The sequence below is a fragment of the Dendropsophus ebraccatus genome, chromosome 1 (genome assembly GCF_027789765.1).
Source record: "Dendropsophus ebraccatus isolate aDenEbr1 chromosome 1, aDenEbr1.pat, whole genome shotgun sequence".
Classification (NCBI taxonomy): Eukaryota; Metazoa; Chordata; class Amphibia; order Anura; family Hylidae; genus Dendropsophus; species Dendropsophus ebraccatus.
The window spans coordinates 214,778,289-214,922,467 of record NC_091454.1 but is presented as its reverse complement, the minus strand read 5'-3'; the positions used below and the strand labels follow the sequence as shown (position 1 = coordinate 214,922,467).

General features: G+C 46.0%; 7 protein-coding genes across 14 annotated transcripts; 3 read left to right on the top strand and 4 right to left on the bottom strand.

Moving 5' to 3' along the window:
* Positions 1-16,169: 16,169 nt before the first annotated feature.
* On the top strand, positions 16,170-27,304 carry MISP3 (MISP family member 3). The gene is made up of 5 exons (XM_069947931.1): positions 16,170-16,251; positions 17,535-20,014; positions 22,809-23,390; positions 24,790-24,857; positions 26,972-27,304. Coding segments are annotated over exons 1-5 (3,222 nt in total). The 5' UTR covers positions 16,170-16,249; the 3' UTR covers positions 27,062-27,304.
* Positions 27,305-37,772: 10,468 nt separating this feature from the next.
* On the top strand, positions 37,773-45,346 carry CLPP (caseinolytic mitochondrial matrix peptidase proteolytic subunit). Its single transcript, XM_069978741.1, has 7 exons — positions 37,773-37,910; positions 38,366-38,467; positions 39,575-39,646; positions 39,724-39,820; positions 41,707-41,894; positions 42,077-42,182; positions 44,907-45,346. The coding sequence occupies exons 1-7, from the start codon at positions 37,887-37,889 to the stop codon at positions 45,068-45,070; spliced, it is 753 nt and encodes a 250-aa protein (XP_069834842.1). The 5' UTR covers positions 37,773-37,886; the 3' UTR covers positions 45,071-45,346.
* A 3,033-nt stretch (positions 45,347-48,379) lies between these two features.
* On the bottom strand, positions 48,380-52,486 carry LOC138784324 (serine/threonine-protein kinase fray2-like). Its single transcript, XM_069959852.1, has 9 exons — positions 52,337-52,486; positions 52,127-52,259; positions 51,779-51,921; positions 51,308-51,481; positions 51,005-51,116; positions 50,662-50,821; positions 50,293-50,393; positions 49,556-49,724; positions 48,380-49,337 (listed from the first exon to the last, which is right to left on the bottom strand). Exons 1-9 carry the CDS (start codon positions 52,484-52,486, stop codon positions 48,380-48,382), a joined length of 2,100 nt encoding a protein of 699 aa, XP_069815953.1.
* Positions 52,487-57,021: 4,535 nt separating this feature from the next.
* ALKBH7 (alkB homolog 7) lies at positions 57,022-85,189 on the top strand. Of its 6 annotated transcripts, none has more exons than XR_011359257.1 (5): positions 57,022-57,351; positions 61,242-61,415; positions 61,513-61,637; positions 73,263-73,332; positions 85,171-85,189. XR_011359257.1 is itself a non-coding variant. In XM_069947912.1 (4 exons), exons 1-4 carry the CDS (start codon positions 57,058-57,060, stop codon positions 73,270-73,272), a joined length of 603 nt encoding a protein of 200 aa, XP_069804013.1. In that variant the 5' UTR covers positions 57,022-57,057; the 3' UTR covers positions 73,273-73,991. The 6 variants fall into 6 exon arrangements, 2 of the variants coding, with proteins under 2 accessions (XP_069804013.1, XP_069803996.1); XR_011359256.1 differs by lacking the exon at positions 85,171-85,189 and adding an exon at positions 78,522-78,837; XR_011359255.1 differs by lacking the exon at positions 85,171-85,189 and adding an exon at positions 78,519-78,837.
* A 2,652-nt stretch (positions 85,190-87,841) lies between these two features.
* On the bottom strand, positions 87,842-96,954 carry GTF2F1 (general transcription factor IIF subunit 1). 3 transcript variants are annotated; one of them, XM_069978645.1, is made up of 14 exons: positions 96,438-96,954; positions 95,350-95,394; positions 95,206-95,267; positions 92,883-92,955; positions 91,320-91,513; positions 91,070-91,240; positions 90,605-90,813; positions 90,232-90,367; positions 90,092-90,150; positions 89,765-89,875; positions 89,440-89,513; positions 89,216-89,357; positions 89,012-89,135; positions 87,842-88,172 (listed from the first exon to the last, which is right to left on the bottom strand). In XM_069978645.1, the coding sequence occupies exons 1-14, from the start codon at positions 96,567-96,569 to the stop codon at positions 87,968-87,970; spliced, it is 1,737 nt and encodes a 578-aa protein (XP_069834746.1). In that variant the 5' UTR covers positions 96,570-96,954; the 3' UTR covers positions 87,842-87,967. The 3 variants fall into 3 exon arrangements, with proteins under 3 accessions (XP_069834746.1, XP_069834661.1, XP_069834830.1); XM_069978560.1 differs by having other exon boundaries at positions 90,232-90,370; positions 96,438-96,810; XM_069978729.1 differs by lacking the exon at positions 96,438-96,954 and adding an exon at positions 96,379-96,399 and having other exon boundaries at positions 90,232-90,370.
* Positions 96,955-104,982: 8,028 nt separating this feature from the next.
* YJU2B (YJU2 splicing factor homolog B) lies at positions 104,983-108,455 on the bottom strand. Its single transcript, XM_069978424.1, has 7 exons — positions 108,376-108,455; positions 107,766-107,821; positions 106,862-106,922; positions 106,426-106,568; positions 106,155-106,327; positions 105,701-105,839; positions 104,983-105,447 (listed from the first exon to the last, which is right to left on the bottom strand). Exons 2-7 carry the CDS (start codon positions 107,812-107,814, stop codon positions 105,074-105,076), a joined length of 939 nt encoding a protein of 312 aa, XP_069834525.1. The 5' UTR covers positions 107,815-107,821; positions 108,376-108,455; the 3' UTR covers positions 104,983-105,073.
* A 5,447-nt stretch (positions 108,456-113,902) lies between these two features.
* LOC138797708 (surfeit locus protein 4-like) lies at positions 113,903-121,024 on the bottom strand. The gene is made up of 6 exons (XM_069978295.1): positions 120,879-121,024; positions 117,720-117,906; positions 117,561-117,637; positions 117,125-117,168; positions 116,547-116,733; positions 113,903-114,616 (listed from the first exon to the last, which is right to left on the bottom strand). The coding sequence occupies exons 1-6, from the start codon at positions 120,924-120,926 to the stop codon at positions 114,350-114,352; spliced, it is 810 nt and encodes a 269-aa protein (XP_069834396.1). The 5' UTR covers positions 120,927-121,024; the 3' UTR covers positions 113,903-114,349.
* Positions 121,025-144,179: the final 23,155 nt, after the last annotated feature.

Below are 144,179 nucleotides of genomic sequence, written 5' to 3'. Positions count from 1 at the left end.
TGCACCCGTTGGGCTCGGACAGCCAGGTTCACACCCAGGCGGGCCAGGATCTCCGCTTTTAGTTTGCTGTAGTCTTTGGCCTCTGGTAGTGGTAAATCAAAATAGGCCTTCTGAGGCTCCCCGCTCAGGTAAGGCGCAAGGACCTCCGCCCATTGCTCTGGAGGTAATTTTTCCCTCTCTGCTACTCTTTCAAATATGGTCAAAAAGGCCTCAACATCGTCCTCCGGTGTCATCTTTTGCAGCGCCTCCCTGACCGATTTCCGGGTTCTGCCAATGTCCTCTTTCCCAGAAGGAGCTGCCTCCTCTTTCCTCTGGGATGTCTCGGTCAGTGCGGCAAGCTGACGGAGCAGGAGTTTATTGGTCTCCTGTTGGGCTTGCATGGCCTCCATGTGGGCTCTCTGCTGCTGGGCGCTGGTTTGCTGCTGCTGCTGATTAGCCTGCACCAACTGTTTTATCAGCTCCTCCATGCTGGGAGATCCTGATTGCACTCCTGCCACTGCTTTAACCCAGGACATGCAAAGTCTTTATAAACTCTCTGTGACTCTTCTGGGAGCGCTAGATGCCCGCATCCAAACACCACTTGTGGGGGGTTAGCTCCGTCACAGGTATCACAGACACAGCAGAGTTAAAATCACTGGGTTTTATTTCACAAAGTCCAAGCAGTAACAAAATAGCTTCTCTTCAGCAGGTGCAAATAACATAAAGATAGCCTTGCTTCAGGCACAAAGGGTTAAACGAAAACAGGATTTCTCACCAGAACAGTCTTTTTAGGCTACAGCAGATTCTCCAGCTTCTCTGCCTGGAACCAACACAGCAGAACCTCCAAACAAGCTCCAGCCTTGGAGTTACACACCACACCCAGCTCACCTAGTCTCCTGGCTGTTATAGGCCAGGGAAAACCCGGGATGGATACGTGGGAGCAGTCATCCCACCCAACTCTGAGACTGCTCCAGTAAAAGCCGGCCCGGAACAACTGCTTGAAAGCAGGTATACTAAATTAGAAAAAACTGTCCGTAACCTATGGTTACTGACCAATTCTATCCGGCCTACTCCACCGAGGCCTTGAACCACGGTGACACGTATCTGTCATCGACCACCATACCTTGTGCCTTGTCACAATTTATTTACACACACTATATGGTGGCACAGTGGGGATATATATATAATATATATATGTATATACACACTATATGGGGGCACAGTGGGTATATATATATACACACTATATGGGGGCACAGTGGGGATATATATATACACTATATGGGGGCACAGTGGGGATATATATATACTATATGGGGGCACAGTGGGAATATATATATATATACTATATAGGGGCACAGTGGGGATATATATATATACTATATGGGGGCACAGTGGGGATATATATACACTATATGGGGGCACAGTGGGGATATATATACACTATATGGGGGCACAGTGGGGATATATATATACTATATGGGGGCACAGTGGGGATAGATATATATATATATATATATATTTACACACACTATATATGGGCACTGTGGGGAGATATATATATATATATATATATTTACACACACTATATGGTGGCACAGTGGGGATATATATATAATATATATATGTATATACACACTATATGGGGGCACAGTGGGTATATATATATACACACTATATGGGGGCACAGTGGGGATATATACACTATATGGGGGCACAGTGGGGATATATATATACTATATGGGGGCACAGTGGGGATATATATACACTATATGGGGGCACAGTGGGGATATATATACACTATATGGGGGCACAGTGGGGATATATATATACTATATGGGGGCACAGTGGGGATATATATATACTATATGGGGGCACAGTGGGGATATATATACTATATGGGGGCACAGTGGGGATATATATATACTATATGGGGGCACAGTGGGGATATATATATATATATATATATATATATATATATATTTACACACACTATATATGGGCACTGTGGGGAGATATATATATATATATATATTTACACACACTATATGGTGGCACAGTGGGGATATATATATAATATATATATGTATATACACACTATATGGGGGCACAGTGGGTATATATATACACACTATATGGGGGCACAGTGGGGATATATATATACACTATATGGGGGCACAGTGGGGATATATATATATATATATATACACACTATATGGGGGCACAGTGGGGATATATACACTATATGGGGGCACAGTGGGGATATATACACTATATGGGGGCACAGTGGGGATATATATATATACACTATATGGGGGCACAGTGGGGATATATATATACACTATATGGGGGCACAGTGGGGATATATATATATATATATATATATATATATATATACACACTATATGGGGGCACAGTGGGGATATATATATATACACTATATGGGGGCACAGTGGGGAGATATATATATATATATATACTATATGGGGGCACAGTGGGGATATATATACCCTATATGAGGTCACAAAGGGGGCTATGTATACTATATGGGGGTGCAGAGAGGGCTATTATATGGGCACAGAGTGGGCACTATTACAGTGTGTGGCAATTCATGGGGACTGTGTATAGAAGTGAGGATGGTGCTAATGCCAGGAGCCTAAATTCTTTGTCTGGCAGATTCTGTGGAGATGAATTGTGCTCGGGAGAATAGTCATGATGGCCGGGCCTGATGGGAAAGAAAAAAGAAAGTGAGCGACTCTGATCACAGAAGACGCCACCTGTGAGTCCAGTGTAATCACTTATGTAGGGGCAAGAGTGGGGGGATACTTAGGTTATGGGGGGCTCAGGCACATCCTTGCACAGGGATCCTCTGCTGTCTGTGTCCACCCCTGCTGACAGCTAATATTGCATCTTCTGAGGACAGTCCTGCTGCTCACACACTATATAATAGTACTAATAGTGTGTGACATAGTAATAATAACAGCAAGTGTTTACTGTGCGAGGGATAATATATTTGGGAGTCTGCACAATGACAGGAGAGCGGACAGAGCCTCTGTAACTGTTCTGTATTCTACCTGTGACTGCGTTTGATAACTGCTGTATACTCTTCTATAGTCTGCAGGGTGTAATACTCTGCAACATCTGTGTACACCTGGTAGCTGATATCACTGCTATATTCTATTCTGTAGTCTTGAGGGTGTAATACTCTGCTGCATCTGTGTACACCTGGTATGTAATATCACTGCTGTATTCTATTCTGTAGTCTTGAGGGTGTAATAGTCTGCTGCATCTGTGTACACCTTGTATCTGGTGACTATATGGTCAGTGTATGGCGGTATTATTAATTATATTGGTAGTGTACACTCATTTTTCTTCTGTGATAATTCTGGGCTTCACATATGTAAGAAAGTAATGTGACTAAGTAGAGCTAAAAATTCTTCTGTTGGAAATAGTTGGCAAAATGGGTGTGTGTGGGGGGGGGGGGGGGGGCAACGATATATATAGGGGCTGGTGGGGGTTTTGTGCCCGGGCTGCTTTTCAGCCCCAGTCCGGCTCTGTGTGCCCTCCATATAGTAATAATGAGCCAAACTGTGCCCCAACAACAGTAAACAAAACTAATACTCACCTAATATAGGCATGGATCGGGGGACTCCATCTTTGACCTCCAGCCTTTGAGCTGCAGGGGTGGGATCCTCCAGCAGTGGTGTTGGTGTTACAGTGTACAGGGCAGGTGTGTCTAGTGGTGGTGATGTTACAGTGTACAGGGCAGGTGTGTCTAGTGGTGGTGGTACAGTATACAGGGCAGGTATGTCTACTAGTAGTGGTGTTGCAGTGTACAGGGCAGGGGTGTCTAGTGGTGGTGGTGGTGTTACATTGTACAGGGCAGATGTGTCTAGTGGTGTTATTACAGTGTGGGCGACTTGTGAACAGCAAGAGACGTCACTGTCAGGCTGTATTTGATGACCAATGGCACATGACAAGTTATAGAGACAGTGACATGTTTTTGGGGTATACCCACCACTGGGGGCAGCTTTTGGTTCAATAGTTTCAGATGAGGATATCACCATCAATGATTCTACTTACAAACCACATGATATATCACTGGAGTGGGAGTTTTACATACATTTCCCTTCCAGCTAAATATCCCTAGCTTTTTGTGAGTAGGGTATGTTCTTTGGTTGCATATCATATGTATAATCATTATTATGGTATAACTAACAGCTGTACTAGCCTGAAATGCGTTAGCAGTGTTGTTCTTCCCGTATTCTGCGAACTGTAATAATATAAGATAAAGATCAGGATGTCTGGGCCCCATTGCCTCTTCATTATTCACATTGCTCCCTATGTACAAGATGATAATATCTTCTCTATTCTGAGGAGCAGTGTGTGTTATATCACGGTGACCTGGAGCCAGGTGCTCCCTTGTTTATATATAAATAGTAGTGTACATTACACAGGAATCCATGGTGGCCGCATTGCACAACCTTCTCCGAGATTCTCTGCTAAGAAACTCTAATCCACCAGATTGCAATCTAATACCTGAGAACAGCAGATTACATAATGCAGAAAACTTGCCATCCGCAGACCTGCGCCCCAGTATCTACACCTATCATCTGAGTATCACAGAGAACAGGAGGGAGAACATGCATGAGAGAAATAGGCTTTATGTTATGGGGGAAATTACCATGGTTGGGTGTTTTTTTTAAAGCCATGCCATACATTTCTTCTCCAGTTCGCCAGACCTCTCCTTCTCCAGTCTCATGCACCAGACCTCTCCTTCTCCAGTCTCATGCACCAGACCTCTCCTTCTCCAGTTCTCTGATGCGCCTGACCTCTCCTTCTCCAGTTCTCCTATGCACCAGACCTCTCCTTCTCCAGCTCTTCGATGCGCCAGACCTCTCCTTCTCCAGTTCTCCCATGCACCAGACCTCTCCTTCTCCAGTTCTCCTATGCGCCAGACCTCTACTTCTCCAGTTCTCTGATGTGCCATACCTCTCCTTCTCCAGTTCTCCAATGTTCCAGACTTCTTCTTCTCTAGTCCTCCTATGCACTAGACCTCTCCTTCTCCAGTTTTCCTATGAGCCAGACCTCTCCTTCTCCAGTCTCATGCACCAGACCTCTCCTTCTCCAGTTCTCCCATGCACCAGACCTCTCCTTCTCCACTTCTTTGATGTGCCAGACCTCTCCTTCTCTAGTTCTCTGATGTGCCAGACTTCTCCTTCTCCAGTCCTCCTATGCACTAGACCTCTCCTCCAGTTTTCCTATGTGCCAGACCTCTCCTTCTCCAGTCTCATGCACCAGACCTCTCCTTCTCCAGTCTCATGCACCAGACCTCTCCTTCTCCAGTCTCATGCACCAGACCTCTCCTTCTCCAGTCTCATGCACCAGACCTCTCCTTCTCCAGTCTCATGCACCAGACCTCTCCTTCTCCAGTCCCATGCACCCGACCTCTCCTTCTCCAGTCCTCATATGCACCAGATCTTTCCTTTTCCAATTCTTCAATGCACCAGACCTCTCCTTCTCCAGTTCTCCTAAGCACCAGACCTCTCCTTCTCCAGTTCTCCCATGCACCAGACCTCTCCTTCTCCAGTTCTCCGATGTGCCAGACCTCTCCTTCTCCAGTTCTCCTATGCGCCAGACCTCTCCTTCTCCAGTTCTCCCATGCACCAGACCTCTCCTTCTCCAGTTCTCCTATGCAGCAGACCTCCAGACCTCTCCTTCTCCAGATCTCCGATGCGCCAGACCTCTCCTTCTCCAGTTCTCCTTTGCACCAGACCTCTCCTTCTCCAGTTCTTCGATGCGCCAGACCTCTTCTTCTCCAGTTGTCCTATCCGCCAGACCTTTACTTCTCCAGTTCTCTGATGTGCCAGACCTCTCCTTCTCCAGTTCTCCTATGCACCAAACCTCTCCTTCTCCAGTTCTCCTATTCACCAGACCTCTCCTTCTCCAGTTTTCCCATGCACCAGACCTCTCCTTCTCCAGTTCTCCTATCCGCCAGACCTCTACTTCTCCAGTTCTCTGATGTGCCAGACCTCTCCTTCTCCAGTTCTCCTATGCAGCAGACCTCCAGACCTCTCCTTCTACAGTTCTCCGATGCCCAGACCTCTCCTTTTCCAGTTCTCCTATGCACCAGACCTCTCCTTCTCCAGTTCTCCTATGCACCAGACCTCTCCTTCTCCAGTTCTCCTATGCACCAGACCTCTCCTTCTCCAGTTCTTCGATGCGCCAGACCACTTCTTCTCCATTTCTCCCATGCACCAGACAGCTCCTTCTCCACTTCTCCTATCCACCAGACCTCTCCTTCTCCAGTTCTTCTATGCACCAGACCGCTCCTTCTCCAGTTCTTCGATGCGCCAGACCACTTCTTCTCCATTTCTCCCATGCACCAGACCTCTCCTTCTCCACTTCTCCTATCCACCAGACCTCTACTTCTCCAGTTCTCTGATGTGCCAGACCTCTCCTTCTCCAGGTCGACTATGCAGCAGACCTCCAGACCTCTCCTTCTCCAGTTCTCCCATGCACCAGACCTCTCCTTCTCCAGTTCTCCGATGCGCCAGACCTCTCCTTCTCCAGTTTTCCCATGCACCAGACCTCTCCTTCTCCAGTTCTCCTATGCAGCAGACCTCCAGACCTCTCCTTCTCCAGTTCTCCTATGCACCAGACCTCTCCTTCTCCAGTTCTCCTATCCGCCAGACCTCTCCTTCTCCAGTTCTCCCATGCACCAGACCTCTCCTTCTCCAGTTCTCCTATCCGCCAGACCTCTACTTCTCCAGTTCTCTGATGTTCCAGACCTCTCCTTCTCCAGTTCTCCTATGCAGCAGACCTCCAGACCTCTCCTTCTCCAGTTCTCCGATGCGCCAGACCTCTGCTTTTCCAGTTCTCCTATGCACCAGACCTCTCCTTCTCCAGTTCTCCTATGCACCAGACCTCTCCTTCTCCAGTTCTCCCATGCACCAGACCTCTCCTTCTCCAGTTCTTCGATGCGCCAGACCTCTTCTTCTCCAATTCTCCCATGCACCAGACCGCTCCTTCTCCAGTTCTCCGATGCGCCTGACCTCTCCTTCTCCAGTTCTCCTATCTGCCAGACCTCTACTTCTCCAGTTTTCTGATGTGCCAGACCTCTCCTTCTCCAGGTCGACTATGCAGCAGACCTCCAGACCTCTCCTTCTCCAGTTCTCCGATGCACCAGACCTCTCCTTCTCCAGTTCTCCCATGCACCAGACCTCTCCTTCTCCAGTTCTCCGATGCGCCAGACCTCTCCTTCTCCAGTTCTCCCATGCACCAGACCTCTCCTTCTCCAGTTCTCCCATGCACCAGACCTCTCCTTCTCCAGTTCTCCCATGCGCCAGACCTCTCCTTCTCCAGTTCTCCCATGCACCAGACCTCTCCTTCTCCAGTTCTCCTATGCAGCAGACCTCTCCTTCTCTAGTTCTCCGATGTGCCAGACCTCTCCTTCTCCAGTTCTCTTATGCACCAGACCTCTCCTTCTCCAGTTCTCCGATGCGCCAGACTTCTCCTTCTCCAGTTCTCCCATGCACCAGACCTCTCCTTCTCCAGTTCTCCGATGCGCCAGACCTCTCCTTCTCCAGTTCTCCTAAGCACCAGACCTCTCCTTCTCCAGTTCTCTGATGCGCCTGACCTCTCCTTCTCCAGTTCTCCTATGCACCAGACCTCTCCTTCTCCAGCTCTTCGATGCGCCAGACCTCTCCTTCTCCAGTTCTCCCATGCACCAGACCTCTCCTTCTCCAGTTCTCCTATGCGCCAGACCTCTACTTCTCCAGTTCTCTGATGTGCCATACCTCTCCTTCTCCAGTTCTCCAATGTTCCAGACTTCTTCTTCTCTAGTCCTCCTATGCACTAGACCTCTCCTTCTCCAGTTTTCCTATGAGCCAGACCTCTCCTTCTCCAGTCTCATGCACCAGACCTCTCCTTCTCCAGTTCTCCCATGCACCAGACCTCTCCTTCTCCACTTCTTTGATGTGCCAGACCTCTCCTTCTCTAGTTCTCTGATGTGCCAGACTTCTCCTTCTCCAGTCCTCCTATGCACTAGACCTCTCCTCCAGTTTTCCTATGTGCCAGACCTCTCCTTCTCCAGTCTCATGCACCAGACCTCTCCTTCTCCAGTCTCATGCACTAGACCTCTCCTTCTCCAGTTCTCTGATGTGCCAGACTTCTCCTTCTTCAGTTTTCCTATGTGTCAGACCTCTCTTTTTCCGGATCTCCTGGGTGCCAGACTTCCTCTTCTCCACTTCCATGTACTAGAACACTCCTTCTCCTGAACCCCAGATTACTGTCTTTCATGTTCTATGCGCTAGATCACTTCTCCCACAGTTCCTCTATGTGCCAGTGGCCCAAGCCCCCCCCCCCCCCCCCCCCCCCCATATCTAAGTCCTCCCATCTGCTAGCGCTCTCATTTCCATGTTCTTCTATAGTCCACACCAGTCATTCTCCAGTTCTCCCACACAACAAATAACTTTCTCCGGTTTTCCCATGATCCTGACCACTCTGTTCCCTGTTGTTCCATGTACCACTTCTACTCTACTATTCTCATGGTCCAAGCTACTCTGGCTCCAGTACTCTTATGTTTTAGTCCATTTCCTCTTAAGTTCTCTTATGGCACAAACTATTTCTCCAGTTGTTCTATGTGCCAGGCGATGCCTTTGCTGGGCCCCCCATGCCCCAGACCACTTTTTCTCCATTTTTCTTATGTCTCATGGCCCAATCATTTTTTTCATCTGCCAAACCACTGCTTTTTATGTTCTCTCATGGTCCAGATCATGCCTTCTCCAGTTCTCCTATGATCCAGTTCTTCCATGGTCCAGATCACTCCTTCTACAGTTCTCCTATGGTCTAGATCACTCCTCCCTTTCTTCCATGGCCCAGATCATTCCTTCAGTTCTTCCATGGTCCAGTTCACACATTCTCCAGTTTTCCCATGATCCAGTTCACTCCTCCAGTTCTTCCATGGTCCAAAACATGCCTTCTCTAGTTCTCCTATGATCTAGTTCTTCCATGGTCCAGATCACTCCTTCTCCAGTTCTCCTATGGTCTAGATCGTTCCTTCAGTTCTTTCATGGTTCAGATTACTCCTCCAGTTCTTCCATGGTCCAGATCACTCCTTCTCCAGTTTCCTATGGTCCAGATAACACCTCCAGTTCTTCCATGGTCCAGGTCATTCCTCTAGTTCTTCTATGGTCCAGATCACTTCTCCAGTTCTTCCATGGTCCAGTCCACTCCTCCAGTTCTTCCATGGTCCAGATCATTCCTCCATTTTTTCCATGGTCCAGATCATCCTTTTCCAGTTCTCCTATGGTCCAGATAACGCCTTTGGTTCTTTCATGGTCCAAAACACTCTATCTTCAGTTCCTCCATGGTCCAGATGATTCCTACAGTTCTTCCATGGTCCAGATTACTCCTTCTCCAATTCTTCCATGGTCTACATGACTCCTCCAGTTCTCCCATGGTCCAGATCACCAGATTTTGTATGTGTCAGACCTCTCCTTCCCTCACACCCGACCACTCCTTCAGTTCTCCTATATACCAAACCACTCCTCCTACAGTTCACCCATTGCCTGACAGCTCTATTCCTAGTTTTCCATATAACTTCCTTATCAGCATTACTGCCTTTTAAACAATGAGGGGCTGGGGTCCCTGTCCCAGCATCATGAATACCATAAATCTATTCTTTCTAACAGACACTTGCATGCTTGTATTATTAACAGCAATACCCTGATGGTCGGCTCCAGGATGCCACATTGAGGTATTTTCCTTCTCCATTAGTGCTCCACCCACGTAAGGAAGATTCCAGTTTTACTAGTGAGGGCTAGTGGTGACTTACTATGACTATAGGATAAACTGCGGTGTGAAAGCTGGCACCACTACTGACCTTGGAGACAACTCTCATCAAATCTTCTCTATTTTGGTAGATGGGATCTGTCAGCAAATCAAGCCAAAAATGTTGGCACCAAACCACAATGTCATGTCTATGATACTTTCCAGCATAGGTCTGTACCCCGTATGTGTGCTACCCAATACATAAGGAATCCTCCCCTAATTCTATATGAGCAGGATACACTGTCAGGTTTTGTGTATGCCATCCAGGTATGTAGAGTACAGGTAAAATTCATACCTCTCATGTGTCCTTCTGTGTCCTCAGTACCAGGCAGTCACAACCAGTCACCAAATGACACAATCAGCTCATTGTGCTTCTGAGTAACACAGGACACACTCTCAAGGTGAAAGAGGGAGAGCGACGGGTGCTGCAGTGCGAGACACAGCCAGGTGAGTGCCCACAGTGATTTCCACAATAATAGGGTGCTCTGGTTTGGGGGTGCAAGGACAGGATGATGAGTGTGCTAGGTATAGTGCTAGGGTGCTGGTTGTGCAAGGGGTATAGTGATAAGGTGCTGGGCGTGCAAGGGGTATAGTGATAAGGTGCTGGATGTGCAAGGGGTATAGTGATAAGGTGCTGGGTGTGCAAGGGGTAAAGTGCTAGGGTGCTGGGTGTGCAAGGGGTATAGTGATAAGGTGCTGGGCGTGCAAGGGGTATAGTGATAAGGTGCTGGGCGTGCAAGCGGTATAGTGATAAGGTGCTGGGCGGGCAAGGGGTATAGTGATAAGGTGCTGGATGTGCAAGGGGTATAGTGATAGGGTGCTGGGCGGGCAAGGGGTATAGTGATAAGGTGCTGGGCGGGCAAGGGGTATAGTGATAAGGTGCTGGATGTGCAAGGGGTATAGTGATAGGGTGCTGGGCGGGCAAGGGGTATAGTGATAAGGTGCTGGGCGGGCAAGGGGTATAGTGATAAGGTGCTGGGCGGGCAAGGGGTATAGTGATAAGGTGCTGGGTGTGCAAGGGGTATAGTGATAAGGTGCTGGGCGTGCAAGGGGTATAGTGATAGAGTGCTGGGTGTGTGAAGTAACAGGGTCATGGATGTGGGGAACACTAACATCATACTATACAATGTGTGCTCTATGGGTGCTGTATAAGTTTTAGTGCATGAGGGGTGCAGAGACACAATGCTGGGTGCACATGGGGTGTAGTGACAGGGCGCTGTACTGGTGAAGGCTACAGTGAGTGGACACTGGGTGTATAGGGTACAGTAGCACGGTGTTGGGCACAGTAAGTGAAAAGAAAGGGAGATGTCTGTGTGAGGGTAATAACATGGTGCTGTTTGAAGCAGTACAGATGTAAAATGTAGGGACACAGTTTTGGATATGTGGGCAAAAGCAACAGGGAACTGTAACAGGGTGTGTGTGGTACAGTGTGGGGTGCAGTAACAGGGTGCTGGGTGTGTGGGGTGCAGTAACGGAGTGCTGGGTGTGTGGGCTGCAGTAACAGGGTGCTAGCTGTGTGGGGTGCAGTAACAGGGTGCTGGGTATGTGGGGTGCAGTAATAAGGTGCTGGCTGTGTGGGGTGCAGTAACAGGGTGCTGGGTGTGTGGGGTGCAGTAACAGGATGCTGGGTGTGTTGGGTGCAGTAACAGGGTGCTGGGTGTGTGGGGTGCAGTAACAGGGTGCTGGCTGTGTGGGGTGCAGTAACAGGGTGCTGGCTGTGTGGGGTCAGTAATAAGGTGCTGGGTGTGTGGGGTGCAGTACCAGAGTGCTGGGTGTGTGGGCTGCAGTAACAGGGTGCTAGCTGTGTGGGGTGCAGTAACAGGGTGCTGGGTGTGTGGGGTGCAGTAACAGGGTGCTGGGTATCAGCGGTGCAATAATAAGGTGCTGGCTGTGTGGGGTGCAGTAATAAGGTGCTGGGTGCGTGGGGTGCAGTAACAGGGTGCTGGGTGTGTGGGGTGCAGTAACAGGGTGCTGGGTGTGTGGGGTGCAGTAAAAGGGTGCTGGGTGTGTGGGGTGCAGTAACAGGGTGCGGGTGTGTGGGGTGCAGTAACAGGGTGCTAGCTGTGTGGGGTGCAGTAACAGGGTGCTGGCTGTGTGGGGTGCAGTAACAGGGTGCTGGCTGTGTGGGGTGCAGTAACAGGGTGCTGGCTGTGTGGGGTGCAGTAACAGGGTGCTGGCTGTGTGGGGTGCAGTAAAAGGGTGCTGGGTGTGTGGGGTGCAGTAACAGGGTGCTGGGTGTGTGGGGTGCAGTAACAGGGTGCTGGGTGTGTGGGGTGCAGTAACAGGGTGCTGGCTGTGTGTGGGGTGCAGTAACAGGGTGCTGGGTGTGTGGGGTGCAGTAACAGGGTGCTGGCTGTGTGGGGTGCAGTAACAGGGTGCTGGGTGTGTGGGGTGCAGTAACAGGGTGCTGGGTGTGTGGGGTGCAGTAACAGGGTGCAGGGTGTGTGGGGTGCAGTAATAAGGTGCTGGGTGTGTGGGGTGCAGTAACAGGGTGCTGGCTGTGTGGGGTGCAGTAACAGGGTGCTGGGTGTGTTGGGTGCAGTAACAGGGTGCTGGCTGTGTGGGGTGCAGTAACAGGGTGCTGGGTGTGTGTGGTGCAGTAACAGGGTGCTGGCTGTGTGTGGTACAGTAACAGGGTGCTGGATGTGTGGGGTGCAGTAATAAGGTGCTGGGTGTGTGGGGTGCAGTAATAAGGTGCTGGGTGTGTGGGGTGCAGTAATAAGGTGCTGGCTTTGTGGGGTGCAGTAACAGGGTGCTGGATGTGTGGGGTGCAGTAACAGGGTGCTGGCTGTGTGTGGTACAGTAACAGGGTGCTGGCTGTGTGGGGTGCAGTAACAGGGTGCTGGGTGTGTGGGGTGCAGTAATAAGGTGCTGGGTGTGTGGGGTGCAGTAATAAGGTGCTGGCTTTGTGGGGTGCAGTAACAGGGTGCTGGATGTGTGGGGTGCAGTAACAGGGTGCTGGCTGTGTGTGGTACAGTAACAGGGTGCTGGCTGTGTGGGGTGCAGTAACAGGGTGCTGGGTGTGTGGGGTCAGTAATAAGGTGCTGGGTGTGTGGGGTGCAGTAACAGGGTGCTGGGTGTGTGGGTGCAGTAACAGGGTGCTGGGTGTGTGGGTGCAGTAACAGGGTGCTGGGTGTGTGGGGTGCAGTAACAGGGTGCTGGGTGTGTGGGGTGCAGTAACAGGGTGCTGGGTGTGTGGGGTGCAGTAACAGGGTGCTGGGTGTGTGGGGTGCAGTAACAGGGTGCTGGGAGTGTGTGTAGAGCAGTGACTGTGTGACGTGTATGTGGGGTTGTAAGAGCTGTGTGAGCAGTGTGGTGACAGGGTGCTGAGTATGTTGGTGGTGCTCTAGAAGGTGCTGGCATTGTGGGTGAAATGACAGGGTGCTGGGTGACAGTGGGCACTAAATTATAACAGTAGGTATAGGTCAGTGGCAGTAGGTATGGGCAGAACCACTGTGGATCAGATAGGGGTTAACGTTATGCCAGACTAATCCATGTGTATGGAGGGGAGGCTAGTAAAAGATGGAGGGGTGGTGAGGGCGCAGGAGGGGCAGTGACATGTGTGTGTGTGTGTGTGTGTGTGTGTGTGGTGTACACATGTTGTGGTTGTGATAATTACAGTGTATGTATAACTCTGTGTTCCCAATATCTACCATGTGACAACATCTCTAGGGAGGTTCCTCTGACACTGGTGCACCAGCCTCAAATGTCTCCAACAGTGCCAAGCCTCCATAGTGCCAGCCACAGCTGTTCTCTAGGGAGCCAGCAACACGTCTTGTATAGTGCCACCTACAGATGCCTCCATAGTGCCAGCTACAGATACCTCCATAGTGCCACCTACAAATGCCTCCATAGTGCCAGCTACACGTCTCGTATAGTGCCAGCTACAGATGCCTCCATAGTGCCACCTACAGATGCCTCCATAGTGCCAGCTACAGATACCTCCATAGTTCCAGCTACAGATACCTCCATAGTTCCAGCTACAGATACCTCCATAGTTCCAGCTACAGATACCTCCATAGTGCCACCTACAGATACCTCCACAGTGCCAGCTACACGTCTCGTATAGTGCCAGCTACAGATGCCTCCATAGTGCCAGCTACAGATGCCTCCATAGTGCCAGCTACAGATGTTCTCTAGGGAGCCAGCAACACGTCTCGTATAGTGCCACCTACAGGTACCTGCATAGTGCCACCTACAGATGCCTCCATAGTGCCAGCTACAGATACCTCCATAGTTCCAGCTACAGATACCTCCATTGCGTCAGCTACAGATGCCTCCATAGTGTCAGCTACAGATGCCTCCATAGTGCCACCTAGATACCTCCATAGTGCCAGCTACAGATGCCTCCATAGTGCCAGCTACAGATACCTCCATAGTGCCACCTTCAAATGCCTCCATAGTGCCAGCTACAGATGCCTCCATAGTGCCAGCTACAGATGCCTCCATAGTGCCAGCTACAGATGCCTCCATAGTGCCAGCTATAGATACCTCCATAGTGCCACCTACAGATACCTCCATAGTGCCAACAACAGATGCCTCCATAGTGTCACCTATTGATACCTCCATACTGCAACCCACAGATGCCTCCATAGTGCCACCTACAGATACCACCATAGTGCCACCTACAGATGCCTCCATAGTGCCTCTATAGTGCCACCTACCTATATAGAATGTTCAGTAAAAGACATAAAGGGGCATAAGAGAGACCCTTGTGAAGTAAAGGCAACCAGTTTAGAGGTCAGCTTCCCTTGACCCCCAGCTGTGGTGCCAGTGCAGGCTGGGATTTGTAGTTTCCTACCATTGTAGTGATGTGACCCCAGGGCAGGTTGGAGCACTGTATCTGTGGTCTCTGCTCGTTCGCTCTCTCTTGCTCAGTGACTGTCTCTTCTCAGCACTGTGTGTGTCTCATCTGACATGGAGGAAATATCTCCTCCATCTTGTTTGACAGAAACTTCTGAATTCCAGCAAATTCCTGATAAGAAGTGAGAGCTGCCCTCACCTGAGATAGCATCAGACCGGACAGGCTTACGTTCGAATCTAAACGATAATCGCTCGGTTGAAATGCAGTTAACGATTAACGACCGAACGAGAAATCGTTGATCGCTTTGTAAGACCTGGACCTATTTTTATCGTTGCTCGTTCGCAAAAAGTTTGCAAATCGTTCACATTGAATAAGAAATCGTTTGGTCGTTCGCAATAGATACGAACGCAATAGCGAATAAATAGCGAAGAAACACGATCGCAATTATGATCATAAGTAACGATTATCGTTCCATGGAAATGAGTGAACTTTTCAGGTCTTTCGCAATAGCAGTCGTTTGAGATTGTTAATCGTTAACGATTATGCAAACGATAATCGTCCGGTGGAATAGGGCCCTTAGATACACAGCTCAGCAGATAGTATGACACATGACAAACTTAGATACACTATCTTAGCACCCAGTATCACACATGACAGCCTTTGTAACCATGTATTTTTATGTTCTGTGAATAAAATTTCTATTTATCTGTATGTGTATCTGTAAGTCTTCCAGCACTTATCAGCTGCTGTATGTCCCGCAGGAAGTGCTGTACTCTTTCCAGTCTGACACAGTGCTCTCTGCTGCCACCTCTGTCCATGTCAGGAACTGTCCAGAGCAGGAGAGGTTTTTCTATCAAGATTTTCTACTGCTCTGGACAGAGGTGGCAGCAGAGAGAACTGTATCAGACTGGAAAGAATACATCACTTGCTGCAGGACATACAGCAGCTGATAAGTTTTAAATAGAAGTAATTTACAGATCAGTTGATTTGAAAGAAAAAAAAAATACAAGAGTTCCCCTTTAGGAAGTCTTAGAACATAACTGGAGATTTACTAAGCCTAGCCAGGTGGAGAGGTGACCCTTCTGTACACAGCTGTTTTGGGGTTGTCACAGAGCTTGGTGTACAGAGACCTGTAGTGCTAGGACCAAAGGGCTCATGTTCCTTCTTGAGAGGGCCATAAAGATTTGTGGAGACTTAAAGGGGGAGATTTATCAAACATGGTGTACAGTGAAACTGGCTCAGTTGCCCCTAGCAACCAATCAGATTCCACCTTTCATTTTCCAAAGAGTCTGTGAAGAATGAAAGATGGAATCTGATTGGTTGCTAGGGGCAACTGAGCCAGTCTCACACCATGTTTGTTAAATCTCCCCCATAGAGGCCGTTCCTGCTGTCCTCAAGAAGAGACATTACCCTTCTGGTCCTATACGGACATATTGGATGTCAAATGGCAGATCTGTCATTCAGGATTCTGGGAAATCTGGATGACACCTCCTGTAAGAGCTGCGAGGCGGATGACACAGAGCAAATACACTTACCAAACAGATCACAAAGAACAAAGGGGAAAGGACAAAGTACAGACACATATACATTGCTGCTAAAGCGGTGACAACATCAGATACAGAGCCATGTGACATGTCTGTAGTTATCTCTCAACGTCTCATCCCATCCAAAACAGCGCCACACCTTGGCACAGGTTGTGTGTGGTATTACAACTCTATTTACTTTAATGGAACAGAGCTGCAATACCGCACAAAAACTGTAGACACGAGTGGTGCTGTTACTAGAAGAAAGCAGCTATGTTTTTCTATTCCTGGACAGCCCCTCTAAGGAATAGAGTAAAATATCACGTTGTAACATTACGCTAAAGATTTAGCTAATCTGACCTAACAAATGCTAATGCTATGTATACCTATGGAGACGTCACTGGGAGAGGAAGAGTTAATAGGTTGTTGTCAGATAGATGTAAAGGTCTAGCGGTCACCTACTGATTGATAGGTCAATGGCCGGTGTGTCACTGTCATGTATATAACTGGACAGCAGGGGGAGCCCAAGAACCCCTCTAAAAGTATGAGGAGAGCCGTCCAGGATTTCATAATTTTCTACAATGAAATATTTGGCTATATTCACATCGGATACAGTACATGGGTATATGTTGGTGTAACAGCTGAGCGACACGCTGATGTATTCCAACGTTTACCCAGTGCCCATTAGATTCAGGCAGGAGGAGTCCTCCAAACCATGATCATAGTCACCTCCAATTAAAGGGGTTGTCCAGAACTAGAAAAACATAGCTGCAGAGCCACAGCTGTCCACGGGTTGTGTTTGGTATTGCACCCTGCCTCCTTCACTTCAGAGCTGTAATACCTGAAACAACAAATGGACGGGGTGGAGCTGTTTTTTTTAGAAAAAGCAGACATGTTTTTCTAATCCTGGACAACCCCTTTAAGAACTAATTTCAGGGAGAGTTAAGATGTGCGCTTTGTGACCCCATAAAGACAATCCCCCCCATAACAAAAGCCAATGTATCTCCATTTATAGTGCCCTAGTCTATGGCCAATGTAGTGCACATGTTCTTGTAGCTATAGGAAACAGATAGGGGGCGCTCACGACGTACCTATTTGTATTGGGAACAATACAAAATACATATGCTGCTAGCGCCCCCTAATGGCCATTGTCAGTCCTTGCAAGATATTTCTTTAGCCTTGTGCCAGTTTGGAGTCTCTGATCATAGAGGGTTCCACCATAAAGGGGCTAATACTGATGAAAAATATATAATCCTGACCCGCAGAGCTTACACTGTAATGCAAATAAAGCAGTCAGGTCAAAAGCAGATAGGGTTTTCTGAGGTATTGAGGTTATACAGTATAAGGAGGTGATGTAAGATCCGTGATGAACATATAAACTTTTATTAACACAGGAATTTAGCCCAAGAATCAATGGCGTCAGAGCAAAAACTACCGAGCACCGATGATAACCAGACTACTGGCACCAGCGGAGACAGCGAACACCCTCCAAATGTCAGTCAATGGCCCAGCGGCTGTGCTTCTGATTATAACCACCAGGGGGAGCCAGTGACACAACCTAAGGATAGGAAAGAACAGGTAGAAGGGATAAGAGCAAGTGAGCGGAATGGGGGGATTACAGGAGGAGAACAGGTAGGGGGAGACAGAGCTGGAAAGGAGAAGAAAGAGAAGGTTACAGGAGAGACGGCGACCTGTGAAAATGCAGCTCACCAGGTGAACAAGGTGGAGAGGTCACAGGAGGTGCCTGTAGGGTTACTGGTGTCAGTGGATGAGAACAGCCTAGGAGAGACAGGGCCACAAGTGATAGGAGAAAGGACTGTACCAGAGGTGACAGGTGGAGAGCAAGAGACACAGGTGACAACTGAAGAGACCTGTCCTCTAAGTACAGGTGAGGGGACAGGTACCCAAGAGACTGCTCCACAAGCCACCATTCCTGAGATACGAGAGACTGTAGGATCAGATGAGGAGAGAGATGCACAGGTGAGAGGTGTGCACTCTGCTCCAGATGCACAGGTGACAGACACAGGTGTGCACCCCAATCCAGATGCACAGGTGAAAGACACAGGTGTGCACCCCAATTTAGATGCACAGGTGACAGTCACTGGTGTGCACCCCAATCCAGATGCACAGGTGACAGTCACAGGTGTGCACCCCAATCCAGATGCACAGGTGACAGACACAGGTGTGCACCCCAATCCAGATGCACAGGTCACAGTCACAGGTGTGCACCCCGATCCAGATGCACAGGTGACAGACACAGGTGTGCACCTCAATCCAGATACACACGTGACAGACACAGGTGTGCACCCCAATTCAGATGTACAGGTGACAGTCACAGGTGTGCACCCTGCTCCAGATGCACAGGTGACAGACACAGGTGTGCACCACAATTCAGATGTACAGGTGACTGACACGGGTGTGCAACCCGATCCAGATGCACAGGTGACAGACACAGGTGTGCACCCCGATCCAGATGCACAGGTGACTGACACGGGTGTGCACCCCGATCCAGATGCACAGGTGACAGACACAAGTGTGCACCTCAATCCAGTGACACAGGTGACAGACACAGGTGTGCACCCCAATTCAGATGTACAGGTGACAGACACAGGTGTGCACCCCAATCCAGATGCACAGGTGACAGACACAGGTGTGCACCCCAATCCAGATGCACAGGTGGTAGACACAGGTGGGCACCCCAATCCAGATGCACAGGTGATAGACACAGGTGTGCACCCCATTACCGATACACAGATGACAGTCACAAGTGTGCACCCCGATCCAGATGCACAGGTGACAGTCACAGGTGTGCACCTCATTCTCGATGCACAGTTGTCTGGTGCAGGAGAGAAATGGATAGACACGCTGGTCCACAATATTGTGACAGAGGTGACAGGTGAAGGGGTCTGTACAGGTGAACATGACGCAGGTGTCCATGTGTCAGCCGAGGCTGCAGATACCAGAGCAGTGATGACAGAGGAGGAAGAACATTCCTCCATGCAAGAGACAGGAATGGAAACAATGACAGGTGAACAGGTAACATTACAGGGAGCAGGTGCAGCCGTGCAGGTGAATACAGCGTCTACTGACAACACAGACATAGCTTCACATGTGTCAGGAGACGGGGTACAGGTGAGGGCAGAGGAAGCCAGGACTGAGCAGGTGTCTGTAGAGGCAGCAGGTATAGACAGGCAGGTAGAGGCTTCACGCTGGGAGGACTCAGCAGGTGCACAGGTGACTACAGGGGAAGTACAGGACAAAACAAGAAGCAACCTGGAAGCCAGTGGCCAGGTTATAGCCTCCGGAGAGGAAGCAGACAGGGAAGTGACACCTGATCTGGACGCACTGCCTGGCAGGGAGGGGACACTAGACCAAGACCAGCCTGTAGCATGCCGGGAGAAGGAGTGGCCGTCTCTTATTTGCACTGCCAGTGAGGTAAGAACAGTCACAGAAGAGCAAGGAGACTCACAGCAGGGCTCAGATACACCGAAGGAGCCATCTGACCAGACACCTGAGATGAAGGAACGGGAAATGATAGAAGATGGTTATCCTGAGACCCCTGAAACCCCCATAGAACGTGAGATCCGCCTGGCCATGGAAAGAGAGATGAGTCTACGGCAAGAGAGGGGCATCAGCTCCCCCATTGGACAGCCGGAGCTGGTGGAGGTGCGCAGGCGGACAATATCGGTGGAGCCAGTGCCACTATCTGGTAAAGAACGTCAGCTGGCGGGGGCACAGATGCTGAGGGAGATCCAGCTGGAGACCCAGAGAGAGCAAGACCTGGTGGAGCTGGGCAAAGTGATGGGCACCTATGACCGCGGGGCCCAGCAGGAGCTGCAGGAAAGGAAGATGATCTTCGAGAGCATGAACACAGGTGAGTGCTTCCTTCAGTGTATATTACATGGTAGTGGCCGTAATGTATTACCCCTTAGATTGTGGGCAGCATTATGGGCATCACCTGTCAATATGAGACGTCAATCAACCAAATAGCTGATGCAGACCTGCCCAGCTATACCTGCCCAGCTTCCCCTGCCCGGCTCCACCTGCCCAGCTACCCATGCCCCACCTGCCCCACTACCCCTGCATGGCATTACCTGCCCTGCTCCATCTTCCCAGCTCCCCCTGCCAGGCTGCACCTGCCCAGCTGCACCTGCCCAGTTACACCTGCCCTGCTACCCCTGCCCAGCTACACCCACCCTGCTACGCCTGCTCTTACTTAATTCTTTATCATCTCTATAACTACTTTGTTTCTCTCCACCACCATTGTTTGTGCCTCTTCTCAGTCTGTATCAATGGGAACACTGGTTTTTCCATCTAGACCAGTTGCTATACTCCAGGGCACTAGTCCACTCCAATAGTGTCTTCAATGGGAACTTGTTTTTCTTTCCAAACCTGTTCTTACCAAGACGTTACCCTCCCCATCCAATGATCAGTATGGCCGCCCTGGCTGCCCCGCTCTTACATCATCTGCAGCCCACTCATTCTGTTGCAAAAAAAAGGTGATTTTTCAATACGGGTTTTACCACTTCTGTGTATACGGGGTAAAGATCACTGTGAATCTGCAGAACAAGAATTCAGAGTTGCCCTCATTATTCTGCTGGTGGGGTCACTGTGTACATACATTACATTACTGATCCTGTACTGATCCTGAGTTACATCATGTATTATGCTCTAGAGCTGCCCTCACTATTCTGCTGGTGGGGTCACTGTGTACATATATTACTGATCCTGTACTGATCCTGAGTTACATCCTGTATTATACTCCAGAGCTGCACTCACTATTCTGCTGGAGGGGTCACTGTGTACATACATTACATTACTTGTCCTGTACTAATCCGGAGTTCCTTCCTGTCTGGCTTATATAGATAGGACTCATTTGAAGGACTTTTCATTATTGCCCTTATATGCCCTAACAAAGTATATGGAAAGGGGTCTAAAGCCAACAACCCCTCTAGGATGAAATATCTGCATTTCCCAATGCAAGACCCACCATCCAGCTGTACAGAATAGGTACATGTCCCCTTTAATTACATAACCCACTGCTGGATCTCATGGTCCCTGTTGTGTTCTCTGCCTGGGACTTCTGGAGGGTTCTGTATTATAGTGTGGCGGTATACACTCATGCTCTACCAGTTCTTTTCTTCTTTACCTGGCACCAGTCTGGTTCTCAGCATTGTTTCGGCTAGACATTGGCTTCTGTCATGGTCAGGATGCCTGGCACAAGGTGTGCCTCTCTGCAAGCCAAAACTAGTGCAAAGACAGGGGCATCGGCTATTGGAGGCGATGAATGGAGTGATAACTATGGTCTAGGTAGATTCCCTTACACAGGATGCCGAGACGGGAGGAGACCAACAAGGGATAAGGATGTTATAAGTCTTAAGTAATGACTGTAAATGTAACATAACTACATACAATGTGATGAGACCGATACGCGACTAGTCACCAGAAATCCAAATCTGCTGGAGTTTAGGTCACAGGCCATGTGGCCCTAACCATTAATTTCAAGATCCTTAAGATCCTTACTCCACCTCCTCAGGATCCACCCATGTACGGTGTATCCCAGCTTCGGGCCATGTATGGATACACTCCTATTAGTGACTAGCCGCCCAATGACTCATTATTATATGTTTAGTTCCTCAGGGCACCACAGAAGCCATGGAGCTTAAAGGATCAGTCTAGGCAAAACTGATATATCATGTTTATTCAGGGTCTGCGGGGGACGAGCATGACACAGAACTCCCAATCCCAGCATTATAACATGTATTATTTCCCCTACCTCCACTATTATACGTGCCCTGCCATACACCTCTGTAGGTGTATACACCGTGCCCGTCATCACTTGTCCTGCCCAGGATAGTAATTGCAGGGCTATAAACCAGATAAGGGTGTAGCGTATTAGGGGTATTATTACCATGCTGCAGAGCTGTCATTAAAAGGAGTGTATATGGCACTGCCTCTCCATCTCCCAGATACAACTCATGTCTCTAATATCACGTGTATTTACAACACCACTCGCAGTCCCTTCCCGCTCCCCATAGTCAGCATTCTGCAGGCTGCCCAGCAACCAGTCCACTTTCTGTCTCAGTGACAACCATTTCAATCCTACCTTAGAATGACCACCAGAAATGAGCTGAGTGCTTCTGCTCCCCTCTCCTCCCCATGAAATACTGAAGCCACCGGGTATTTGCCCGGTGCCCCAGATTGTCACTCCGGGCCTACTGAAACTGCAGCTGCAGCTCCCCTTTCCTTATGGTTACTGTTTTGGATTGTGGGAGGAGACAATGTCAGTGATCTATCCAAGCTGTGGAAAGGAAATGCCGGACATGTTTCATGTCTCATCTTTCAAAGTCCCTTTCAAAAACGAAAGTAGTGACTTGACTGATTGCCTGGGGCAACTCCTCCACATTTCCTTTCTATCACTACTGTATATCTATATAAAGAAAGGCTTTCTAAGGGCATATACAATAGCTGGACGACAACTATCCACCCCACCCACCAATACACATGCATGCTCAGGTCATCTGTGCATGTTTTAATGGGGAAAAGTCAATAGGCCTCCAGCCCACGTATGTGGTAGAAGCCTATCTTTTGCATGTTGACATCTAATTGCCCGATCCTTCAGTAATATATAGAAATCCTGTTTAAAATGACTATTGTATTCTTCACAGAGCCATCTGATGCTCCCATCAAGAAGAAGCAAAGTGAGAGCCAGTACACCTACATCCAGCAGCAACCAGTGCCCCAGGAGGAAGCTCCCCCACTGAATATCCCTATATTAACCAACTATGTGGCTCCTGCAAGAGAGACCAGGAAGGGGCCTTCATATGCTGAGGCCAATGGCAGCAATGTTATCATAATAGAGCACAGCAGTTTGCTCCGAAGGTCCGTCTCAGGGAATACCTTTAGCTCCGCCCCTGCTGATTCCCGACGCTCCACCCCAGCTGACTACTACCGATCCGCCCCTGCGGATTCTCGGCGATCGACTCCTGCAGAGATCTCTCGTACAAACTGGTCAGGATCTCCTCTCCCTAACTCTGTTGACTCCCCTGTTCCTCCTGGAAGCCCCTACCAGCTGCTCCGGTCACCGAGCCCCCGTTCCCTGCTGGAGAAAGAGATAGAAGAGGTGAATGAGAGAGAGCGGGAACTCCAGAGGCTGAGAAGTAGCATATATGGGAGGGACGAGAGTGTGGGGGAGACCACAGGGAAGAAAGAAGAGATCACTACTGACGTCCAAAGTGTCTACCAACCAGGTGAGGCCTTAAGCATTGGAGTAGGTACTCTCTGTACTCTCTTTGTGCTCTCTGCATTCACTGTTACAGTGAGGGTCCTATTAGACAAAGCGATTTGTAACGATTAAGTGAAATCGTTTATCGTTAACCTGAAATCGTTCCCCATATTACACAGGACGATAGTTGTTACTACGATTGTTTACTCCATCTGATCCCGGCAAATGAAGGAACGATGTGGCATTACACTGAACGATTAACGGTGATGTTGGTGTCAGCACCAAATGAACGATGAACGATTTCTTGTTGGTCGTTTGATTGTTGTCTGCGCTTACACAAAACGATTATCGTTTAAATTCGAACGATATAACGATAATTCACCATCATTTCAATCTGACACAGTGTTCTCTGCTGCCACCTCTGTCCATGTCAGGAACTGTCCAGAGCAGCAGTGAATCCCTACACTGTAGAAAACTTCTCCTGCTCTGGACAGTTCCTGACATAGACAGAGGTGGCAGCAGAGAGCAGTGTGTCAGACTGGAAAGAACACACCACTTCCTGCAGGACATACAGCAGCTGATAAGTTCTGGAAGACTTGAGATCCATTTAAATGGTTTATTTCATCAGCCCCTTACTATATGTCCTAATAAAGCTTATAGATATCATAGAGGGGGTTGATCTACAGACTGGAACATTGGGTACCATTTATCTGAATGACCATCATACAATACCACTATATACTACTAAGAGTATATATAATAATCTCTGTGGCCAACTTTCCTAAATTATGATCATCTCTGGGGAGGGACCAATGTCCTTGTAGGTAATATAATATAATGCTGAGAGGCGTATATATATATATATATATATATATATATATATATATACTTACATAATATATCTGTAATATATATAGATAGATAGATATAGATAATATATCAGTAATGAATACTTCTGTATATAAGGTTGGTTCCCATCTCCTACACTGAACGCTCACATGTGCCGTCTTGTCTTAAGGGAGAGATGTCTGACAGGCTTCTCCAAATATTGGCTTAGGTATAGAGAACAGTGGTTTTATTCATAAAGACAATGATATAACCTATATGGGGGAGGCAAAACCGTCATACAAGTAGTATAATGTATGCGCATACATCAACAATACTGGGAGTGATGGGAATCCAGAGCTATAGATGGGCAGTCAGGGATAGATGCCCCTATAGGACTCCATAAACAAACAGGATTATCTAACTACCAGGTTTATGCTCATTTCTATCTATAAACTGTTAGCACCATGATGGACGTGTAGTTTAATATTAAGCGTAGTGTTTGTTGAATCTAGTTGTGCAACTGTCCGCAACAAGGGAGGCGGAGGTGTTATTGTAAGGGTTAGTGACTCACCAACCATAAACCTTCTCTATTACAGAGCGTCCAAACTGGGGGAAACTGGAGGTTAACTGGCCGCCGAACAAAGAGGCTGCAATGAATGGACAGGTAATGCAGGTCAGGGGGCCGCTCAGAGGCATCATGTTGTATTTAGGTTTCAACTAATATATTTGGTGTCTAGAAGGTTGTTAAAGGGAATCTGTCACTAGGTGCATTAAATGAGGGCAGCATAAACTAGTGACAGAAATGCTGAACAGATCGGTGTATTACTTACATCATTCTATTCAGCCGTTCTCCTAATATGCAGGAGAATAGGATTGTTGCCACACCCCTCCCCCGCCCTCCAGCTGCCTATACACAGCATGGATTCTGTTCAGCTTCTCTGTCACTACTTTATGCTACTCTGAGATTGGACAGCCTAACCCTATTGACAGAGTCTCTTTAATACCCTTAGCATGTCATGGGTTATTAATAATATCACATATCCCTGGTGTCTAGTGGATTATTGAAGATGTTGTATACTTCAACTATAAAAGGGGTCCAGGCTAGGCTGAAATCACAAAGAAGTTCCCACTCTGCCAATCACTGGCAGAGACAGGTTACTGGTGCGGCCAGTGATTGGCTGAGCGAGCATGTGCTTGGGTGGAGACCAAGGCCGGGAAGTGCTGAGCAGCAGGACCAGGCACAGCAGGGGAGTACACATTATTTCATTTGTTCAGCCCCCCCCCCCAGCTATCCATTGGAATAACCAGCCCCGGTGTCTAGTCTTATTACACAAACGATTATCGGCCATACTTGGCCGATTACCGTCTGCGCCGGCCAATAATCGCTTGGAGTAATAGCTCATGGTGAAAGGCAGCGATCAGCCGGTATGCACAATGTCTTTCAGCATGTTCTATAATTCCGGCAATGATAGAGACGCCCCTGGCTGTGTGTAATAGGAGCGGTAGCAGCAGGCCGATGCTATCTTCTATGGGCCTAAAGATCTAAAGATTGTCTGTACAGCCCCTCCCGCAGCCCCCCGCTCAATGTCTATGCGTGTAATAGCACAGACAGTGGTCGGGAAGGAGGAAGAAGCGAGCGCTGAGCCAACAGGTTGGCGCTCACTTTCTCTTGTACCCACTACGGCCTTTAGTGTCTAGTGGGTATTTATAATATCCCTGGTGTCTAGTGGGTATTTATAATATCCCTGGTGTCTAGTGGGTATTTATAATATCCCTGGTGTCTAGTGGGTATTTATAATATCCCTGGTGTCTAGTGGGTATTTAAAATATCCTTGGTGTCTAGTGGGTATTTATAATATCCCTAATGTCTAGTGGGTATTTATAATATTCCTGGTGTCTAATGGTTATTTATCATATCCTTATTGTCTAGTGGGTAATTATAATATCCTCGGTGTTTAGTGGGTATTTATAATATTCCTGGTGTCTAGTGGATATTTATCATATCCTTATTGTCTAGTGGGTATTTATAATATTCTAAGTGTCTAGTGGTTATTTATAATACCCTTGGTGTCTAGTGGGTATTTATAAAATCCTAGGTGGCTAGTGGGTATTTATAATATTCCTGGTGTCTAGTGGGTATTTATAATATTCCTGGTGTCTAGTGGGTATTTATAATATCACTAGTGTCTAGTGGGTATAAGTAATCCTAGGTGTGAATTTATATTATCCCTGGTGTCTAGTGGGGCTTCATATTATCCTTGGTGTCAATTTATGATATCCCTGGTGTCTCGTGAGTATTTATAATCTCCCTGGTGTTCAGTGGGTATTATTATCCCTGGTGTTTAGTGGGTTATTACTAATGTCCCTGAAGTGCAGTGAGGTAATAGTCAGCTCTTGGTGTCTGATGGGTTATTATTAATGCCCCTGCTGTCTAGTGTTTTATTAATATCACTGGTGTATGGGTATTAGTAATTATCTTAGTAACTATAATTTCCCAGGTGTCTAGGGGGTTATTACTAATATCCTGGCTGACTAGTGGTTATTATAGATACCCTGGGTGTCTGGTGGTTATTAATATCCTCGGAGCTTGGTTAGTTATACTAATATTCCTGGTATCTAGTGGGTTATAATGATGATGAAGCTGGTGTCTAGTGACATAATAATATTAATATTCCTGGTTTGGAACAGACTATTGATCCAGGTGCTCAGGCCTAGTGATGTGTGGAATGACGCATGCTCTGTTCTGGTATATAACATGTGTTCTCTCCCCTCGGTCAGGGTCTGGACAGCCCACGCACCCGGAGGCAGCGCAGCACTCTCATCCAGAGCTGGGAATCTGGGAACCCCAACCCAAAGGATGATGAATAAAGAGAGGGTATGGGGACTTGTGAGCTAGAACTTATGACATGTGGATGAGACCTCCTCACCTCTCCTCCTCTATACACGGAATATAAGACTGCCATCTTTCTCCTTGTCACCTCCCATTTCAATGCTTCAGATGTCATCGTAACTACTGACTGTGCCTCCCGCATCACATGATCAGTATCTAATCTGCCAATCAAGCTTTTGTAACCTGTAATAAATTATTTGTAATAAATTATCAAAAAAAAATCTTCAATGTCCTCCATATGTTTCATGCACAGTCCACAGCAACCCTGCCGCTATATGAGGTCCGGGCCAAGCCTCTTCTTGCTTATGGTGTGTTGGTTCTTGCTGGTCCATTAACCTACAGATTCAGCTCATGGACAGACGATGGACCCCCATGTTCGTCTGGTAGACGTCTGGATTTATGGTTCCTAGTTGGTTGGTTGCCCAAGCCCTAAGGAGAGAAAGACACCATATTGCCACCTGACACCATCACGCTTCTAGCACCAATTCTTGTTATAACATTGTGAAGAGTCCTGGCCATGACTGGTATAACATTGTGAAGAGTCCTGGCCTTGACTGGTATAACAGTGTGAAGAGTCCTGACCATGACTGGTATAACATTGTGAAGAGTCCTGGCCATGACTGGTATAACATTGTGAAGAGTCCTGGCCATGACTGGTGTAACATTGTGAAGAGTCCTGGCCATGACTGGTATAACATTGTGAAGAGTCCTGGCCATGACTGGTATAACATTGTGAAGAGTCCTGGCCATGACTGGTATAACATTGTGAAGAGTCCTGGCCATGACTGGTATAACATTGTGAAGAGTCCTGGCCATGACTGGTATAACATTGTGAAGAGTCCTGGCCATGACTGGTATAACATTGTAAAGAGTCCTGGCCATGACTGGTATAACATTGTAAAGAGTCCTGGCCATGACTGGTATAACATTGTGAAGAGTCCTGGCCATGACTGGTATAACATTGTAAAGAGTCCTGGCCATGACTGGTATAACATTGTAAAGAGTCCTGGCCATGACTGGTATAACATTGTAAAGAGTCCTGGCCATGACTGGTATAACATTGTGAAGAGTCCTGGCCATGACTGGTATAACATTGTGAAGAGTCCTGGCCATAACTGGTACCCGCCCATTAAATTTTGGATTCTGAGATGTGGAGAAGCTTTGGGTCCTTGGATGCTCTTCCGAGATGCTATACCTTCCGTTCTTGGAGAAGATTTGGCAGCATAGTCATTCTGGAGAAGATCCACCACTGTTAATGGTATTCTTCCTTTGGAGATCATATTTTTCGCAGGAAATACATAATCTTAAAGGTCGTTTTTGGGGCAAATAATCCCCTTATTCGTGGCCAAAGTGGAGCAATACTCAACTTTTATTGATCTGAAATTCCTGGACCAAAGAGAGGTCGAAGCTGGATCCATCATGGCGGACTGTGTGCAGACTCTAATCATGGCACTGAGGTTGATCAAGTATAATGAGTGATATGGGAGTTGGAAAACTTTGCTTTATAAATAAAAGTGATAAATCCAAAAACAATGAATGTGAATACTGTGCAATAATGGGAGACGTGGACCGGGGTCAATTCTCACTCACTAGTGATAGAACAGTAATAAGATAAAGGGTGGGTGTAATAACGGATCCGCGATGCTTAGAGAGTAGTTATAGGATGAGACGTCATATAACAGATAGGTGATGCATAGAGAGTAGTTCTAGGATGAGGGGTCATATAACAGATAGGTGATGCATGGAGGGTAGTTGCAGGATGAGACGTCATATAACAGATAGGTGATGCATAGAGGGTAGTTATAGGATGAGAGGACATATAACAGATAGGTGATGCATAGAGAGTAGTTATAGGATGAGACGTCATATAACAGATAGGTGATGCATAGAGGGTAGTTATAGGATGATACGTCCTATAACAAATTAGCAATGCATAGAGGGTAGATATAGGATGAGAGGACATATAACAGATAGGGGATGCATAGAGGATAGTTATAGGATGAGACGTCATATAACAGATAGGTGATGCATAGAGGGTAGTTATAGGATGAGAGGACATATAACAGATAGGGGATGCATAGAGGATAGTTATAGGATGAGACGTCATATAACAGATAGGTGATGCATAGAGGGTAGTTATAGGATGAGAGGACATATAACAGATAGGTGATGCATAGAGAGTAGTTATAGGATGAGAGGACATATAACAGATAGGTGATGCATAGAGGGTAGTTATAGGATGAGAGGACATATAACAGATAGGGGATGCATAGAGAGTAGTTATAGGATTCTGAGGTTGGTGATGCATAGAGAGTAGTTATAGGGTGAGACGTCATATGATACCAGATCAATGGCACGTATTGGCCAGCTATAAGATAAATGGGCTATGTAATAAAAGATGACTTGCAGATGATGGGAGGAATGTGCACTCACTGTACTATATACATCCACTCAGCATCCTGAGCACTGGTCCCAGTTCAAGGACACGACGTATGCTATCTACTCTATATAAGACATCGCAAGATAACATACAATGGAATGCACCTTTATGACTTCCTTCATAATAAACTCATTGGCAACACATATAAGGAGTTGTTGGATATGAATGAAACTTTCTATGTATGATGTAATGATGATATATGTATGATGTAATGATGATGTATGTATGATGTAATGATGTGTATGTGATGTAAGGATGATGTATGTATGATGTAAGGATGATGTATGTGTGATGTAATGATGTATATGTATAATGTAATAATGTATATGTATGATGTAATAATGTGTATGTCTGATGTAAGGATGATGTATATGTGATGTAAGGATGATGTATGTGTGATGTAAGGATGATGTATGTGTGATATAAGCATGATGTATGTGTGATGTAAGGATGATGTATGTGTGATATAAGCATGATGTATGTGTGATATAAGGATGATGTATGTGTGATGTAATTATGTATGTGTGATGTAAGGATTATGTATGTGTGATGTAAGGATGATGTATGTGTGATATAAGCATGATGTATGTGTGATGTAATTATGTATGTGTGATGTAAGGATGATGTATGTGTGATATAAGGATGATGTATGTGTGATGTAATGATGTATGTGTGATGTAAGGATGATGTATGTGTCATGTAATGATGTATATGTATAATGTAATAATGTATATGTATTATGTAATGATGTGTATGTCTGATGTAAGGATGATGTATATGTGATGTAAGGATTATGTATGTGTGATGTAATGATGTGTATGTGATGTAAGGATGATGTATGTGTGATGTAATGATGTATGTGTGATATAAGGAAGATGTATGTGTGATGTAATGATGTATGTGTGGTGAAATGATGTATGTGTGATGTAAGGATGTATGTGTGATGTAATGATGTATGTGTGATGTAAGGATGTATGTGTGATGCAATGATGTATGTGTGATGTAAGGATGTATGTGTGATGTAAGGATGATGTATGTGTGATGTAAGGAAAAAGTCTTCAAGTGCATCATAGAGACATTTCTAGCAGTCACCACTCACTCATCATGAGGTACACTACCCAAAATTGGCCTCTGACTCTACATGCCGAAGTTCACGGTAATACAAATAATATTTATTATTATTATTATTGTTATTACATATCTACCTGGGGTTTTGCATTATCTGAATTTTTTTGCTGATTTTTTTTTTGCTAGTAAAATAGTGAAAAACATTTTGTTCCTTTTTTATACTTTTTTTTATTTTTTATGTGCTAGTATTTTTTTGGCATCCTATAGAAAAGACAATGGAAAAAAAAAAACACAACAAAAGTGTGCGTGAAACTGTGTGTGAAAATATCTTTGTGACATCACTGGTTCCCAGCACTGGTTTCTCTCTGGCCGTTCCCTTTCTCCAGGCTCTTCAGGAGTGTTCAGTAACCATTCCTTAATCTCATGTTAAACATACACCTCTCCACCCCGAGAGCCTAAGTCATAAACAAAAGCTACTGGAGAACACAGCAGACTCGCAGGGTCATAATGCCCAAATCCCCTTCTGTGTCCACCAAAGAGGGGAAAAAAAGAGTGTGCTAAGAGGGCGAGGTCCTGAGGAAGGAGCGACGTGTTTGTAGAGGACATTACTGAGCAGTGCTGTATATATATATAGCAGGTGGAGAGGCTTATATACTCATTACTCACATGCACTGCAGCCTCCACCCTGTCTGACAGCTGATACAGGATGGCAAACCATAGAAAGATTGTCCCTTTCCTGTGCCAATCCTCCTCTATGTGTTAGAGGAGTACCTTCAGTACCTGCCTCCTCTACCTCCTCCAGTATGGAAACTTTGCTCTGCTTGGAGGTGGACAGACAGGTTAGGCTGGCTCGCGGACAGGAGCTGGCCATCAATGGCATATAACCAACGAAATGCCAGTGTGACCATATACCGATAATACAGATACTGTGCTCCATATACTGAATATGTCCAATAAAACGTTTGGATTGAGTATCGCTTTTATAGCCACCAGTTTCTACGCCAAATGCCGAGTCCTATGGGTCAAAGCTCTAAAGTAAATGGTCCAGGTGATCAGAACCCACCTGGAGCTCAGTTATGATGCAAGCTTCTCCTGGGTGGCCAAATAAAGCGTAAAGGGCGATACTAAACTCTATTCAATACAGTTTCCAGAACATTCTGCTAGTAACTTGTGTCTTTGAGTAAAATTTTTGCCTCTTTTATACCTTCAAAACCTGATACTCTTGACAACAATGGAGAGGTTTCACCTCTGGGAACTCAGGGTATTTAGTCAACTTTAGGTGTAAAAACATGGCTAACATACGCAAGAGCATCTGAGTGCAGCTCTCGCTTACCCAAATACCCTAATGGGGTGTTTACACAAAAAGGGTACGTGCACACTGCGGAATTGCGACGCATAACCACATTCCGCAGCTCGCATACCTCCTTATCCCAGAATACAAGCACCATCACCTTAGAGGCTGATTTTTGCACCCTGAACTTCTTTGGACTGGGAGAACCACTGTGCCTCCACTCTTTTGAATGGAGCTTTGGCTGTCCGGGCATGATGGGATTTGTAGTTTTGCAACAGCTGGAGAACAAAGGTTCCCTACTAGAGATGAGCGAACCTGGAGCATGCTCGAGTCGATCCGAACCCGAACTTTCGGCATTTGATTAGCGGGGGCTGCTGAAGTTGGATAAAGCCCTAAGGCTATGTGGAAATCATGGATATAGTCATTGGCTGTATCCATGTTTTCCAGACAACCTTAGAGCTTTATCCAAGTTCAGCAGCCCCAGCTAAACAAATGCCGAACGTTCGGGTTCGGATCGACTCGAACCTGAACCCGGTTTGCTCATCTCTATTCCCTACCCATTATAACATGTTGAAAGACAACACTCCTCGGCTGATGATCATTGTCTCTATTACACAGGGCAATGTCTGCCCAATTCTGCACATAATTGTCTTGTGTAAAAGGAACCTAAGGCCTTGAGTCTTCCTTCAAAAGGCCCTATTCCACCAACAGATCTGACGACAGATTATCTGCCAAAGATTTGAAGCCAAACCCAGGAACAGACTATAAACAGAGAACAGATCATAAAGGAAAGACTGGATTTCTCCTCTTTTCAAATCCACTCCTGGGTTTGGCTTTAAATCTTTGGCAGATAATCTGTCGTCAGATCTGTTGGTGGAATAGGGCCTTAAGACTATGTTTGGCAGATAGGTGTTTCCTCTCAGCACAGAAGACGTGGAGCTGTGATGTCCTTGACAACATCTGTAGCTGTCCCCGCAGAGGTAAGGGCACAAAGTACAATAACAGTGATGAAAATGACTGATTTCAAAATAAATTGTCTGTCAGATGCAACTAGCTGTCACTTTAGCTGACCAATGACAGGCTGCAGTTGTTGGTTGAACCCCTATGGCGCACTATGGGAAGAAGACAAGATGGCGGGGCGGTGTGATGGGCAATGTTCTGCTGGGAGACCCTAAGTCCTGGCATCATGTGGATGTTACTGTGACACGTACCACCTACCTGACCATCGTATACACCAAGTCCCCCTCTTCATGGCAGTGAGACCCCCTAATGGCAGTGGATTAGAACATTGCTGACATTGTTCAGGAATACAGGAATGAGATCTAGTGGTAACTCGGCCTCAAGATTCCCCAGATGTCAATCCGATCGATCATCTGCGGGATGTGCTGGAGAAACAAGTGACATCCATGGAGGCCGAACTTCACACCTTATGGGATTTTCAGTTCAACGTGCAGGAAAGGCCCAACCAGCCAATTCCTGGCACAGCAGTGACAATCAACCCAAGCCCCCCCCCCCCCCCCGGCGGCCACAACCACCTCTGGCACATCAGGCCTATGAAGTTAAAAGATCCCTTTAAAAGATCTGCTGCTAACATTCTGGTTCCAGATACCATGGAGAAATCTTGAGGAGCATCCAGGGGTCAAAGCTGTCAGGCAGTAATAGGGGAACCTCCACAATATTGGTTATGGCTGATCACCCCCTCCACTAGGTATACGGATCCAGGAATACCCTACATTAGATAATTTGGGCCTGCACGGAGTTTCAGTAAGTAATAAAGTGTTATGTGGCAGAGGACAGAGGAGGGTTAGATTACCGCGCTGAGGTAAATACGACCTTTATCACCCCAGTATTACCGCCCAGACCATTACATAGCCCTGTTTGCAGAGGGAGAGGTTTTCTCAGATACAGAAATGCGAGGGATAATTCCCTGGGGTGGGGGTACTACAAATCCCAGCCATGCCTAACACTAAGCAGCAGTGACCAGGAGGATCCACAGATCACAGCATGGTTACCTAGAGCCATCTTTATGAATAGAATACCAGAGATACAGTTTAGACTGACACACCGGCATGGGGATAAACCGGGATACAAGGAGTAACTATAATTCATACAGATTTTGTCATCCATGGCCGCCACTCACCTTATACTTATATTAGAGTATTGCACAATTAACAAGGTTCTAGTTACCCATACTCCTCCGCTCCATCCACCTACCTTCATCCTCGATTAAACATGATGGACGATCTTTTTACAATCATAGCAACTATGTACATACCCATACAACATATAGGTAGAGGTTTTATACTGAGACGGCGTCTTTCACCATCCAGACCAATTAATGTTCATCTGTAAACACAGAAGAGAAGGTAAGACGCCTATAAACTCTGGGATATCATCCCTGTGTATACTGAGAGTCTGTCCATGTTATGTCAGCAAACACTAAGCATTTCTCTATTACTTCTATTAGAGTCACTATGGTAACAGACTACAAACAAACTGTATGTACTCAGACGCTGCAGATTTGTTACTTTATACTGTATAGATAAGGGGTAGGGAACCTTGGCTCTCCAAGCTTTGGCTGTCCAGGCATGATGGGAGTTGTAGTTTTGCAACAGCTGGAGAGCAAAGGTTCACTACCCCTAGTATAGACAAAACAGTTTATATCAAAATGAGGTTGCACAGGCTTTACATCAGTAATATATGGCTGCGGTTGTGAATTCAGCTCTGGATGTGACTGGAGAATCACACGGACAAGTATAATACAAATGGTACAGAGAATGTGATGTAGGAGCGGAGCCATATCATCAGGTATCTATTGAGCAGATGACTTGCGCCTCCACCTGTGTGTATTGTGTGGTGTCACACTCCTCGTGCCACGCTGAATATTCTCCATAGTTGTTGTGTTTTTGTTGGGGCTTATTTTAGGGTTTTTGTTTGTCATGTGAGTCACACCCTCCGCCCTCGCTGGACTCACATTCTCTGCACACCTGGAGACGGATGCTTTCCATATACAGAAACCACACGTCCCGGGAACACCCACCATAACTGATGACGTATGTGTGATGTACTGGTGGTGTATAGGAATGTATGGGTGATATATATATATGTATATGCTGTATTACTAATGTATGGAAGACGTATGTAAACTGTACTGGACATTAATGGGTGCTGTATGGCTAATGTATGAGCATTGTACAGTATATGTGCTATGATGGTGATATATAGGTGCTACATATATGTGGTATGTGTGCTATATTGGTAAAGTATGCATGATATAATATGATGTATGGGTGATGAATGTATAGGTGTTATCTTAGTTAAGTGTAGGTTTATTTGTATGCACTACAGGAAATGTATGGGTCATGTACAGTATGTGAGCTGTATAAATAATATATAAATACTGCATGTTAGCTGTATTGATATATTATGGGTGATATACACTCACCGGCCACTTTATTAGGTACACCTGTCCAACTGCACGTTACCACTTAATTTCTAATCAGCCAATCGCATGGCGGCAACTCAGTGCATTTAGGCATGTAGACATGGTCAAGACAATCTCCTGCAGTTCAAACCGAGCATCAGTATGGGGAAGAACAGTGATTTGAGTGCCTGTGAACGTGGCATGGTTGTTGGTGCCAGAAGGGCTGGTCTGAGTATTACAGAAACTGCTGATCTACTGGGATTTTCACGCACAACCATCTCTAGGGTTTACAGAAAATGGTCAGAAAAAGAAAAAACATCCAGTGAGCGGCAGTTCTGTGGGCGGAAATGCCTTGTTGATGCCAGAGGTCAGAGGAGAATGGGCAGACTGGTTCGAGCTGATAGAAAGGCAACAGTGACTCAAATAGCCAACCGTTACAACCAAGGTAGGCAGAAGAGCATCTCTGAACGCACAGTACGGCCAACTTTGAGGCAGATGGGCTACAGCAGCAGAAGACCACACCGGGTGCCACTCCGCTCAGCTAAGAACAGGAAACTGAGGCTATAATTTGCACAAGCTCATCGAAATTGGACAGTAGAAGATTGGAAAAACGTTGCCTGGTCTGATGAGTCTCGATTTCTGCTTAAACATGACAATGAGTTCACTGTACTCAAATGGCCTCCACAGTCACCAGATCTCAATCCAATAGAGCATCTTTGGGATGTGGTGGAACGGGAGATTGGCATCATGGATGTGCAGCCGACAAATCTGCGGCAACTGTGTGATGTCATCATGTCAATATGGACCAAAATCTCTGAGGAAGCTTCCAGCACCTTGTTGTATCTATGCCACGAAGAATTGAGGCAGTTTTGAAGGCAAAAGGGGGTCCAACCCGTTACTAGCATGGTGTACCTAATAAAGTGGCCGGTGAGTGTATATATATGTCAGTAATGTAGGAGTGATGTACAGTATGTGAGCTCTATTACCAATATATAGATACCGTGCGTTAGCTGAACTGGTATAGTATGGGTGATGTATGTATGCCCTATGTAATGTACACTATGTGAGCTGTATGTGTAATGTATAGGTGTAATGTGGCTGCTGTATGTGTAATGTATAGGTGTAATGTGGCTGCTGTATATGTAATGTATAGGTGTAATGTGGCTGCTGTATATGTAATGTATAGGTGATCTGCGGCTGCTGTATGTGTAATGTATAGGTAATCTGCGGCTGCTGTATGTGTAATGTATAGGTGTAATGCGGCTGCTGTATGTGTTATGTATAGGTGTAATGCGGCTGCTGTATATGTAATGTATGGGTGTAATGCGGCTGCTGTATGTGTAATGTATAGGAGTAATGTGGCTGTTGTATGTGTAATGTATAGGTGATCTGCGGCTGCTGTATATGTAATGTATAGGTGATCTGCGGCTGCTGTATATGTAATGTATAGGTGTAATGTGGCTGCTGTATGTGTAATGTATAGGTGTAATGTGGCTGCTGTATGTGTAATGTATAGGTGTAATGTGGCTGCTGTATATGTAATGTATAGGTGTAATGCGGCTGCTGTATATGTAATGTATAGGTGATCTGCGGCTGCTGTATATGTAATGTATAGGAGTAATGCGGCTGCTGTATATGTAATGTATAGGTGTAATGCAGCTGCTGTATGCGTAATGTATAGGTGATCTGCGGCTGCTGTATATATAATGTATAGGTGTAATGCGGCTGCTGTATGTGTAATGTATAGGTGATCTGCGGCTGCTGTATATATAATGTATAGGTGTAATGCGGCTGCTGTATGGGAAACAGGGGGAGATTTATCAAACATGGTGTAAAGTGAAACTGGCTCAGTTGCCCCTAGCAACCAATCAGATTCCATCTTTCATTCCTCACAGACTCTTTGGAAAATGAAAGGTGGAATCTGATTGGTTGCTAGGGGCAACTGAGCCAGTTTCACTTTACACCATGTTTGATAAGTCTCCCCATAGTGCCTGAATAGATATCAGCTGTTGCCTAGTAACAAGCACAGCCAGGTGATGGTGACTACCCTACCATCTTGGTGGTGCTACCATAACAGTGACGCACCACAAGCTTCAGAAATGGCGCAAACCTCGTGCATTGTGTGTGGCTGCAGTTCTGGCTCCATCTAGCACAGGGTATAGGCAGTCAGTGACAGGCAGGCACTTTGTAGTCCTGACACCTGCAATAAAATTGTGCTTATCCTGCACCCTGACCTCCTTTGTAAATAGACCGGCGTTTCGTATGCATCTTCCGTTACCATAGTTACACACCTGGAACTGGCGAAACATTCTCATGGCTGCGCGCTATTTGGCTTTATTACGTCACTTCCGTCTGTCACTTCCTCATTCTTAACCCCTCTCCCGACCTATGTGTCCCCATAACCGGAGCCATTTTGCCGGAGGCGAGCTCTTTTACTACTAATAAAAACCGGTCTCCAACAACATGGCCGACCATGTCACTCTAAACCTTTGAAAATGGAGACAACTTTTTTCAGTGCTTATCTTTCGGTGACATTTGGCTTGTGTAACTTTGTGAGGCAGCCAGTGACACTAGGACGGCATGGAGCTGCTTATCAGGGGGACGGTGGGTGACTGGCAGCCTGGGGGTTATGAGGGAGGGCTGGGGAGCATTGCATGCTATACACCTAATATGATAGCTGATACCACTGGGTATAAATAAGACACCAGGGGAATTGTTTATTCTCAATATCAGTGTTCCCTATCCTGTGGCCATGCAGCTAATGCAAAACTACAGTTCCCAGCATGCGGGCATGCTGAGAGTTGTAGTTTTATAGCAGCTGGAGACCTCTGCAGTATATAGACACACTGGTATAAACATGTACAGGAATGGGGCCATTTATAGACACAGCTAACAGTATCCACGTTTACGCTGAGACTTGTAGTCCCACAAGGTATTTAGAATCAGCAGGGATCCCAGAGAGCTGTGGAGATGGGAGTGCTGCTCTGAAGCACAGACATGGGGCATGGATATGAGGGACAGATATTTGCTGACCTGTCTGTTTTATATTTGCTGTTTAGAGGCCGGTACTGAAGGGGTTATGTGCCCTCCAGCAAGTCAGGCACCTGCATCGAGCTCCTCCAAGGCTTGCCCCTCTCATCCCCATCGTGGTGGAGCAAACGGTTAGTATATACATGTACGTGGTCTGTGTGTGATCCCCCCCTAGAATGGCCTTAATACTGAGGAATGGTGGGGTCACTGTGTATATACATTACATTACTGATCCTGAGTTACATCCTGTATTATACTCCAGAGCTGCACTCACTATTCTGCTGGTGGGGTCACTGTGTATATACATTACATTACTTATCCTGTACTAATCCTGAGTTACATCCTGTATTCTACTCCTGAGCTGCACTCACTATTCTGCTGGTGGGGTCACTGTGTACATACATTACATTACTTATCCTGTACTGATCCTGAGTTACATCCTGTATTATACTCCAGAGCTGCACTCAATATTCTGCTGGTGGGGTCACTGTGTACATACATTACATTACTTATCCTGTACCTATCCTGAGTTACATCCTGTATTATACTCCAGAGCTGCACTCAATATTCTGCTGGTGGGGTCACTGTGTACATACATTACATTACTTATCCTGTACCTATCCTGAGTTACATCCTGTATTATACTCCAGAGCTGCACTCAATATTCTGCTGGTGGGGTCACTGTGTACATACATTACATTACTTATCCTGTACTGATCCTGAGTTACATCCTGTATTATACTCCAGAGCTGCACTCACTATTCTGCTGGTGAGGTCACTGTGTACATACATTACATTACTGATCCTGAGTTACATCCTCTATTATACTCCGGAGATGCACTCACTATTCTGCTGGTGGGGTCACTGTGTACATACATTACATTACTGATCCTGTATTATACTCCAGAGCTGCACTCACTATTCTGCTGGTGGGGTCACTGTGTACATACATTACTGATTCTGTGTTACATCCTTTATTATACTCCAGAGCTGCACTCACTCTTCTGCTGGTGGGGTCACTGTGTACATACATTACATTACTGATCCTGTATTATACGCCAGAGCTGCAATTACTATTCTGCTGGTGGGGTCACTGTGTACATACATTACATTACTGATCCTGTACTGATCCTGAGTTACATCCTGTAATATATTCCAGAGCTGCACTCAATATTCTGCTGGTGGGGTCATACTGTGAGGGCAGGTTTGTAAGTAGTTGTCTGTTCTTTGTCTTGCAGGGCCGTGGGGAGAGAGCGTATGACATATACTCCAGGTTACTGCGGGAGCGTATTATCTGTGTCATGGGGCCGGTGAGTCTCCTGATCGCCCCCCCCATTTTCCCGCTTTCTTACCCTCCCTCCTGTCTCACATGTCTTTCCTCACTCAGATCGATGACTCTTTATCCAGCCTGGTGATCGCTCAGCTCCTGTTCCTCCAGTCCGAGAGTAATAAGAAGCCTATTCACATGTACATCAACAGCCCAGGTAATGGGGTCACCCCTGGCTCTCCATCACCACCCGCCCATCGCTTGTTTCTATCTACAGCACTCACAGTCATTTCTAGCCGGCTCAGATGGGTATAATACCAGAACTGTGTATGGTACTGATCGCTGACCCTCCATGTAAAGCTATAGGGGGTATTGTGGCCTATAACTCTTATTCCCCTCTCTTCTAGGGCCGAGATGGGGAACATACTGCCACGCTACAATTCCCATCATGCTTTAGCTGTTGCTGTCCAGACATGACGGGAATTGTAGTTTTGCAACAGCTTGAGCTGGGGGGGGGGGGGGGGGTTCTGATTGCTGAAACCCTCTGTGATCTTGAGGACCGGGACCACGTATCTCCAGCAGCTCCCATAGACAATGAATGGAGCAACCAGCACCACACTGATATTCCCTACTAAAGGCCGTATTACTACTTGGTGTGATATTGAAGAGGGATTATACGCACAGACAGGCTGCCCATTGAAGTCAACGGCGGTCAGCTGCTCCTATTACACGGAGCATCGAGAAGCAAACTGTCACTGACATGTTGAAAGACCACGATCATAGCATTTTAACGTGTCCTCTTACACCAAAAGATTATCAGCCTGAACGCTCCGTAATTGGCCAAGAACGGACAATAATCGTTTTGTGTAAAAGGGCCTTTAGTATGGGGAGAAGCAGAGCAGCCCCAGAACTGCTCACCTGGCTGTTCCCGATGTTAGTTACATAGTACCAGGAGCCAACACTGCATGCACAGCTATTCCCAGTCCTATCTGTCCTGGATGATAGAAGCAATTCTCTCTATATCTGGCATCAGGTATGGCATCCAGAAAAGCTACTAAGTGGTAGAGGGGATGAGGAGGCGGGAGGGAGACATGTATGCAGATTCAGGTTCACAATGGCTGTTCAGGATTGGAGGAGGGGGGCCTGTTCAGCTGCTGGTTTCTAGTAGAAGCAGATGAACAGGTTAACCGAGGGTATGGGGAAAAGTTGTAAATGGTCACAAACCCTCAGCTGGGAGAAGTAGTGGATCAGGTTTTCAGCTTTGAGATGGAAGTGTTTCTACAGAGCTTGCAAATGGGATACATTGAAACACAAGGTATATGAGAAAATGTTCTCTTTTCACAGCGTCCTCATGACAGCACCACACATGGAGGACGTCACCTTTGACCCTATCAGGAACAGGAAACACAGAGGTTAAAAGGGCACTTCCCGCAATCCCATCAGTGTTTTTCTTGTTTCTAACAGGATCAAGGCACACAGTGGTTACCTGTGATCCTGTGTGGTCACGGGTCCTGGGACATAGCGGTGGAGTGGCCTGCGGGTTCCTCCATCAAGGATCTTCCGCCATTGCTGTCATGCCCTCCGGGTGCCTCCGGTCTCTGCTTCCCCTGCGGTGCTTTCAGAGTTTATGTGGGGGAGCATAAAGCCGCCACAGGCCCTTGGGTTCCATTGCGGTTCCCCTGCGGCCTTCACAGGCAGCTGAATGGCCGCACATGTGCAGGTGTACTTGGTCTCTATGATGTAGTGATGGGAAACTTTCAGCCCCCCAGCTGTTGAAAAACTACAATTCCCATTGTGCCTGGACAACCGAAGTTAAAGCTTTGGCTGCCCAGTCATGATAGGAATTGAAGTTTTTACAGCTGGAGGGCGGAAGGTTTCCCATCCCTGTTTTAATGTATATGTACATCATGGCAGAACGGAGTGTGCTGACCGCTGTCCGTCTCTATCACCTGCCAGCAGTGGCCAGGATTGGAGGTTTTAGCCATTTAACCCCCTAGATGCCAGGTTCCCATCTACTATCACATCAATGCAATCGTGTGTTTGCTTTTATATTTGTATAGTTATATATAGTTTATAGTTCTTATGTTTTGCTGCTGTTTGCAGGTGGCTCAGTGACGGCTGGTTTGGCCATCTATGACACCATGCAGTATATACTGAACCCCATCTGTACGTGGTGTGTGGGACAAGCGGCCAGTATGGGGTCCCTCCTCCTAGCTGCCGGATCCCACGGAATGAGACATTCTTTGCCAAACTCCCGAATCATGATCCATCAGCCCTCAGGAGGCGCCAGGGTAAGTCACATGCTGGGTATGGTTGTGATAGGCATGAAGGCCGTTACATAGAGCAGATATAGGGCTGGAGAAGCTGTTCTGTTGTATTACAGCCCAGGACTTTGCACTGGATTTACAGATTATACCCATAAGCACATAGCATGCAGCGTCATGTGCTGAATACCATCTTTATCCGTGCTCAGGGTCAGGCCACAGACATCGCTATACAGGCCGAAGAAATCCTGAAGCTCAAGAAACAGATCAACGACATCTACGCAAAGCACACGCGTCAGCCGCTGTCACTGATCGGTGAGTACGCCGCTCGCCTACCTCATATATACAGCTCTGAGGGTGGACGTTCCCACACTTATATAGGTTGTGAATTACAGGGCAATTATCGGCTTACAATGTAATGGCTTCTAATCCTAGAGGTCACAGAATCCGCCTAACAAGTGAAGTCATAGCCGACCATTACATTTCCTTAAGGAGGCCTAAGTCATTTGTTACTGGATGGTAACGATAACACCGTCACTATCGCTAGCAATATCCCTGGTAATCTGGAGGATTAAAGGGAACCCGTCACCATGAAAATGCTACCTTAGCTATCGGTTTCCTGTTATAGAGCTGGAGGAGCTGAGCGGACTGATATGTCTTTATGGAAAAAGATTCATTATTAGGTCAGTTTCACACACACCGGTTCCGTAGCGGATTTCACGCTGCAAATTAACGGTGAAATCCACTGCGGATGCCTTACCTGTCCTTTTTAATGTGATTACATACTGGCAGTGGGATTGACATCCCGCTGTGAGTATGTGAGTGACAGCCCCCTTAACCCCCCACTGGCCAGAGCTTACTGTACCTGTTCTACGCTCCGGCTTGCTTTGGGGGCTCCCGGACGTCCCGCTCAGCCAATTAGTGGCTGCGACGGGGCAGGGCACTGATTGGCTAAGCGGGACATTAAGCCAGGAACCCCCGAAGCAAGCCGGAGCGTGAATGTATGCTCTGTGCTCGGGGGGGGGGGGGGGGGGGGTGGTTAAGGGGACTGTCACTTACATACTCACAGCAGGATGTTAATCCCACTGCTAGTATGTACTCACGTTGAAAATTGTAGTGTAGGATCTGCTGCGGATCCAAGGTGTGTGAAACTGGCCTAACTTGTAATTTATCGATTAAAATCTCTGATTTTTTTCATGCTAAAGAGTCCAATCCATCGAGTGTCACCGCCCACTGGACTCCTTACCACAGAATGAGCAGGGATGTCAATCAACATGTTACTACATCTTTTCCCACAGTGATATACACTCACCGGCCATTTTATTAGGTACACCATGCTAGTAACGGGTTGGACCCCCTTTTGCCTTCAGAACTGCCTCAATTCTTGGTGGCATAGATACAACAAGGTGCTGGAAGCTTCCTCAGAGATTTTGGTCCATATTGACATGATGGCATCACACAGTTGCCGCAGATTTGTCGGCTGCACATCCATTATGCGAATCTTCCGTTCCACCACATCCCAAAGATGCTCTATTGGATTGAGATCTGGTGACTGTGGAGGCCATTGGAGTACAGTGAACTCATTGTCATGTTCAAGAAACCAGTCCGAGATGATTCTAGCTTTATGACATGGCGCATTATCCTGCTGAAAGTCGCCATCAGATGTTGGGTACATTGTGGTCATAAAGGGATGGACATGGTCAGCAACAATACTCAGGTAGGCTGTGGCGTTGCAACAATGCTCAATTGGTACCAAGGGGCCCAAAGAGTGCCAAATAAAAATATTCCCCACACCATGACACCACCACCACCAGCCTGAACCGTTGATACAAGGCAGGATGGATCCATGCTTTCATGTTGTTGACGCCAAATTCTGACCATCCGAATGCCGCAGCAGAAATCGAGACTCATCAGACCAGGCAACGTTTTTCCAATCTTCTACTGTCCAATTTCGATGAGCTTGTGCAAATTGTAGCCTCAGTTTCCTGTTCTTAGCTGAAAGGAGTGGCACCCGGTGTGGTCTTCTGCTGCTGTAGCCCATCTGCCTCAAAGATGGACGTACTGTGCGTTCAGAGATGCTCTTCTGCCTACCTTGGTTGTAACGGTTGGCTATTTCTATCACTGTTGCCTTTCTATCAGCTGGAACCAGTCTGCCCATTCTTCTCTGACCTCTGGCATCAACAAGGCATTTCCACCCACAGAACTGCCGCTTACTGGATGTTTTTTCTTTTTCGGACCATTCTCTGTAAACCCTAGAGATGGTTGTGTGTGAAAATCCCAGTAGATCAGCAGTTTCTGAAATACTCAGACCAGCCCTTCTGGCACCAACAACCATGCCACGTTCAAAGGCACTCAAATCACCTTTCTTCCCCATACTGATGCTCGGTTTGAACTGCAGGAGATTGTCTTGACCATGTCTACATGCCAAAATGCACTGAGTTGCCGCCATGTGATTGGCTGATTAGAAATTAAGTGGTAACGTGCAGTTGAACAGGTGTACCTAATAAAGTGGCCGGTGAGTGTATATCAGTCTGACCAGCTCTTCCTGCTCTATAACATGATGGCGATAGATTAGATAGTATTGTCTTAGTGACAGATTCCCTAGTGTCAGGAAGAAATCTAGATTTGTAATTTGGTTTAAAATTCTCCAGTCTTCTAGCACTTATCAGCTGCTGTATGTCCTGCAGGATGTGGTGTATTCTTTCCAGTCTGACACAGTTCTCTCTGCTGCCACCTCTGTCCATGCCAGGAACTGTCCAGAGCAGGCAGGGTTTTCTATGGGCAGTTTTATTGCTCTGGACAGAGGTGGAAGCAGGTAGCACTGTGTCAGACTGGAAAGAATACACCACTTCCTGCAGCAGCTAAAAGAACTGAAGATATTTAAATAGAAGTAAACTATAAATCTATATAACTTTCAAAAACTTTTTTTTTTTTTTTTTGCTGGAATAGCCCGTTAAAAGGGTATTACCATGTCCACAGAATGGGGGGAAAACAAGCTGATCTGACCGCTTCTCTTATACTTCTTATTTCCTTCCCCAGAGTCTGTCATGGAGAGAGATCGCTACATGAGTCCCACAGAAGCCCAGGAGTTTGGTATCCTGGACAAGGTATTAGTGCACCCCCCACAAAATGGAGAAGACGAACCAGAACTCGTCCGAAAGACAGAAGAGCAGTCGCCGCTGCTGCCACCATCTGAGCCTTAGAGAGAAGAGACTGTGCAACTATAGGTCATACAGAACTGGTGGTCGGACGTGTCCTGATATAACGCAGGTTATGGGAGAGACGGCCAAAGAACAATCACATCTCCCCGATAAGTCTCCTGTGTAGGTCACATTACACTGCCCTCTAGTGGCAGAGAAGAGGCTGCTCTTCTATCACCAGTGGACCTGTGCAGAAGAGTCTCTGCAGCTTCTCATGTTCCTGTCTGTAGCCTCTGTGTTGTAGATGGAGTAAAGAAAATAAAATCGTTTTCACATGAATCTGAAGTTGGGCCACAATGATGGCGCTTGTACATTTTGGTCACTGCAGTTTTTACAGCAAAAGTAATACACAAAGACTATGTAGGTGCTATGGTGAATGCTCCTTTAGTGTATGTGCACACTATGGAATTTGTGTGGATAATTTCTAGCGGATTTCGTCGCTTGCCTACCTGCTAGAAGTTCCGCCGGTCCTATAGGCTCCATTCTATGCCCAGGCAGATTCCGCCATCCGCCCAAAGAACTGTCATGTCATTTCTTTGGGCGGACAGGGAATCCGCCTGAGCATAGAATGGAGTCTATGGGACGAGCGGAACTTTAAGCGGGAGCGCACACGGAATCTGCTGGAAGTTATCGGCACAAATTCCGTAGTGTGCACATACCCTCAAATGGGGAACTTGTCATGCTGCTTGAACCTCAGCCATTGCTTAGGTATAGGAAGAGAGAGAGCTGTCAGTCAAATCTGGTGGGGCAGGGACAAGCTTCAAATAATCGCTATCATAAGCAGTGGTTTGGGCAGAAGGAAGAGGTGTATGTTCCAGTACGATTACAATTATAGGCAATGTATATATTGCTTATTTTACCAATTTAAAAAAAAAATTGTGTTTAAAATTGTTCTGTTATGACATTCTTATTTTTACCACACTTGTATCTATGCGACTCTTTGATCACTATTTATTCTGTTTTTTCTGAATTTAATGTGACCAGAAATCAGCAGTTTTGTGCTATGGTGGGTTTTGCACTGATGCTGTTTATCCTGCGAGATCAGGAATGATCAATTAATAGTTTGGGCAGTCTGCATGTGGCGGTAGCAAATATATTTTATGTTTATATTTTTATTATAAACAACCAAGGCATAGAAGAGGCCCCAGGCTGAGAGAAGAACAGACCCCCATGCCCCAAACCTGCTGGGGTTAAAGGGGTTGTTTACCAAAAAATGTTTTCTTTCAACTGGTGCCAAATATTTGTAACTTACTCCTTGTCAGGAACTGTCCAGAGCAGTAGCAAATCTGCATAGAAACACTCTCCTACCTTTCAGACTGGAAAGAATACACCACTTCCTACAGGACATTATAGCAGCTGAAGAAAAAAAAAAAAAATTTGTGAATAGCCCCTTTGTGTTCACACCTACAGGATCCGCAGCAGATTTGATGCTGTGTTCAGTTATTTAAATGAAAGCTGCTGCAGATCCGCAGCAGAAAATCAGCTGCGGATCCGGTAAGTGTGAACGTACCCTAAAGCAATATCCCAGCAATTTTTCCTCCCTCCTCCTATGTTTATCATTAAAATAGAGAAATATATAAAGAGATTTTCACTGTGCCCAGCCATGACCCCTCACTGGTTTTATGCCACCAATATGGTATGACTTTGGCAAGGAAGCAGCCAACACAATGCTGTGGCTGCCTATTTGGACTACATGTCATTGTCCTTTGGGTGAGTTATGTTCAAGATATAGGTGTGGGGCAGTTGCTGGAATGAGAAAATAGAGCGGGTTCCATGTTTAGAACCATATTAGGGAATGTGCACACCACGGAATAGGGGCGGATCACTTGCCATGGATTCTGCAGCTCGCCACCTGTGCGCATCTCCCTTGTGCCATAGGTTCCATTCTATGGCAAGTGCGATTCTGCCGTTAGCCCGAAGGATGGACAGGTTTATTGGAGGAATCCACCTGTGCATAGGATGGAGTCTAGGGCACAGGCAGAGATGCGAGCTGGGTGATCCACCCCTATTCCGTAGTGTGTAGTTTCTTTAGTCCGGAAAACTGCTATAAAGAGACACTCTCTAGGGGGCCCTGCATGATTCTTAGTGCCATGACCACTATGCAGTTCTCCTCCTTACCTGTGGTGGCACTGCAGGAGAATTACCCCTCACCAATTACAGATGATAGCTGAGGGTCTTTGCAGGGAGAAGATCCCGTGACCAATTATCATAGGACACTTGCAGTCCAACCATTCTCTCACCCATAACCTCTAGTGGGTTTGACCAGATTTTGTTGGTGACCTTAAAGGAATTATCTAAAGTTAATCCCTTTAAACGTTTATTTTTATTGTGGTTGGGCACCAACATCTGGATGGTAGAAAAGAGGGGTAGCGTGACTATTTCTTCATTAATAATATAAAAGGAAAAATGTGAACCATGCATAACTGGGATTCCAATACTACAGAACGTAACTACTGAATGAGGGCCAGTAAATGAATGAACGCCTGTCATATGTAAATAACCGAGGTATGTGAACCCCCACCCCCCCGGACCCCCGCCGCGCCAGGTATGTGCTGTCTCATCACTATATATCACTCCTCAGTATCAGAGATGGAATGTGATCAACTCAATCACTCATCTTCTCACACAAGAATCTGCTTGATAATGTTCTCCCAGTATGCACCACACCGGGACAATCCACCGATTCCTGCCCAAAAAAAGACCAATGATTATTTATGACGCTTATTCTGTTTTTGGCACCAATTTGCCCACAGCAATTATTTTTATTATATTAAATACACAAAAGTATAAAAAGCCAAAACAATCAGTGTCATATAAAAGCCGTATACATAGTGCTCAGATGTCATATGTGCAAAAAAAGTTATCAGTGCTGAAGAAAAAGAAAAAAAATTTATGGTAAGAACATGAGAACCACAGTGAAAGACCTAGAAGTAGGAGCAATTGTTTGTTGAAGGGCAGGGATGGGAAAGTCACCCCTCCCAATATTGTAAAATTACAATTCCCATCATGCCTGGCTGTCCAGGCATGATGGGAATTGTAGTTTTGCAACAGCTAATGGCTGAAGGTTCCTCATCCCTAAACCAGCTTGGCACAGACTTTACTTTAGTGGGCTTCAAGATGCCAATCCATCATGGATGTCACTGCTGAAAAACACCCTGATGTGCTCCTTTAAGGCAGGTAGTCCCAACAAAAACGTGATTACCCTGACACCAAGAAGAGTGATGAGCCTTGATAAAGGAGTTCAATCTATACCAAAAATAAGTAACTCATTCCTTTCCCCATTCCCAGACTCAGGTTTTCTCTTTGGGTTCTCTAGAAAGAACAATCCAGAAACTGAGTCAAGAGATCAGCACACACAAGGTTTGCCGCCACATATTCAGAAGTCCAAGGCACAGCGTTATGGACAGATGGGCAAGAGCGACGGAAATGGAGGGGTGACCGCCCTGGGCCAGAGGTATACAAGGAGTCTCTGCGGTGACGAGATGATCTTCGATGGAGAGAATGGCTCTCTCTGGGTTGGCCCTTACAGCCATGTTTGTGGTGAAGAGAATCCAAGGACCTTCTCCTCTTCGACTGACTGCCAGAAAGAGCCTCATTTCTTTCGTCTTCAAAATGAGGAGCAGCCTTGGGTTGGTGGCATGGGTGGCTTTTACGGGAGAGGTCTTCCTTGGATCTAGTCCGAGACTGATCTTTAGAGGGTAGTCTCTCTTGTGATCTACTTCTACTAAATGCATCCTGAGGATGAAGGTTCTCCCGAGATCTACTTCTACAGCGATCTTTAACCTGGAGGGTCTCTTTATGCTTACTTTTAGGCATGCTGTTAGACCGTGCCCTGTTGACATATTTGTCTTCATCCCTCTCTTGGCATTGCCACAAGCTTTGATCGGTGTCTCGACCACAGTAGTGGGTATCCACCCTAAGACGGGGCAGGTTCTCTTCACGGTGGTGAACATAGGTGGTCTCATGAAGAGGAGTCACTCTGTACAGGGAGTCATTGTCAAAACATTCAGAACTCTCTTTAGGCGAGGACACCATATTGGGAGTGTCAGCTTCTCCATGCGTTTGCCCACTATCTTCAGAAGACAGAGAATCCATGTCGCAATCTGCTCTGGCAAACTCGTAAGGACAGTGTGATGCCTCCTCGCTTCTACGGACATTGTCATTGCAACAAGGAGTCTCTGCGGCCTTGGAGATGCTGACTCTGCGGTGGGAATGTTGGAGGAGGGACCTTCTTAATTCATCCCCACGTCCTCTCTTTCCTGAGGGTATGCTACAAGACCAGAGAAAGCAGTAAGAACAAAGTCATGTAAGGCTCCACCCCATGTATGTCATGTATTTAACCCAGAAGCATTGACTGAAGCCTTCAGGTCCCTGAGCAAATGCTGTACCTGGTTCTGGCATCACAAGTGGCCAGAAGTTATGGACCTCCATTTGTGACGTGTCTACATGTATAAATGGTACAGATAGCCTTAAAATTTTACTACTTACCTTTCAGCAGGTGTAAGATGCAACGCTCTGAAGAGTTCCGCAGTGCTCGGCGTGCGAGGCTCCGCATGGGTGCGGGGAACACTTGCTGGGGTGGGCCTGGGACGAAGATAAGGGGTCATGCTCAGTTTGAATGGGATTACAAACTGAGGAAGGGGCTGTAACTCTGGAGCTGGAGAGAAGACATGTGGAATTAAAGATTTTTAGAAAAAAAACAAAAACAAAACAAAAAAAACCAAAAAGGTTGAAAACAAGTATTGCAATTTGCAGTAGTTAGATTCCTATACATAGGGGCAGTATTATAGTAGTTATATTCTTGTATATAGGGGCAGTATTATATTAGTTATATTCTTGTATATAGGGGCAGTATTATAGTAGTTATATTCTTGTATATAGGAGCAATAATATAGTAGTTATATTCCTGTATATAGGGGCAGTATTATATTAGTTATATTCTTGTACATAGGGGCAGTATTATAGTAGTTATATTCTTGTATATAGGAGCAATAATATAGTAGTTATATTCTTGTATATAGGGGCAGTATTATATTAGTTATATTCTTGTACATAGGGGCAGTATTATAGTAGTTATATTCTTGTATATAGGGGCAGTATTATAGCAGTTATATTCTTGTATATAGGAGCAGTATTATAGTAGTTATATTCTTGTATATAGGGGGCAGTATTATAGTAGTTATATTCTTGTATATAGGGGGCAGTATTATTAGGAAGCTGCTTACACTCGCTTCTCGGTGACAGACTATCACTCCATCCCTGGCTACTTTCCTCCGACTCGGTGTCCTGCTGGCTGCTGCTGTCACATGTATGAGAATTCATGGACCTAAGGGAAATATAAAACGAGTATAGGTTCATACATATTATATTAGGAAGGGTAAAAAATATAGGCACTGTAGAGATACTGTGAGCTAAATATAGGTGCAGCAGCACAGATTCCCCTCCTGTCCTGATAGGGGAGACTGATGCTCTGGAGTAAACTGGATACAATGAAGCAAATACTCAGCTGTGAGAAGTATTAGGTCTGTGTGGGTTTTGTAACGTGCTAAGTGCCATCTTATACAAGTATGAATGTTAAATGTCCATGGGGTTACCTGCTGGGAGGTGCCAGCCTCAGGACCCTGTACAGCTCCGCGGTGCTTGGCGTCTTAGGATCTGCAGGATTCAACCCTCTGCGCTGACTGCTGCCACAGGACTGACCTGGAGTGAACTGCTTCCTGGGGTTACTGCATGTTCTTCCAGGGGTGCCCCCAGCTATAGATACATTACATACATCATCATTGGGAAAAGTTCACGTGTATGGAGAGGGTGGGAGATAAAATGTTGGCCAAATGAACATCTGGCCAACAATCCTCCCAAATGTCCACCAAGTCCCATACACCGTAGATTGTTAGCAGACCTCAAAGTTGAGGCTACATGGAAAGTAAAAGTACTTACCCAGTGCAGACCATGGTGGGGTCTTCTTCCAGGGTGGAGTCTCCAGACCAGGAGTCATGTTCAGAAACTGCTGCTTCATGTAGAGGGCCTGATCAGCCTTAAACTGGAGACGCTGTGTGAAACAATACTGGTTAACGTCCCGGCCAATGGAGGGATACAGCAATAAGTCAAGATACTCCCTACACACAAGAACTCACACATTATAAGATAGTTTTCTATAGTGTTGTGCACATTCTACATTATGTGACGTCTGGTGGTGGAGTTGGCATAGTCCTGGCCCTCAAATAATGATGCTACAGTTACCTCTCTCCCCAGACGTATAGCTGCCTCCGTGAACTTGTCACGCTCATCCTGAAAGGCCATCTTCTGCTCCTCAAAGACCGCCCGGTCTTGTTGTAATCTCAGCTGTTCTTCCAAGAAGTACGCATCCCACATAGGAGACTGCTGTCCTTCACCAGGCTGAGGCACCAACTGGTCCTGTAAGAGACATGGAAAAAAAGTCTTCTTAGAGACCATCCAAATGTTCTAATATCAATGGATTCCTTAGGGTTCAATAACTTATGTCCAGGGATCTGGAGCTATCCTGGATGGGCACAGCAGATGCCACAGGCTTCTCTGGTGCACCATAGGCCTGTGGGTACCGTCAACTCAATGTTATGTGAACCTACTGTTAACTACATATCGCTTACTGTGCCACCTTCCTGTCCTTCCCCATAACCCAGTATATTACCCTGCCCCAACAGCTGGTATACTACTGCCATCCACCCTGCATACCTGTAATAGCTGCTGCTGTTGACTGATCAGCTCCCGGCTCTGTTCTAGCTCTTCTCTAAGCTCCTCCACCTCCTTCTTCAGTCGGGTCAGTTCCTTCTCATGGTCGGTCACGCTGATCACATGAGTCTCGTCGGACTGTGCAACTGTAGAGAAGAGGATGAAAGCCTCACACCGGTGACCAAAACACCTTCACATTTAGTTTCGATCTAGGACTTTATCCATCATCTACTCTAGTAGAGGCTTTAGGCCTGGTTAAGAGGTCGGCACCAGAAGCCATGACTTTCCAGTCCATCAGTGTAAGCTCCACACAGAATGTGTACAATATCTAGTTTCAATGGTCTCCCTTACCTCGGGCCTCCAGTACCTCCACCAGCTGCTTGAGGCTGTTCCATTGTTTCTTAAGACTTCCTGTTACTGCAACATCTCCAGTGCGGTTGGCCCTTGCACGTCCAACACCAACCCGCTTACTTGCTGTAGAATCCTGAAGAAAATACAGGAGTCAAAATTAGATGTAGTGATGAATGGTGTAGCGGATTGAGAGACTGCACCCTGACTTACATCTGTGGTCACCCTGCCCACTATGGCTTCATGTCTGCTAAGGATGGTCCGCACATCTCTCTTCATCTGTTCATGGAATTTCTTCAGGTCATTATTCTCTGTAATAACATCCCGGGCATTCCTCTCCGACATGCCTGATGAGCGCAACATAGCTCCTAATACCCCCTAGAGGGGCAGAACTTTATTATCCACAGAGGAAAAGAAAATATATGGAATTAGGATAGTAACAAGTCTGATATCCATGTAATCCATGCCCAAGAAACAGTTATTTAGCCTCCTCTTACTCTTTAACATCTTATTACAGTAACCCAGCTCCTGATACTCTTATTACCCCTGTAATATATATTACAGTAACCCAGCTCCTGATCCTCCTATTACCCCTGTAATATATATTACAGTAACCCAGCTCCTGATCCTCCTATTAACCCGGCTCCTGATCCTCCTATTACACCTGTTACATTATATTACAGTAACCCGGCTCCTGATCCTCCTATTACACCTGTTACATTATATTACAGTAACCCAGCTCCTGATCCTCTTATTACCCCTTTAACATCTCATTACAGTAACCCAGCTCCTGATCCTCTTATTACCCCTGTAACATATTACAGTAACCCGGCTCCTGATCCTCTTATTACCCCTGTAACATCTTATTCCAGTAACCCGGCTCCTGAACCTCTTATTACCCTGTAACATCCTATTACAGTAACCCGGCTGCTGATCCTCTTATTACCCTGTAACATCTTATTACAGTAACCCGGCTCCTGATCCTCTTATTACCCCTGTAACATCTTATTCCAGTAACCCGGCTCCTGAACCTCTTATTACCCTGTAACATCCTATTACAGTAACCCGGCTCCTGATCCTCTAATTACCCTGTAACATCTTATTACAGTAACCCGCCTTCTGATCAATTTATTACCCCTGTAACATGTTATTACAGTAACCCGGCTCCTGATCCTCTATTACCCTGTAACATCTTATTACAGTAACCTGACTGGCACCTCCTGGCACTTAGGGCACGTGTCTCACTAACCTGCTTTATGCACTTCCACATATTGAACTCACACACATAGAACTGTAATACAAAGTAACCCTCACATTAGTAATCATTATCAGTGGACTCCCAATATACAGTCCACTCGGTCCAGCTTCAATATTTCCATATACAAAAACACATGCAAATGTGACAACAGAAGTAATTTCCCTAAAAGTTGGTGTGGTAGCAGGAGGCCTTTGCCCTATCGATTGCCACTGCCATATATTCTACAGAACCCTACCTGCCGAATGTCTCTATCGGCTGTAATAGGCTATTTCCATCTGCAAACCATAAAAGCAGTGCATGCTGGGTATTTTATATGAATGATGCCATAAATAAACATCAGCACCATATAAAACGTATGTAATGGAGATGAAATAGATGCTTGTGTGAAATCCTTACAATGATCCCTCCCAACCCATCAACACTACCGATACATACAGAGCGGCCCCTTACCAGTGTCTGTAGATTGTGAGCTCTTGGTGCAAAGTGCAGTTACAGTGATATATTAGATGTGTCTATATGACACTCTATGTGCTCACCAGCATAAAACACAACAACAAAGAAATAACTATAGAATGTATAGGACATGACCTGGTAATACTTAACACCTACATCTGATTGCTCTATGGGGAACAGCTGCGGGGAGTTAACCATTGCTAAGCTGTGGTGGAATTAGGCTGAACTCACATCCCTTGGACACAACTTTTGAACAGTGTTCTTTGGGCTTAAAAAAAAAAAAATTCTGCGTGGAAATTCCGACACAAATTCCGGCACAAATGAGCAGAAAGCTAATTAAAAACAATGGAACCAAGCTATTCTCTACAGGCCAAATTTGAAGTGGATTCCGCTTGGTGCGGATTTCACTTCAAATACCTTGTGGATTCCTCAGTGTGAACATACCCAGAGAATGGAAAAATATCAAAATGCCCTGAGAAAAATGGCAAACCTCAAATTGTCATGTGGGTATGGTGTGTCATTTCTCTACTCACTCTCAGCTAACATCTGGCCAGTGCCTTTAAGAATCCGTCCTTGCAGTATCTTATGACATACCCTCAGACATATCAAAATATACTGATCGCACCTGGTCTTAATCCTTAGACCTGTGATCCGGGGGACTGTTAGACAGCGTGCATTTCTGCCTGGCATTCAATGGAATCAAACTCATTATCAGGGGTGAAAATCTCCAGTCCTCCAGTACTTATCAGCTGCTGTATGTCCTGCAGGAAGGTTTGTATTCTTTCCAGTCTGACACAGTGCTCTCTGCTGCCACCTTTGTCCATGTCAGGAACTGTCCAGAGCATGAGATGTTTTCTGTTCCAATCTTTTGGGTACAAACACACACACCGTATATGCAGCGTATTTACTGCTGCGATACGCAGCAGATTAGATCTAAATAACTGAACACAGCATCAGATCTGCTGCATATACGGTGTGTGTGTTTGCACCCTTAGGGTATAAACCCACACACCGTATATGCAGCGTATTTACTGCTGCGATACGCAGCAAACTCGCAGCAAACTCGCAGCAGATTAGATCTAAATAACTGAACACAGCATCAAATCTGTACCAACAAATCTGCTGCGTATTTGTTGCGTATCTGCTGCATATACGGCGTGTGGGTTTATACCCTAAGGGTACAAACACACACACCCCGTATACGCAGCAGATACGCAGCAGATTTGATGCTGTGTTCAGATACTTGGATCTAATCTGCTGCGTATCGCAGCAGTAAATACGCTGCGTATACGGTGTGTGTGTGTTTGTACCCTGGGTACAAACACACACAGCAGATACACAGCAGATACACAGCAGATTTGATCCTGTGTTCAGTTATTTAGATCTAATCTGCTGCGTATCTTCCGCGTATCTGCTGTGTATCGCAGCAGTAAATACGCAGCGTATATGCCGTGTGTTTGTACCCTTAGGGTACAAACCCACAAACCGTATACACAGCAGATACGCAGCAAAAACGCAGCAGATTTGAAGCAGATTTGGTGGTGCAGATTTGATGCTGTGTCCAGTTATTTAGATCTAATCTGCTGCGTATTTGTTGCGTGTTTGTTGCGTGCTTGTTGCGTATTTGCTGCGTATCGCAGCAGTAAATAAGCTGCGTATACGGTGTGTGGGTTTGTACCCTAAATCTTCGCAAACTTAAGGGTGCCTTCACACGTTACGGATCCACAGCGGATTTCACGCTGAGAATTCGCAGCAAAATCGGCTGCTGATCCAGTGCCATTCATTCCTATGATAGCACATACTTGCAGGGGGATTGACATCCCACTGTATGTGAGTTAACCCCCCTGGCGCCCGCAGCATACATTACCCGCTCGGTCCCGCTCAGCCAAAGGGTACAAACACACACAGCAGATACGCAGCAGATTTGATACTGTGTTCAGTTATTTAGATCTAATCTGCTGCGTATCGCAGCAGTAAATACGCAGCGTATAAGCCATGTGTGTTTGTACCCAAACAGTGCATGGCAGCACTGATTGGCTGAGCAAGACCGGTGCTTGGAGCTTGACATGCAGCCGCGTCGCTGAGCAGGTAATGTATGCTCTCGGCGGCAGGGGTTATCATAGGGATGAATGGCACTGGATCCGCAGCTGGTTTTGCTGTGAATTTGCAGCATGAAATCCGCTGCGGATCCGTTACATGTGAAGGCACCCTAAAGCAAATGTACCATTAGATACATTGCTTTAAGTTTTTAAAAGAATAAACCAGGGATGCCGGTGCCACGGTCCTATTCTTAAACCGTGGCCCAACACCCGTGTTCGGCGCTGGTCTATTCCCAGACACCAGCCTGACCTGAAGCACTGGAGGTGCTCCAGCCTGCTCACCCCCAATGTAACAAAAGGGAAGATCGTCACACTGGCGGCCAGCGGGCCCACCCCCAGTCATTCAGGTATGGCCGGTGTATAGGCTGCATCCATGTTTCCTCAGACTCTCTAGGGCTGCATCCAAGTTCTTCAGCCATCGGTAGTAAAATACGGAACGATCGGACTAGCAGGCTCCAGTTGCGCTCATCGCTACTCAGATCCCTGTATTTTTTACAGTCTTTTTGAAGCCCTGTAGCCGTCACAGTTTGGGCTCATTCACATCATGTGTGCCCTCCATGGCGGGAATACATGAAAATGAAGTCTAACATATCCATGCATGGACAAGTACGGGTCCCATTACTTTCTATGTTGACTGCTAGTGAGGTTGCCTGGAACATGTATGTACAGATATGCCCGAGACATGACCTAGTCACTAGCTCACCACTGTGCCACATGTTAGAGACCCTGTGCTGCATATACTATTACTGTGCTGGGGGAAGCACCAGGACTGCTCTTCACTTGATGGAGTGTATAGCTACACATAGTAATAATAACAACAACACAATAAGACCCAGTTATATTTTACAATTTATTTTGTAATATTATCCTTTTCCCCATGAGGGATTTGTAATTTTTTAAAATTCAATAAAACTTTGAAAAAAAAAAAAAAAAAAAAAAAAACACAATGAGACCCAGTTATAGTGTGGGGGATTCTTGTCCATAAACAACCAATCAGATAACGCGTTTCAATTTCGAACAGGCCGAATTGGCATCTGATTGGTCGGTTCGTCTCGCTCTGGATCTACGTGCTGAGAGCCGTGCCGTCCTCGCTGTTCTCCCAGGATGCACCGCGCGGTCCCAACATGGCGGCGCCGGGTGCTCGCTGTTACCTTGGTAACATGCTGTTTTGGCTCAGCGTTGTGAAGAGGCCGCGGGGTGTTCCTGTCATAGTTTCGGGAATCTGGAGCCGGTGTCAGCATGCGGCTCCGCTGCCCGACAATCAGATCTCCCCGTCCTCGCCATCCGTGCTGTCCCAGCTGTCCCCCGGCCTCACCGTGCAGCCGGACTTCATCACCGCCGAGGAGGAGGCCGCGCTGTGCAGGGAGCTGGAGCCCGTACTGAGGAAGAAGCGCTACGAGAGCGGCCATTGGGATGACGTGAGTGCCAGTCTGTGTGTATAAAGCCTGCTCTGTGCGCCATAGTCCTGAATATGTCGCACCTAGGGCATGGGGTCATACCTTATGGGTGGAGACTAAAAATAGTGAAGATTTTAGTGGTAAAAAACAGACAAAATACTTTGTTGCCCCCCCCCCCTCTATACATTAACACTTAGGGTACAAACACACACACCGTATACGCAGCAGATTTGATGGTGCAGATTTGATGCTGTGTTCAGTTATTTAGATCTAATCTGCTGCGTATTTATTGCGTATCCAGTAAGTACGCTGCGCATACGGTGTGTGTGTATATAACCTTAAGGTTACAAACCCACTTGCCGGATCTGCAGCGAGTCTCCTTGCTGCGTTTTTGCAGCGAGACTCGCTGCAGATCCTGGCCCTATACTTTCAATAGCAGAGAAACTCGCAGCAGGGATGTACATCCCTGCTGCGATTTTGTCTGCAGCCCGCCCCATTAACCCCCCGGCTGCCGGACATTATACATTACCGGGTCCCCGTTCCTGCTTGCTTCGGGGCTCCCGGTGTCTTCACGGCCCGCCCGGCCAATCAGTGCGCTGCGGCGGGGCAGCGCACTGATTGGCCGGGCAGAACGTGCCGGGAGCCGCCGAAGCAAGCAGGAGCGGGGACCTGGTAATGTATATCCTGGCCGCCCCCCTGCAGCCCCGATCGCCCCGGCCGCCCCCCCCGCAGCCCCGGCTGCCCGATCGCCCCCCCGCAGCCCCGGCCGCCCGATCGTCCCCCCGCAGCCCCGGCCGCCCGATCGTCCCCCCGCAGCCCCGGCCGCCCAATCGCCCCCCCCCCCCTCCCCCCGCAGCACCGATCGCTTACACGCCCCCCTGCAGCCCCGGCCGCTCGATCGGGGGGGCGTGCGATCGGTGCTGCGTGGGGGGGGGGTGCGATCGGGTGGCCGGGGCTGCGGGGGGACGATCGGGCGGCCGGGGCTGCGGGGGGACGATCGGGCGGCCGGGGCTGCGGGGGGGCGATCGGGCGGCCGGGGCTGCGGGCGGCTGGCTGGAGCATATACTTCACCTGGTCCCCGCTCCGGCTTGCTGAAGACATCGGGAACCGCCGGAGCCGGGATCAGGTGAAGTATCAGCTCCGGCGGCCGGGGGGTTAATGGGGTGGGCTGCAGACAAACTCGCAGCAGGGATGTACATCCCTGCTGCGTGTTTGTCTGCCATTAAAAGCATAGGGCCGGGATCTGCAGCGAGTCTCGCTGCAAAAACGCAGCATGAAGACTCGCTGCAGACTCGCCAAGTGGGTTTGTAACCTAAAGGGAACTTGTCACCCCCCGTGCCGGGGTGACAGGCTCCCAACCCCCCGTTAGAGCCCCCTTTACTCACGCGATCCCGCCGGGTCCCGCTTCTGAAGATGGTCGGGGCACGGAGATATCGGCGCCTGGCACGCGCGCTCCTCAGATGAGTCCAACACTCATAGAGAATGACAGAGCGCTGGACTCTCCTATCATTCTCTATGAGTGTTGGACTCATCTGAGGAGCGCGCGCGCCTGGCTTCGGGCGCCGATATCTCAGTGACCCGACCATCTCCAGAAGCGGGACCCGGCGGGATCACGTGAGTATAGGGGGCTCTAACGGGGGGTCAGGAGCCTGTCACCCCATCACCGGGGGTGACAGGTCCTCTTTTTAAAGTGGTTGTCTGGGAGGGGGGGAGCTCCATGGCTGCTATTGTATTACTAAATAAGCTATACTCACCTGTCCTGCTCCCCCACCGCTGGTCCCTCTCAACCAATCAGTCAGTGATTGGCTGAGCAGGGCAGTTCCTGCATTGTCACATCACAGGAGAGAGCTGAGAGAATGGGGGTTGGGAGTGGTATGGGTGAGTATAGCTTACTTAACCCCTTAAGGTCCAAGCCAATTTTCGTTTTTGCGCTTTTGCTTTTTCCATTTTATGTTTAAAAGTCCATAGCGCTTGCATTTTTTCACCTAGAGACGTATATGAGCGCTTATTTTTTGCGAAACCAATTGTACTTTGCAATTACAGGCATAATTTTTCCATAAAATATGTTGTGAAACCGGAAAAAAATCATTTGCGCTGTCAAATTGAAAAAAAAACGAATTTGTTTTGATTTCGGGGAGTTTTGCATTTACGCCGTTCGCCCTATGGTAAAACTGACTTGTTATGCATGTTCCTCAAGTCGTTACGATTACTATGATATATAACATGTATAACTTTTATATTATCTGATGGCCTGTAAAAAATTCAAACCATTGTTAACAAATATATGTCACTTAAAATCGCTCCATTCCCCGGCTTATAGCGCTTTTATCCTTTGGTCTATGGGGCTGTGTGAGGTGTCAGTTTTTGCGCCATGATGCGTTCTTTCTACCGGTACCTTGATTGCGCATATACGACTTTTTGATCGCTTTTTATTACATTTTTTCTGGATTTGATGCGACCAAAAATGCGCAATTTTGCACTTTGGGATTTTTTTGCGCTGACGCCGTTTACCGTGCGAGATCAGGAATGTGATTAATTAATAGTTCGGGCGATTACGCGCGCGGCGATACTAAATATGTTTATTTATTTATTTATTAATTTATATTTATAAAATGGGAAAAGGGGGGTGATTTGGACTTTTATTAGGGGAGGGGATTTTTTATTAATAAAAACACTTTTTTACTTTTTTTTTACATGGACTAGAAGCCCCCCTGGGGGGCTTGTATATACACAGCAATGATCTCTCATAGAGATCATTGCTGTGTATATACACAGCAAAGATCCATGAGATCGGTCATAGATTGCTATGGCCTGCTGCAGGCCATAGCAATCTATTGCCGAGCCGGGATCAGCGTCATTCCGACGCTGAGGCCCGGCACGGCCAGAAGAACGGATCTCCCCCCCGTGATCGCATCGCGGGGGGGAGATCCGACCCACTAGACACCAGGGATGTGATGTCTGAAGCCCTTCAATGCAGCTGTCAGGTTTGACAGCTGCATTGAAGTGCTTAATTAGCCGGCGCGGCAACGGGACCCGCGCCGGCTAACAGAGGCACTGCCCGGCTGCACGTGTCAGCCGGGATCAGCGCCGTTCAGTGCGGGGTCCCGGAGGGACCCCGCTCTGAACACCCCCCGCGGCGCCATGACGTATTAGATACGTCATGGGTCGCTAAGGGGTTAAAGGTCAACTCCCCCGGTTTTTTTTTTTTCTCCCACTTAACTAACACACATTATATAACTTTGTAATGTGTTAATGTGTGTTAGTCACCTGTCTAGAGCCGTTCCGCCTCTTTTCCCCCACCGAAATAGGGGTCTGTGTCTTTTAGAGATACACACTAGAGATATGTTAGTGTGACCAGCTGACTGTGTATGGGGGGCTTCCGACTCTCCACTGGGAGATGATGTCAGGGTGGAGAACAGTCCAGGAAGTTGCATTTATGCTGCCTGATGCTTTTGTTTTTGGGTGGATAAGCTGCCGCCAGAGGGTCTTACCTTCCTCCCCTTCCCATTGAACGCACAAGAATTACCCGCTGAGCTAGCGTGCATGTTCATGTGTCTGGGGGCATGAGGAGACACAGTGATTGGATAACAGTTAGGCCCCGTTCACACTACAGAATTGGCGCGAAGATTCCGGTCGGAACTCCTCCGCACAGACTCGGCTCTGAATCCTGCCTTCTATCAATTACAATGGGAGGGCATGCGCGCCTCTCCACTCAAAGAATTGACAAGTAAATTCTTTGAGCTGAGGCCCGCGCGCCTTCCCATTGTAATTGATAGAAAGCAGGATTCAGAGCCGAGTCTGTGCGGAGGAGTTCCGCCCAGGATCTCAGCGCCGATTCCGGAGTGTGAACAGGCCCTTATGTGAATAGACTCCAGTCAAACATAATCTCTTAACATCTTCCTTCCCTGCAGGCGATCCATGGCTTCCGGGAGATAGAGCGCCAGCACTGGTCCCCAGACTCCTCCGCCATCCTGCAGAGGGTGAGAGACAAGGCTTTCCCCCCTGGCGAGAACCAGCTATCCCTCGTCCATGTGTTAGACCTGCAGAAAGATGGCTACATCAAACCTCACGTGGACAGTGTCAAGGTAAGGCTGTCGGCTTCCTAGGCCCAGTCCTGAGGAGCAGCTCAGACGTCCCATCATCACGTCAGGAGACCCAGCTAATCTTGCGTCTCTCTTACAGTTCTGTGGTAGCACTATTGCCGGGATCTGCCTATTATCCAGCAGCATCATGCGGCTGGTGTCTGTGGATAACCCTGGGGAGCGGGCGGATCTGCTGTTGCCCCGACGTTGCCTGTATGTTTTAAGGTCAGTTGTCCAAGCTTCATTCCTGCAGTGGGGTATTTGAGTTTCCTGAGGACATGGTCTTTATCTATCCTGAGGCTATAGACCGTAAACATTCACCTGCTGACCATTGGGAGATCAGATAAAGTTATTGAGATCTGCTGCCAATGTCCAAAGAAGCAGATTCTAACAGTAAAATAAGCTGGATTTGCCAATGGTCTGCAGGTAAATACCTCATACCTCTAGTCAGCTTCATACTGGCTAAACTACAAGTCATCAGGGGAGTCCTCTGTGTCATCTCCCTTCCCAGTCGGCCTTGAATGATATACCTGTGTATACCCAAACAGGGAAAAGTCTGTCAACCAAGGCTGGTGGGGTCGGGGGAAGCTGCTGGGGACCGCCACCATTACTTCATTTGGGCAGTATGAAAGTGGGAACTGGTTCCCTTTGAGTATTCTCATCTTCTAATCAAGCACTTTAAGGTTTCCCAACCGATTATACATATTGTCACTAGATCCTTATAACTAGTAGGGTCGGTCCCTTTAAAGCACACCTATTATTTTAACAAACTTCTTACATGTCAAAGCGACATGTCAGAGGTTTGTATCGGTCAGGGTCAGGTTATTTCAACAGAGTATTGTAAAGGTTCAGTCTCGGCACTCACCATAAATGCTTCATCATTTTTATTGAAGAAAAAAATCCATCACACAATACAACAGAACGTTTCGGCGTCAGGCCTTTCTTAGCTGTCAGACAGCTGAGAAAGCCCTGACGCCGAAACGTCCTGTTGTATTGTGTGATGGATTTTTTTCTTCAATAAAAATGATGAAGCATTTATGGTGAGTGCCGAGACTGAACTTTTACAATATTGCTGGGATTTTTTTTTTTTTACTGCGAGCAACACCCATAGACACAGAAGGGCCATCTAAAAGACTTTCCTATTTCAACAGAGTTGACTTGAATCTGGCAGACATTGTGCTGCTTATTACCTGGCACAGAAGAGGATTGGCCACAATGAAAGCCACCTTGCCCTGATCCTTATTGCCCTGTGTGTGTTTTTTGCCTGTTTCTCATACTGTTCTTTGTCGCTTTTCATCTCAGTGGTGTCGCTCGCTACAAGTTTACCCATGAAATCCTGCGTGGCGAGGAATCCTTCTTCAATGGTGTGTCTGTACCCCGGGAGCGGCGTATCTCGGTTATATGCAGAAACCTACCTGTCAGCTGATGGGGCCTCATAGAGGAAACTGGACTCATTAGTGGGTGATGTGATTCTCACCCCTGTCCTAGCTTACCATGGTTCTGACAGGTTACATGGTTGATAAAATTGGATCATAGGGAATATTCCTGCACATCGCCATCTAGTGGAGCAGCGTTCACATTACAGCTGGTCGTACACTGGAGTTTTCAGTCTGTTTTGGTGATCAGATGATGATCAGGTCATGGAGGGCTATTATCTGCCTACACTGACTATTACACTGCCAAAGTGCCTCTCCTACACTCCATCAGAACATTTGAGCAGAGCCATCCTAGGCCCAACCTTTAATAAGTAGTCTGATAAAGACAGAAAAAAATATATAATTTTTTGCCAATGTTCTTTTATTTTTCTCAGTGATCTGCAATGGAATAAATAAATAAGTTATTTCTACATAAATATTTTTTTTCCCTTTTTCTTCCCAGCTACTAAAAGCAAAAATAGTTATATAATGTGAGGAGAAGCCCTGAATGAATCATTCTCTTCACATCAATATATACATTTGGTATATGACAACAGGTGTGCAGGAAGTTGACTGTCCTGTGGTCCTTTACTGATCGGCCAGGGAGTGAAGCACATTGCTGGGCACTTCACTTGGTTATAGCTCAGGATCACAGCAGGGGTCTGAGGACATGCTAAAAGGTCTATTATGTGACATGCTTAAAGCTTTATTTATGGGAAATCCCTTTTTATTAATTTTAACCTCTACTTGTATGATCCCACAGACTCCCTGTACGATATGGCACCACAGTGACACAGCATGACCTGAATCTTAGTAACAGTGCGGCATTACAGTGACCGCCTGTCTACATCAAAATCACAGCCCTAGACTTAGTCTTATTTCCTTTAAGCAGGGCCTGAGTAGGTTAAGTTCACTACCGAGCTGCTGTATGTTACATTTGTGTCTCATCACCCTACACAGCCGCACGCTGCAGCAGACAGCTTCTCTACAGTGTGCCACCGGTGGCTGTCATCCAGAAACGCCACATCCTCATAGTGTGTGGGGCGGCAACAAGGCCCGCCAAGTATCTTCTCTTCCAGAAGAAAAGGGAGGTCACTCTTCTGCAGAAGTCGTGAAAGAGTCAGATCGTGGTTTGTACGGGATCTGGGGCATCCTCCTCCGCAGTACTTGAATAGCACAGTCTCTTCAGAGTCATACCCAAGTCCCAGGTCACCAACTCGCAGAAGCAGTGTCCTTAGGCGGCATTCCCTATCCTCAATGCGAGGGCGTCCTGACTGCGAGAGCCGCCTTCTGAAACGTGGATGAGGGTCAACAGCTGATAACAGCGAGAAGGTGCCAGCATCTGTAAAGATACAAAAGAGGGCTGCTCATGTACTGGGAGTTGTAATTTTGCAACAACTGGTTTCAAGTGTCTCTCACACACGCTTTTTGACATTGCTGCTTTAAAGTGCACTGTCTGTGTTAGAGATTAGAGCACGCCCAGGTTGTCTGAATTTGAGCTTTTAGCATTTGATTATCGGTGGCTAAAGAAGTTGGATGCAGCTAAGGCTCCCTGGAAGACATAGGTTTTATCCTTGTTTTCCAGGACTCCATCCAACTTCTGCAGTGCTTAAATGCCGCAGGCTCAAGGTTTGCTCATCTTTAAATCGTATGATCCGAGCGATCAAACGATTGCCTTTTGTTGACCTTTGACAGCATGGCAAAACTGCTGATGTGTGACCCTCTACTGAGGTCTGTTTTACCTTTGACAACTACTGTAACAATATATCTGCGAACATTAGCCTATATGATGCATAGTAAACAACAACTGCCACTGTATTGAACAGGTAATCATGTGATCACTTGGTGCCAGTATTGCAGAGATGCCAATAAAATGTCACTGTGTCCCAGAGAACACTCACAGCCTCGGGATCACACTATACACTTTGTAACAAAAATAGCTACAAACAAAAGATATATACATATACAAAAGTGTATAGTCTCCATTGTACAAGTAATCTACAGTTAACAGTTTGGGTTGGCATGGGCAATCTCATTATTTATATATATATATATATATATATATATATACACATTTTATTTTATTTATTTTGTTAAAAAACTATATTATAATATATATATATATATATATATATATATATTATAATATAGTTTTTTAACAAAATAAATAAAATAAAATGTATATATATGATATTTATTTTGTTTACCTGTAATAAAAGGGAAATGTTAAAATTAGCCCCAAATGTCACCCTGTTAAAGAACATTAGCTTCTTATTTATTAACTTCAAAATGGTGGCTAGTAAAAGGCATGCAAGGAAATGACAATAGGAGCCCTAATTTGAAAGACTGCTATTCCCTGTACAGCTCCTAATGCCCTATAGCTGCATAAGTATTTATTAGTACTGTGCGCTTACACAGAGAGATTTATCTGGCAGATTTTTTAAGCCAAAGACAGGAAGACTATGAACAGGGAACAGGTCATAAAGGAAAGATTGAGATTTACCCTATTTTTAAATCCATTCCTGGCTTTGGCTTTAAAAATCTGTCAGATAAATCTCTCTGTGTAAACGCACCATATTGCTGTCATTGGAAATCTCCTACACAGGGAATCTCTATAATCCCTGTTCACACTAACAAATCTAACAAGCAGATCTGAATCATTTCTATCAAACGTAAATTGATGCTAAGTGGAAATGAACTCAACTCAAGCAGGTGTAATGCCGCGTTTACACGAAACGATTATCGTGCAAATTTGCACGTTAATGATCGGATTCGAACGATAATCGTACGTGTAAACGCAGCGAACGACGAGCGAGAAATCGTTCATTTTGATCTTTGAACATGTTCTTAAATCGTCGTTCGCAAAAAATTCGCAGATCGTTCTGTGTAAACAGTCGTTCACTTATTTTACCTATGTACAAGATAGGCTTAAGCGATCGTAAAACGATCGCAAAATATCGTACCGTACGATATATTGTTCCGTCTAAACGCTGATCGTTATAAAAGAAAAATCGTTACTTCGAAGACGTTAACCGTACGATCGGGCAAATTATCGCTTCGTGTAAACCCAGCTTAAAGGTGCATTTACACAGAAAGATTTATCTGACCTTTAAAGCCAAAGCCAGGAACAGACTATAAACAGGGACCAGGTCATAAAGGAAAGACTGAAATTTCTCCTCTTCAAATTCATTCCTGGCTTTGGCTTCAAAAATCTGTCAGATAAATCTGTCTATGTAAACGCACCATTAGGGTCTGTTTACAGAGAAAGATTATCTGCCAAAGATTTGAAGCCAAAGCCAGGAACGGATTAAAAACAAAGATCAGGTCATAAAGGAAAGCCTGAGATTTCTCCTCTTTTCAAATCCATTCCTGGCTTTGGCTTCAAATCTTTGGCAGATAATCTGTCAGATAATCTTTCTGTGTAAATGGACCCTTAGTCCGATCATTCAGCAGCCCTAGGGAGTCCTGGAAAAATGGCCATATCCATGTTTTTCAGGATTCCCTAGGGCTGCATCCAACTTCTTCAACCACCGGTATTCAAATGCCGAATGATCGGCCTCTAGCAAGCTTGAATTGTGCTCATCTCTAATGCTAAGCTTTCATGCCTCTATTATATATGTTATTTTACTAGTAATCAACTAAACATACATAGGCTAATCATAGAGGACATGGCACATTATAATAATATTAAAAAGAAAAACTAACATAAGAGGCTATAACGTTGTATAGCATTTATATAACAATACTATCTGAAATAAAATATGTGTATTGTATAAACTAATTGGTTTTATATGACTTACTTATATAACAAGTGAACAATCTTCTCACATACACACACATACATATATATATATATAGAGAGAGAGAGAGAGAGAGAGAGAGAGAGAGATTTTTATTCTCTATTTCATATATATTGAGAAATAGAAATACCTGATAAATTAAAAGTTTGTAAAGACATCAACTAGCTAAATGATTTGTCAGTCCTGACCCCAGCAGACTGCCCTGAGCAGTGGTTTTCGGTATTGTAACCTCACCTTGATGTTTTTTTATAATAATCTTACCACTAGGGGGTAGAGTGTGATGACTTTTTTTAAATGTTATAATTATTATAAATTAATAGTGGCAATGAATAATGCACTGTACACAGAATCCTATGGTATCACGTCATGTTAGCAGTGATAATATGGGGGGAATGAATGTACCTTGTTGAGCTTGTCCTCCACTTTGTATCACCCCAGTAGAATCCAAAGCTGCAGGGGCCACCGATCCAAGCAGTCCAGCCATTAGGGTGACCCAGAGTGACTCCCCACACCTCATCTTGTAATCTGTGTCAGACCAACTCTGCGAAAGAATCCTCCAGTCCCCCAATATTTATACCCATCGACTGGGATGGTTTAACCTGTCATGTGCCAGACCTTTCCATATAAAGCACGTGGTGCTTACACGGGGGGAGTGCTTGGAGAATCAAAGCAGGAGTTCTTTGATTCCTCAACCCTGCGTCACCCACCCAGCCCCGAAGAATGTGCTTTTTGTAGTACTGTGTGTTATATGTTAGATTTATGCTTCTTTATACATACCCAAATATGTATATATGTAGAGATGTGTAAGTATTGTGTATAAATGTATTATAGTAATGTATATAATGGTATGTGTGTGTTATATATGTGTAATCTTAAGGGATTATACAAAAAGCTGTACTTAGACCTAAAGTAAGATGCTTGTAGTACTGTAACTTATTATGTATGCACGTAATACATTTTATTATCTATTTATCTATCTATCTATCTGATATATATACATTGATCAGCTCTTAACATTAACACATGAAATCAGACATGTCTCCTTTTCTGTGGTAATAACTTTGTGATGTTTTATCACATCCAAGTCATTCATTCACTGGGGTCGGCTTGTTGTAATGCAATCACAGTAAGCCAATCCATTATACTTACAGCCTGGGTCCTCTTCGAGCTCCTGCCGCTGTCCCTGGCTCGGCGATTGTTTCAGCAGCCTGAAACTATCGAGCGAAGAAAACTGATCAATGCAGTGCAACAGTACTGCATTGATCCCTTTTAGCAATTATGGTATTGCTTATAGGAGTTCCTAAGGGGGGCTACAAATTAGTGTACAAGACTTTTTTTTAATTAAAAAAAAATCCCTTCCCATATTAAAATTTGAAATCACCCCCTTTTCCCATTTTCTATCCCCAAAGTATTAAACATCACATTCCTGATCTCTCATGGTATTCAGCATTAATGAAAGTGCAAAAACCTGTAAAAGTGCAAAATTGCAAATTTTTGGTCGCATCATATCCAGAAAATGTTAAATAAAGAGAGATCAAAAAGTGATATACGCAAACAAGATATGAATAAAAAGTATAGATAATGGCACAAAAAAGCCCCATAAACCAAAAAATAAAAGTGTTGTCAGAATAAAACAGTTTTTGTGGACTGCCGACATACCCATTCACTGGAATCCTGCTACTATCTCTTACCTAGGAGTGACTATAACCAAATCTCCGGCCAAGCTATACTCGCAAAACATACACTCATATCAAAAACCTAGAAGCCTCCCTTGCAGTCTGGAAGAGGTTTCCCCTTACCTTTATGGGCAGAGCTAATCTACTAAGGATGGTGGAAGTACCGAAGCTGTTGTACCTTTTCCAATCCCTGCCACTACATCTCAGACCTAAAGACGAAAAGAGGATAAACTTTCTATATAGAACCTTCATTTGGGGCTCTAAAAAAATCAAAAATTGCCTACCATATCTTGCAACAAACAAAGCTGCCTGGCGGCCTGAACTTCCCAAACATACGAGAGTTGAACTTAGCCTCCCAATTCCGTATTATTCAGGACTGGATTCAGAACACAGCGGTTCACACAGACACACCAGTAGTACTCCTTACCTAACTTGCTGCACACTACTTACTCGGACTTGCCCTCCTGGATCAGAGACCCGCTTTTAACCTCTATTTGGAGCTCTTGGTACAAACTCAGGACTTCATTACCCTTACATCCGACCCACTCACTGTTTATCACGCTGACAGGCAACCCTGGCTTCCAAGATGGTCACCCTCACCAACTGTTCAAAACCTGGTACCAGCAGGGACTTATTTCCATATATCACCTGCTTGACATAACAAAAAAAAGCACCCTTAACGCTGCAAGACCTACGTGATAAATACCCAGATGTTACCTTCCCCCAATTTGCTTATCTTCAGGCTGTGAGATTCCTTCGCAAGTACCTGAAAGATCTACCACCTGAGGAATGGGACATCACATGCCACACGATATTGAAGAGACCCACAACAGCTAAACAACAGATTTCCCACACGTATTTCTACCTCCACTCCTCACTGGACTACGCAGCTCAGACCACAATGTTGCCTCAGTGGCTTCATCATTTCCCAGATCTAGCGGTACCAGATCTCCTTACGATGTTGGAATATTCTGTTAAAACGCTACCTGCGTCCAGATACATGGAGATGACACATATTTCACCGTTCCTACAGATCTCCAACGAGGGGGCACAAAATGAGAATATTTCCCACATCCTCGTGCTTCAAATGCGGAGCTCCTGAGGCAGACCTCACACACTGCTTATGGCAATATCCGGTCATCCAGGGATTTTGGAGGACAGTGGAACGTTTTGCCAAGATGCACCTAGTGAACTTTGTGCCATGCAATGCACAATGGGGTATCTTCAGGTGGATAGACACCAAACAATTTAAATGTGAGTGAGGGCCTTGAAAACTTTTGCACTTGTTATCCGCAGCAGCCCGCAAGGCAATCCTGCAGGTATGGATCTCGCCACAGCCGCCGTCATGTAAACTATTCCTCGATAAACTTTCGTTTGTATTCCGAATGGACTGGGTGGAAGCAGCTATACTAAAAGAACGCAGGGTGGAAAACTTCTTCTTGATCTGGGAAAGTGACGTTACCCAACTGAATCCAAGAACAAATCAGATGAACCTTCAGTCAAATGACCTGGTACCACAACCGTGAACTTACTGGTGACCTCCTGCTGTAACCTATTCCTGGAAGAGCAGCACTGGAGACCCACGGGCACCCCTTCCCCTCCCCCCCCTCTTCCCTCCTTCTTTTGGTTCGACTTACGATTTTGTTTCATTAGACTTTAGGCCCTGTTCCACGGAACGATGATCATTCATAAACTTGCTCCAAAACGACTGAAAGATTTCTAATTTTACAAACCGATTAGCGAATTATCTTTTGAGACCAACGATTTTTTTTCGACATGCTGAAAAACAATGTTGAACGACAATATAACGATTTCGCCTTTGTTTTTCGCTCGTTTACACCAATTCCATGAAGCGATTATCGTTAACGAGCGGTCGTTGGAGCGAGTTTATGAACGATAATCGTTCTGTGGAATAGGGCCTTAAAATCACAAGAATCGTCATATGATAATGTCATTTCCTCAGGTTCATTCCTCTCAGTGGAACCTACAGTTTATTTGGGTAACTTTTCTAAGCTCTCTTGTAAAAGTGTCTTGTGCTGAGCTCCCCATCTCTACTTCTTCACTTTCTCCTTGATGTTTGCTCATTGCGATGAGCTCCATGTTCCCCTATGTGGAAATGTTTGTTATGGTTTTCTAAAAAAATCACTAAAAACTATTTTAAAAGAATAGAACAGTTTTAAAGATTTAGGGGGAGATTTATCAAACTAGTGTAAAGTAGAATTGTCTTAGAATTGTCGCCCCTAGCAACCAATCAGATTCCACCTTTCATTTCTCAAAGAATCTGTGAGGAATAAAAAGTGTGATCTGATTGATTGCTAGGGGCAACTGAGCCAATTCTTCTCTACACAAATTTGATAAATCTCCACCCTAGTTTCTTTTCAAAGGTTTCAATTTTGTAAAAGCACTAAAATTAAATTAAAGTTATATACATTGCCTATCGTTGGAATCGTACTGAACATAGATAACATGCCAGTTTTACCACCAGGCAAGCGGCTTAAACATGAAAGAAATTTCTTAAATTTTTCTTTTTCCCGCTTAGCAGGATATTTTATGGAAGAATTAAAGGGGAACTCCAGGTAGACGTTAAAAGAAATTAAACTGCTGCAGAAGCATATAGCATTACTTACCTGTCTATCCCGGTTTTGAAACTACCAAAAATCCAATTGTTTGGGGGGGGGGGGGGGTGTATTGGTGGTGGTGGGGGGGTATGGGGGGTTTGTTCTGTATTGTGTTTCTGTCCTTTCTGTTTGAGCAGTTCCCAGAATGCAATGCTTTCCCTCAGCTGATCATCACAGTTCCCCACCCACCACAATCAGTAAAATTAGTGCTGCACCTGCTTCTGGCCATTCAGAGACGGTGGATCACTCAGGGGATTGGGAGATCCAGCCAAGCCTTCTGTAAGATCACGCCCTGCCCCCATCTGCATCATCAGCCTGTCCTCAGCAAACACACACAGAGGCATGGAATATTTGTCTCCTAAGGTGGGAGAGCTGAAGGAGCAGGAGACAATGTAAATTAGGACAGGGGCCATTTTTTTTTACTTCCTGGATTTCTATCAACTACTGGTGTGGCAGAACCGCACAGATATGGTATAACATTGTATAGACTATATAGTCTATATAACTTTTAATGTACTTTTAATAGAAAACAAGTTTTTCTTATCCGGAGTTCCCCTTTAAGTGTGCCATAGAAACAGTGTTCTCTGCTGCCACCTCTGTTCATGACAGGAACTGTCCAGAGCAGTAGCAAATCCTCATAGAAAACCCCTTCTGCTTTGGACAGTTCTGGCAGCAGAGAGCACTGTGTCAGACTGGAAAGAATGCACCACTTTCTGCAGGACATCCAGCAGCTGATAAATACTGAAAGACTGAAAGAGTCACTGTCGTGAATTTTTTTTTGCAGAAATCAATAGTCCAGGCGATTTTAAGAAACTTTGTAATTGGGTTTATTAGCCGAAAAATGAATTTTTATCATGAAAAAGCAGTTTGAAGCTCTCCCCTCTGTCTTTATTGTTCTCCGATGGAGAGAGGGAAATAAAATGCCAAAGCAGGACAACAAAGAGTTAATCTACAAATACATCACCCTCTATCTACTCTGACAGTCAGCACTGACCTCTCTGACCTCTGAATACAGTAATCTTTGTTCTCTGCTCTCTGCTGCCGGCTAACTCCCTCCTCCCCCCTCCCCTCTCTATAGAACAGACAGGTTGTGTCTGATGCAACAAGTCACAATTTCCAGATTTTTTGCAGTGGATGACAGAAAGGAGAGGAGGGGAGACCAGGGAAAAGGCTTTTTACATGCAGATAATGGCATATTTGCCTAATAAACCCAATTACAAAGCTTCTTAAAATCGCCTGGACTATTGATTTCTGCAAAAAAATTTCATGACAGTGAAATAGAAGTAATTTATAAATCTGTATAACTTTCTGCCGCCAGTTGATAAAAAAATTTTTTTTCTGGAGTACCCCTTCAAGTGAATAATATTATCTGGTGATAATGGCACCTGTTAAAGGTGGGATATAGTAGGTAGCAAGTGAACAGTCAGCTAGAAGCAGAGAAAATAGGCTGGTGGGGCATCTGGATGAGTTTATCAAGGTCAAAGTTGTGCTGGCTAGATGACATTGAACCATGACACTCTGTACTGACACCCCTTTAAGTGGTATTAACGTTATGACTTATCGCTATATACAGTATATCATTGTCATATTCATATTCTATCTATATCTATATTATGTAAAAAATGTGTACAGGTGAGTTATGTTTTTTATTGTGCTTTATTATGTAATCATTTTACACAGATTGCATAAGCTTTTGACTTTTCTTAGCCACAGAGGGTTAAATATGTGAACGTTTTAAGGGGGGGTCGGGATCGGAACTGAATTCCTGTGCTGATTACAGACAGATGAATACCTTTTACCTAATGAAATATATAGGATTAGGTGTTCATGACAGTCACGAAATCTTAGCGCTCCCCAACCCCCCTCCATACGTCTGGTTAAAAGATCAGACACAGTCTTCCTCCCCTACACTTCACCTGTCATCATATATCTGAGAGATAGGGCAACCTTGTATTCATGGACATCTTTGTATTGTAGCTCCCATATCCACAGAAGGATAAATAATGTATCATCAGTCGTAGACACCCATTATATATATGTATGTTATAAGTAGCTTTCAGGATCCTTTTGTCAAGGTAAATACTATAGCAGACATACACATACAGTTATATCCCACAACGTTACTTTATTGCTCATTATAGAGGCCATTATTGTGAACCCCTTCAGCAGCAGATCAGCATATTCTATTCTTTCATACCGACCTGCTATAACTTATGTTCATGGGCTTTCTTGTTTAGCCCTTTAATAATTTTTGTAAAATTTTCAATCTTCACATTTTAAAATCATTTATTTCCCCTATGAGCATAAGGATATAAGGCTTTTTTTTTTTTTTTTTTTACAGCAGAAGATAAATAAGAGCCCAGTTTATTTCACAAGACCTTATAAACTATGATGAAATAGGAGGACACAAGGTAAGAGTATCCTCTCCTTCAGGGAGTGGAGCCATGGTCCCCCATGGTCGGTGGGGATACTTACCACTATACTAACGAGGATGATAACTGATATTACTTTGTGTTTCGCTATTACAGTGTTGAAAAATTTTTGTAAAAATTACTTTAAACACTTTTGGCTATATGAGATTACTGAGATGCTTTTATTCATTTTGTTTTACTTTTGTGTAATACGTATACAGTGGTACTTCAAGTTACAATATTAATTGGCTTCAGGATGACCATTGTATGTTGAATATTTTGTATTTTAAGACTAAGGGCCCTATTCCATGGGATGATTATCGGATAATCGTTAACAATAAACAATCTCAACTGACCGGTATTGCGAACGACCTGAAATCGTTCACCCAACTGCACGGAACGATGATCGTTACTTATGATCGTTCTTGTGGTCGTTTTGTTGTCGCTGTTGTGTTCGTCGCTACTGCGAACGACATCTTATTCAATGCGAACGAGCAACGATAAAAATAGGTCCAGGTCTCATTAAGTGAACAGCGATCTCTCGTTTTTCGTTAATCATTAACTGCTATTCAACTGAACAATTATCGCTTCGATCTGAGCGATTTAACAATTATCTAAATGATAATCATCCCTTGGAATAGGGTCCTAAAACTTGTTCATGGTTGTAAACAGGGCTGTGGAGTTGGTAAACTGCAACTCCAACCCATAAATGGCCAGTCAGACACCAGGGGACTTACAGTATTTGTCCAACTAGTGTAAAGTATGCCTGGCTCAGAAGTTTCTTACTAATGTCCTACATGATTTAAGGGCGACTTCTGAGAGAATAAGGAAAGGTATAAATCAGATTCCCTGTGTGTGCAGTGGATGCAGCATCCATGTCCTGAACAACTTAGAACTAGACTAGATGGAGCAGGTGGTCTTTTCTGCTGACAATCTTTTATGTTTTTAACTATTCACCATACACAAAGAAACAATGCTAGATACCTGTGATATAGAGGTTAGACATTGTGATATAGAGGGGTAAGCCATAGTGATATAGAGGTCACATATAGTGATATAGAGGTTAGACATAGGGATATAGAGGTCACACACAGTGATATAGAGGGGTCAGCCATGGTGATATAGAGGTCAGACATAGTGATATAGGGGTAAGCCATAGGCACTGATTTATCAGCTCTCTTTCAGAGTCTGCGCAAATCACCACATCCCCACAGGAACTATCCACTAAGCTAGTCAGTGACTGCAGCTGTGTCCCGCCTCACTGATTGGCTGAGTGGGGCAGTGAAATCATAGGATTGGGAGCATGTTGCCCTGTGGGGGCATGGGGACAAGTAAATAGGACTTCTTTATTATGATCCCAACCCCCTGTCCCCCTGGATTGTTCCTTGATGCCCAGACTACTCCTTTAATTTCGGCCTCTTTCCAACACACACGCAGCCTGCTGCAGCTATAGCACACACAGCTTGCTTCAGCCATAGCACACACAGCCTGCTGCAGCCATAGCACACACAGTTTGCTTCAGCCATAGCGCGCGCGCACACACACATGCATCCACACACACACACCCTGTTGCAGCCATAGCTCACTAAAGGTAAACACACAATCTTGTCTCAAAGAGAAAACACACTCAGGACAGAAGCTACTGCTACACTACTTATGGCTTTTCCTCTATAGGATATCTTCATATTACATTGCTGCTCATATACAATCATCCAGGAAGAGAACAGCACAGAACTCCCACACAATGGACTCTTCCAGCTCAGAAACAAACTGCTAGAGACCACATTACTGATACATGGCGGAAACTAAATGTATGTGAGAAAGGGTTTTTCTGGTTGTTATAAATAAAGGGCTTAGATTGATTAGATAAAGATTAGATTAGATTAGATAAAAGGCTTAGCTTGATGGAACATAAACTATATTAAAGGGAACCTGTCACCGGGGACGCAGGCACAGAGCCTTGCCTGACCCCCTGGTGCAGCCCCCGGATACTTACCCTTTCCCGCCAGTCGCGTTTTTGGAGCCAGTCCCGGGATGAAGATATTAGCGCCCGCGCGCGCGCTGCTGAGATAAGTCCGACGCCCATAGAGAATGAATAGAGCCGTCATTCTCTATGGGCATTGGACTCATCTCGGCTTCGGGCGCTGATATCTTTGTCCCGGGACCGACTCCAGGAGCGAGGGGCTAGTAAGTATCCGGGGGCTGCACCAGGGGGTGGGTGGGCTCTGTGCCCGCGTCCCCGGTGACAGGTTCCCTTTAATGAGGAACATTTATAAAATCCTTATGAAAACTCAATTATAAAATTTTAAAAGATTTTTTTTTTTAAAGCTTCGGGAGTTGGTACATTTTTTTGACTCCAGCCAAAACTAGCTCTGACTTCACAACTCCACAGCCTGGTTCTGATGCCGCCAAAATAAGAAGAAATGAAGGTTTAAAGAAAAATAAGCTGGTAACTAATATGGAAAAAGTAAGTCCTTACATACAACCCAGAATGAGTAACTCATCCTGGCACAGGTAAAAAGCAGTACAGAACATGTAGTATCACACTGTACTTAGCGAGGAGATACTAGACACACAGTAGTACAGGACATGTAGTATCACACTGTGCTGTAGAGAAGAGATACTAGACACACAGCAGTACAGGACATGTAGTATCTCACTGTACTGTAGAGGAGATACCAGACACACAGCAGTACAGGACATGTAGTATCACACTGTACTGTAGAGAAGAGATACTAGACACACAGCAGTACAGGACATGCAGTATCACACTGTACTGTAGAGAGGAGATACTAGACACACACAGCAGTACAGGACATGTAGTATCACACTGTACTGTAGAGGAGATATCAGACACAGCAGTACAGGACATGTATTACCACACTACTGTAGAGAGGAGATACTAGACACACAGCAGTACCGGACAGCAGTATCACACTGTACTGTAGAGAGGAGATACTAGACACACAGCAGTACAGGACATGTAGTATCACACTATACTGTAGAGGAGATACTAGACACACACAGCAGTACAGGACATGAAGTATCACACTGTACTGTTGAGATGGGATACTAGACACATACAGCAGTACAGGACATGTAGTATCACACTGTACTGTAGAGAGGAGATAATAGACACACAGCAGTACAGGACATTTAGTATCACACTATACTGTAGAGGAGATGCTAGACACATACAGCAGTAAAGGACATGTAGTATCACAGTGTATTGTTGAGATGATATATTAGACACACAGCAGTATAGGACATGTAGTATCACACTGTACTGTAGAGAGGAGATACTAGACACACAGCAGTACAGGACAGCAGTATCACACTGTACTGTAGAGAGGAGATACTAGACACACACAGCAGTACAGAACATGTAGTATCACACTATACTGTAGAGGAGATACTAGACACACACAGCAGTACAGGACATGTATCACACTGTACTGTTGAGATGGGATACTAGACACATACAGCAGTACAGGACATGTAGTATCACACTGTACTGTAGAGAGGAGATAATAGACACATACAGCAGTACAGGACATGTAGTATCACAGTGTATTTTTGAGATGATATATTAGACACAGCAGTATAGGACATGTAGTATCACACTGTACTGTAGAGAGGAGATACTAGACACACAGCAGTACAGGACATGGAGTATCACACTATACTGTAGAGAGGAGATAATAGACACACAGCAGTACAGGACATGTAGTATCACAGTGTATTTTTGAGATGATATATTAGACACAGCAGTATAGGACATGTAGTATCACACTGTACTGTAGAGAGGAGATACTAGACACACAGCAGTACAGGACATGGAGTATCACACTATACTGTAGAGAGGAGATAATAGACACACAGCAGTACAGGACATGTAGTATCACAGTGTATTTTTGAGATGATATATTAGACACAGCAGTATAGGACATGTAGTATCACACTGTACTGTAGAGAGGAGATAATAGACACACAGCAGTACAGGACATGTAGTATCACACTGTACTGTAGAGAGGAGATACTAGACACACAGCAGTACAGGACATGGAGTATCACACTATACTGTAGAGAGGAGATAATAGACACACAGCAGTACAGGACATCGAGTATCACACTATACTGTAGAGAGGAGATACTAGACACACACAGCAGTACAGGACATCGAGTATCACACTATACTGTAGAGAGGAGATACTAGATAACCAGTTACCACATGTACTGCAGTAATATTGTCTCGATCGTCGAGCTGTTCATATGTGCCACAGATCCTGTCTGTTTGAGTCTGGTCTCAAATTATGATGGTTCAAAAAGGAGAGATATACATGGGGGGGATTTATCAATGCTTTTATGAAAAACCCTGTGTGTAAATATATTGTGCAAAAATGAAATTATAAAGTGCTCTTGATGTCAGAGTGCTATACAAGCAATAAAGGGTAAAAAACAGAACATTACAAAAAGACATTACATGAATAAGGTAAATGGCAAATTGGTGCAAAGGGAGTGAGGACCCTGCCTGTGAGAACTCACAATCTAAAATCTACATATAACATGAACATTATTCAAGACCATCCTATGTGTCACACCATAAAAGAGGTATGACAGATTTTTAAGGTAAAGGCCCTATTGCACGAAACTATTATCGGCTATTATGGACAATAATCGTCTCGTGTAATAGAAGACAACGTTCAGCCAACATGAACATTGTTGGCTGATTGTTGTCTGTCATTGTCTTTCAACATGTTGAAAGACAAATAACTAAGATGGCAACGATCTGCTGCCATTGCTCCGTGAAATAGGAGAGGCGGCAGCAGACCACTGCTATCTTCTAAGGGGTGCCTGGACCATCCACTCCCCCGGCTGTTACCTGCTCACGTGGTCTAGGCAGCATGTGGTGACCACAATGTGGGAATGCAACTACTAAGAAGCCCCCAAAGGTGTCAACATGTCGTCATCTGGGAGCTCCCAAACAGCAATGGTTTTGTTTCAATGTTTAGGTGAGGTCATTGGCTTACTTCTAGCTAGTATAATATAGATAATTGTAGGATATTTTATAAGAAATAACATCGCTAAGTGTATATTTTGGTGTGTACATCTTGCTTTGCCTGTACATCAATCGGCATCCCCCTTGGGGTGACAGTACTCCATCTCTGATCCACCTCTATTTTTAGCAGCATCTGGAAAGCTAATAGAATATCCGTCTCTCCCAACGCATTCCAGTCTAACCAGTGAAACCTGCTAAAAACTTGCCAGGCGCGCTCGGCATGCGAGAGGAATTCCCGTAAATCAGGATGTAGCATCTCTAGCGTCTGTGTCTGCGGGAATCACGGAAACTACAAAAGAGACACAAAGCTTTTTATCAGACATATCAAACCGGTCAGGAAGCCAAACCTTCACCTCCCTTCGACTCTACAGTAGATTTTAAGATGTCCGTTAAGAGTTGCCAATAGCTTAAGATGTAAATTGCCCAATATTATAATTGAGTGTTATATTGAGCAATTTTATACAAGGACGCTTTATCATGATTATATTTATGGCGCCTGAACTTCCTTGGTATATGTGTGTGTGTGTGTATATATATATATATATATATATATATATATATATATAAATATATTTTTTTCCAAAGACAGAAATAGATCCTAGATGGTTAAAGCAGGAAAACTTTTCTTGTGGGAAAGACCATATAGTGGCCTTAAATGCCTGTGGAAACTTCAGGGCAATCTCTCTAGGTGGATGTAAAAATGCCAATCAGTGGTAAAGACATCACAGAGGTAAATGTGGATTCCTATTGTTTAGCTTTTCTGGCATGCGAAAGAAAGCTAAAAAGGATAACAAGATCTCAATGAGATGAAAGAGGCCATCTTATGAGCATCAGTAGGAAGTGGATAAACATATGGTAGAAGTTGTTTAAACCACCTGATGGACTCTGTTTTGGGCACTTTCTTGACTAAGGCATAACTTGTTCATTAGTTTATATGAGGAAGCCTGAAGAGCCAAGATAAAAAGGCTACAGGACAGTTGTAAGGTGGACCCAATGGGTTTTACCCAAAAGAAATGTCTTTGTTCAGATCTTTTGGCAAGGGTATACTGAAACATAACAGAAAACGGACATCCCACAAAAAGAGAATGCATCCTTAGTAGAGATGACCGCAACTTGCATGCTTGGTCTGTCTGAACCCGAGACTGCGGCATTTGATTAGCGGTGGCTGCAGACAATTTCATTAGGACTGGGGTCTCCTTATTGGGGTCCTTTCACACTAAATAATCCTTGGCCGTCCACAGGCCGCAAACAAATTCTGTTCAGCGTTTAGAATTAATCGAGCAGCAACGTGTTTCCTGTTTACACAGTGAGATGTGTGGCCGATAGCAATAAATTTTACCACCCACGCAGAAGATACGATCAGAGGGATGAGCGGGCCTTTTCCCACTTTTTGGTAGATTTTTGGCAAAAGGAATGTTTTTAGCAATGCTCCTTGCCAATAAGACTGGTCAACAGCCAAAAAGGTTCCGACATTAAAACAGTTGAACTCAACTAATTTTGGGGTGCTGAGATCGAAAATGATGTTCAAATTTTGAAATTGGCTCTAATTTTCAAGATATAGATGTACTTTCTATACTTCTCACAGCCTGTGATACAATACTAGGAAAAGTTTGCATCGTCTGGCAACTGGTATATTGCATCATCTTAGAATGACCAATAGTTATGGTATAAGGCTAGGTTCACACTGCGTTTTTGCTATCCGTGTTTTTCATCCATTTTTTTTTTTTTGTGAAAAACAAATGAAAAAAACAGATGCATTTGTGTGAATACTTTTTGATCTGCTTTTCCATTGACTTCCATTATAAAAAAAAAAAAAAAAAAAACGGATCTGTTTTGATGTTTTTTTTTTTTTTAATAATGGAAGTCAATGGAAAAACGGATCAAAACGGATGCACACAAATGCATCCGTTTTTCATCCATTTGTTTGCAAAAAAACGGATGAAAAAAACGGATTTCAAAAACGCAGTGTGAACCTAGCCTAAGGTATCGGGGTAAATGGAACCCATCAATGCTTGCAGATTACTGTTGGACAGTTATCAGAGACAATCCCATGTATGAATACAAAAGACGTGTGTAAATGCACCGAGAAGCCATGGAATAAGGATCTAAATTCCAGAGTTCAATAAACATAATTAATTTGTAAAAATTCTTGGATATGCCTGTAAATTAGTTTTCTGTAACTAAGTTTCCTATGAATATATTTCAAAAGTTTATGAACAGTAAACTTGCTTCCATATTATTGCAGAAGAAATAAATATGTCGGCTATTATACTGTATTCTATACAATTCACAAAACAGTAACATGAGAACTCTTCCATATCATAGAAACTAGAGACAATTTACATTTTTCCTTGTGATATTTGAATTCAGCACATAAAAATCATTAAGAAATGGATAATTTTATTTCTGAACCAAACAACGTTTGAAAATTTGTTGACCAGTGAATCAACCCATGTAAAGGGTGCTTTAGTTCATGTTCCCAAGATTCCCAATCTTGTGTTTGGAAGGGGAGATGAAGTGAAACAATGTTATGGATATCTAAATGTCCAGAGAGTGAGGAAATGACAAGGCATTACCAATAAACAGTCTTGGCTGTTGCCATCCACAAGACATTGGTGCCAGATGACTGAATCAGTCCAATATAACCTAGGACTAGGGGGCTTTTCTGGCTATGGCCGGGGAGTAGGTGGATGAGGCCAACAACGTCCACTTACCTCCCCGGTTCCAGTGTCGGGTCCCTGATCTCGCTGCTTCGGTCCACGCTGCCTACGAAACGCAATTTATCATTAAATACATTGACTCATACTTATGCACGGTGGGTTATATCTCATGATGCGGGATAAAAAGTCCTATTGCACAGTGTCACTTTAAGTTCATCCACATAGTAGGACCAACAGAATACTAATTCTCCTTAAGGAGAGCATCAAAGACTTGTAGGGACTTAAAGGCCATTCCAGCTCCATTGGAAATTCCCAGGAAGAAAGGATATACAGAATACGGGTCTTATTACACTGAGCGATTTTTAATGATTAATGACTAATGATAAACGAATGCAAACGAGATTGTTTATCGTTAACCTGAAATGGTTCACCATATTACACAGAACGATAATCGTTAGTTACGATCGTTACCATGATTGTTATTGCAATCGTTACTATGATCGTTTATCCCTTCTGATCCCAGCAAACACAATGAACAATGTGCTATTACACTGAACGAGTAGTGAAAAAATACAGAACTTGAGCTAAGGAACGTGGAATTACAGCAAACCAATAACGATGATTTTAGGTCCAGATCTAAATCAACGATCAACGACATACAAACGATTTTTTAATCGTTGCCTGCAATTACACAGAACGATTACCGTTTAAATTCAAATGATTTAACGATTTTTCGCCCGATAATCGGCCTGTGTAATAGGGCCCTACCTCTCTCACACACACCACCTTGAGAAAGTGGCTTTCCCTTAAAATCAGTGTTTTATGCCAGCTACTAATCTTAGAACATTGACTAGGGATATATGCCAAAAGGAAAGAATACCCCTGGTCAGTACAGAGCAGGGTGCTGGCTATTAAGAGGCCTATTGTTGTGGGATACTAAAGTGATACTAAATCACCCATACAGGAATTTTTACCAATAATGATATCTATAATACTGTACTCTCTGTAGAGTTATACAAGCTTGAATGGGTTAAATCTTATATCTGATTGGCAAGCTGCTGGTAATTTCACTACAGTAGAAATAGGAACCTAAGTAAGAACCAAAGTGAACACGGAGATATAAATGACCCATTATGGAAGAGATATCCGATGGCGCTACTTTGAGCATTTAAAATATGGGACGTGTTGGCAGAAAAATAGGATGGAGAAGTTTACTGTAGTCCAGGACTTAAAAAAAAAGACAAATATCATAGATATCCAGCGATCTTGTAATTCCTGAAAAAGCAATAAATCTACTTGTGTTGTGGAGAGACAGACAAAGGAATTGGATTTGCTCGGAGCCAGAGATGCACCTGGGACACGGAGAGACAAATGGATGTAGCTAGTCATGGAAGAATGGTCAGACTGGAGATCAACAATAGGAAAGAATGAAGGACCTCAACAACAGACACAAAGGAATAATAAACAGATCCGTTGCACTAGACAACAGACATGGGGAGGAAACATCAATATAATCTCTGCTGGCAAGGAAGTTAGGGCAGCAAGAGTATATACTGAGGACATAGGTCCTACTGTATATAAAAATTGGGCAGAGAACACCCATCGAAATGCAAATTCATGCATCTTGGAGTGTGAGGTTTAGGATTCCTGGGAAATGTGGATACAGCCTTTGGCCATGTACACATGGGGGGACATGCATCATCCGGCGTACTGATGATTTTCGGCGTAAAGTGCCGATATGCGAATGATTTTATTCGCAAATGGCCGTTTTACGAATAAAATATTCGCATATCGGCACTTCACGCCCAGTACGCCGGGGGGGGGGGGGGGGGGGGCGGGGAGGGTGTGTGGAGGGGGCGTTACGGGGGGCGCGGACTCAGAGTCCGCGCGATTTATAATTTTTTCAGCTCAAAGATACGCCAAAAACCTACTCCACCTTTCAGGTGGCTTAGGTTTTTGGCTGTGCGCACCGACGTGCACGGGATTTATGTAGAGGCAGTCCGCCTCTTCATAAATCTCCTTAGCGCCGGAGATGCAGGGACATTTATAAGTCCGGTGTAAAAAATGCCGGACTTAATAAATGTCTCCCGTTCTGTGACCCGGCTGCGTCACAGAACGGCGGGTGTTAATAAAGATCATCTCACTGCAGTACCGGCCGGATGATCTTCATTTCTGCTGAATTCGGATACGGGTGCACCAGTGTGCGCCTGCATCCGAATTCACCGCAGCACACAATGGAGCCTGCGGCTGGAGCCGCACACTCCATTGTGTGAACGGAGAGGTTCTCTGTGGCTGCTATTATTGAATAGCAGCTGCATAAAACTGACATGTCGGCTTTTTGTGCAGCCGGATGGAACGTATGAGAGAAAGTGAACAAAGGAAAAAGTTGTATTTTTTGGCGTAAAATGCCCAGATGCGAATAAATTTATGCCATTTTACGCCAGATTCACCAGGGGGGCAGGGAGGGGGTGTGGAGGGGGCAGAATGGGGGGTGCGGATTCTGGGTCCACTTCATTTATCATTTTTCTCGCCAAAAAATGCTAAGGAAACCTACGCCAGCTCTGAGCTCTGGTGCATGCAGGATTTATGTACATAAATCTCCGTACTGTCTGCGCTGCGGGGACATTTTTACGCCCAGCGCAGAAAACATCAGACTCAATAAATATCCCCCTATGTGTATATGCTCCGGCCGGGATTCCATTCCTTCTGATGCAACATAGGTTTTGCATAAATCACAGCCAATGTTGCAAATCGCAACAACGTCCGTGATTTATGTAAAACATACGTTGTGTCAACATGGCCTTTGGCTGTATCCATGTTTTCCAGTCAGCCTTGGGGCTGCAACCAACTTCTTCAGCCACTGGTAATCAAATGCAGAGGATTTGTGTACAAACCCAATCATGCTCGAGATTCGCTCATCTCTAGTAGTTTTTCTTCTTGGAGAGATCTTTGGCTTGGCATATATTCCTTTTCAATGTTCTAAGACTCCTAGATGGAGTACAATCTCTATGGCAGTAATCCTGATACCAAGGGTGTAGCCAACTCTCCAGGATATTTAAGTTGGAATACCTAGAGAATCCATTTTAGTAAACATGCTTACATTAAACATAACACGAGACTTTCTATATAATGCCTTTATTGACTTTTGTACAATCTACAGGCTCCTCTGGGAGATGCCATATCTGCCACTTAACCTGATTAAAAAGGGCAAGTATCTCCTCAAACTAAGAGAAATGTCAACTATAAGTCTTTTTGCTCCAGCTTTGAAAACACCAAAGCAAAGGAGGACTAACAGAGCAAACATACAATGAAAAGTCAAGTTAAATTTACTGTCCTATTACAAAGAAACCCCTTTAAGGGAGGTCAAAAAACACAAAACAATGGCATCAGACCAGTGCCAATAATACGATTCTCAGATTATCAGAGGGCAGAATAAGGAACCTGAACTTATCGTTGAGAAACCTTATCCCATCATCTTTGGATTTTAGACCATACAGCCATAAGAAAAAGCTCTGGAGATACTCAGCTCATCTATGAAAGCAAGGCCCAGTTTAAAAGCCTGAAGCTGTGTAAACAACATTAGCAAAAGTGATATCTGCCCTCAATTAAGGCCATTGGTGGCTAAAATTGAATATCAGGAAAAGTCAGAAGTCTACTGCCCTTACCCTAAACAGTCCTCCCATCAAATACAAAATAGGGCAAGGTAATCCATAAGGCCCCGTTCCCACTAAGCAAAGGTAGCGGAATTCCGCGACGGAATTGTCCACCGCGGAATGCCGTTAGCCTCCCGCTCATAATGGGAGTCTATGGGAGGCGCGCGCTCCTGCCCTGTCCGCGCTGAAGAATGAACATGTTCACAGTACAGAGCAGGAGCGCGCGAATTCTGGGATTCCGCCTATTACCTAGACCGAATCCCAGGTGGTCCCCGGGCATGCTCCTCCTTCCGCATGGACCGGGAAGGCATCAGCAATCAAATGCGGCAGGTTCGAGAATGTTCGATTGAACCTACGAATTTCCAATGTTCAATCCTCTCTATTCGAGAGCATACCAGCTCAACCAGTCTGACTTGATATTAGTTACACTGAAATATTCTCATATGCTCATATTCCTCCCCTGCAGAGTCCCAATCTGAGCACATTCTTTTGCCGTGTTTGCTCCTTGTGCCGCTTTGCTTGCTTATGGAAAATGCTGTTTCAGGGATATCTCTACGTATGACTTCAAGTTTTTAAAAAAAAAGTAGTCGAGAAGACCTACTACTGGTAAAGTGAGAAAGAAAAATATATATTATATATATTCCAGATCGTGGTGTTACAATAAAATTGCTGTACACGCCTTTCTTGGTTTGCTACAGTTGTTACAGAGGTTTTTGTTTCTTGTGTTTTTTTGTTTTTTTTTAAGGGTTGAAGCTAAGGCTAGATTCACACTGCATTTTTGCTGTCTGTTAAATGGATGGGAAAATCTTAGCAAGCTGAGTCTTGAGGAATGGTTTTTATCTCGCGGGCCTCCATACCTGTTTGGTAAGGAGAATAGAGATGAGCGAACCGGGTTTGGGTTCGAGTCGATCCGAACCCGAACGTTCGCCATTTAATTAGTGGTGGCTGCTGAACTTGGATAAAGCTCTAAGCTTGTCTGGAAAACATGGATACAGCCAATGTCTACATCCATGTTTTCCAAATAGCCTTATGGCTTTATCCAACTTCAGCAGCCACCGCTAAACAAATGCCGAACATTCGAGTCCGGATGGACTCGAGCATGCTCGAGGTTCGCTCATCTTTATTAACGATCCAAACGACCGCTATTGCGAAAGACCTGAAATCGTTCACCCATTTCCATGGAACGATAATCGTTACTTATGATCGTTCTTGGGGTCGTCTAGTCGTCGCTATTGCGTTTGTCACTACTGTGAACGACCGAACGACATCTTATTCAATGCAAATGATTTGCGAATGAGCAACAATAAAAATAGGTCCAGGTCTTATTAAACAATCAACGATTTCTCGTTCGGTTGTTAACTGCTATTCAACCGAACGATTATCGTTTGGATTCGAACGACTTAACAATAATCTGAACGATCGTCCCATGGAATAAGGCCCTAAGTTGCAGACAAACTGCTCTGGGACCAGCTTATCCCACTTAGAACAAAGATTTACCCAAGAAACTATTAAAGGAGTACTCAGCCAAAAAATAAATATGCTGCACAAGCATTACTTACATGAGTTCCCCAGTTGTGAAACAACCAAAAAGTGTTTGTTTTTGGGTCCCTTTATATGTCATATAAATACTTTGTTCCTCATTAAACAGTTGCTCAGGACTACATTTTCCAGAATGCATTGCTTTCAATCAGCTCTTCATCACAGCCCTCCCACAGCACTCTTGTTGGTTCCCCACTCAAGGCAAAACAACTAGTCTCACTGCAGACTATTACACAATCACATGCTGCAATTAACCCATTCATCACTAAACAGCATGCTGTAATCACACCCCACTCTCCCTAAATGTCACAATAAAGATATGTACATGTGTGTTTGTATGACAGGGAGATAGTGATGTAAGCTCTAGGGCAGGGGTCCTCAACTGTAACTATTAGCACTTGTAATGAGTGCTCATAGTTACCACACGGCAGCACTGACAGGCAGGGAGCCAGTGGCTCCCTCCCTGTAAGTCACTCTTGTGGCCGCAGCGGTTACAAGAGGCCGCACTCTGCCTCTTGTTTCGGCGCTCGAGTGACGTCCTGGAGCGCCGACGCTAGGACAAGGGGAGAGCGGCCTCTAGTGACTGCCGCAGTGCGGCCACAAGAGCGAAGAGAAGAGAAGACGCCCGAATCCAGGTGAGTATAAGTGTTTGTTTTTTTGTGTTATATAGGGATGGTCCGAACCCGCCAAAGGAGAACACCCCTTTAAAGAGATTATCCAGAATTACAAAAGCCAAACAAAACACAAATGACTTTTTCTAAAACCAACACCAACACTGCCTTCAGGTTATGTGTGGTATTGCAACTTTCTGTATTAAATCAATGACACTGAGCTGCAATATGACACACAACCTGAGCACACAAGTGGCAATGTTTCTGGAAGAAAGCGGCCATGTTTTAATAATCCTAGATAACCCCTTTAAGAGGCTGTTGAGGATCAATGTATATGTCATTCTAAGCCTCTGACATCGATGAATTCCAGAGATAGAAGGAATTGGGCTATTGTTCAGATATGTGAAATATTCAGACTGAGCAGCAGCCAGTTACATCCGGGCACTGCCCACACAGAACATCTGTAAAGAATGAGAGAGATGCTGGCGCCATGGACCACAATGTAATCAGGCTGCAACACACGGAAACTACTTAAAAAAAGACCTCATTTTAATACTTCTCGTTTCTCAAAGTAATAAAAAAACAATACCCACAATTATTTAACAAATCAGATGGGAAAATATCAATCACACAATGTAAAGCCACTCATACATCCTCTGTATATCCCTTGCTCCACCAAACTTTCACTACCAAGTGTATTATAAGGCTGGGTTCACACTACGTATATTTCAGTCAGTATTGTGGTCCTCATATTGCAACCAAAACCAGGAGTGGATTAAAAACACAGAAAGAATCTGTTCACACAATGTTGAAATTGAGTGGATGGCCGCCATATAACAGTAAATAACGGCCATTATTTCAATATAACAGCCGTTGTTTTAAAATAACAGCAAATATTTGCCATTATATGGCGGCCATCCACTCAATTTCAACATTGTGTGAACAGATCCTTTCTGTGTTTTTAATCCACTCCTGGTTTTGGTTGCAATATGAGGACCACAATACTGACTGAAATATACGTAGTGTGAACCCAGCCTAAAGATGGAGCACATAGGGTATTGTGTGCCAGTCCTGTAGCATGTGCATGTTAAGCCTGGTCCAAGAATATTGGGGTCATTCCTTCAGGTAGAAGTGCATTTTGTCATGTATTGTCTTCCGGTCAGGGTTGAGTCTCTTCAGTATCTGGGCGAGCACATTGACAGTCTGCTCGCTGCTTAGACCTGTTTTCTTGGTTTGGAACTTTTTCAGCAAGTCCTTGGTCGTCATGGGTTTGCGGGTCAGATATCGTCTAACGGCCTCTTCAGTTAACTGAATGTCTCTGCAAGAAAAAAACCCAAGATAGATTATAAATATAAAATAATATATATTATTTTTGCTGTTGCAAAAGTACAATTCCCAATCATGCCTGTACAGATAAGCCTTAAAAGGGGTACTCCAAAAATTAACAATTTACGTTAAATACATAGCTTTAATAAAGTTATAGTACTTTGTAAAGAAACATATTTTTTTTTTATATACATACACACTTTTTAGTGGCAGCAGTATGGGATGAGACAGCTCCTATGCTGCCACCAACATTTGAGTCGAGAACTGCTATAAGCCCTGCAGTTTCCGACAAGCTGAAGAGCTCCGATCCTCTGCTCTGTTGTATCGCTATGCAGAGTAGGGGGTATGATCCTCTGTGGACTGACCCTTAGGCCCCGTTCCCACTGAGGAAAGGTAGCGGAATTCCGCGACGGAATTGTCCGCCGCGGAATGCCGTTAGCCTCCCGCTCATAATGGGAGTCTATGGGAGGCGCGCGCTCCTGCTCTGTACGCGCTGAAGAATGCATTCCGCGGCGGACAATTCCGTCGCGGAATTCCGCTACCTTTCCTCAGTGGGAACGGGGCCTTACTGCTGCCACTTACTGGAAGTCCATATTTAAGGTTCTACAAAGTTAAAGGTATGCATTGGCAAAAAAAATAGGTTAAAGCTCTGGTTGCCAGGCATGATGGAAATTGTAGTTCTATACGAATAAAAGGGGGTTAATTTTGTAGAACTTGTCCGAACAGAAGATGCATCCATTTATATGCCACAATGCTCCCAAGGAAAGATGTCATACATCACAATACATACAATGTAGCCTCAGATTGGGGCATATACACAAGAGCACTTACCCACTGCTGGGTGTGGACTTTCCAGACTGGGGCTGTGGGGTTGACTTTCCTGATGTATTCTGAGGTCCAGAATCCATCTTCAAACGTTTTGCGGCAGGAGTGTGACTGGCAGCGCCACGTTTACCTGGTGGAAAACCAGAGACAAGGTTACCGATAGTCCACCCAGTATACAGGGAACCATCATAGAACATTCTACCAACGCACCTTGCTCCAGTTTATTGGCTGCGGCCCTGAGGGTGTTAGATGTGTTCCCTGAATCAGGAGAGGGGGTGCCGGGTCTGCTGTTAGCTCGTGAGCTGTTGTTGGAACCTCCTTTTTTATCCTTCTTGGGAGGAGTCTTCTTTTTCTACAAAGACAAATATGACTTAAGTTTCCATTAAAGAATTGATTAAGGAGACTCAGTTTATTTGCAGCCACTTATATAGTACCTGCATAAACAGAGCAGATGATGCCTCTCCGTCTATATCACTTTCTTCGGACGTCTCCGACTCATCGCTGCTGTCTATAGGGCGAAAACAAAGAAATCACTTTTCTAAAATTGTCTGGTATGTGAAAAGTGATGACCTCCATTAGAAATTACTAACTAACCGCAACTACGCAACTAACCATTACTTTACTAACCGCAAAAAGAGACTGACCCATCCGAACCAGACTACCCTAATAACCCCCTACCACCATCACGGCCGTCTGACATTAGCACATAACAAGAAAGTTGCTCTGGCCCAACCCTTTCTCCTAACCAGTGGATCTCACCTCTCTTTTTCTTCCGTTCCTGAGGTGTAGGTGCTTTCTTCTCTTCCTCCTCCTCTTCCTCTACCTTCTCCTCTTCGCTCTCCTCGCTGCTCTCGCTTCCTTCATCAATGCCTATAAGATACCAAAAAGTTGCAAAATAGAAGAATCTACAAAGTGCAAGTAGTCTATAGGAACTATATTTCCAGCCCTTTGGGACATGAAAGCCAAAATCTCATTGGCTTCCATTGGCAATTGTTTCGTTGAGAAGACTCACCCAATGAGCTGGTACGTGGACAACACAATATTGGGAAAAGTCCTTACACAGGAATACATTCTATCATTTCTTACCTTTTGGAAGCTCATCCTCCTTCACAGGTTTTGGTTTCCCAGGAAGTTCCTCATCTGAGCTACAAGGAAAATACGCATGGAGATTAGCGCACCTATCATCACCACCTTGTATCTCCTGTCAGGGTCTCCTCCTTCATTACCTGCTTTCATCAGACATATAATCCACCTCCTGCCCCTCAAAGTCTCCATCGTCGCTGTCCTCTATGGCCTCATCTTCAGACCGAGACTTCTTTTTCTTCTTCTGAGCAGTTTTCTTTTGTGCTTTAGGCCGACCTTCTTCTAGAAACAGAATCACGATAGACACGAATGAGTCTCATCATCCAGCTGTCCAAAGAGACAAGAACCTCTGTGGCAGCTGGTGTCACATGACATCACATGATCCCATACAATGCATCATCCTGAGAGGTTGTGAAGAAACCTGGATCTAACACAACATGACTTCAGAGGAAATGCACATGTCCGATACGGACCGGCATCTGAAAAGCCCCCTCCCCCTCTACCCCAGTATCTCACCTTCGTCTCCACTCTCCTCGCTCTCAGTGGAACTCATCTCTAGATCATCTTCGAGATCATGAATCTTCAGGTCACTTTTTTTCTTTTTCTTCTTACTCTTCCCACCTTTTTCCTGCTTGCTTCCACCCTCCTCTTCCTCTTCGTCCACACCTTGATCCTTCAGACGACGTTGCTGCATGATGGTGAAGTGGTTAAGGATTTTGTTTCGTCTGCAGAAAGTCAAACAAAAGAGGCTGATATCAGTAACACAAGGATGGAAATTTGGGGAATATGTGACAACCTAGTGATCCTGCATTGCAGGGTTGCTATCTGTAGTTCTGACGTTAGAGATCCCAGTAACTAACAAAACAACCTTCAGGCTGAAACCAGAAGACAACAGAATCAGGTAAGTGGACGGGTGGTGGGAGGATATGTAATAAAAGTGGTCTATAGGTTACACAGCTTGTGCTGCCCCCATTCTCTCACCTGTCCCATTCCAGCTCAGCCTCCTCGGCGGTCAGGGTGCGGTGTTTGGCCACCGGAGTGAAGTTGTACCAGTTGGACACTGGAAAAGCTTCGAAAGCTCCATCTGGACACTGGGTGAAGATGAAGTAAGAGGCGTTCTCCGTCACACCACCTTTCTTCACACCTCGAAACCTGTTAGAGAAGACGACACATGGATATTTACAAGGCTCAATCATTTATTTGTCTGAGGGTTCATGTCTACGACACTCACTTGCGCCCAGCTTTGCCATTAACCCTTAGCACCCAGGGTTGGTCTTCAATCTTGAACTCTTTCAGGATAATGCCGTACTTCCTTCTCCTGGATTCCTCTTTCTGCTTGCGATTATATTCACTCCCAGCCCCAGAGTCCGGCATCTCCTCATCCTGATACATCTTCTTGGCGCTCAGGTCACGCTCCATACGTGCCTGGTAGAAAAGCAGAATTAAAAAATATAAATAAATATGGATCAATGGATGAGATGCCCCACATTGGATGGAACCATTGGTGACCGCAGAGCTGAGTTACCCTATAGGAAATGATTCCAACCCCTGGTCATGATCCAGCCATATTGTGCACATCAGAGGAGGCCTGCTGAACAGCTGTCCTCTTACCAAGAACTACCTGATAAATCACTGATCACATAGGAACTTCCAAGAACCACTGTTACTAAACCACATCACATGCTCAGCTCTGTCTGTCAGGCAGCTGCACCGGTGACTAGTTATCATACAGATAGAGCCCTGCTCTCCATTTAGTCTCATCCTCTATAATAGTCTAATTGAATAAGTGCACCCACCACTGTATCCACATTGTTTATAAAGCCCAGGGATGGGGAACTTGTGGCACTCCACCTGTTGGAATGCCACAATTCATCTTAATAGGGGTTGTCCAGTGAAAATCTTTTTCTTTCAAATCAACCGATGTCAGAAAGTTATATAGATTTGTAATTTACTTCTATTAAAAAATCTCAAGTCTTCCCATACTTATTAGCTGCTGTAGGTCATGCAGGAAATGTTTTATTTTCAGTCTGACACAGTGCTCTCTGCTGCCATCTCTGGCCGAGACAGGAACTGTCCAGAGCAGGAGAGGTTTTCTATGGGGATTCATAGAAAACAGATTCAGAGTTCCTGTCTCAGCCAGAGATGCCCACCTAGAGCACTGTGTCAGACTGAAAATAAACATTTCCTGCAGGACATACAGAAGCTAATAAGTACGGGAAGACTTGAGATTTTTTAATATAATTAATTACAAATCTGTATAACTTTCTGACATTAGATGATTTGAAAGAAAAAGATTTTCGCTAGACAACCCCTTTAATACCTGGACAGCCAAGGCATGATGAGAATTGTAGTTTTGCAACAGTTAAAGGGCCGAAGATGCCTGGCATCCACTGAAACAGACTCCGGGAAAAGCATCGTGGAGAACCCGGTCATCACAGGTAATGAGCTCATCTATCAGCATGGTTACAGTAGCTCTCATCAATCTTAGCAAAGCCTGGTCATGATCGGCAAGTAGGGCCCCGAGCAATGAAACATGATACAAGCTGTTTAACCCCTTAGATGACTGTCAATAGCAACTGAGGCATCTAAAGTATTTGAAAGTGGAAGGGGGCTACAGGAGCACTGGTAACATACAGGCCCAATGGACTCCCTGTAATACTAGCAGAAAAACGTGCTTTGGAATACTAGGAGAAAAGTCAAACTGAATAAAGTTTAAAACATGAAAATGTCAGGAGTTTGGGAAAGCACTGGGATTTACTACATTAGAGTTTTCCTCTAAGCTCCTCTCTATTACCTGGTTCCATGTAGAGAAGTCAACTTTATCTGCCGCATTGAAGGCCATAAGATTATATCTTTTACTGGGGTTCCTGCACAAGACAAGACAGGATTTTACACAATACACAGGCTTATACTATAGATATATTGTTATACACCCAATCATGTCTGCCAGCTACTCTCAGAGACCACAGGCTGTTAGCATCCCTATTCCAACCTCTAGGGGGCACCATGTCAGTATATAGCAAAAATGTCCCTTTAGAACAGGGATGGCGAACCTTCAGCCCTCCAGCTGTTGCAAAACTACAATTCCCATCATGCCTGGACAGCCAAAGCTTTAGCTTTGGCTGTCCAGGCATGATGGGAATTGTAGTTTTGCAACAGCTGGAGGGCCGAAGGTTCCCCATCCCTGCTTTAGAATATGCCTCAGTGGGCTCTGACTGCAGTCACTCTCACCAATTGCAGCAATGATAGCTCTCTATGAAGCTTTGGAGGATGTATGGTTGGCGCATTGTGTGGATCCACAATGTAGCACAGGGGCACTAGTGCTGCTGCCACAGTATTTTGATATTGACAGTATATGCTAGCAGGGCCGGCGTCAGCACCCGGCATACTCGGGCAAGTGCCAGGGCCCACGGCCGCCCAAGGGGCCCCCGACACTTGCCTGAGCAGTGAGCCAGGCGCCCGCCACATCACCGACCCCCGGGGCTGGATGGGCTGGGGAAGGACCTGCTGTGTTTGCTGCACTGGGGAAGGACCTGCGGTGACGTCATAAGGGGGCGGGGCTGAGAACGGGAGAGGATGCAGGTGGATGAAGGACCTGTGATCATTGTCATGTGTCAGGAGGAGGCGGGGCTCACTTATACCTTCTTTCTGTGAGTTTTAGTCCTACTCTTATATCTCCTTTTGTAATATCCTCTGATCTCCCATAATAACAGGCTGTCCATGATGGGAGTTGTAGTCCTCTTATATCTCCTCCTGTGATGTCCTCTGATCTCCCATAATAACAGGCTGTCCATGATGGGAGTTGTAGTCCTCTTATATCTCCTTCTGTAATATCCTCTGATCTCCCATAATAACAGGCTGTCCATGATGGGAGTTGTAGTCCTATTATATCTCCTCCTGTGATGTCCTCTGATCTCCCATAATAACAGGCTGTCCATGATGGGAGTTGTAGTACTCCTCTTATACCTCCTCCTGTGATGTCCTCTGATCTCCCATAATAACAGGCTGTCCATGATGGGAGTTGTAGTACTCCTCTTAAATCTCCTCCTGTGATGTCCTCTGATCTCCCATAATAACAGGCTGTCCATGATGGGAGTTGTAGTACTCCTCTTATATCTCCTCCTGTGATGTCCTCTGATCTCCCATAATAACAGGCTGGATATGCTGGGAGTTGTAGTACTCCTCTTAAATCTCCTCTGATCTCCCATAACAGGCTGGACACGCTGGGAGTTGTAGTTCCCCCTTGTATACCTCATGTAATGCCTCCTGATTGTAACTCCATTCTAGCCTGCTCTATGATGAACAAGCTAGAATACAGACTCCAGGGGGACGACCTCCTTCTAGCAACTCCATTCTAGTCTCTGCGTGGATCCGATCTCACCAGCAGGCACACAGCGATGACGTCATCACGCCTGCTGGTGGATCCACAAGGCGCACACAAGGGAGAAGATCCCCGCCCGGATTAGTGAGTATGATTTTATTTTTTTATTTTCTTGTGCTGAGGGAGATCAGGGGGCATTTCTATGGGGACAGAGCAGGGGGCATTTCTATGGGGGCAGGGGACATTCCCCGAGGTGTGCTACGTGTGCCCCGAGGTGTGCTATACAAAGGGGCCCGCTGAGGCTTTCTCGCCCAAGGGCCCACAAAAACCTGGAGCCGGCCCTGTATGCTAGTGCTATAGTTTAAATGTGCTCTCTCATGATTATAACATCCCTTATCCACAGGGATGATCAATGTGAGGGTCTAACCAATGGGACCCCTACTCGTCACAGATGTATGATGTAGCAGCATGCAGTCGGCCACTACTCCATTCTTTCTTTATAATTATGGATAAGTATTGCACTCCTGTTGATGGGTAATAGCTTTTAACCCCTTTTAGTGGAAAATCGTTAATTGTATCTCAACTGAACGATTATCGTTTAGATTCGAACGATTTAACGATAATCTGAACAATAATCGTCTGGTGGAATAGGGCCCTAAGTCAGGACAAGGGCTCCTATACAGGGATTTATAATATTTTCATTTATGATGCTGCTCCTGCCACCTAGTGGAGAAGGGAAGTATTGCCGAGACTGACAGTAGTAGTAAGACACATAGGACCCAATGTGAGCACTCACCTGGGGACACGTACGATGTATTCTGTGACAGACTGTCCGCCAGCTGCCTGACTGCTGCCACCCTGTGACATAGAACATGGAGCAAGAGGTCACCACATAGGAAAAAATCCCATCAAAGCATCCAGAGACTGAGCGGACACTTACCAGAGACGTCATGGCTGGAAGGAGGGCAACAATATCACCAGATCCCTGAAAGACAAATGTTCCCAATGATGAGGAATAAAATACAAGGAGATAAGGAGCGATCACACCTAGGAGAGCAGCGGCCGATCCTATACTGTGTACGGGGCAGCCGATCCTATGCAGTGTACGGGGCGGCCGATCCTATGCAGTGTACGGGGCGGCCGATCCTATGCAGTGTACGGGGCGGCCGATCCTATGCAGTGTACGGGGCGGCCGATCCCATGCTGCGTACGGGGCGGCCGATCCCATGCTGCGTACGGGGCGGCCGATCCCATGCTGCGTACGGGGCGGCCGATCCCATGCTGCGTACGGGGCGGCCGATCCTATGCTGTGTACGGGGCGGCCGATCCTATGCTGTGTACGGGGCGGCCGATCCTATGCTGTGTACGGGGCGGCCGATCATATGCTGTGTACGGGGCGGCCGATCCTATGCTGTGTACGGGCGGCCGATCCTATACTGTGTACGGGGCGGCCGATCCTATACTGTGTACGGGGCGGCCGATCCTATGCTGTGTACGGGCGGCCGATCCTATGCTGCGTACGGGGCGGCCGATCCTATACTGTGTACGGGGCGGCCTGGCAGTCACTGCGGCAATAAGGGGCAATATAAGGCACATATAGAAAAGTAATGGGGAGGGGGGGAGCCATAAAGGGGTGGGGTGCAGGATATTAGGGGGTTACACATAGAAGATATTGAAGGAACTGGGGAAGCATCAGAGCAGAAATAAATGGAGGATAGTATACTGGAAGGCTGCAGGGGGGTCATGCAGGGGGGCTGGGGGTATTACAGGGGGTCCTGAGGGGGTTGGGTTATACATGGGGGTGCTGGGCTCTAATACGGATTACAGGGAGTCTGGGGGCAGACAGGAGGCTGTTGGGATCTGGAGGGGTTCGGGGTTATACAGGGGTCTGGAGGGGTTAGAGGTTATATAGGGGGATGTGGAGGGTCTGGAGAGATTTGGGGGTGCCTGGAGGAGACCGGGCTCATACTCTGGGGGTACAGGGGGCAGCCGGATCCCACTGTGGGGCGCACACTATCGTTTTCTCACCGGCTTCACTGCTGCTCCTCGTCTTCCGGTCCGCAGACTACTTCCGGGTCGTCTGAGAGAAGAACCTGCGTTCGGGCTGACGTCACGCCGGCGCCATCTTTCTTGTTGGCGCATTGGGTACAGGGCGGCCATACACGTTACCGCCGCTCATGGCCGCTGTCGCTTCAGTGTAGTGGAGGTTGCTGTTGGCAGATCTGCTGCCGTGATGGGAGGATGGGAGTTGTAGTCTTGAACTAGCTGAGGCATGCTGCTGACTCCCGTAGGGGGCGCTCTGGCTAATAGGGACCTAAACAACCTCCCCCCGCCACACACAATATGTGAGAGCTCTGCTTGCTGTCAGTGAGTGGGAACCGTCCTTGTATTAGTGACATCCTGTCCCATCACCATAGCATACCTCCCAAGTGTCCCTCTTTTGACCCACGTGCCTCTGTCCCTCTTTTTGACATAGGAATTAGATTTGCATTGATAAACGTTTTATGTTGTGCTCACATGTACCGTGCGGCGGCAGCACCGGCAGAGAGAGCCATCGGCTGCCTCGTCACCCCTCACAGGTCGCCGCAGCGGTCACAAGAGGCCGCACTCTGCCCCTGGTGTTGGCGATGGAGTGATGTCACGGTGCCAGGGCAAGGGGAGAGCGGCCTCTAGTGACTGCTGCAGTGCGGCCACAAGAGGGGACGCCCGGACCAAGGTGAGTATGTGTTTTTTTTTTTTTTTTAATGTTCTATGGGAGGGGGAGAGCGCACGGGGGCTATATACTACTGGGGGAGAATGCACAGGGGGTCTATATACTACTGGGGGAGAGCGCACGTGGGGGGGGGGGGGGCTATATACTACTGGGGGAGAGAGCACAGGGGGCCTATATACTACTGGGGGAGAGTGCACAAGGGGGCTATATACTACTGGGGGAGAGTGCCCAAGGGGGCTATATACTACTGGGGGAGAGCGCACGGGGGGGACTATATACTACTGGGGGAGAGTGCACAGGTGGGCTGTATACTACAGGGGGCTATATGGGAGAGCGCAAAGGGGGGCTATATACTACACGAGGAGAGCGCAGAGGGCAGCTATATACTACTGGGGGAGAGCACACAGGGGGGTTATATACTACAGGGGGAGAGCGCACAGGGGCTATATACTACAGGTGGAGAGCGCTCAGGGGGAGAGCCTACGGGGGGCTATATACTACAGGGGGAGAGCGCACAGGGGGGCTATATACTACAGGGGGTGAGCGCACGGGGGGCAATATACTACAGGGAGAGAGCGCACGGGGGGCTATACACTACTGGGGGAGAGTGCACAAGGGGCTACATACTACTGGGGGAGAGCTCACAGGGGGGTTATATACTACAGGGGGAGAGCGCACAGGAGGCTATATACTACAAGGAGGCTATATACTACTGGGGGAGAGCGCTCAGGGGGCTATATACTACTGGGGGAGAGCGCACAGGAGGCTATATACTACAGGGAGGCTATATACTACTGGGGGAGAGCGCTCAGGGGGCTATATACTACAGGGGGAGAGGGCACAGGGGGGCTATATACTACATGGGGAGAATGCACAGGGGGGCTATATACTACTGTCGAAGAGCGCACGCGGGGGCTATATACTACAGGGGGTCTATATACTACAGGGGGAGAGTGCTCAGGGGGGCTTAATACTACAGGGAGAGCGCACAGGGCTATATACTACAGGGGGCTACATACTACAGGGGGAGTACGCACAGGGGGTCTATATACTACAGGAAGAGAGCACACAGGGGGGCTATATACTACAGGGGGAGAGCGCACAGGGGCTATATACTACAGGGGGGCTAAATACTACAGGGAGAGAGCACACGGGGGGCTATATACTTCAGGGGGAGAGCGCACAGGGGGCTAAATACTACAGGGAGAGAGCACACGGGGGCTATATACTACAGGGAGAGAGCGCACGGGGGCTATATACTACAGGGGGAGTGCGCACAGGGGGGCTGTATACTACAAGGGGAGAGCGCACAGGGGTCTATATACTACAGGGGGAGAGCACACAGGGGGGCTATATACTACAGGGGGAGAACGCACAGGGGGGCTATATACTACAGGGGGAGAGCGCACAGGGGGGCTATATACTACAGGGGGAGAGCGCACAGGGGGGCTATATACTACAGGGGGAGAGCGCACAGGGGCTATATACTACAGGGGGGCTAAATACTACAGGGAGAGAGCACACAGGGGGCTATATACTTCAGGGGGAGAGCGCACAGGGGGCTAAATACTACAGGGAGAGAGCACACGGGGGGCTATATACTACAGTGAGAGAGCGCACGGGGGCTATATACTACAGGGGGAGTGCGCACAGGGGGGCTGTATACTACAAGGGGAGAGCGCACAGGGGTCTATATACTACAGGGGGAGAGCACACGGGGCTATATACTACAGGGGGAGAACGCACAGGGGGGCTATATACTACAGGGGGAGAGCGCACAGGGGGCTATATACTACTGTTGGAGAGCGCACAGGGGGGCTATATACTACAGGGGGAGAGCGCACAGGGGGGCTATATACTACTGTTGGAGAGCGCACAGGGGGGCTATATACTACTGGGGGAGAGCGCAGAGGGCAGCTATATACTACTGGGGGAGAGCACACGGGGGTTATATACTAAAGGGGGAGAGCGCACAGGGGGCTATATACTACGGGGGGGCTATATACTACAGGTGGAGAGCGCTCAGGGGGGCTATATACTACAGGGGGAGAGCCTATGGAGGGGCTATATACTACAGGGGGTCTATATACTCTAGGGGGAGAGCGCTCAGGGGGGCTTAATACTACAGGGAGAGAGCGCACGGGGGCTATATACTACAGGGGGCTACATACTACAGGGGGAGTACGCACAGGGGGTCTATATACTACAGGGGGAGAGCGCACAGGGGGGCTATATACTACAGGGGGAGAGCGCACAGGGCGGGTCTATATACTACAGGGGGGCTATATACCACTGGGGGAAAGCGCACAGTGGGGCTATATACTACTGGGGGAGCAAAAGGTGGGCTATATACTACTGGGGGAGAGCGCACAGGGGGGCTATAGACTACAGGGGGAAAGCGCACAGGGGGGCTATATACTACAGGGGGAGAGCCCACAGGGGGGCTATATACTACTGGGGGAGAGCGCACAGGGGGGCTATATACTACTGTTGGAGAGCGCACACGGGGGCTATATACTACTGTTGGAGAGCGAACAGGGGGGCTATATACTACTGGGGGAGAGCGCAGAGGGCAGCTATATACTACTGGGGGAGAGCACACAGGGGGGTTATATACTACAGGTGGAGAGCGCTCAGGGGGGCTATATACTACAGGGGGAGAGCCTATGGGGGGCTATATACTACAGGGGGACTATATACTACAGGGGGAGAGCGCACAGGGGGGCTATATACTACAGGGGGAGAGCCTATGGGGGGCTATATACTACAGGGGGACTATATACTACAGGGGGAGAGCGCACAGGGGGGCTATATACTACAGGGGGAGAGCGCACAGGGGGCTATATACTACAGGGAGAGAGCGCACGGGGGGGGCAATATACTACAGGGAGAGAGCGCACGGGGGGGCTATACACTACTGGGGGAGAGTGCACAAGGGGCTACATACTACTGGGGGAGAGCGCACAGGGGGGTTATATACTACAGGGGGAGAGCGCACAGGAGGCTATATACTACAGGGAGGCTATATACTACTGGGGGAGTGTGCTTAGGGGGGCTATATACTACTGGGGGAGAGCGCACAGGGGGGCAATATACTACAGGGGGAGAGGGCACAGGGGGGCTATATACTACATGGGGAGAATGCACAGGGGGGCTATATACTACTGTCGGAGAGCGCAAGCGGGGGCTATATACTACAGGGGGTCTATATACTACAGGGGGAGAGCGCTCAGGGGGGCTTAAGACTACAGGGAGAGAGCGCACGGGGGCTATATACTACAGGGGGCTACATACTACAGGGGGAGTACGCACAGGGGGTCTATATACTACTGGGGGAGAGCGCACAGGGGGGCTATATACTACAGGGGGAGAGCGCACAGGGGGGGGCTATATACTACAGGGGGGCTATATACCACTGGGGGAAAGCGCACAGTGGGGCTATATACTACTGGGGGAGCAAAAGGTGGGCTATATACTACTGGGGGAGAGCGCACAGGGGGGCTATAGACTACAGGGGGAAAGCGCACTCGGGGGCTATATACTACAGGGGGAGAGCCCACAGGGGGGCTATATACTACTGGGGGAGAGCGCACAGCGGGGCTATAGACTACGGGGGGGGGGGGCAATATACTTCAGGGGGAGAGCACACGGGGGCTATATACTACAGGGGGGCTAAATACTACAGGGTGAGAGAGCACACGGGGGGCTATATACTTCAGGGGGAGATCGCACAGGGGGCTAAATACTACAGGGGGGCTAAATACTACAGGGAGAGAGCACACGGGGGGGCTATATATTACAGGGAGAGAGCGCACGGGGGCTATATACTACAGGGGGAGTGCGCACAGGGGGGCTGTTTACTACAAGGGGAGAGCGCACAGGGGTCTATATACTACAGGGGGAGAGCACACGGGGGGCTATATACTACAGGGGGAGAACGCACAGGGGGGCTATATACTACAGGGGGAGAGCGCACAGGGGGGCTATATACTACAGGGGGAGAGCGCACAGGGGGGCTATATACTACTGTTGGAGAGCGCACAGGGGGGCTATATACTACTGGGGGAGTGGACACAGGGGGGCTATATACTACAGGGGGAGAGAGCACAGGGGGGGTATGTACTACAGGGGGAGAGCGCACAGGGGGACTATATACTACATGGGGAGAGTGCACAGGGGGGCTATACACTATAGGGGGTCTATATACTACTGGGGGAGAGTGCACCGGGGGGCTATACACTATAGGGGGTCTATATACTACAGGGGGAGAGCGCACGGGGGCTATATACTACAGGGGGTCTATATACTACTGGGGGAGAGCGCACAGGGGGCTATATTTTACTGGGGGAGCTACAGGTGGGCTATATACTACTGGGGGAGAGCGCAAAGGGGGGCTATATACTAGATGGGGAGAGTGCACAGGGGGTCTATAAACTACTGGGGGAGAGCGCACAGGGGGGTTATATACTACAGGGGGAGAGCGCACAGGAGGCTATATACTACAGGGAGGCTATATACTACTGAGGGAGAGTGCTCAGGGGGGCTATATACTACTGGGGGATAGCGCACAGGGGGGCAATATACTACAGGGGGAGAGGGCACAGGGGGGCTATATACTACATGGGGAGAGTGCACAGGGGGGCTATATACTACTGTCGGAGAGCGCACGCGGGGGCTATATACTACAGGGGGTCTATATACTACAGGGGGAGAGCGCTCAGGGGGGCTAAATACTACAGGGAGAGAGCGCACAGGGGCTGTATACTACAGCAGGAGTGCGCACAGGGGGTCTATATACTACAGGGGGAGAGCACACAGGGGGGCTATATACTACAGGGGGAGAGCGCACAGGGGGGCTATATACTACTGGGGGAGAGGACACAGGAGGCTATATACTACAGGGAGGCTATATACTACTGGGGGAGAGTGCTCAGGGGGGCTATATACTACAGGGGGAGAGCACACAGGGGGGCTATATACTACAGGGGGAGAGCACACAGGGGGGCTATATACTACTGGGGGAGAGGACACAGGGGGGCTATATACTACAGGGGGGGAGCGCACAGGGGGGCTATACACTACTGGTGGAGAGCACACGGGGGCTATATACTACAGGGGGAGAGCGCACAGGGGGGATATATACTACTGGGGGAGAGGACACAGGGGGGTATATACTACAGGGGGAGAGCGCACAGGGGGGCTATATACTACTGGTGGAGAGCACACGGGGGCTATATACTACTAGGGTAGAGCGCACAGGGGGGCTATATACTTCTGGGGGAGAGCGCACAGGGAGGCTATATACTACTGGGGGAGCGCACAGGGGGGCTATATACTACAGGGGGAGAGCGCACAGGGACATCCATTCTGTATGTAAATAGTTTAACAACCTTTGTGAAAAGTTAACAAAACACGTTTACTACTGATGTTCAGCTCGGACCTTCACCTGACAATAGACCCTGGTAAGTGGCCTTCACTAATAGTTGTTGAGTACCCCTGCTCTATATAAAGTGTCTGGTTTCTTACTGTATAATAGACCTTGCATATTATTCTATCATGTGGTGCAAGTTGGATCCTAAAAATTGTAAGATGGATCATGTGACATTATGGCCGTTGTCACACATGCTGATCATATGGCCCCATACACACACCTGTAGGTGTTACCCATCCGTTTTGTGGACATAATCCACGTTACAAAACAATGAGTAAGCCATTGTGCCTCCATGTAACTTGTATGACTGGGTCCCTTCAAATGCGGTCCTGACAGGGTACTGATGTGTGAATGGGAACTAAGGATGCAGCCACACATGAAGGATCTGCTGCAGATTTGCAGATAACTAAATGCATCAGTCTGCAACAGATTCTGTATGTGTGACTGCTTTCTTAAAGGGGTATTTCTCCCCCCCCCCCCCCCTGAAAATTTTTGCATTAATACTTGCCCACCTTTCCATCTTTCTAATATCAATGAATTACGGATTCTTCACAGTTTTGCTGTTATCTAGATGCATTCACCCTCACCAAATGCATAGAATCATCAAATCTCAGTCCAACCCGACACGCTCCCGACTCCCGGCCCCCACCCTCGGAGTCGGCATCAGGTGCTGCTGATCACTCTCCCTCCGACACTGTGTGGCCCCCAGCACTAAACCCCCCCTTCTTACGCACCGCGCTCCCACCGGACCAGTGCACAGTGCGCCACTCCCCCCCAGCCCCCCGGTGAGGTCCACTGTGCAGCCGGATTCCCCCCCCCCCACTGCACAGTACGACCACCACCCTTTCTCACCCGCGGCGCTAACGCCCCTCCACCACCGTACGGCCGGATTCCCCCCCCCCCCCCCCCCCCCGCTAACCTCCGGCGCTCCCGTCCAGTGCATTCTGGCCCGCCCATCCCCCGCTTATCCGTGGCCCACTGCGGCCGGATCCCTCCCCCCACCTCACCAGCCGCGCTCCACAGTGTGGGCGGCCATCCCGCCCCCGTTCTTACTCCAGCACAATTTACAGCGCACAGTGCACCCACCACCCCCGTCCAGCGCACAGTGCGCCCACCCCCCCCTGTGCTCACCCGCAACTCCCTTCAACTCACCTCAGCTACTCCGCTGCCTCACCTCAACCCTGCTACCTCAACTCTGCTATTCCGCTGCCTTAACTCTGCTATATCATGGACCAATCAGGCATAAGCATTACATGATGGGAGATGTAGTTTTCTGGCTGGCGCCATGTTCGATATAGTTCAGCTTTTCAAAAAAAATTTAACTATGGAACAGAAGTAGCTAGAAAAAACGGGAGACATCTCAAAATACTCGGGTGGACTTGGTGAGTAAGACCAGCTAGGTTTGGGAGCATTTTATTTTTTTAGCTCTTGGGGGGGGGGGGGGGATACCCCTTTAAATTAAAAAGTATTGAAATGTCTGTCTGTCTGAACCACAAGTGTCCAACCTAAAAGTTGTGAGGTATGCCATAGTGACAGCCATCTCCTCTACATACTTTTATCTGTGTAATAACACTATCACTGCGGCACTGTAAGCACAGCCATGCGGATAGTATCCAGTGACAATCTGTAACAGAAGAACTGGTCCCGGCACGGCTCCCATCTCATTCCTAGTCCCCAGCATGGCTCCCATCTCATTCCTAGTCTCCAGCATGGCTCCCATCTCATTCCTATTCCCGCAAGGCTCCTATCCCTTTCCTAGTCCTCGGCACGTCCCCCATCCTATTCCTAGTCCCCAGCATAGCTAACATCTCAATCCTAGTCCTCGGCATGTCCCCCAACCCGTTCCTAGTCCCCGGCATGGCTCCCATCTCATTCCTAGTCCCCGGCATGGCTCCCCATCTCATTCCTAGTCCCCGGCATGGCTCCCCATCTCATTCCTAGTCCCCGGCATGGCTCCCCATCTCATTCCTAGTCCCCGGCATGGCTCCCCATCTCATTCCTAGTCCCCGGCATGGCTCCCCATCTCATTCCTAGTCCCCGGCATGGCTCCCCATCTCATTCCTAGTCCCAGGCATGGCTCCCCATCTCATTCCTAGTCCCAAGCATGGCTACTCACCAAATCCTGCTGATCCCTAACAAGACTTGCGTCTCATACCTGCCCCCAGCTTGGCTCTCCCTCTCCTCCACCACCTTCTTGCTCAAGTTTGGTGATGCAACACAGTGATAACCTACATCTGGACTTCTCAGAAGGTTTTACATTAAAAGTACAGGTTGTCTTTGACCGCACCACTGTTACTGGCCGGCTGATCACAGAGAACAATAGACTACATGTAGCAGCGACTGTAATAAATTACACTGCATCTTACAGTCACATTTTTGGTGCAATGTGTCTGGAGGTCTCTATACAGAATAATCACAAAGCCTGAGGATGACATGAAGTTATATATAATATGTACACACAATACACTCCTCCTCCATCTCTGATACTATACACAGTTTATGTCTCATTCGGTACAGCGGCTAAACCTCTGCCTCAGAGCTGGAGTCTGAGTAGTCAGCGACCAGTCCAGATGTAGAGCTCGGGGGTTGGGGGGCAGTACTGCTGCAAGTCCGTGTCTCACTGCCCTCCAGCTGCCCGCATGCCCCATTGCTGCTACCAGCTGCCGTCTCCTCTCCTGTCTCTTTCTTGCTGTCTGTCTGGGTTCCATCTTTTGAAGTCCGTCGTACAACGCCGAGGGCCATGGCAGACGCTCCAGGGCTCAGCGGAGATTTGGGTCGGATGATTAAGTTTTTTATTGAGTTTCCTGTTGTCTGGATCTTCCTGTCGCCCGTGGGGGAGAACCAGGAGCGGCTGCTGATCTCCGAGCGCTTCTTCTGCTGCTTCTGGTCGTACGCTGTGATAGATTAAAGAATCAATGAGGTCGGAAGTGATGAACACGAAAGATTCTAGACCACAAATCACGAATCAGTGATTAAAGAAAAGGAAAGATTCAGACCTGGGCCCCTCCCCCCATAGACATCTTGCCGTGGCTACAAAGAGGGGCTCAGCCCTCCACTCCATCCCGGGCACCTTACTATGCATGCTACACCTGAGCTGATTGTTGGCCTGGCCCTACACTAACCCCTGGTCTCCCCTTCCTTCCTTACACTCCAGGCTGCGATATTTGAGTAGAGCCGCCAGCTTCTTATCCTCCTCGGCCTCCGGGAGAAGCTTCAGGTCCAGTGATGTCTTCTTGAGCAGAGCCTGGTCCCGCTCCTCCTCTTCCCGGATCTGCTTCTTCTCCTCCTAAAAACAAACAATGAGAAGGTGGTGAGATGGCACCCGAATTATACAGTGTCATGGGGTGTTGACTTGCCTTCTGACTGTGCCAAGGTGCCAGTCAGTATGGATCAGCTGCACTGTAACCCTTTAGGGCCGATTCACACAGACTCCGCTCAGAATCCCGCCTGCCTCAGTGTCTCAATGTAATGTGTTGTGCGCCTCCGCTCAAAGAATTGACACGTGCAAAGCATTACATTGAGACGCTGAGACGGGCAGGATTGTAAGCGGAGTCCCAGGTGGGGGTTCCGCTCGGAATTTCCTTAGAGTCCTGTAACTCACCCTAAACTTGCTGCGCAGGAGGCTATTGATGGCGAAGTCGTCCTTCCACGCACTCTGAGCTTCTTGCAGCTCAGACAGTGATGGCGCCGCCCTCTGGAGCTTTTCTTTATCCTTAACTCCATGCTCCAGTTTATACATAGAATCCGTCTCCAGCTTCTGCTTCTCTTCATGTTCTAGGGGTGGCAGGACAATAACATATCAATACACCCTGAAATCTGCTGCTGCCCCCTGTTCATGATCACCCTGCAGCGAGTGGGGCATGAACTCTGACCTGTGGTAAGTATCTGCTCATTCTCCGCCATATCCCAGCGCTCCTCCTTCCTCTGGGCTCCGCTCACAATCAAATAGTCACATGATGCGGGGTCCGTCTGCATCTCAATGTAATTTACACATAAGTGACACTTCATCCTGAACCTGGGAGAGCGGGAAGGAGACAAAGGCAATCAATTAGTAGTGTTAGCACATTAATATTCATCAATGATTGTGCCAGTCCATAAAGGTCACACCACTATATGCCCACTCTCAGAGGGCAAAGGGCATATAGGAGAGGTGATTGAGAGACCCCTATACTTTGTAGACTACAGACTACTGTACTAGAACAGTCTGCTCCCTGAGATTCTACACCAGTAGATTAGACGATGGCTCACAATGCTATTCCTGTGTCTGTACATTACAGGGTTCTGAGCCTGCTACTATCAGCTTATTACCTGTAGATAGGAGTCGTGTAATAATTTCCGACCTTCTTCTTCTCTGCATTATAGCGGACACCTGAAATAAACAGGAATAATAAGAGTCATGACTCATTACTCAGATAAAGGAGGAAAAAAAAAGTAACGTTTAAAGGGGTTCTCCAAATTGTCCCAGGATTTCCAAGCAATATAAAACTATATAAAAAAGTGACTTTAAGGGCTTCTCTACTTTGGACAATTCTTTTTTGTTAGTTGATCACTGGGAATCACAGTGATAACTATAATCTGTGTGTTCAATTTCCCTGCAGCGCCACCACAGGGGATGTTAAAAACTGAAGAGTCCATTTAAATCAATTGGTTGTCTGTGCAATGCAGGACTGGTCCTCCAGGATGAGAGCTGACTAATGGTGCATTTACACAGGCAGATTTATCTGACAGATTTTTAAAGCCAAAGCCAGGAACAGACTATAAACAGGGAATGGGTCATAAAGGAAAGACTGATTTCTCCTCTTTTCAAATCCATTCCTGGTTTTGGCTTCCAAAATCTGTCAGATAAATCTGCCTGTGTAAAACGCACCATAAGAGATGAGGTGTGGTGGTACATGCTGGTTGTGTGTGATTCCCTGACACCTGTCCTGTTCCTGATAGATTCACGAAAAAACACATCATCAATCCAATGACGGAAAATTGCTGAACCATGTGCACCAGAAACATTGTTGTGACTGTTCCCAGGCATAAGATGGCATCAGACAGCTATACGGACCCCACCATTCCTGCCAAGTGTTATAGGATACTATGCATCTGGAACAACAAAAAAAACACCCTCATTTTTTTAGGAATCACTTAGTAGTTTGTGCGTACAAGGTCCCACCGCTCTGACTTTGTTAGGTTAGGGCTATGATGTGAAGATAGAGGCTCTTACCCATTCCTATGTGATTCTTGCAGCCATCACACCAGATGTTATACGGCATCTCAAACCTGCAGGGAGAAGCTTGTGAACTTCCATCCTCACAATTCTATACACACATTTCTGAATGGAGACCTAAAACGTCTGACTTTCCCACTATAATAGATCACTGCATAGGAGAAGCCAGGGGGCATCCCACTGATTTCAGGAACAAGTAGTCCCTTCTGCGTATTCAGAGACCAGTCTCTGTGTATGATACTACAAGTGAACAGAGCGGAGATGCAGTACATGTACAGCCCCACAGGGGTCGCTGCAGCCCATTCATTCTGATAGTCAAGTGGGTGATCCCCATAGATCAGCTAGTTATGACCCTTGTGGGAATGAGCCATCACTTACTACTACATCAGCTTACTGTACTGTGCTCCCAGATACTTGTACATTTTTTAGCATGGTCCCCTATCCCACCTTAGGGACCATCGCCTATCACAAGATTGGGGGTCTGGTGATGCACTCTTTTAAAGTCTATGGGGGATACAGAAGGAACTGAACAAGCAGCCAATGGACAGAGTGGCTCTGTGATGTGTGTATGAGAAGGAGCAGCAGCTCACACCGTGTTTCTCCTTACCTGATGATGAGGATGCCCTGGGACAGCTTCCGGGCCCGCTCCCGAAGCGGGTGACTGTTCCTGTAACGGTTGAGGGAGCCATGCTGCAGGAGGAAAGATATATAACACACATATAAGACAGAACACTACACTATAGAAGCGCTTCCCCACACACATGGTTACACACAGTACCTCATGTACTCCGCAGCCACACTCACCTTGGCCGGGTCAAAGTCAGGAGGATAATACTTGTTGGTTCCTTTTCTCTCACCCTGAAGAAAGACAAAGATCATTTACATAGTTATTATGTGTCCTGGGGGAGAAAACAAGTAACACTCCACCAGTCACTCTCCATCTACTAGAGCAGCCATGATGGGAGTTGTAGTGTTGTAACAGCTGGAAAGCTGCAGGTTGAGGAACACTGCCCTAACTGTGCCTTGTCTGAAGAACTACAAGTCACAGAAACCTTCCCCATGTTGTGTATGGTACTAGAGCACTACAAGCCTCAGCAATCAGTGTCTGATCCCTTTCCCAGCGCCCGGAGCGGCAGTCTGTTAGAAGGCAGTCAGCTGATTGGCGGATTGCAGAGATAACAGAGAGCTTCGCTCATCTTTACTAGGGACGCCAGCGGCCTCCATGACCCCTGACATCCTAGAGCCCATGCACATCCATCCCTACCAGGTGTGGGACTACAACTCTCAGCAACCCTATGCCCCAGACATCTACACATCTCCATTTATCTTGGGACTACAAGTGTCAGCACACCTAAGCTCCTTAAAGGGGTTATCCAGCGCTACAAAAACACGGCCACTTTCTTCCAGAGACAGCCCCGCTCTTGTCTCCAGCTTGGGCGGGGTTTTGCTGCTCAGTTCCATTGAAGTGAATGGAGCTTAATAGCAAACTGCACCTGAACTGGAGACAAGAGTGGTGCTGTCTCTGAAAGAAAGCAGCCATGTTTTTGTAGCGCTGGATAACCCCTTTCAGGTTCTGTCACTATATCTCCCATAAACTCCTGTCACCTTAACAGATGTGGGACTACAAATCCCAGGAACCCCTGCTGCTTCTATGTTTATTGTGGGACTACTACATTCAACTGGCTGCAGTTAGCAGAGTCCCTATCACTGAGTAATTTGTGTCACCATGTCCACCAACTGGGTCTTGTAGTTCCCCCATACACACAGCCGAGGGCTCACTATCACACTCACCATGGTCGCACAGTGTCAGCCCTGGACGTGTCCTCCCTGTGCCGAGAGCTCCTCGCCTCCAAGTCTGTGTTATGGTTGTGGTGCGACAAATAAGCGACTGGAGAAATCATCACATAATGGTTGTCTTCATTTTCGTTTTCAAGACGACGGGTAACATATAGGAATGTCGATGGCCAGCGGTCTACGGCAAAATGGCCGCCGCACTGGAACACAAACGGGAACTGGAGACATGTACTATGCCACGTGATGCATTTCGAGATGCTCATGTGATCTGACGGTGGCTCTCTGGGGACAAAACTCCTTCCGCGCTCTATTTTATGGCAAGGATGGGGAACCTTTGGTCCTCCAGCTGTTGCAAAACTACAATTCCCATCATGCCTGGACAGCCGAAGCGTAGCTTCGGCTGTCCAGGCATGATGGGAATTGTAGTTTTGCAACAGCTGGAGGGGCCAAAGGTTCCCCATCTCTGCTTTATGGTCTACTGGTGTCCCCCAACCTATGGCAAACCACAACTTCCAGAATACCCAGGGTATGCTGGGAGTTGTAGTCTTTCCAGCAGCTTTTAAGTTACAGTTTGGGGAACCTGAGTCTAGATATGATGAAGAATTTTCCCCAGTTTTTCATCTGTCCACTAGTGGGCGCCATGTGATAACCTTTTCTTATGTAGCACAATTCTGAGGGTACAAGGAGGGGGAGGCTGAATTGTTACCTGAGTGTAGGACCTGTATGGCTATGTTCACACAATGTAAAAATAAGCGCAAATAACAGCTGTTGTTATTTTTACACTGTGTGAACATGGCCTATGGTATGAGTGAGGATTTATACAGCATTGCTGAGTATGTTGGCGCTATATAAGCAGCAGGAAATAAATACAGTCAGCCTTGTCCTTGTCTCTCTCCTAGAAAATAGGGTCAGTAGAAGGCCCCTGCGTCCATGTACTCTCCATCATCTCTGCTGGCTCCCTAAGAATATGTACACTGTGAGCGCCCTCTAATGGTGGCTGCTGGCAGGACTTTATGTCTTCTGAAGGACCTGTTATGAGATGGGGGGGGGGGGGGGGGGGGGGGTCAGATCACCCCTTTAACATGATTTCTGTCTTCCTGCATACATAATTATTAATGAGCTCAATAAGACCTGTAAATACTGTATGCAGTGAGCACCCCCTAGTGGCCAGACAGAAAGTTATTTTTTTTACACTACAGCATAGGAAGGTAAGGACAGGGCCAATTTTCCTCCTTGTGTTTAAAAGGCCATAGCACTTGAATTTTTCCACCTAGAAACCCACACGAGCCCTTATTTTTTGTGTCACTAATTGTACTTTGCAATGCCAGGCTGAATCTTTGCATAAAGTACACTGCAAAACCAGAAAAAAATTCAAAGTGTGATGAAATTGAAAAAAAATCCAAAAACGCATTTCTTTTATTTGGGGGGTTTGTGTTTTTACACCATCCGCCCTGGGGTAAAACTGACTTGTTATGCATGTTCCTCAAGTCGTTACGATTACAACGATATATAACATGTATAACTTATATTGTATCTGATGGCCTGTAAAAAATTCAAACCATTGTTAACAAATATACGTCACTTAAAATCGCTCCATTCCCAGGCTTATAACGCTTTTATCCTTTGGTCTATGGGGCTCTATGAGGTGTCATTTCTTGCGCCATGATGTGTTCTTTCTATCGGTACCTTGATTGCGCATATACAACTTTTTGATCGCTTTTTATTACATTTTTTCTGGATTTGATGCGACCAAAAATGCACTTTGGGATTTTTTTGCGCTGATGCCGTTTACCGTGCGAGATCAGTAATGTGATTAATTAATAGTTCGGGCGATTACGCACACGGCGATACAAAACATGTTTATTTATTTATTTACTTTTATTTATAACATGGGAAAAGGGGGGGTGATTCAAACTTTTATTAGGGGAGGGGGCTTTTTTTACTAATAACAACACTTTTATTTTAACTTTTACACTTATACTAGAAGCCCCCCTGGGGTTAGGGTTATTCCCCCCGGGGGTTAGGGTTATTCCCCCTGGGGTTAGGGTTATTCCCCCTGGGGAACTTCTAGTATATACACTCAGATCTCTCATTGAGATCTCTGCTGTATAGTTATACAGCATAGATCAATGAGATCAGCACTCGTTTGCTTTCGGCTGCTGCAGCCGAAAACAAACGAGTGCCGAGCCAGGGTCGGCACCATCTTGGAGCGGACCCCGGCCGGCACCACACACGGAGATCGCTCCTCCAGGACAACGTCCCGGAGGAGCGATCTCTCCCACTAGACACCAGAGAAATGCTGCAGCCGGTAATCGGAGGCAGCTGTCAACTTTGACATCTGCCTCCGATTACCTGATTAGCGGGCACGGCGATCACACCGTGCCCGCTAATAGCCGCGATCCCGGGCTACACGCTGGACCCGGGATTGCGGCGGTTCAGAGCAGGGTCGCCGCGCGGCCCCGCTCTGAACACCTCCTGGGGACATATGACGTACCGATACGTCATATGTCCTTAAGAGGTTAAAGGGGTTATCCAGCGCTACAAAAACATAGCCACTTTTCCCCCTCTCTTGTCTCCAGTTCAGGTGCAGTTTGCAATTAAGCTCCATTTACTTCAATGGAACTGAGTTTCAAAACCCCACCCAAACTGGAGACAACAGTAGGGGGAAAGTGGCCATGTTTTTGTAGCGCTGGATAACACCTTTAAAGCTCTGTATTAGAAAATCATGAAATAATCAGCCTTAAAGGGGTTGTCCAGCGAAAATCTTTTTCTTTCAAATCAACTGGTGTCAAAGTTATATAGAGTTATAATTTACTTCTATTAAAAAATCTCAAGTCTTCCCATATTCATTAGCTGCTGTATGTCCTGCAAATGTTTTATTTTCAGTCTGACACAGTGCTCTCTGCTGACATTTCTGGCCGAGATAGGAACTATCCAGATTGGGAGAGGTTTTCTATGGGGATTCATAGAAAACCGAGACAGCCAGAGATGTCAGCAGAGAGCACAGTCTGACTGAAAATAAAACAACAGTTCCTGCAGGACATACAGCAGCTGATAAGTATGGGAAGACCTAGATTTTTTTTTAAATAAAAGTAAATTACAAATGTATATAACTTTCTGACACTAGTTGATTTAAAAGAAAAAGGTTTTCGCTAGACAACCCCTTTAACATGTAGGGGCCCAGCGCAACAAAGTACCGCATGGTGTCCACTAACATACATGGTTGTCTATTGATATGTGTGGCATCTGCAGTACTACAACTCCTATCATGCTTTGGCTGTTTATTCATGATAGGAATTGTAGTTTCGCAACAGCTTGAGGGACGCAGCTTCACTATGCTTGCTTTGGGGAAATCTGATACTTAATGATGGGGGCTGCGGACCACCCTGTCATTAGCGGAGATCAGAGCCAGTATAATCTGGTTGGTTATGAGGAGCTGTACCCCCCCCCCCCCCCCCCCAAGTCTTCTTTGCACTTGGTGTAGGACTTGGTGGAGTCTAGTACATAAAGTTACTCCTCCACAAAGGTTTCTATCACAGAGGAGTCACAGTGTATACAGCCCTGATGTCATATATAAGGTCACATAGGTGATATACAGTCATCTATATATAAGGTCATAGAGGTGAGAGAGTCATATAAAAAGGTCAGGGAGAGTATGGATAGTAACAAAAAAATTTGATAAAAAAATAAATAAATTAATATATATATATATATATATTAGAGAGAGAGAGAGAGAGAGAGAGAGAGAGAGAGAGAGAGAGAGAGAGAGAGAGAGAGAGAGAGAGAGAGAGAGAGAGAGAGAGTCACAGCTGACATACAGTCATACATACATGTTCACAGAGGTGATAGTAATTAGAGATAAGCGAACCTGGAGCATGCTCGAGTGGATCTGAACCCGAACGTTCGGTATTTGATTAGCGGGGGCTGCTGAAGTTGGATAAAGCTCTGAGGTTGTCTGGAAAACATGGATACAGCCAATGACTATATCCATGATTTCCACATAGCCTTAGGGCTTTATCCAACTTCAGCAGCCACCGCTAATCAAATGCCGAAAGTTCGGGTTCGGATGGACTGGAGCATGCTGGAGGTTCACTCATCTCTAATAGTAAATATATATCACAGCTGATATACAGTCATACATATAAGTTCAGAGAGATTTTATATATATATATGTGTATGTATATATGTTACTATGTCACAGCTGATAACCAGTCATACATATAAGTTCAGAGAGATGATAGTAACATATATACATACATTATATATATATATATATGTGTATGTATGTATGTTACTATGTCACAGCTGATAACCAGTCATACATATAAGGTCACAGAACGTTCTCACTCTGAAAATAGTCATTTATTTAAAAAAACGTTCATACAAATCTTCCTGATATAATAAAAGGTTTCTATTTGTGCCGCTTCCGGCGCTGTGACTCTTATTGTAGGAGCCGAGATGGATGACACTTCCAGTGATGTCGGGGGGCCCGGCTGTAATCAGTGACCCATGCAGGTAGTGTGACCGGAGGAATATCGGGGTGCCAGGCCTGTGTGGACCCTGCTCAGATGATAAGGGGTATAGGATAGGCCAGTATGGGCACAGCTTGGTGATCTATGGACAGCCATCCCTGGCATCTCTTATCCTTATAAAGAATACAATATAATTCTAGGTTTCCTCACTGAATGGAACAAGTGACTCCATGCTCCCCCGCTGAATGGAATGTTCCTGTCAGATGGCATAATGCTATTGGCTGCAACATAGAAATGGCGTCCATGTGAGGCCGGTCACCACTTCTTTTTGTGTTCGTCCATTGAGACCCCACCAGGGCCCAAAGCCACAACCAGCAGCAGCCCCCCCATGACGGACAGGGTCTGGAAGAAGTCGTACTTCAGGAAGTCATGCATGGGGCGGTAGGAGGGTATTGTCCAGAAGGCGTTCTGAAGCACATTGATGATCATGAGCCACAGGACCAGCGTCAGAGCTGCCAGCTTAGTCTTAAAGCCAATGGCAACCAATATGATGAGAGTCAAGCCAACAATGTCCTGGAAAATCTGAAGAAGAGATGAAGACAAGGATTATGTATGGTGCATCATGGCCTCCCCCTACATCCAATACACGGCCCTCCGGGGTAACCAGTACCAATATCCTACCACCAATACACTATGCATGCAGTGCCCACATCCCAAACCCATACATACAGTATCCAGGGCTCCCCACCTCCACCCATACATACAGTATCCAGGGCTCCCCTCCACCACCATACATACAGTATCCAGGGCTCCCCTCCCCCACCATACATACAGTATCCAGAGCTCCCCACCACCACCATACATACAGTATCCAGGGCTCCCCACCTCCACCCATACATACAGTATCCAGGGCTCCCCACCTCCACCCACACATACAGTATCCAGAGCTCCCCACCACACATACAGTATCCAGAGCTCCCCACCATACATACAGTATCCAGGGCTCCCCACCTCCACCCATACATACAGTATCCAGAGCTCCCCACCACCACCCATACATACAGTATCCAGAGCTCCCCACCACCACCATACATACAGTATCCAGAGCTCCCCACCACCACCATACATACAGTATCCAGGGCTCCCCTCCACCACCATACATACAGTATCCAGGGCTCCCCTCCACCACCATACATACAGTATCCAGGGCTCCCCTCCACCACCATACATACAGTATCCAGGGCTCCCCTCCACCACCATACATACAGTATCCAGGGCTCCCCTCCACCACCATACATACAGTATCCAGGGCTCCCCTCCACCACCATACATACAGTATCCAGGGCTCCCCTCCACCACCATACATACAGTATCCATGGACCCATCCCCTGCATATACAACACCCACCTATAATACATATAACATCGGATGCCCTCCTTCCCAACATGGCACTGTATATCCAGCACCAATCTCCTACCACCAATTCATACTATAATCCTATATTACCACCAGCCTCCCCAGGCATACACTATATTTATCCTACAAAAATGGGCTATACACCAGTATACTCACAATCTCAAAAATCTTTATTAAATAATTATATTAAAATTATAAATGCAGAGCAGAATAAAAATATTCCTTCACACAGGATGGTAATACACAGTAATATACAGTATTGGAGGACAATTAGCTATAGCATAATAAAGCCCACAGTGGATACAAATAACCTGATCATATAAATAAAATGGCGTAATGCCTCCATAAAGTGCTGCAGATCTCCATATCTCCTCTAGATACTAAAGTGCATGTGCCAATACAGTCTCATATAAGTAAAATAGCATCCAGAAGACCGAAAAACTGTGACATTACCTGTGCTACTGTGTGTAGTTCCCCCCAACGCGCGTTTCGCGTCTGGCTTGATCACGGAGGCAGCCTCCGTGATCAAGCCAGACGCGAAACGCGCGTTGGGGGGAACTACACACAGTAGCACAGGTAATGTCACAGTTTTTCGGTCTTCTGGATGCTATTTTACTTATATGAGACTGTATTGGCACATGCACTTTAGTATCTAGAGGAGATATGGAGATCTGCAGCACTTTATGGAGGCATTACGCCATTTTATTTATATGATCAGGTTATTTGTATCCACTGTGGGCTTTATTATGCTATAGCTAATTGTCCTCCAATACTGTATATTACTGTGTATTACCATCCTGTGTGAAGGAATATTTTTATTCTGCTCTGCATTTATAATTTTAATATAATTATTTAATAAAGATTTTTGAGATTGTGAGTATACTGGTGTATAGCCCATTTTTGTAGGATAAAAACACCAATTCATACTGTATACTGTGCACTGTGTCCAGCATTAACCTCCTAATGCCCACAGTGTGCCAGCCTTCCCCATCCATCAATGCATTCAGCATCCTGCCTATATGCCGCCAGCCTTCAGCATCACCTCCCACCCCTCAGAACCATGTGCCCCTCCTCCCCACACTGCCCCATGACTCACAGTGAAAACGCTGGCATTGAAGTGCAGCAGGGTCATAAACATGAGGATGAGCAGCACACGGCCCCCCAACTGCATGTACTGGCGGGGGGATGTGTCCCCTACACTGGGCACACCAGCAAACATGGTTTTGCCTTCAGAGCGGGACTCGGCCAGGAGCAGCAGAAGACCCCCGCCTAGAGCCATGTTTCTGGAGAGAAAAAGGAAGGAAACACAATGACGCAATGAGACAAGATGGTGACATCTGACATCAGGACAATGTCCATCAACAGAGATTAAAGGGGCTGTCCACCTTTCTCTCCACCAAAAGGTTTATAGCTTACTGGTTATGTTCAGTCCTGTGGGTGGAGGTGGACATGAATGAATATCCCCTTTAAATCTTACAGAAAATGTTGATCTCTTATGGTGCCTTTACACAGAGATTTATCTGTCAAATTTTTGAAGCCAAAGCCAGTAACAGACTATAAACAGGGAAGTCATGAAGGAAATACTGAGATTTCTCCTCTTTTCAAGTCAATTCCTGGCTTTGGCTTCAAAAATCTGTCTGTGTGAACACACCATTACACACCTCCGATACTAACCTCATGAGGAACTTCACATCCCACAGGATATTGTAGACAATGGTCTGAAAAAAAAAAAAAAAAAACTAGTATCCATCGCATTTAGATTCTGCAGCCTCCTTGCCGAGCTGATCATAAAGATTACAATGCTGTCCTGGCTATAGTACCTCCTCTCCAGCACTAGGTGGCGCTGTGGTCCTGGTAATACATTGGGCCTATGTCTTAGCACAGGATTCTTATACTGCAGTGGGAGGGGCAGAACAATCACGTCGTGAACAGTCACTTGCACGCTGACCCGCAAGATTCCCAGCGGCGATCATGCCACGTTAGCGTGGGGTAATATAAGCGTGATATGCCATGGATGAGGGGGGCTGTGCATCGCATAAGGCACAACAAGCAATCAATACTATGAATGGGACTGCAGTCTGTGCTGCTATAACACGGGCACCGAGCTCACCTGCAGGACGATGATGGTGAAGAGGCCCAGGCAGGCGTATGGGACGAACCTCCTCGCCAGGACCAGGACGCAGCCCGCTAAACACAGACACACAGCGTTATCATCATGGAGGAGGCAGGGGGCGGTGGGGGGCACACAACAGTATTATGGGGGTCTCACCCAGCTGTCCCAGCATGTTAATAAGAACAAAGAGCGTGGCCAGGAAGGTGCCGCAGCTCCAGGACATGCTGATGTAATCCCGCTGCTCGTTCCACTGCAGCCACATCCGCAGCCCGTCCTCCAGGAAGGTGCTGACCAGACACAGGTGGGCCAGGTGCGGGAGATAGCGCTTCGTCACGCGGAGGAACTGGGAACGGAAAACGGGAGAGAGAGTCAGCCATGTCCCCTACTGCCCTATAGCAGGGATGGGGAACCTGCCACAGAACTACAAAGCCCATAAAGCTAAAGCTTTGGCTGTCCAGGCATGATGGGAGTTGTAGTTCTGTGGCAGGTTCCCCACCCCTGCCCAATATACGGTACAGCAACATTTTCCCTTTAAGTAAGCCTTGTGCAAATATCAGGAGTTTATCGTAATCTTGTGTATGCCCAGACGCCATGATGCCAGGGAGCGCTGCCAGCCGGGCACAGCTTTATTTGTAGGTTACATTACTACAACCTCTGCAAATATTTAGTGATGAAGCATGAAGCAGAGATGAAAGCACCAAGAACAGAAGGATTTAGGGATCACCCCCCCCTGATCCCCTTTAGCCTCGGCCCTTATCTTGCTATACGTCCACTGTCTATATTCTGTCCAATGATCAAAACCTATTTCCCAAGATGCAACACTGTGTCAGCCTCCAAACCCAGATATACTACCCCCCCCCCCCCAACCAAGCCTGCTGGTTTTAATGATCTGTACAGCATGCAATATCAATGTGTGGTCACCTGGTGGCGCTGTAGTGCTCATCTTATAGAACCTATATAACACCTGACATAGGCGTTATATAAGGACAGGTCAGCTATATAACAGTGGGGTATCACATGATCAGTAATATATGTACACAGTGACCCCACCAGCAGAATAGTGAGTGCAGCTCTTGAGTATAATACAGGATCAGTAATGTAATGTATGTACACAGTGACCCCACCAGCAGAATAGTGAGTGCAGCTCTGGAGTATAATACAGGATGTAACTCAGGATCAGTATAGGATAGTTTTATAGTGGGAGATAATCACATGATCAGCTTATAAAGTAGGACTCCTACCCCTGCTTGATTATATCAGGGATCTGCTGCTTCTTCCTGGCAGTGCAGAAAGTCGTCTGAGAATTATTATAATTGCTGATAATGAATTTGCCGGAAATGACGGAATTGATGCAAGTTATGGGGAAGATGGCGTATTGTATGACACTATAGATGAGCTGGACCGGTCATCAGCCAAGAACACCTAGTCATCACAGTACTGCCCAAACCTAGATCATACACTGCCCTGCCTTACAGATGAGGACGGTGCCAATATCCCGGGACTTCCTCAGAGAACACTGGTTGTGGCATATCACACTGCTCTGAGGATGCCGAGGACAGAGCGAAACATGTAGGGAGGGAAGAAACAGGTAAGAGTCCCCTGCCGCCAGCAATAAACAGTGCAGAATACGCTCAAAGTTAGTATTGTGTATATAAGTACACTGCACCTGCTGCCCCACATTCATCTTCTAGCAGTCATTTACTGGTATAAACCCACCTATTGCTCATATAGCACCAACATATTGTGTAGTACTGTACAGTGAGCCCTCCCATACCCCCTAGTGGCTGCAGGGATGACTGTGAGGCCTGATGGGTAGCATACAATGTGATCTGTACAGGTGCAGGAGGTACAAGGGTTTCCTATCATCACCGTTCTATTCATTCCTATGGAGCGACAGAAAGAGCAGAGGACGCCAGAAGATCGTTGTACTCCGCTCTTTCCGTCACTCCATAGGAATGTACACAGATGTGGGTCGCGTGCCGTACCCGCGGCTCTAAACATAAGACAGTGGGGCCCGATACGGTGGTGGGTGCGGAGGTCGGACCCTCTGCGACCACCTACTTATCCCCTATCCTGTGTATTGGGGGGAAATTATTTTTTTCCTGGACAACCTCTCTAAGTATATCAGCAGAATGTACCAGCAGAAGCTTTTGCCCCATTTCCCATATATACCACTTGCTATGCTCTAGTTTAAAGGGTTTCTTGGGCTAAAACCTGTCCGACACTTAGCAATCCCACCTTAGTGCCTTCATATAGAGAGGACAAAGGCGGAAGCAGACAGCGCCATATATTGTATAGTGGCCGAGCTGAGTTACTGCACTCATTTAAGGGAAGGTATTCCAATACAGCCAGTACCAAACATATGGAGCTGTGTATGCAAGTGCTGTCGCTTTAGTCAGCGACTGATCAGTGGGGTGCAGGAGTCAGACCCCCAAAAGTAAGATAGCCTACCAGATAAGAAGTGAATGAAGCAGAGTTGTAATCCCACACACAACCTGAGGACAGGGGTGGCACTGTTTTTGGAAGAAAGCTGTTACGTTTTTCTAATCTTCGATAACCCCTTTGAGGGGAACCAACCCATAAGAGATCCTTGATATAGGGTTAGACAGGGGTCACATGACCATATGATTGTCACCACCATTTGTAGGTCACGGTGCGACCTTATATATTTACACTAAGTGCAACGTCTTGCGATCCAGTGTGTCATGGCGATTTTAGGTTGTACCGACAGCCATAGGATATCAGGGGATGATAGGAGTGGAGAACACGGATTTACACATCATGTCTCCAGCAGAGTCATCCACCGATTACCCCTTTAAGAACAGAGGTCCATGGTTACATAGCGCCAACATGGCGGGCGTTGCCACAGCAGCAGTATGGACGCACAGTCGGTATCTACCAGTAACAGTGGCGGAGTGACTGACAAGGCCACATAAGATTAGTATTGGGGAGACCAGGTGACATAATGGCAGCCATGATGGTACAGGAGTGTCTGCAACCAATGCAGAACTACAAGTCCCCTAATGCCCTGTGTGTCTGCCATCACTCTGCACTCACTGCCTGTAACTGGGCCCTAACAGCCGCACTGAAAGGCTGTGATAATGACCAGTCCAATTAATTAATAACTCCCCCCTGTCAATCCCACATGGTGTCTTCCAAGCATCACACATACCTAGCGGAACATACCAACAGCTGCTTCAGGTAGGAGAACCTGGACTGTACCATGTCACTGATAAGGAGGGTCTCCTGAGCTGAGTGACAGTAGAGTAGTGACCCGGGGGTCACGGATCAGGGATCATGGCGGAGGGTCGTTACCTGGTCAGCCAGCTCCTCGGCTGCTCCCATCAGATTCGCGGGCGCCATCTCCTCCTCTACCGTTAGTCAGTGAGCCCGTCCGTCTAGCAATCAGACTGGCACTAGCAGCAGGGGGCGCGACCCCGCGGCATGGCGTCTTCTTCATGTCCCGCTGCTATTGGTGGATACCTGGCGATAAACGAGGTCACGTTTCTATTTCCACCAATAGCAGCGTCCCAGCTCACTGCTTCATTGAGTTGTGCAATATCAGTGAAAATCGGCGGCGTCCATGTTAGGTAAGGGCGACTTGCCCTCACTGTCAACGTGGACAGAGTGAAAGTATAGGGGAGCGTTATAGAGAGGAGGCGAGTGCTGATATAACGCACGGTGCTACCCTAAGTGCGGTCATGAGACGCACAGTGTGTACAGGTACATGTTTACACAACACATGGTATACCCAGGAAACTGGAGGAGGAGCTAAAGCGTGACAACCAGTGATGTGTGTCAGCTAGATGCTGAGTAGTAGTCACTCACTCATAGCAGATGATACCATGGGCAGCACCCAGCAGGTGGCGCCAGAGATCACAGCAGGAAGCTTCTAAGGGTGGGGGCACAAGCAATGATGGCGCCCCTGACCCAGCCACCTGCTAGACATATGACATCACAAGAGCATCCCCCTGCTGGGTACTACATCTACCTGCACTATGGCGCATGTTATGGGAGGAGACATATGACATGATGGGGGCATCCCCCTGCTGGGTACCACATCTACCTGCACTATGGCGCATGTTCTGGGAGGAGACATATGACATCACAAGGGCATCCCCCTGCTGGGTACTACATCTACCTGCACTATGGCGCATGTTATGGGAGGAGACATATGACATGACGAGGGCATCCCTCTTCTGGGTACCACATCTACCAGCACTATGGCGCATGTTATGGGAGGAGACATATGACATCACAAGGGCATCCCCCTGCTGGGTACCACATCTACCTGCACTATGGCGCATGTTATGGGAGGAGACATATGACATCACAAGGGCATCCCCCTGCTGGGTACCACATCTACCCGCACTATGGCGCATGTTATGGGAGGAGACATATGACATGACGAGGGCATCCCCCTGCTGGGTACCACATCTACCCGCACTATGGCGCATGTTATGGGAGGAGACATATGACATGACGAGGGCATCCCCCTGCTGGGTACTACATCTACCCGCACTATGGCGCATGTTATGGGAGGAGACATATGACATGACGAGGACATCCCCCTGCTGGGTACCACATCTACCCGCACTATGGCGCATGTTATGGGAGGAGACATATGACATGACGAGGACATCCCCCTGCTGGGTACTACATCTACCTGCACTATGGCGCATGTTATGGGAGGAGACATATGACATGACGAGGGCATCCCCCTGCTGGGTACTACATCTACCCGCACTATGGCGCATGTTATGGGAGGAGACATATGACATGACGAGGGCATCCCCCTGCTGGGTACTACATCTACCTGCACTATGGCGCATGTTATGGGAGGAGACATATGACATGACGAGGGCATCCCCCTGCTGGGTACTACATCTACCCGCACTATGGCGCATGTTATGGGAGGAGACATATGACATGACGAGGACATCCCCCTGCTGGGTACCACATCTACCTGCACTATGGCGCAATTTATGGGAGGAGACATATGACATCACAAGGGCATCCCCCTGCTGGGTACCACATCTACCTGCACTATGGCGCATGTTATGGGAGGAGACATATGACATGACGAGGGCATCCCCCTGCTGGGTACCACATCTACCCGCACTATGGCGCATGTTATGGGAGGAGACATATGACATGACGAGGACATCCCCCTGCTGGGTACTACATCTACCTGCACTATGGCGCATGTTATGGGAGGAGACATATGACATGACGAGGGCATCCCCCTGCTGGGTACTACATCTACTTGCACTATGGCGCATGTTATGGGAGGAGACATATGACATGACGAGGGCATCCCCCTGCTGGGTACTACATCTACCTGCACTATGGTGCATGTTATGGGGAGGAGACATATGACATCACAAGGGCATCCCCCTGCTGAGTACCACATCTACCAGCACTATGGCGCATGTTATGGGAGAAGACATATGACATGATGAGGGCATCCCCCTTCTGGGTACCACATCTACCAGCACTATGGCGCATGTTATGGGAGGAGACATATGACATGATGAGGGCATCCCCCTTCTGGGTACCACATCTACCAGCACTATGGCGCATGTTATGGGAGGAGACATATGACATGATGAGGGCATCCCCCTGCTGGGTACCACATCTACCAGCTCTATGGCGCATGTTATGGGGAGGAGACATAAGAGCCTGTCAGCTATTCATACAACATTCCTGACATATTCCTCTGACTGACAAGTAATACAACAGTAAAGACATGGGCAGAGGCTATAGATAGAGCCACAGCCTGAAGCTACATGACAGTCCTTATATACCAGTAGCACACTGCCATTATACTACCGACATATACTATACTACCAACATATACTACAACCAACATATACTCCACTATACTATCGACATATACTTCACTATACTACCGACATATACCTCATTATACTACCAAGATATACCTCACTATACTATACTACTGATATATACCTCATTATACTACCAACATATACCTCACTATACTATACTACTGACATATACCTCATTATACTACCGACATATACTCCACTGTACTATAGTACCAACATATACTTCACTATACTATAATACCGACATATACTTCACTATACTACCAACATATATCTCGCTATACTATACTACCAATATGTACTCCACTATACTACCAACATATACTCCACTATACTACCGACATGTACTCCACTGTACTATACTACCAACATATATTCCACTATACTATACTATCGACATATATCTCACTATACTATACCGCCGACATATACCTCACTATACTATACCGCTGACATATACCTCACTATACTATACCACCTACATATACCTCACTATACTATACCGCTGACATATACCACACTATACTATACTGCCAACACATACCTCACTATACTATACTGCCGACATATACCTCACTATACTATACCGCTGACATATACCTCACTATACTATACCGCCGACATATACTTCACTTCACTATACTATACCGCCTACATATACCTCACTATACTATACCGCTGACATATACCTCACTATACTATACCGCCGACATATACCTCACTATACTATACCGCCTACATATACCTCACTATACTATACCGCCGACATATACCTCACTATACTATACTTCCTACATATACCTCACTATACTATACCGCTGACATATACCTCACTATACTATACCGCCGACATATACCTCACTATACTATACCACCTACATATACCTCACTATACTATACCGCTGACATATACCTCACTATACTATACCGCTGACATATACCTCACTATACTATACCGCCTACATATACCTCACTATACTATACCGCAGACATATACCTCACTATACTATACCGCCGACATATACCTCACTATACTATACCACCGACATATACCTCACTATACTATACCGCTGACATATACCTCACTATACTATACCGCCGACATATACCTCACTATACTATACCACCTACATATACCTCACTATACTATACCGCTGACATATACCTCACTATACTATACCGCCGACATATACCTCACTATACTATACCGCAGACATATACCTCACTATACTATACCGCCGACATATACCTCACTATACTATACCACCGACATATACCTCACTATACTATACCGCCTACATATACCTCACTATACTATACCGCTGACATATACCTCACTATACTATACCGCCGACATATACCTCACTATACTATACCGCCGACAATAGAAGCCAATGAAGAGGTAGAAGAGATCACAACCCCCCTTTCTCCTGACAGCTGAGGGTCCTAGAAGTAAGACTGGCATCTCTCAGGTATGGATGTCATAGACTGAGGTTACAGATGGTAACTCCCCTTTAATGACGACGTATATCACAATAACAGCAATAATTGTTACCCAGGTGTTCGAGATTACCCAAAGCCGGGTCCGGTGTTACCGGAATTGAAGGAAGGTGATCTGCAATACCTCAATCACTCCATCAACAAGGGTGGCGCTGAAATGGAAGCAACATAGACTTGTCTTATTGTGAACAGCCCCTTTAGGGTATGTTCACACATACCGGATTCACAGCAGATTTCATCTAAATAACTGAACACAGCATCAAATCTGCACCATCAAATCTGCTGCGGATCCTGTACATGTGAACGCACCCTTAAGGAGAAGGAACAGCCAAAAAACGAGACAGCCGTGGAAGAGAAGAAGAGACAATAGTGACAGTCTGTAATCCGTTGTGATATTGAGGGAGCGTGACATCACAAGTGCACAGGAGAAGAGACAGCAAGTAATGAAGGAAAGGAGAGACAGCTGGTAATGACAAAGGTAAGAGACAGCCAGTAATCATGAAGGTAAGAGACAGCCAGTAATCATGAAGGTAAGAGACAGCCATTAATCATGAAGGTAAGAGACAGCCAGTAATAAAGGTTACAGACAGCCAGTAATCATAAAGGTAAGAGACAGCCAGTAATAAAGGTTACAGACAGCCAGTAATCATGAAGGTAAGAGACAGCCATTAATCATGAAGGTAAGAGACAGCCAGTAATCATAAAGGTAAGAGACAGCCAGTAATAAAGGTTACAGACAGCCAGTAATCATAAAGGTAAGAGACAGCCGGTAATCATAAAGGTAAGAGACAGCCAGTAATAAAGGTAAGAGAGACGGTAATCATAAAGGTAAGAGACAGCCGATAATCATAAAGGTAAGAGACAGCCAGTAATAAAGGTAAGAGAGCCGGTAATCATAAAGGTAAGAGACAGCCGGTAATCATAAAGGTAAGAGACAGCCGGTAATCATAAAGGTAAGAGACAGCTGGTAATGAAATGAGGAAGGGATGACGGTAATGAAGTATGAATCAGATAATGGAAAGAGAAACAGCCAGTAATGAAGAGCATAAGAGAGTAATAAGGTGGAAAGAGACAGCCAGTAATGAAGTGAGAAAGAGATGACCAGTAATGAATTAAAAAAGAGACCGCTAATGATAAAGTGAGGAAGAGAGAGTCAGTACTGAAATATAGAAGAGACTGTCCAGTAATGAAGTGAGAAGACAGGAATTGTAAAGAGACTGCTAATAATACAGTGAAATAAAGAGACAGTAATGTGACAGCCATGACACTAGGTTTACCATATGTCTCTGTATTTCTGGGGGTGTGGGTGAGTGCCGCTCATCATCCTGGGCTTTTGGCTGATATACTGATAGGATATATGGTGCCGATATATCAGGTTGGACTCTGGATTAGGGGAATTTTCTATAATCATTGTTATATAACTTATGGCTATGCGCTGGCGCTGTGTACAACGGGTCGTCAGCTGCTCCATCTTTTGTGTGGCACCGTACCCTGTTGTCACTGTTGGCACTGTACTTTTCCTGTGTAAACAGCTTGTTCCTTTCTATGACGGGTGTGTGCATATGCCCTGGGGGTAGACAGCAAGATAATGGAGAGTTTATTCAGAGATGTGACAGCCCAGGCTGGCAGAGATCACGCCGACAACCAGGTGACATCAGCCGCCTGTCAGCTACACAGGGGAACACTATCTCCATCCTGTGTTATATGACTTATAAGAGAACTTAACTGGCTACCTCCTCTATGGATTGCTGCTCCAACCAATGATACCACATGTTAAATAGTAGGCCTAGCTCAGTCTTATATTAGGCCTATTTCAGTCTTATAGTAGGCCTGGCTCAATCTTATATAAAGCCTAGCTCAGTTCTATAGTAGGCCTGGCTTAGTCTTATATTAGGCCTGGCTCAGTCTTATACTAGGCCTGGCTTAATCTTATATTAGGCCTATTTCAGTCTTATATTAGGCCTAGCTCAGTCTTATATTAGGCCTAGGTCAGTCTTATATTAGGCCTAGCTCAGTCTTATACTAGGCCTGGCTTAGTCTTATATTAGGCCTTGCCCAGTCTTCACTGTCAGACTTTTCAAACCCTTCCAAACAGCCCATTCTATAGACCTTACACTGGGCAAAACAGTATTTCTGCCAAACCTAAGAACAAGATCACTTACCTTAAGGGGGTCATTTATCAAGCCCGTCGTCTGATACACCATAGAGATGATCGAATTTGCCGAGGTTCGGGTTCATATGAACCTGAACTATCTGCTTCTGATTCCCGCTGTCTGCAGCCTCCGTGAACAGGGTGGATACAGCCGGAGGACCGCCTGGAAAACTGGGATACAGACATTAGCATAGGCTGTATCCCAGTTTTCCAGGCAGTCCTTAGGCTGTATCCACCCTGTTCACGGAGGCTGCAGACAGCGGGAATCAGAAGCTGAGAGTTCAAATTTATACGAACCCGAACTTAGGCAAATTCGCTCATTTCTAATACACCAGTCTTAAAAAATATCCTGCCAAGGTCTCTATTGTCCACTGCCTGTTGTCACGGTAAAGCTGTCTCTAGTAACAGCTAGATCAGGACGGATACTAAAAAGTGGGGGCGGAGTTTAGAATGTGCTCTGTCAGGAGAGAGAGCTGTGTCTCTGCAAGCTGAACCAGTCTGCCTGCTGAAGTAGATCTACACTGTTCCTCAAAGGTAAATCAAGGCTTTCCTGTCATCTCATACCATGGTAAAGTTCTGGGCAGCTGTCCCTTGTGTAAATACTAGTGTACCTACTGCTGTATGTCCACAGTGCAGCCGTGTAATTTTCTACTCTCTTTAGTCTCTCAGCAGCAGCACCAATGCTTAGTGTAACCCCTTCCATTTCTGCTCATGTGTCACCCCGTGTGTCAGTAACCACTTCTCCCCCACATGGCATCGATAATACATATCAGACATGCATAGGGTCTCACTGATATTGTCAGGTGAGGCCATCTCTTTCCTTATATGTAGGAGTGACGTAGGGTGCCACCCTCTCGATATGCCGCCAAGCACAGACACTGGCTCCTGGTCTTTTCCTTGGTACGTGCAGTCACTTGCCATAACATAAAGACCCTCCTAAATAATAGAAGTGAGGACACAACATGCCGTCAGACTCCTGGGAATCCTCCTTCCTCCGTTTTCTTGCTGCCAAGCGGCTATTGCTTATGCTTGGAAGAAAAACAATCTGAACTTCTCTGAGGTCAAGAGGCAACTAAATTGTTATACGTTAAATGAAAAATTGACATCCATCTGGCAGAGCGTCCTGACACATCCCCGAGAGTCTGCACTCTGTAGAGAGGCCATGTCCTTACTACTCCACACTGAAGAAATTTGCTTTGGGTATAATAAAGCATAAAAGACCCCCTACCCTCTGTTTTACCTGACCCTCTGCTATATTATCTATCTACACTTGTGCTCAAAAGTTTACATACCCCGGCAGAATTATTACTTTCTTGTCCTTTTTCAGGGAATATGAATGGTAACACAAAAAACTATTTTCCCACTCATGGTTAGTGGTCGGGTGAAGCCATTTATTGTCAGATTACTGTGTTTTCTCTTTTTGAATCAGGACAACAACCAAAAACATCCAAATGACCCTGATCAAAAGTTTACCTACCCCAGTCCTTAAAGGAAACCTGTCACCCCCCGGGGGAGTCTGATGCTCTGTCATTCTCTATGAGCATCGGACTCTCCTGTGAGCGCATGCGCCGGGTTTCAGGTGCTGAAATCTCAGTCACCTGACCGGCTCAGGAAGTGGCACCCGGCGCAATGAGGTAAGTATAGGGGGCTCTAACGGGGGTCAGGAGCCTGTGACCCCGGCACGGGGGGTGACAGGTCCTCTTTAATACCATGTATTGCCCCCTCTAACATCAGTGACAGCTTGAAGTCTTCTGTGATAGTTGTGGACGAGGCTCTTTACTTTCTCAGATGGTAAAGCCGCCCATTCTTCTTGGCCAAAAGCCTCCTGTTCCTGTAAACTCCTGGGCTGTCCTTCATGAACTGCGCGTTGAGATCTCCCCAGAGTGGCTCAGTGATATTGAGGTCAGGAGACTGAGATGGCCACTCCAGAACCTTCTCTTTGTTCTCCTTTAGCCAATGACAAGTCAACTTGGCCTTTTGTTTTGGATCCTTGTCATGCTGGAACGTCCAAGTACGTCCCATGCGCAGCTTCTGGGCTGATGAGCGCTGATATCCTGCTGCATCCATCCTTTCTTCAACTGTGACCACTTTTCCTTTGTAGCTCACACATCCCCAAAACATGAGTGATTCCCCCCGTGCTTTACAGTAGGAATGGTGTTCCCTTCATCGTTGGCCTTGTTGACTCTTCTCCAAATGTAACGTTAATGGTTGAGGCCAAAAAGTTTGATTTGGGATTTCAGCTGATGTTATTTGTGGGTTTTCTTTGTATCCCAAACTATTTTCCTGGCAGTTGTGGCTGAAATTTTTGTTGGTCTACCTGACTGTGGTTTGGTTTGTACACGGCCCCTGATTTTCCATTTATTAATCCCAGTTTGAACACTGCTGACTGGCATTATCAGTTCCTTAGATATCAGAACAAAGTGAAGGTTCTGGAGTGGCCATCTCAGTCTCCAGACCTCAATATCACTGAGCCACTCTGGGGAAATCTCAAGTGCACAGTTCATGCAGGACAGCCCAGGAGTTTACAGGAACTGGAGGCTTTTGGCCAATAAGAATGGGCGGCTTTACCCTCTGAGCCTCATCCACAACTACCACAAAAGACTTCAAGCTGTCATTGATGTTAGAGGGGCCAATACACGGTATTTAGAACTTGGGTATGTAAACTTTAGATCAGGGTCATTTGAATGTTTTTGGTTGTCATTATGATTTAAAACGAGAAAAAAAACACAGTAGTCTGACAATAAATGGCTTCACCCGACCACTAAGCAGGAGCGGGGAAGAAAGTTTTTGAGTTACCATTCATGTTCTCTGAAAAAAGGAGAAGAAAGCAGAAATTCTGCCGTGGTATGTAAACTTTTGAACACAACTGTATCTATCTATTTTATATCTATATATCTCAATTGTCTTTTCCTTAAATTATCACTATTCCTATGCTTCAGTGATTCTCCCCTGTGAACAGTGTCTTGGCACCCAGACTCTATGCAGATGGGGACCTGGTGTTCCCATGATATTCCTGCTATAATATTATTATAAAGTACATATAGTTAGACTCAGCATGTGACATATGTACACAGTTTATAATGAAGTACGTATGATAATACTTTCATATACAGTGGGGAGGATAAGTGGAGAGAGGTGTAATGTTTCTGGTCGGTAACGTCACCTGTGAGAGACAGAATCTATAGAATATTCCAGATAATCACATTGTAGGATTTATATATAATTATTCTGCATTTTATTACATGAAATAAGGATTGGGACAATAGAGAAGCAGAAGTTCCTATTAGGTGCAGTTACACAGGTCAGACTTTTTGCTGGGGGTCCTGACCAGGTTTGCAGACAGTAGTAGTAGACTGCAGCAGTGATTGTGTCTCCCTCCTCCATACTGATCTTCTGCAGATCTTTCAGATGCCGCAACCAGGGCCGGATTAAGGTTGGTGGAGGCCCCGGGCGACAATTTTGTTGGAGGCCCCCACTCCCCTCCCCCCCCCCCCAAAAAAAAAAATTAAACTATACCGTGATCTATACATATGGCAGCTTACTGTAGGCGACTTAGCACAGACCCCTCCTCACTCCTGGCTGTATGGCTTAGCATCCTCCTCTGTTATGCACGTGACGGTCACTAGAGGCTGCAGTGCAGAGGAAGATGCCAGGCCTAGAGACAGGAGCAGGGAGGGCTGACTATTAAGGTGTGCTCTAACATTGTGTTAATAACGCAATGTGAGAACCCAGCACTTGACAAAATACCGGAAAAAAATTTAATTCAGTAACTCAGGTGACGTCTTCTTTAATCTGAGGCGATCGCTCTCCGTTTCCCTTCCATCTTGCCCAGACCTCCATGATGATTTCTTCAAGCTACAATTCATCTCTTCAGAACCTGTCAGACAAAAATCTTAGACTCCGCACATTTCCAGCAACTTCCTTCCCTTTTTCCCACCCATAGGCTTTCATACAGTAGTAACTCCGATGTTTGGTGTCATGTGTAGTAAAGTAAGGAGGTTTGTGGGTCCCGTGCTGTGCCCCCCATATAGTAATAATGTCCCCATGCTGTGCCCTCCATATAGTAAAAATGCCCTCTGTCCCCATAGTTATGCCGCCTGCCATGTCCCCATAGTAATGCCCCTGCTCTGCCCCCATAGTAATGTCCCCTGCTCTGCCCCCATAGTAATGCCCCTGCTCTGCCCCCATAGTAATGCCCCTGCTCTGCCCCCATAGTAATGTCCCCTGCTCGGCCCCCATAGTAATGTCCCCTGCTCTGTCCCCATAGTAATGTCCCCTGCTCTGCCCCATAGTAATGTCCCCTGCTCTGCCCCCATAGTAATGTCCCCTGCCCTCGCCCCATAGTAATGTCCCCTGCCCTCCCCCCATAGTAATGTCCCCTGCTTTGTCCCATAGTAATGTCCCCTGCTCTGCCCCCATAAAAATGCCCCCTGCTCTGCCCCATAGTAATGTCCCCTGCCCCTATAGTAATGTCCCATGCCCCCATAGTAGATGCCCCCTGCTCTGCCCCTATAGTAATGTCCCCTGCCCCATAGTAGATGCCCCCTGCTCTGCCCCTATAGTAATGTCCCCTGCCCCATAGTAGATGCCCCCTGCTCTGCCCCTATAGTAACGTCCCCTGCCCCATAGTAGATGCCCCCTGCTCTGCCCCTATAGTAATGTCCCCTGCCCCATAGTAGATGCCCCCTGCTCTGCCCCCATAGAAATGCCCCTTGCTCAGCCCCTATAGGAATGTCCCCTGCCCCCATAAAAATGCCCCCTGCTCTCTCTCAACACAAGAAAATTAAAAAATAAAATCATACTCATTAATTCAGGTTAATTCTCCCTTGTGTGCGCCTTGTGGATCCCCCAGCAGGCGTGATGACGTCATCGCTCTGCGTCTGCTGGTGAGATCGGATCCACGCAGGGATGAAACTAGAATGGAGTTGCTAGAAGGAGGTCCTCCCCCTGGAGTCTGTATTCTAGCTTCTTCACCTTAGAGCAATGGAGTTGCCAGACATTATTACAATCAGGAGGCATTACATGAGGTATACTGGGGGGAACTACAACTCCCAGCATGGCCAGCCTGTTATTATGGGAGATCAGAGGACATTACAGGAGGAGGTATAATAGGACTACAACTCCCAGCAGGTCCAGCCTGTTACTATGGGTGATCAGAGGACATTACAGGAGGCGGTATGAGGACTACAACTTCCAGCATGTCCAGCCTGTTATTATGGGAGATCAGAGGACATTACAGGAGGAGATATAATAGGACTACAACTCCCAGCATGGCCAGCCTGTTATTATGGGTGATCGGAGGACATTACAGGAGGAGGTATAAGAGGACTACAACTCCCAGCATGGCCAGCCTGTTATTATGGGTGATCAGAGGACATTACAGGAGGCGGTATGAGGACTACAACTCCCAGCATGGCCAGCCTGTTATTATGGGAGATCAGAGGACATTACAGGAGGAGGTATGAGGACTACAACTCCCAGCATGGCCAGCCTGTTATTATGGGTGATCGGAGGACATTACAAGAGGCGGTATGAGGACTACAACTCCCAGCATGTCCAGCCTGTTATTATGGGTGATCAGAGGACATTACAGGAGGAGATATAAGAGGACTACAACTCCCAGCATACAGAGGGGAGGTATAAGTGAGCCCCGCCCCCTCAAGTCACATGACAATGATCACAGGTCCTTCATCCACCAGCATCCTCCCGTTCTCAGCCCCGCCCCTTATGACGTCACCACAGGTTCTTCCCCATCGCTCTGCTGCAGACACGGCAGGTCCTTTACACCTCCTTCTAACAACTCCATTCTAGGGAGGGAGGGAGGGCCCCCCCGGACTCAGGGTCGGCAGCACCCGCCCCTGGGGGCCCGAGTAAGCCGGGTGCTGACGCCGGCCCTGATATACACCAGCCTGAACCCGGAACTCTGCTTCCGGGTTCGGGCTGGTGGGGGCCCCTGTGTGGTGGAGGCCCCGGGGCACGTGCCCCTTGTGCCCTCCCTTTAATCCGGCCCTGGCCGCAACCCATGTTCACTGAGGGAAATCTCACAATACATGGCCTCATCCATCCTCCTCTCAATACGGTGCAGTCATCCTGTCCCCTTTGCAGAAAAGCCCCCTACAAAGTATGATGTTTCCACTCCCTCATGCTTCATGGTTGGGACTATGTTTTTGGGGTTGTACTCATCCTTCTTCCGTAAGACTGTGGTCCCGGCTCTCTTCAGGTTATTGACCAGGTCCTCCTGTGTAGTTCTTGGCTGATTCCTGACCTTTTACAGAATCATCCTTACCCCACGAGGCGAGATCTTGCATGGAGTGAGGAAGATTGACTGTCACCTTGTGTTTCTTCCATTTTCTAATATTTTGGACAACAGTTGTTACCTTCTCACCAAGCTGCTTTCTATTGTCCTGTAGCCCATCCCAGCCTTGTGCAGGTCTACAATTTTGTCCCAGGTGCCCTTAGACAGCTCTTCGGTCTTGGTCATGGTGGAAAAGTTGGAGTGTGATGATTGAGTGTGTGGATAGGTGATTTTTATACAGGTAACAAGATCAAACAGGTGCAATTAATCCAGGTAATGAGGGCAGAGTAGGAGTAGTGTCTTATAGAGGAACTAACAGGTCTGTGAGAGGCAGAATTCTTGCTGGTTAGTATTATTGTAGTTATATTCTTGTATATAGGAGCAGTATTATAGTAGTTATATTCCTGTATATAGGAGCAGTATTATAGTAGTTATATTCTTGTATATAGGAGCAGTATTATAGTAGTTATATTCTTGTATATAGGAGCAGTATTATAGTAGTTATATGCACAAGCCAAAAAGACAGAAATGGCTGCACATCACACCCATGGCTGACACGAAAGCTTATTCAGCTACATTTAAAACCAACATTAAAAGTTAGTATATAAATTGGCCTAATAATATCGCCTCATGTACCACGTGCAGGTCTTCTGATACACATGAGTCCCTAACCAAAAAACATCACTGTGCCGGTCAGTGACCACAATTCCCGCAAAACGTGTGCAAGCAGAGAAGGGGGGCCACGGAATGGCCCTGCAACCTCATTGTCACAGGACCAGACCCTAAAGGGCCCCCCCGGACCCTGCAGGCACCACCGGCGGAAAAAGTGGACTCCAAGCAACACAAGTGTGAACAAGCTCTTACCTCTCTCTCCATTCCTCTGCAGGTAGAATAGGAGAATACTAGGAGATCCTCCCCTTATGTACACAGGTGCTTCCTGCTAATTTGGATCACATGGGTCTTACAAAGCATGAGTGCTAGCCACAATGAAAAAAGGGACAGAATACATAAAATATGCACAAGCCAAAAAGACAGAAATGGCTGCACATCGCACCCATGGCTGACACAAAAGCTTATTCAGCTACATTTAAAACCAACATCAGAAGTTAGTATATAATTTGGCCAAACCATATTGCCTCATGTACCACGTGCAGGTCTTCTGATACACATGAGTCCCTAACAAAAAAACATCACTGTGCTGGTCAATGACCACAATCCCCGCAAAACGTGCGCAAGCAAAGAAGGGGGGCCACGGAATGGCCCTGCAACCCCATTGTCACAGGACCAGACCCTAAAGGGCCCCCACGGACCCCACAGGCACCGCCGGCGGAAAAAGTGGACGCCAAGCAACACAAGTGTGAACAAGCTCTTACCTCTCTCTCCATTCCTCTGCAGGTAGAATGGGAGAATACTAGGAGATCCTCCCCTTATGTACACAGGTGCTTCCTGCTAATTTGGATCACATGGGTCTTACAAAGCACGAGTGCTAGCCACAATGAAAAAAGGGACAGAATACATAAAATATGCACAAGCCAAAAAGACAGAAATGGCTGCACATCGCACCCATGGCTGACGCGTACCGGCACAGTGATGTTTTTTGGTTAGGGACTCGTGTATCAGAAGACCTGCACGTGGTACATGAGGCAATATGGTTTGGCCAAATTATATTCTAACTTCTGATGTTGCTTTTAAATATAGCTGAATAAGCTTTTGTGTCAGCCATGGGTGCGATGTGCAGCCATTTCTGTCTTTTTGGCTTGTGCATATTTTATGTATTCTGTCCCTTTTTTCATTGTGGCTCGCACTCGTGCTTTGTAAGACCCATGTGATCCAAATTAGCAGGAAGCACCTGTGTACATAAGGGGAGGATCTCCTAGTATTATCCCATTCTACCTGCAGAGGAATGGAGAGAGGTAAGAGCTTGTTCACACTTGTGTTGCTTGGCGTCCACTTTTTCCGCCGGTGGCGCTTGCGGGGTCCGGGGGGGGCCTTTTAGGGTCTGGTCCTGTGACAATGGAGTTGCAGGGCCATTCCGTGGCCCCCCTTCTCTGCTTGCGCACGTTTTGTGTGGATTGTGCTCGCTGACCGGCACAGTGATGTTTTTTGGTTAGGGACTCATGTGTATCAAAAGACCTGCACGTGGTACATGAGGCAATATGGTTTGGCCAAATTATATACTAACTTCTGATGTTGATTTTAAATATAGCTGAATAAACTTTCGTGTCAGCTATGGGTTCGATGTGCAGCCATTTCTGTCTTTTGGCTTGTGCACATATTATTGTAGTTATATTCCTGTATATAGGAGCAGTATTATAGTAGTTATTCCCAGCATGGCCTCACTTCCCAGCATGTGCACGCCTTGCGGGGGAGGCAGTCACTGACTGACACGGTACAGAGTTAGCGTAGGGACCCGTGTGAACCAGGAAACCTGCACGGGGTACACGGGGCAGTATGGTATGATCAAATTGTATACCAAATTCCTGGTGTTTGTTTTTAAAGTAGCTTAGCGGCTTTAGTATCAGCCATAGGTGTGAGGTGCAGCTGCACTCTTCTCTCCATTTCACATTATAGTAGTTATATTCTTGTATATAGAAGCAGTATTATAGTAGTTATATTCTTGTATATAGAAGCAGTATTATAGCAGTTATATTCCTGTATATAGGAGCAGTATTATAGTAGTTATATTCTTGTATATAGGAGCAGTATTATAGTTGTTATATTCCTGTATATAGGAGCAGTATTATAGTAGTTATATTCCTGTATATAGGAGCAGTATTATAGTAGTTATATTCTTGTATATGGGGCAGTATTATAGTAGTTATATTCTTGTATATAGAAGCAGTATTATAGCAGTTATATTCTTGTATATACAAGTAGTATTATAGTAGTTATATTCCTGTATATAGGAGCAGTATTATAGTAGGTATATACCTGTATATAGGGTGCAGTATTATAGTAGTTATATTCTTGTATATAGGTGCAGTATTATAGTAGTTATATTCTTGTATATAGGAGCAGTATTATAGTAGTTATATTCTTGTATATAGGAGCAGTATTATAATAGTTATATTCTTGTATATAGGTGCAGTATTATAGTAGTTATATTCTTGTATATAGGAGCAGTATTATAGTAATTATATTCTTGGATATAGGGGGCAGTATTATAGTAGTTATATTCTTGTATATAGGAGCAGTATTATAATAGGTATATTCTTGTATATAGGAGCAGTATTATAGTAGTTATATTCTTGAATATAGGGGCAGTATTATAGTAGTTATATTCTTGTATATAGGAGCAGAATTATAGTTGTTATATTCTTGTATATAGAAGCAGTATTATAGTAGTTATATTCTTGTATATAGGAGCAGTATTATAGTAGTTATATTCCTGTATATAGAAGCAGTATTATAGCAGTTATATTCCTGTATATAGGAGCAGTATTATAGTAGTTATATTCCTGTATATAAGAGCAGTATTATAGTAGTTATATTCCTGTATATAAGACCAGTATTATAGTAGTTATATTCCTGTATATAGGGGCAGTATTATAGTAGTTATATTCTTGTATATAGGAACAGTATTATAGCAGTTATATAGAATAGACAGTGTAAAATCAGTATGTCTATGAGCGGTGTAGTCAGATTGGCCTACGCTGCCTCGCCAGGGTTTAATAACATTCCAGGAGACGCTGATCTAATGATCTTTTTCGCCTCATTATAGAATTATAATTATATTATAGAATTATATTGTCTGGGGGGGCCTTTTAGGGTCTGGTCCTGTGACAATGGAGTTGCAGGGCCATTCCGTTGCCCCCCTTCTCTGCTTGCGCACGTTTTGTGGGGATTGTGGTCGCTGACCGACACAGTGATGTTTTTTGGTTAGGGACTCATGTGTATCAGAAGACCTGCACGTGGTACATGAGGCAATATGGTTTGGCCAAATTATATACTAACTTCTGATGTTGGTTTTAAATATAGCTGAATAAACTTTCGTGTCAGCTATGGGTTCGATGTGCAGCCATTTCTGTCTTTTGGCTTGTGCACATATTATAGTAGTTATATTCCTGTATATAGGAGCAGTATTATAGTAGTTATTCCCAGCATGGCCTCACTTCCCAGCATGTGCACGCCTTCCGGGGGAGGCAGTCACTGACTGACACGGTACAGAGTTAGCGTAGGGACCCGTGTGAACCAGGAAACCTGCACGGGGTACACGGGGCAGTATGGTTTGATCAAATTGTATACCAAATTCCTGGTGTTTGTTTTTAAAGTAGCTTAGCGGCTTTAGTATCAGCCATAGGTGAGGTGTGAGGTGCAGCTGCACTCTTCTCTCCATTTCACATTATAGTAGTTATATTCTTGTATATAGAAGCAGTATTATAGTAGTTATATTCTTGTATATAGAAGCAGTATTATAGCAGTTATATTCCTGTATATAGGAGCAGTATTATAGTAGTTATATTCTTGTATATAGGAGCAGTATTATAGTTGTTATATTCCTGTATATAGGAGCAGTATTATAGTAGTTATATTCCTGTATATAGAAGCAGTATTATAGTAGTTATATTCTTGTATAGGAGGCAGTATTATAGTAGTTATATTCTTGTATATAGGAGTAGTATTATAATAGGTATATTCCTGTATATAGGAGCAGTATTATAGTAGTTATATTCTTGTATATAGGAGCAGTATTATAATAGTTATATTCTTGTATATAGGTGCAGTATTATAGTAGTTATATTCTTGTATATAGGAGCAGTATTATAGTAGTTATATTCTTGGATATAGGGGGCAGTATTATAGTAGTTATATTCTTGTATATAGGAGCAGTATTATAATAGGTATATTCTTGTAGATAGGAGCAGAATTATAGTAGTTATATTCCTGTATATAGGAGCAGTATTATAGCAGTTATATTCTTGTATATAGGAGCAGTATTATAGTAGTTATATTCCTGTATATAGAAGCAGTATTATAGTAGTTATATTCTTGTATATAAGAGTAGTATTATAGTAGTTATATTCTTGTATATAAGAGCAGTATTATAGTAGTTATATTCTTGTATATAGGAGCAGTATTATAGTAGTTATATTCTTGTATATAGGAACAGTATTATAGCAGTTATATAGAATAGACAGTGTAAAATCAGTATGTCTATGAGCGGTGTAGTCAGATTGGCCTACGCTGCCTCGCCAGGGTATAATAACATTCCAGGAGACGCTGATCTAATGATCTTTTTCGCCTCATTATAGAATTTAAATGCAGTGAAAGAGAATCAGAATCTGCTGGTGCAGAGAACAGCAGAGTCACTGACGGCAGTGTCAGGAACAAATCATTAGAAAAATCTATCTTCTATTTTATTGTATATAGTGGTCTCCAACTTGACGCTCCTCAGACAGTGATACTACAACCCTCAGCATGCCCAGGCAGATTCTTAAAAAATATGTGGGACACACAGACAATGGACCCAAAGGATTGCTTTAGAAGCAGGTCTAGGGACTGTGATAGTGGTCTGATCTTTTTGGGTAGTCATTTTTTTTCCTGCGTTTTCGCTGTCTCTTGCTGTGTGGTTGGCTACCTCATTCTCTAACCATGTGTCTCACTCTTTTCCCAACCTTATGGCGTATTCGCAGAGCGTATTCAGGTCTTTGAAGTGCCAGGGGCATATCTTCAGAAGGGGCTTATCTTCCAAACCTCTGCCTGTGGGTGTTAATCCGGGACAGCTGGCAGCCGGGCTTGCAGTGATGTGATGATGCCGCTGTATATGTGTGTATAGTCTGGCCCACAAAACTGCCTGTAAGACGGCTAAAGACGTGAAAACAGTCACTTTCACATAGTTTGCAGATCAAAGTCTTTAATTTGCATTCATTTTTAATAATGTTTAATAATAAATGGGAAAAACACATGTCTCTATTGTTAATGTTACAGGGAGACAAAGGTAGATGTTATCCAGGACCGGGTCATGTTCACGACACACACAGGATTATATGGGTTATATGGACCCACATGGGTAATTGTATAGAAACTGCTATGAACTGACTATATACTACATAGATGATGCTCTAAATGATAGCGGATCTAAATAAATAAATAAAGCTCCTGGGCCTCTAAGCAAATGTGTAATGTGGCCCCTATATGCTATGTGTTACTTCTAATACTTGTGCCTTCTTGTATTGCAGAGGCTTCTCAATCACCATTGCAACCTTAGGCTATGTTCACACAACGTATATTTTCGTAAAAAACCACAGCCGTACAATGGTCGTGATTATTACAAAAATATACGTTACCTTGCCCTGTATAGGATCCCGGACGGAGTGTATACACATGGTATACGCTCCGGCTGGGATCCCTAGTGGCGCCGCAAACAACAGCTATTCATTGGCAGCCGCAGAAAACCCTGTCAATGCACACTTGGAGCGAACGGCTCCAGCCGCACGCTTTATAGTGAGCTGTGGGGAGTTCTGAGGCAGATGCGCCCGTATCAGAACTCTGCAGCTGCAAAGATCATCCGGCCGGTACTGCAGTACTGCCGGTCTTTTACTATGTATGAACATAGCCTTATGGTGTTCTTGGTTAAAGGAATAAAAAAATAAAAATACATGCTGGGCTCCTCAAAGGAGCCAACCTGGAAAAAAAAGAGCTGCAGTAGAGAGAACAGGCCTGGCTTTCTTCCCACTGGGTAAATGGGCTCAAAGTTTCTAACATAGAATGGGAACACCTTGTTGCAATTTGCAACAACGGTCGTGATTAATAGAAAAGATACGTTCTGTGAACATAGCCTTAAAGGGGTACTCCAGAAAAAATAGTTCTTCTTCAAGTGAACTTGTCAGAAAGTTTTACAGATTTGTTATTTACTTCTTTTTGAAAATTTCCAGTCTTCCAGTACTTATCAGCTGCTGTGTCATATCCTTCCCTGCCCACACTCCAGCATCATCCTCGGAGGCTCTATTACCCCCCAGGACCTTCAGGGGACCACCCCAGCATCCTAACACTGCCGGAGCACATCCCCACCACGTCAGGCAGTGCGGGGTGATGTCACGGAGACACCGGACGGGAGGCCTCCGATTCAACAGCCGGGTTGCATTACTGTGGGGTTGACTAGTAGGATCTGTGACTACTCTCCGAATTACGTTTTAGTACCTTTTCTGCCCTCTTGTTGTGATCTTGGCTTGCTTACCACTCCTTATCTGTTTGTCTGTCTTGTCCGCGTTTTGTGTTGTCACGTATATTCGGTCAGGGACTGTCACCCAGTTGCCCGCACCTGCCTAGGGCTGATAGAGGCAAGCAGGCAGGGCAAGTGGGCGGTGACAGGTGCAGGGTCCACTTTCCTTGTCTGCCCCGTTTCCTTTCTGACTGGTCTTTCGCAACAGATTCCTGATATGCTGTATGTCCTGGTGTATTCTTTCCAGTCTGACACTGACAAAAAAAATTCTCCGGAGTACCCCTTTAAAGGGAAACTATCAGCAGTTTAGACAAATGTGACCTACTGATATCTCCCTTTTGTGCACGGGACGCTGAGGATGAAGGTATGTCTCCTACCATCATCCTTTGTGCAATTTCCATGTATTTAGTAGTTGTATCCACAGGCTAATCGGGTGCTTTGGAGCCCTGGAGGCGGGACTACACCCCTAGAGCACTGATCCGACCCACCCCTCCTAATCTACACAACTGGCTGGTGCTCTGGGGGTGGTAGTCTTGCCCCCTGTGCTCCAAAACACCCGATAAGTCTGTGGATATAACTACTAAATAGATGGAAATTGCCCAGGTAACTGACATACCTTCATCCTCAGCCCCCCTGCACAAATGTGAAATTTCAGCAGGTTAGATTTGTTTCCCTTTAACCCCTTAGCGACCCATGACGTATCTGATACGTCATGGTGCCGCGGGGGGAGTTCAGAGAGGGGTCCCGTTGCCGCTTCGGCTAATTAAGCCTCTAAATGCAGCTGTCAAACTTGACAGCTGCATTTAGAGGCTTTGCTCCATGCACCCCTGGTGTTAAGTTGGTCGGGGATCCGTCGGAGATCCGTCCTTCTGCCAGTGCCGGGCCTCAGCGTCGCAATGACGCTGAGGCCCGGCACGGCAATAGATTGCTGTGGCCTGCAGCAGGACAAAGCAATCTCTCACTGATCTAATCTAATCTTTGCTGTGTATATACAAATCCCCCAGGGGGACTTCTAGTTAAAGTAAAAAAAAAAGTAAAAATGTTTCTTTATTAATAAAATATCCCCTCCCCTAATAAAAGTCCAAATCACCCCCCTTTTCCCATTTTATAAATATAAATAAATAAACAAATAAATAAACATATTTGGTATCGCCGCGCACTTAATCGCCCGAACTATTAATTAATCACATTCCTGATCTCGCACGGTAAACGGCGTCAGCGCAAAAAATTCCAAAGTGCAAAATTGCGCATTTTTGGCCGCATCAAATCCAGAAAAAAATGTAATAAAAAGCGATCAAAAAGTAGCATGTGTGCAATCAAGGTACCGATAGAAAGAACGCATCATGGCGCAAAAAATGACACCTCAATCAACCCCATAGACCAAAGGATAAAAGCGCTATAAGCCTGGGAAGGGAGCGATTTTAAGGAACATATATTTGTTAACAATGGTTTAAATTTTTTACAGGCCATCAGATACTAGAAAAGTTATACGTGTTATATATCGTTTTAATCGTAATGACTTGAGGAACATATATAACAAGACAGTTTTACCCCAGGGCGAGCGACGTAAACACGAAACTTTTGTTTCTAAGCTTTACCCCTCTACCACAGTACAGAGCACATTACCTGGGTCTGATACTACACAGATGTCATGAGTATTGTTCCCAGTCACTTCATTGTTAGAAGCATGTGGAGTACATGAAAACCTATGTGACGCATTTCAGCCTCAGGTGGTCTTACATAGAATATGCTGTGACGAAGGCCGGCTGAGGATGAGATGCATCACATAGGTTTTCATGTACTCAACATGCTTCTAACAACGAAGAAAGGAAACTTTTTTTTTTTACAGGATACCTATGTGCTGGATTTACTTCTTTATGGATGATTGATGTGCTGGTGTGGATCCCGTATACCACAGTAGGCCACGCATTGAATGGAGAACTTGTGTAGATCTAACCATGTTTTGCTGCTGGTGAGCAGAAGGCTTCAGCCATCTTCTGCCCCCCAGACAACCCCTTGTTGCACTGTTTGATACTGCAATCTTCATTCCTTCCATAATATTTTCCTACTTCTGGCTTCAGATTTTTCTCAGTGGGTGTATTCCCAGTATTATGAGCTGGATGTGAGGGCTGTGCATGGTTAATACTAGTTGTCCTGGCTGTTCTGCTTTCTCTCTGAATTAGCACATAGCCCAGGGGTAAGGAACCTTGGCTTTCCAGCTGTTGCAAAACTACAACTCCCATCATGCCTGGACAGCCAAAGCTTTAGCTTTGGCTGTCCAGGCATGATGGAAGTTGTAGTTTTGCAACAGCTGGAGAGTCAAGGTTCCCTACCCCTGACATGCCTATGTGACTCTCCCCCACAAACTGCCTTATGTATGCTTTCCACCCTATCTACAGTTAGTGTGAGCTGCCCTCCATGCATGCTCTCCCTACTTTCCACACCATTCTCTATACTGTCTATAACACTGAAAGAAGGGAAGGAGAAAGGACTGAGAAATGGGCAGAAACACACTTATCTATACATTGTGTTATGTTACCTGTTGGACCCAGTTTGTAGCTGTGTGCCGCATTGCTTGCCATGTTCCATAGCTATATCTTGTGTTATGTATCTCTGTTCTTGTACATATTGGGGGAGATTTATCAAACATGGTGTAAAGTGAGACTGGCTCAGTTGCCCCTAGCAACCAATCAGATTCCATCTTTCATTCCTCACAGGCTCTTTGGAAAATGAAAGGTGGAATCTGATTGGTTGCCGGGGGCAACTGAGCCAGTTTCACTTTACACCATGTTTGATAAATCTCCCACATTGTTTTATAATGTGATTTATGTTGCAAGTGATATGAGTCACATTTTAAAATGGAAATTGTATGGTTATTAAAGGGGTACTCCAGAGGGAAAAAAATAATCCACTGGTCTTAAAGATTTACAGATTTATATTTTACTTCTTTTAAATCAACTGGTACCAGAAAGAGGCAGAGATTTGTAATTTATTTCAATTAAAAAATCTCCAGTCTTCCAGTACTTATCAGCTGCTGTATGTCCTGCAGGAAGTAGTGTATTCTCTTCAGTGTGACAGAGTGCTCTCTGCTGCCACCTCTGTCCAGAGCAGTAGCAAATTCCCATAGAAAACCTCTCCTGCTCTGGACAGTTCCTGACATGGACAGAAGTGGCAGCAGAGAGCACTGTGTCAGACTGGAGAGAATACACCACTTTCTTCAGGACAGACAGCGGCTGGTAAGTACTGGAAGACTGGAGATTTTTAAATAGAAATAGATTACAAATCTGTATAACTTTCTGGCACCAGTTGATTTGAAAGAAAATGTATTTTTGTTGACCTATCCCTTTAACTATCTTTGTCCTGCAGGAAGTGGTGGATTCTCTCCAGTCTGACACAGTGCTCTCTGCTGCCACCTCTGTCCATGTCAGGAACTGTCCAGAGCAGTAACAAAGCCCTATAGAAAACCTCTTCTGTCTGTGTGGGGGATGCACAGCATGCTGTAGATATGGACAAATGACTGATATGACAGATAGGACTTCTTCACATACAGAACATCTGCAGCCAGGCGACTGGATGGTGGTACACTAGGCGTCAGATCTTTATGTCATCTGTCCATAGACGAGGTGACGAGTGCCGTAGATAGATGACAGGTCAC

What these genes read in the sequence shown, in the direction of transcription:
- MISP3 (XM_069947931.1), top strand. An exon ending in CTTCGAGAGCATGAACACAG is followed by an intron (nt 20,015 to 22,808) that starts GTGAGTGCTTCC and finishes TATTCTTCACAG; the next exon opens with AGCCATCTGATGCTCCCATC. An exon ending in CCAAAGTGTCTACCAACCAG is followed by an intron (nt 23,391 to 24,789) that starts GTGAGGCCTTAA and finishes TCTCTATTACAG; the next exon opens with AGCGTCCAAACTGGGGGAAA.
- GTF2F1 (XM_069978560.1), bottom strand. Translation starts at nt 96,569, where the DNA reads ATGGCCGCCCTGTACCCAATGCGCCAACAAGAAAGATGGCGCCGGCGT. An exon ending in CGAGGAGAGTGGAGACGAAG is followed by an intron (nt 90,371 to 90,604) that starts GTGAGATACTGG and finishes TTCTGTTTCTAG; the next exon opens with AAGAAGGTCGGCCTAAAGCA. An exon ending in CATCTGCTCTGTTTATGCAG is followed by an intron (nt 89,358 to 89,439) that starts GTACTATATAAG and finishes TTGTCTTTGTAG; the next exon opens with AAAAAGAAGACTCCTCCCAA.
- CLPP (XM_069978741.1), top strand. Translation starts at nt 37,887, where the DNA reads ATGGAGCTGCTTATCAGGGGGACG. An exon ending in CCATCGTGGTGGAGCAAACG is followed by an intron (nt 38,468 to 39,574) that starts GTTAGTATATAC and finishes TTTGTCTTGCAG; the next exon opens with GGCCGTGGGGAGAGAGCGTA. An exon ending in AGCCCTCAGGAGGCGCCAGG is followed by an intron (nt 41,895 to 42,076) that starts GTAAGTCACATG and finishes ATCCGTGCTCAG; the next exon opens with GGTCAGGCCACAGACATCGC.
- YJU2B (XM_069978424.1), bottom strand. Translation starts at nt 107,814, where the DNA reads ATGCCGTATAACATCTGGTGTGATGGCTGCAAGAATCACATAGGAATG. An exon ending in CAAGAATCACATAGGAATGG is followed by an intron (nt 106,923 to 107,765) that starts GTAAGAGCCTCT and finishes TGTTTATTTCAG; the next exon opens with GTGTCCGCTATAATGCAGAG. An exon ending in CAAATATCGCAGCCTGGAGT is followed by an intron (nt 105,448 to 105,700) that starts GTAAGGAAGGAA and finishes AATCTATCACAG; the next exon opens with CGTACGACCAGAAGCAGCAG.
- LOC138784324 (XM_069959852.1), bottom strand. Translation starts at nt 52,486, where the DNA reads ATGTTGCGCTCATCAGGCATGTCGGAGAGGAATGCCCGGGATGTTATT. An exon ending in TCTGTCACCGAGAAGCGAGT is followed by an intron (nt 49,725 to 50,292) that starts GTAAGCAGCTTC and finishes TCTTCTCTCCAG; the next exon opens with CTCCAGAGTTACAGCCCCTT. An exon ending in CATCTTACACCTGCTGAAAG is followed by an intron (nt 49,338 to 49,555) that starts GTAAGTAGTAAA and finishes CTGGTCTTGTAG; the next exon opens with CATACCCTCAGGAAAGAGAG.
- LOC138797708 (XM_069978295.1), bottom strand. Translation starts at nt 120,926, where the DNA reads ATGGCGCCCGCGAATCTGATGGGAGCAGCCGAGGAGCTGGCTGACCAG. An exon ending in TAACATGCTGGGACAGCTGG is followed by an intron (nt 117,638 to 117,719) that starts GTGAGACCCCCA and finishes GTCTGTGTTTAG; the next exon opens with CGGGCTGCGTCCTGGTCCTG. An exon ending in TCACCATCATCGTCCTGCAG is followed by an intron (nt 117,169 to 117,560) that starts GTGAGCTCGGTG and finishes TTTTTTTTTCAG; the next exon opens with ACCATTGTCTACAATATCCT.
- ALKBH7 (XM_069947895.1), top strand. Translation starts at nt 57,058, where the DNA reads ATGGCGGCGCCGGGTGCTCGCTGTTACCTTGGTAACATGCTGTTTTGG. An exon ending in AGAGCGGCCATTGGGATGAC is followed by an intron (nt 57,352 to 61,241) that starts GTGAGTGCCAGT and finishes CCTTCCCTGCAG; the next exon opens with GCGATCCATGGCTTCCGGGA. An exon ending in CTCACGTGGACAGTGTCAAG is followed by an intron (nt 61,416 to 61,512) that starts GTAAGGCTGTCG and finishes TCTCTCTTACAG; the next exon opens with TTCTGTGGTAGCACTATTGC.